This window comes from Silurus meridionalis, chromosome 15 (assembly GCF_014805685.1).
Source record: "Silurus meridionalis isolate SWU-2019-XX chromosome 15, ASM1480568v1, whole genome shotgun sequence".
Lineage (NCBI taxonomy): Eukaryota > Metazoa > Chordata > Actinopteri > Siluriformes > Siluridae > Silurus > Silurus meridionalis.
Genome location: NC_060898.1, coordinates 9,982,503 through 10,126,681, shown reverse-complemented (window position 1 = coordinate 10,126,681; position 144,179 = coordinate 9,982,503). Strand labels below are relative to the sequence as shown.

The following is a 144,179-nucleotide window of genomic DNA, read 5'->3' as shown; positions in this document are numbered from 1 at the left end:
TTTTTCACATAGCTGCTTGGCAATTTCCCCATAGCCCTTTCCAGCCTTGTGGAGGTGTACAATTTTGTCTCTAGTTTCTTTGGACAGCTCTTTGGTCTTGGCCATGTTAGTAGTGGGATTCTTACTGATTGTATGGGGTGGACAGGTGTCTTTATGCAGCTAACTTGCTCCTCTGTTTTTTCATGTTTATTTTTGCTACTGTCTCGACTAATATTGTGTATGATCGCACCTTGCTGCTGGAACTGCATTTTACAACTAATCGCCTCTTAAACACCCAGTCATTTAGACCACCACCACCACTGTTGACATTAATTCCTCCTTTCCTAAGACGCCCTGTCTGTTTGCTACCAGGCAGGAAGCGCCGCAGGAGGCGCGGTCGGAGAGGCGGGTTACATGCCAGGCTGAGGACTCACCTGGATTCTTCGTGTCCGAGGCGTAAAGATCAACTAGGATTTGGCAATGCTAGAAGATCGCGGGAATGCTACCGATGGCTCCGGCCGGTTGGCTCCAACACTGGTGTTCCATTTCAGTGTCCTCGCCGCGTTGAAACATCCACCCGGGGTTGTGTCCAAGAAAACCTCCGTCCAATTCCTCGTGTGACATCGTCGCCTGCCAACTTGTCCACGCTCCGCATGGCACTTTGTAACACCGGATCACTCAACAACAAAACATTTGTCCTCAATGATGTCATCTCCTCTCACAATCTGGATCTGTTTTTCCTCACTGAAACCTGGCTTCCTCCAGATGACGTCAGTGCCTTTTCGGAAATCCTCCCCTCTGGTTACCTTTACCTAAACACACGGCGGCAAATGGGTAGGGGCGGGGGTATAGCCACTATACATAGACAGTCCCTGAAGTGCCGCCAGCTGTCCACTAGAGGGTTTTCCAGCTTCGAGGTACAAGTATTTGTGCTCACTCTACCCTGTCCGATCTTATGTGCAGTAATCTACCGGCCGCCCAAACCAAACGAGGATTTTTTAATTGAGTTCTCAGAGCTTCTGTCAGAGTTTCTAGCAAAGTTTGACAATGTTCTAATTTGTGGTGACATTAACATTCATGTTTGCTGCCCCTCTGATAAACCTGCTAATGATTTTAAGGCACTTTTAGACTCATTAGATCTGGCTCAGTCCATTTCCTGTCCCACCCATAGGTTAGGTCACACTCTTGACCTTATTATCTCTCGTGGGGTGATTGTGTCAGATTGTGTGGTCAAGGATTTTCCCATCTCTGACCATTCTCTTATACGGTTTGACATTTGTGCTGTTGCACCAACGTCTACTGCCCCTCATCGTCGTCGCATTATTACCTCATCTACAGTTGATGATTTTGTCGCTGCCTTCTCTGTTTCTGATCTCGCCTCTACTACTGAATTGACATCACCTCTTTGTCCGGACCATTTCCTCGCCTTCTTCCATACCATCTGCTCCCAGATTATGGACTCTGTTGCGCCCTACAAGGTGAAGTCGACCAATAATCCATTGGACCCCTGGCTCAATGATACAACTCGGGCCCTCAGGCGCCGGTGTAGACAGGCTGAGCGAAGATGGAAGAAGGATAGGCTGCAGGTGTCGCTGGAGATGTTTAGAGACAGTCTTGCCACCTACCAGAGTGCACTGAAGGAAGCTAAAGGACAGTACCTTTCTGCTCTCATCAACAACAATAGCCACCGCCCTGGAATTTTATTCAGCACTATCAATTCTGTCATAAATCCGGTGTCCGTCATCTTGAATGACGTTTCTGAAAAACAAATGCAATGCATTCAGACAACATTTTTTGGACAAGGTTTTGTCTGTTAGGCAAACCATTACACAAGTCCCAGCTGTTGCCATGTCTACTTGTGCAGCCCAATGTGTGCTAGAGAACTTTGATGCTGTTGGACCTCAGGAAAGCTGTCCACCAATTGAAACCCACCACCTGCCCTCTAGACGCTGTTCCTGCCAGGATTTTGAAGGAGGCTGTTGACATCATAGGTCCCATTCTTGTCTCCTTCATAAACAGCTGCTTTAGCGTGGGTACTGTTCCCGCTGCTTTCAAACACGCTATTGTTAGACCGCTGCTCAAGAAACCCAACCTTGATCCCTCCATACTATCTAACTACCGCCCTATATCTAACCTGTCATTTCTGTCTAAGTTGATGGAGAAGCTTGTTTTCACCCAGCTTCAGTCTCACATTCAACTGCACGGCATTGGTGATACATTTCAGTCCGGTTTCAGGTCGAGACATAGCACTGAATCAGCGTTATTGAGGGTCCATAATGACATTCTTGGAGCCTTGGATGGTAAAAGCTCTGTGGTTTTGGTGTTACTGGACCTTACCGCTGCATTTGACACCGTGGATCACGCCATCCTCATCTCTCGTCTTCAACATGTTGTTGGTCTGCAGGGTGCAGTACTAAATTGGTTCTCTTCATACCTCACTAACAGAACTTTTTCAGTAATGCTGGACGATCATTCTTGCTCGGTTGATCCTCTGTCATCTGTGTGCCCCAAGGATCTATTCTTGGTCCTATTCTGTTCTCACTCTATATGCTGCCACTTGGTCAACTCATCTCCAATCATAATGTTCAATTTCATTTCTATGCTGACAACCTCCAGATCCATCTTCCTGTGATTCAGAGTAATCGTTCTGCATTGGACCCTCTCCATAGATGCCTTCAGGATGTTAAACAGTGGCTTTCCCAGAACTTCCTTTATCTAAATGAAGAAAAGACTGAGTACATCCTGTTTAGCACCGGACTTACCCAGCAGTTCTCTGAGTTTTGGTCCTCTTACACCTCAGTTTGCACCTACCGTGCGTAACCTGGGTGTTATTATTGACCAAAGTATGCACTTCGATAAGCAGAGCAGTGCAGTAGTGAAGGCGAGCTTTTATCAGGTAAGGCTCCTCAGCAAGGTCAAATCATTCTTGTCCAAAGCTGACCTTGAAAAAGCTATACATGCCTTCATCAGCTCGAGGATTGACTATTGTAATGCCCTTTACACTGGACTTAACCAATCACTTTTAAATCGGCTCCAAATGGTACAAAACGCGGCAGCTCGTCTTCTCACCAACACCTCCAAGTGCTCCCACATCACCCCTGTCCTCCGCTCGCTTCATTGGCTTCCAGTGCGGTTTAGGGTGGAGTATAAGGTCCTGCTGTTTGTGTTCAAGGCAATCAATGATCTGGCCCCGCCATACCTCGCCGAATTATTAAAGGTCTACCAACCAGCCAGAACTCTCCGCTCCTCAGGACTTACCTCTCTGGTTGTTCCAAAATGCAAGTATAAAAAGTTTGGAGGCCGGTCATTTGCTGTCCAGGGACCAACGCTGTGGAATGCACTTCCAGCACACATACGATGCGTCACTGAGCTGAGTATTTTTGAATCGCAGTTGAACTCATTTATTCAGACAAGCTTTTAACATGTAGCCGTGAATCAACTGCTATTTTATGTTCATTGTGTCTTATTTTATTTTATTTTTTCTTAAGTATTTTTGTAATTTTTAATATATTACTTTTAATTAAATTTGTATTTTATTTTTAATATTTTTTTTTTTTTTTGGAAAGCGCCTTGTGCTCCTGTTGGTGGTTGTAATGCGCTTTATAAATAAATTTTGATTGATTGATTGATTGAACGACCTCAAACAGGTGCATCTAATTTAGGATAATAAATGTAGTGGAGGTGGACATTTTAAAGGCAGACTAACAGGTCTTTGAGGGTCAGAATTCTAGCTGATAGACAGGTGTTCAAATACTTATTTGCAGCTGTATCATACAAATAAATAGTTTAAAAATCATATATTGTGATTTCTGGACTTTTTTTTTTTTAGATTATGTCTCTCACAGTGGACATGCACCTACGATGACAATTTCAGACCCCTCCATGATTTCTAAGTGGGAGAACTTGCAAAATAGCAAAATATATAATTTTTAATTTTGTATGTGTCTGTTTTATGTGTATAGATGCCATAATTACATACAGTTTCTTATTTCTCATTACAGTTTCCATTTGAGCTTTGGCATGCTATGCAACGCAGAGATTGTGAAAATTAATTATTAATATTGCTATTAAAATATGGCATGGTTCTAACCTGTAAGACACGGGAAATTCAATTGCAAATGGACTTTGCTTTTCCATTTTCCATTTGGAATGCAGTCACAGTGTGTTCGCAAATGGTAATGGAATTATGTCACAATTCATACATTCATTTACAGAAAAAGCAAATGCAAATACAATTTGCAATTGCTTTTGAATATTTTTTGGGGGGAATTTCCTTCCATAGTTCTAAGATGTTTAACAAATCTATATATAAATATCACAATGTCAGGAAATGAAAAGTGAGATTCTGACCTATTTATCTTTGAATGTATTCAGTGCATAACAAAATTAAAATGACTGGTCTTGCTATATTTTATTTTTTTTTTTCGAAGGGGAATGTATGTGGTGAAATGTTTCTTAAAAAGAAAAAAAAATTTGGGGAGTGACTACTGAATGAAGTTTCCTAAATTGTAGAGCTGTGTTTACCTAAGAATGCAGAAATTGCCCTCCTTCTGTACCATGCTCTTATCTCTATTATACGAGTTTGGATTTAACAGTATACTCATAGTAACCACAAGGTCCCCGCTTATTCTTACAAATGCAAATAAATGACCATAAACCATTTAATTTCTGACATTTTTAACTGTCTGTAATAAAAAAAATTCATATAATAACTAAAGGTGAAGCCGGTTTTATTGCCAATGTAAATTAGCTGCTGTTTTTATCAGCATATCTGCAAGCTGTTTAACTAGCACACAGATGTCATAATAATGTCCTGAGGAATAACCTTGTTGTTCACTTCTGTTGTCCAGGGAGCTGTTTCTTTACCCCCACAAACGCTGTGAATCTTTAACTGTTTTGTGAATGGCAAGCACAAAAAGACAAATTTTCCCAGGCATGACTCTCACACCAGCCATTATTCCTCTAGTTGACTCCCATTTTCTCTTTAGCCTTCTAAAGAGTTCTAAAAGGGTTTTATTTCCATATCATAATTTGCCCGCAATAGCTGTTCAATCGGTTCCTCCCCCTTCCCCAGTAACACAAACTACATAAAAAGAGAACCTACACCAAACAGTAGATTGTAGGCTATACAAATATATGGGCAGTGGGAATTCATAAGCAGGCATTTGGGATTCTTGTAGAAACAACTATGAGTTTGTGTGTGATGTTTAATTTTAAGGTTAGTTTACTATCTACCGATAAAGATCATGTGTACAGTATGTGAGTTGATCAAAAAGAATAAGGTAACCCATTTAAGCCTCTAAATCAGCTATGGTATAAACATTACAGATTAATTCCAAATCTTAATACAAATGCATTTCATTCAATTCAGTTAGATTTATTTTTGGGATAGCACTATGTCCAAACAATGGACAATTTTCCAGAGCAACTTTCTGTTATCCTTTCACAAATGCTCAATCTCACAGACTCTGACACTTCCCAAGTGTTCCCACTGTTTTCATATCAGATTTGACCACTGTGAAAATCTACTCAACACAAAAAACAAATCCAATTTGTGGTCTGTCTCACTGATTACTTTTGCTCACTGTTTTCTCAAACACTTTCCAAAATGTCTGACGAGCTCATATGCTGCATTAACAGCTCAGTCTATAAATATTTGGACATTGACAAAGAACTGTCACCACCAGTGAAATAAGCCATCATTAGACTGCAAAATTAAATCAAACCTATATAAAAACTAGCAAATGGGTAAATCAAATGTGTACATTAAATATTTTTTTCTAATGGTAGATGACAAAATAATTCTTCAACAAGTGGATTCTTTATAACATTTGGCCAGATCAATATCCCAAATGGTTTGCATCTTGTGGTGTGGCCTCTAAATTTCTGTCCAAATAAGACGTGCAGACGTGCCCTGTATAGTTGTTAGTGATACTTGTATAGTGATTACACCTTAGTTCACTTGTTAGTAATTTCACTCACCAATGTTTTGGGGTTTGATTTCTGGTTGCTAGTACATCAGGTCATTTTACTGGTAATTGGCTTTATATAACACTTGTGGCAGTGCTCTGTTACTTTACCTCTTTTCTCAGCTTTAAAATGGTTTGCTTTTATCCAGTAGAGAGCTTTTAGAACTTTATTTTTATAATACCGTTTCAATGGCAAGTCAGTCTTACAGGAATCACCTTGCCAACAAAGAACCACCTGTCACATGTTCCAATATTTCTGGAATATTTTACACTAACACACTACCAGAATGTGTCATAAAAGGGAGGTGGTAGCTCAGTGGTTAAGGCATTGGGCTTTGGATCAGAAGATCATATGTTCAAATCCCACCACCACCAAGCTGCCACTGCTGGGCCCTTGAGCAAAGCCCTAAAACCCTCCCCTGCTCAGTTGTAAGTCGCTCTGGATAAGGGCGTCTGCCAAATGGCGTAAATGTAAAAGGAAAATCTCTATTTTGCGTTTAAAAATAAATGATTATTTGAGAAAGTCCATTGTAAAGAAATGTTAATATTTTACTTTCACCATTACAGCACTCTTAGAGAGACTTAAAACCTCAGTCGGTAGTGTGTGGGTGTGAAAATACAAGATAGGAAGTGGTGGCCTCGTCAATATTTTTGAAGCAATATTTGATTAATGCTAAGAGCTGATGTGTGTTTAGATGGGGTTTTGATCCTAGGCATCCATTTAATCAAATCTTAGCTCACTCAGAGGAGGTCAAACATAATACAGACCAATTTTACTTGGCTAATCTTAGTTAGGTGGAGACATAAGTCTCACACCACCAAGTGGTGTGTGTGTTTGTGTGTGAGTGTTTGCAAAAGTGAGTGTGGGCCATCTAGGTAGCTAGGTATCTGCGTAGATGCTGGTGAGCACTAGGTATCTAAACTGGCCCAATAGTGCATGTTTATGAGGACTTATTTACCCAGAGTTAAGAAATTATTAAATGTGATGGTTCCTCTTGCTTTCCTCCAACCGATAGAGAGGCACAGACCTAGCAAGAATTACCACTTATTTAGATAAATATTATTTAGTCTTTTATCCCCTTCTTCTTTTCTAATAGTGAAACTTCAGCACAGACACTCCACCCCATACCTTTGCTCCTTGGTTTTGTAATATATTATCCAGAAACAGACTTCATGCTAACAGCCTTCCATTAATAAAATGCTTATTTACCTTTAGCCAACTTTCCCTCTCTTTAACTCTGCTTCCTCCTACTTCTGCTGTGTCATCATATTTTTAACCAATAGTGCAATATTAACATTTTCTTCTAACTTTTATATCTTTGGGATTTAATTTTCTTGCTTTTTTCTTTTCCTTTTTATCCCTTGACTTTGAACGGACCAATTACCCTGCTGCCCCAAGCCAATTACTTTGTATTTGTTCAGGAGATTTTAATAACGCTCTCTCTCTCTCTCGCTCTCTCTCTCTCGCTCTCTCTCTCCTCCCTCACCTTGCTCAAAATGCTGTTTTGCTGTAAGACTCAGCAGTAAACAGCTAAGCAGTGATCAACAATAAACTTTGAAGCAAATAAAGAATTTTTGATGTAGCGAGCATATAAACATGACATGAGTCTCGATGGTGATGGAGTCAGCACAAAGCTCAAATAATTACCTCAATGTTGCATATAGCCACCTTCAATTTTAATTAATCCTGTGTACTCAACAGTGCAAGCAGAAAAATCCATAGGTGTTATGACCTACTCTATTTCAGTCAATACATGCTATACAAAATCTAATCAAATTGTTATTCAAAATGTTAATAATTAAGTGAATAACTCATTAAAAAAGAAGGAACATTTCAGAAGAGAAAAGCTGAATTTATTAAAAATATTTTATGCAGAGTGGGTCCAGAAAGTATACAGCCTTTTGTATGCTCAATTTTTTTGTATACTTTATTCTATCATAATTTTAAAAGTTTTTCCTCGAATTAAATCAATGTATACACATTGACCCATAGTTATTAAGCAAAAACAAGTTTATAGAGTTTTTTGCTGAAAAATCCTCCCCATTTTAAATACAGTTAAAAAGTGTGGCTAAGATAAATGAATTCATTTTTCCATCTTTCATGTGAAATAATAAACAAAAAAATTCAATTGAAAAAACAAAAAGAAAGATTTTAGGAAAAGACATACAATAGCATGTTTGCACAGGTCTGCACTCAAATTATCCCATATTGATTTAGCAAATGTATTCCACTCTTCCTTGAGGTCTTGTGCACTGCCTTTTTCAAGTCATTTCTTTGTGATTATACAGATTGACCAAAAAGTCAAGATCAAATTAAAGAATGGTCTAGAAATGGGGCAGTTGTCTGTGTTTGAACTGCCCCATTACACACACACACACACACACACACACACAAAAACGTCTTGCTTTGGCTCTCATAATGCTCTGGGCCATGATAGGTCATGTCTGTGAGTGACATTGTTTAAACTGAGGGACTCACTCACACACAAACACACACAGAGACACTTACGCCAGTGAGTCTGTATGCGCGTGACTGCAGATTAAATTCCTTTAAACGTGGGAGGTGGACTGTACACCTCTATGACCTCTATTTAATTAAAATCACAGGAGTGGCCCAAAAGAGTGTATCTTTCATTTTGAAAGAAACAAGAGAGCCTCAGTTTGACTAAGGATGTAGTTTATGAAAAATCACTGTGTGTAGTCATACAGTATATTCACTGTTATCTTTAATGTTAGCTGTCAGTAATGAGTTTTCTGTTGTTTTAACACCTGTCAATTTATTTTTGTGTAAAGCAGCACAGTTTTAAACAGACAGTAAAAATAAATAAACTTTGTTTTTCCAAGCCCTTTCCTCCCAAGCATACAGGATGGGACAATGAATTAACTTTTACAAGTCTAGATGGAATACAGGATGCTTTCTATATTTTATTTAATTGAATAAAAAAAAGGAGGCTATTGAGAGTGCTCTTCTTTTCTTTAATTTTAATTGTCCGCAGTGGAGGAAAAAAGTTTATTTCAATGTCTTCAGAATGAAAGAGAAAATCCCAGCAAATTTAAGTCATTTAAGGCAATTGGAAACTATTTTCTGTTAGTATGGCTTCCTGGCTATTTTGTTAATGTTGCAGCAAAAGATAAATAACTAGAAATATTAGCTCTCAATAATGAAACTAAAAAGATGAGGTCATTACTATTCAGGATATTTGAATATATACAGTACAGACCAAAAGTTTGGACACACCTTCTCATTCAAAGAGTTTTCTTTATTTTCATGACTATGAAAATTGTAGAGTCACACTGAAGGCATCAAAACTATGAATTAACACGTGGAATTATATACATAACAAAAAAGTGTGAAACAACTGAAAATATGTCATATTGTAGGTTCTTCAAAGTAGCCACCTTTTGCTTTGATTACTGCTTTGCACACTCTTGGCATTCTCTTAATGAGCTTCAAGAGGTAGTCACCTGAAATGGTCTTCCAACAGTCTTGAAGGAGTTCCCAGAGATGCTTAGCACTTGTTGGCCCTTTTGCCTTCACTCTGCGGTCCAGCTCACCCCAAACCGTCTCGATTGGGTTCAGGTCCGGTGACTGTGGAAGCCAGGTCATCTGGCGCAGCACCCTATCACTCTCCGTCTTGGTCAAATAGTCCTTACACAGCCTGGAGGTGTGTTTGGGGTCATTGTCCTGTTGAAAAATAAATGATGGTCCAACTAAACGCAAACCGGATGGAATAGCATGCCGCTGCAAGATGCTGTGGTAGCCATGCTGGTTCAGTATGCCTGCAATTTTGAATAAATCCCCAACAGTGTCACCAGCAAAGCACCCCCACACCATCACACCTCCTCCTCCATGCTTCACGGTGAGAACCAGGCATGTAGAGTCCATCCGTTCACCTTTTCTGCGTCGCACAAAGACACGGTGGTTGGAACCAAAGATCTCAAATTTGGACTCATCAGACCAAAGCACAGATTTCCACTGGCCTAATGTCCATTCCTTGTGTTCTTTAGCCCAAACAAGTCTCTTCTGCTTATTGCCTTTCTTTTGCAGTGGTTTCCTAGAAGATATTCTACCATGAAGGCCTGATTCACACAGTCTCCTTTTAACAGTTTTTGTAGAGATGTGTCTGTTGCTAGAACTCTGTGTGCCATTGACCTGGTCTCTAATCTGAGCTGCTGTTAACCTGCGATTTCTGAGACTGGTGACTCGGATGAACTTATCCTCCGCAGCAGAGGTGACTCTTGGTCTTCCTTTCCTGGGGCAGTCCGCATGTGAGCCAGTTTCTTTGTGGCTGCACTTGGGGACACTTTCAAAGTTTTCCCAATTTTTCGGACTGACTGACATTTCTTAAAGTAATGATGGCCACTCGTTTTTCTGTACTTAGCTGCTTTTTTCTTGCCATAATACATATTCTAACAGTATATTCAGTAGGACTATCAGCTGTGTTTTCACCTGACTTCGGCACAACACAACTGATGGTCCCAACCCCATTTATAAGGCAAGAAATCACACTTATAAAACCTGACAGGGCACACCTGTGAAGTGAAAACCATTTCAGGTGACTCCCTCTTGAAGCTCATCAAGAGAATGCCAAGAGTGTGCAAAGCAGTAATCAAAGCAAAAGGTGGCTACTTTGAAGAACCTACAATATGACAATATAAGTATAAGATATATAAGTATAAGTATATATATTTAAGTATAAGATATATAAGTGGAAATCAATATCTATGTTAGTCTATCAAATAACAACTGTTTTTGAGAACTGCCTTGAGGCCTTATTAATTACCTGATCAGTTTTTAGCTGCCAAAGAAAACATTACATGGCAATAATGGCCACACTCAAACATGGAGAAATTAAGTTTGGGCATATTTTCAAAAGCAAATAGCAGAATGCGTAAATAAAATGGCTATGATTCAGTGAAATGCATTTTTTATCTTTTGATCCAGAGTGTGCATGCACACAAACGCGCACACACACACACACACACACACACACACACACACAAACTTATACAATTCCATATTTAGGTCATACTCTTCTATCCACTAATAGTACTGTACTGAATCTTTCACTCTTTAACTTTCTTCCAATCTGATTCCTTTGCAATTCTGTCTCTTTTTACTAAATTCTTTTCTAATAACAAACTTCTTGTTGGTGCTGCCACTGCAATGGCAGATAGACATTGTGATTTGGTGCTGCTGTGTAATTTGATTTGGTGTAATTAATTTGCCCTGTGTGTGTAGACTCACAGTCAGAGGTGTGCATGTGTGTGTCAGTGGCAGAGTGTGTGTAATAAATCATTTCTGTCATAGCGTACCACTCACTTTAATTAAAAGCACGGCACTCTGCAGAAGACAATTACAGTGAAGATTGTGACAAAGAGGTATATTAAGAAGGACCAAATGTCAAGGTGCACGTTACATGGAAGACAGAAGCCTGCTTTTCTAAATGCAATGCAGCCTTTTTATGAATAGCATATATTGTGGAAATGGAAGGGTGTGTGGGTGTGTGTGTGCGTGTGCGTGTGTGCGTGTGCGTGTGTGTGAGTGTGTGTGTGTGTGTGTGTGTGTGTGTGTGTGTGCGCATGTGTGTGCGTGTGTGTGTGTATGTGTGTTATAATCAGTATTATCAATGGGCAGCTGTTTGGCCTTTTAGCTGTAATGTGCAAGAAAATGTAAAAAATATATTTTTATTTTAAAAAAATTAATAAATGTTACAAATGTTTCCAATATAATGTCAAATATAAGAAAATTATTTTGTAGACCAACTGTAAAATTACCGTAAAAATACTGTTCCAGGGTAATAAAAATGAAAAGGTAAAATACAGCAAAACACAGGTTTATCACATGTTTTAAAATCTGATATTGTACAGATGCTATAAGTGCGATGATATAATTCACATTTTTATCAAATGTAATCGGCATAGTACAAACTTACTTGGTAATAAAAGAGCTGACTTCATTCAGGCTGCCTAATATATCTGCTATTACCATAAGAGCCATTTAGTATATGGGCTCTGCACTCTAGAAGAAGAAAGAGTCGTGGAAAGAGTAAGAGACAGCGTACACACGATCAAGCATAAAATTGGTTCAATCATGTGCGTAATCAATTTAATAAACATGCTGCGACACATCATATGAAAGTGATTTTTTTATATCTTATGCACACTGATAACAGCATGCTGGCATATGTCAATTGCCTTCTAAAGCAGGTCTTTACTTAAGAAATTACATAATTTTTTTGTTTTTCATGGCTGGAGGTTCTCAAAAGGGTAGACTGCTAAGTTTGGGACAAGCTTCAGACAAACCCAAAAATAGGGCTCTAAAAAAGAGTTAGGATACTGACAGTGAGAATTAATGATAAGGATAGAGGAATGGTGTCGGTGATGTCTTGAAGGCATACACTGGCAAAGGTGTAATATTTGTTGATGCATAAAGAAAGACATAAATTATCACCCTGCAAGATGGTGAGTTGTATGTCCAGGTAAGAAAGGATGACTGAATGCGTGTGTGTGTGTGTGTGTGTGTGTGTGTGTGTGTGCTTGTGTGTGTTTGTGCGTAGTGTAACACCCAAATGCACCTCATGTTGTTCATTGCTGTAATAAACACTTTCAACTTTAAATGTTTGCTTCAGGCACAGTCATTGCAACATATTATTTACTCCTTAAAAATTTTAATTTATAATTCACTGATTCATCTTAGAGCTTTTTTTTTCAGTAATTCATTAATTATTGAGTTATTATAATTACACAAAAAAGATGTAAAGTTATGAGCATGACTGGCCTAAATTTTCATTAATTGTGCAATTGTAATTTTAAACAGGTAATTAGTTTTGTTTAAATTTTAATCTCGCTAGTGCTCCATGAATGGGCCGACTTTTCCCTTTCATGTCAAATTCTTCAATATATAATTGGTCTTTTGCAGCTTTGAAAGTATTAATGGTATTCAATCAATAAAATTATTCTCAAAAAAAAACTATAAATCTTTTAGGCTGCTGCCATCCTGGAGCCACTTTATTTGAAAGAAAAAAAAAACTGCTTTAAGGTGACAAAAAACTTTTTATCTAGCTTGAAAAACAATTTATAAGTACTTTTTGACTGACAACCTCACAATGTCCTGAAGGAAATTAATCTCATAACCCATCTGTTGTTCTGACAATGCTGTTGCCTAACAGCACAGATTTTGGTGGACACTGTCCAATTATGTGTCAGTATTAGTAGGCAAATAATAGCTACTCATCACTTTGAGAACTATTGTGGAAATAGTTATGAAGGAAAAAAGTCTAACAATGCTAAAAAAGTGTGTTTTTAGCAGGAAAAATAGCACTGTGTTTGACAGAAGAGGCGGTGAGTCTCTGACAGGAATATTCACATGGCTCTTTTCAAGCTCATAAGAACAAAGCGTGGGCCGTCGAGGTGCTAGCCATCAAACTACTTCCGCATTCTTCTCCTCTCAGGAATGGGCGGGACGAGTAGGCTACCTGCCAATCAGTGAGAGGCACGAGCCACGCGCTTCACATTATAATTAAACTCTCCTTCTCTGCACTTGAGAACCTGCTGACAAGCGCCTTCACATTATGACAGGGTGGCCAAATTGTTTGCGATTTATTTCCAAAGCTGCCAAGGCTGCTATTAAAGCAGACCGTGAGGAACACACACACACAAAAAAGGCACTTTGTATGAGATGTTAACGTGATTTGACAACGCCTTTTGTTTGTGATTGTGATTAGCATGTTCAAGAGCTATGGTAAAGGGCTTAACTTAGGGATTTTGTAAAGAACCACCAAACTCTGGGAATAAATATCCTGTCAGTAAGTTGACATAAAACTTTGATACACAAATGAATCAGTCAGTATGACACAAAGGAAACACACTTATACCTTCAATAACAACTCCTGAATAAAACAGAACCAGAGGAGCCTTTAGCCTATGTCCATCATTCTCTGTAAAAGCCTACATTAGCCTAAAAATAATAAAAGAAGAATAGCCTATCACCCAGCTTTTAACTCATTTTGCTTGTTCCGACTCCTTTTAATATTAGACATCACCCATTTTTTTTCTCCTCTAATATACAGCTATGTCCCCTCAAGGGCCCCTCAGGCCCCTCCGCCCTGGAGAAATTAAAGGAAAGATTCTATTATAGATGACAAAAGAGCAGAAGCTCAACCTCCGGTGAGCTCCATTATTTAAGTTACATTTCCTAATCAGTGCGGTCATGATTTGTCATGTAAAATAGAAGACATTGCACCTGCCTGCAGCAGTGACCTCAAAACTGTGACCATAAGAAAAAGTTTTATAAAGTTTTTTAAAGAAATGTTTGCTTTTTTCCACAAAAGAAATCTGTGTTAATATTTCATGTTCTTATTAAACACATTTTTTCAATAGAAACACAGGAATGCTAATTGTATTACTCATTATTCAATGGGCTGTATATCAGCAACAACAACCGCAAAGTTGTTAACAAATTTTAAGCACTTCTCCAGTCCATGAAATTTAGCCACAATATGTACGGCCACGCTCCACGCACCCACATCCTATTTCCTTTCAACACATAGCAAAGCTATTACTGAATCACAACCCCCTGCATTTCCCCTGTTTTCTGTTTCCAAAAAAAAACCTGACCACTCCCTGAACTCTGATCTAATCGGGGGGGAGGGGAAATACAGAGAGCTAGGAAAGAGCATGCCAGTGACAAAAGAAGAGAGGACAGAGAGTTAATGCTGGCTTTTTTTAAAGGTGAACACTATTCACAGTGGTTGAAGGGGGTGCACTAGCAAGCCAAGCCTTAGTAATAAAGAACGGCAGGCCTGACAAGGAAGGTCTGGGTGCAGGTGTTAAATCAGACAGCACACAGGGCAGCCATATGCAGCGGCTGATTTATGGGCCCTTCCGAGCTCCAATGTGTTTTAAATGTGACCTTGCACACACTCTAACCCTGATCTGCTTCTTTGCCAGGATGTTTTGCCACACACTCCCATTCAAACACCAGATGCACTCAAAATAATTTTGCTTAAAATACATCAGTTTGGCCACACATACATATGTTTACAAGCTAATGTCTAGAAGCAGGGCACTGACAATGTAGGTAAGTTAAAATGGACAAATGTGTGTTAGGGGACCAGGTTTGAGGTGGATCTTTGTGGGACTGTCTACAAAGTTTGAAATTGTCCAATTAAAGGAATGGAAATGTAGGTTGAGTTATTAGAAAGCTTCACTCTACTGCTTAATCCAAATGCACAAGACAGCCCCAGCATAGCAAAGACACACACACACACAAAAAGGCACTTTGTATGAGATGTTAACGTGATTTGACAACGCCTTTTGTTTGTGATTGTGATTAGCATGTTCAAGAGCTATGGTAAAGGGCTTAACTTAGGGATTTTGTAAAGAACCACCAAACTCTGGGAATAAATATCCTGTCAGTAAGTTGACATAAAACTTTGATACACAAATGAATCAGTCAGTATGACACAAAGGAAACACACTTATACCTTCAATAACAACTCCTGAATAAAACAGAACCAGAGGAGCCTTTAGCCTATGTCCATCATTCTCTGTAAAAGCCTACATTAGCCTAAAAATAATAAAAGAAGAATAGCCTATCACCCAGCTTTTAACTCATTTTGCTTGTTCCGACTCCTTTTAATATTAGACATCACCCATTTTTTTTCTCCTCTAATATACAGCTATGTCCCCTCAAGGGCCCCTCAGGCCCCTCCGCCCTGGAGAAATTAAAGGAAAGATTCTATTATAGATGACAAAAGAGCAGAAGCTCAACCTCCGGTGAGCTCCATTATTTAAGTTACATTTCCTAATCAGTGCGGTCATGATTTGTCATGTAAAATAGAAGACATTGCACCTGCCTGCAGCAGTGACCTCAAAACTGTGACCATAAGAAAAAGTTTTATAAAGTTTTTTAAAGAAATGTTTGCTTTTTTCCACAAAAAAATCTGTGTTAATATTTCATGTTCTTATTAAACACATTTTTTCAATAGAAACACAGGAATGCTAATTGTATTACTCATTATTCAATGGGCTGTATATCAGCAACAACAACCGCAAAGTTGTTAACAAATTTTAAGCACTTCTCCAGTCCATGAAATTTAGCCACAATATGTACGGCCACGCTCCACGCACCCACATCCTATTTCCTTTCAACACATAGCAAAGCTATTACTGAATCACAACCCCCTGCATTTCCCCTGTTTTCTGTTTCCAAAAAAAAACCTGACCACTCCCTGAACTCTGATCTAATCGGGGAGGGAAATACAGAAAACTAGGAAAGAGCATGCCAGTGACAAAAGAAGAGAGGACAGAGAGTTAATGCTGGCTTTTTTTAAAGGTGAACACTATTCACAGTGGTTGAAGGGGGTGCACTAGCAAGCCAAGCCTTAGTAATAAAGAACGGCAGGCCTGACAAGGAAGGTCTGGGTGCAGGTGTTAAATCAGACAGCACACAGGGCAGCCATATGCAGCGGCTGATTTATGGGCCCTTCCGAGCTCCAATGTGTTTTAAATGTGACCTTGCACACACTCTAACCCTGATCTGCTTCTTTGCCAGGATGTTTTGCCACACACTCCCATTCAAACACCAGATGCACTCAAAATAATTTTGCTTAAAATACATCAGTTTGGCCACACATACATATGTTTACAAGCTAATGTCTAGAAGCAGGGCACTGACAATGTAGGTAAGTTAAAATGGACAAATGTGTGTTAGGGGACCAGGTTTGAGGTGGATCTTTGTGGGACTGTCTACAAAGTTTGAAATTGTCCAATTAAAGGAATGGAAATGTAGGTTGAGTTATTAGAAAGCTTCACTCTACTGCTTAATCCAAATGCACAAGACAGCCCCAGCATAGCAAAGACACACACACACACAGAATGCATCAGGGCCAGCTGCAGGAAACTTTGAGGAGAAAATTAATGAGCTGGAGTGGTTGTGGAGCATGCTATTGCGTTTCAAGATACATGTCTGATTGCAAGGATTGCTAAAGGTGTATGCACACATTCCCATGTACGGACCAATACTTGTGTTATGAGCTGCAGAGAGCTTGTAAATGGCCAGTGGTGTCTATGATTGGGAGGTGATCCAGATCCTATCTTTACAGCAAGGGGAGGTTAATGAATGCCTCCTATCAGACCCATGTTGTACCTCTGCCAGCATGAGTGTGTGCCTTGCAAAAAACTCAAATCTGTGAATGAGGGTATACAATATACAATTTTAGCATTAGTATAATTTAAATATTCCATTATATATGTCATTAAGCAGTAGCCATTGTATTTTATATTTGTTTATGCATGAAAATCATTAATCTATGACTTGCATAAACTCTTTGTAACCACAACACCATGCTGTCATTAAAGCTTTCAGGTCAGTATAAGTAAGGAGAAATATAACATAATACATGCTTAATATACTTCTGTTAATTATCATATGACATACATGACCTTAACATTTTATTGAATCACCCTTTTCATGCTAATTTTAACACACATGCATTTGGATCACTGATCAGTTTATGAGGCAAGTCAAGTCAAGTCAAGAAGCTTTTATTGTCATTTTAACCATATATAGCTGTCGCAGTGCACAGTGAAATGAAACAACATTCCCCCAGAACCCTGGTGTTACAACATATAGCTACATAGCTATGTAAAGCTATATCATGTAGTGATGGATGGGTATATTAATAATAGGAGCCACAACCAGGGAAATACTTCAAAGTAGTTGTTGTGGGCTGCAAGGCTAACAAGGCCCTTTTACCTGTCTTCTTACCAAGAGCTGATAAGACAAAGTTTTGCATTCACACACACACACACACACACACACACACACACACACACACACACACACACACACACACACACACACGTACACACACACACACACACACACATGTACACACACACACCAACACCTCCATTAACACCTTTATCATAGCAGCTGTGGAGTCTCGGTGATAATGTCGACCCTGACTATCAACAGCTCCGCCAGGAAATAATTAAATTCTATTATTTATCTTACACAGGATGAGCAGCTATCACACACCTTTCTGCACCTTACATCACTCTCTATTACACTTTCTCTCTATCTATCTTTTGCTTTCATTCTCTTCTCTGTGCTCTTCTTCCAGTCTAACCCTGCAGTGACATTTTGACATCAACGCTAATAAATCATTACAGTTTGTTAGTTTTGTGGCAAAAAACTCTGTAATCTTTATTGTATTACTTTTTTTAAAAGCTCTATTGCCATCATATATTCATTCTAAATACAGTGTTGTCCTTATATTATACATAATACTTTAAACTGTCCTTTCAAACAATAAAATAATCTTTTTTTTATTATTACTTTATTGGAACTAAGTTGTCATTTTATTTATTTATATAAATGAGCAAACATGTCTTAATCACCCTTTAAGTATTTTTGTGCTAGCCTTTATATGAGCAATCCATTATGAACATTCAAACAGTACCACCAATCACTATTAACACTGCTCTCATTACCATGCCTTTAACCAGCCTGATTATTGCATCATTATTAATGCTGAAAATGAGAGACAGACAAAGATAAACCCAAAGGAGAGAGAGCAATCAGTAAGTGAGCAAGGATATGGTGGCATACGGTAAACGAATGTCAGGATCGGTGCATGCACTGAAAAATTAAACCAATTAGGAGGGTTGTTTGACTCGCATTCCTCTCCAAGTCACTGAACAGCTGAGAGGAGAGAGGAAGAAGAAGGAGGGAGTGAATGAGTGCTCCTACACACCACTCTATTCTGTCATGCTTGGTGAGCAGCAGAAGAGAGGAAAAGTGTGTGTGAGAACGGTGCCTCGGAGTGGCAGATTAAAAGCAATCTATATCCACATAAATCATTGATTAAATGAATCATGAAATTAATATGTAAATTGTGTGTTTAACCTCTATTTATATACCAGTGTCTGTCATTGTGGCGTAAATCTAAAACTAATTGCTATTTCTCAGCAAGCCCTGGAAAACATGTTAGATGGAGGCAAAGACCATAGAGAGGGAGAGAGGAGGATGAGAGTATAAAAAGTGTTAAAGTTTGTAGGCATCTAACAACCTGTACTTTTAGGATTTAGAAGTGTATTTGTGGAGATTTGTGCTCATTCACCCACAAGGATGTTACTAGAGTCAGGTGCTGATGGGTGAGGGGGACCTGGGTGCAACCAGCATTCCAATTCATCCCAACATGGGGATTGGGGTTTTCAACGGGGTAGAGTCAGAGCTCTGGAGAGAGAGAGAGAGAGAGAGAGAGAGAGAGAGAGAGAGAGAGAGAGAGAGAGAGAGAGAGAGAGAGAAAGAGAGAGAGAAGAGTGATAAACCATACTGTTCTTGCCACAGATAATCCTGATATACAGGCAGGGAAAAATTTAATGGCTGTGGTGATCTTTCAATAAAACATCAAAAACAACTCTGACCCAGTCATTACGTACAAGCCTTAATGGAACCAGGAGGCCAAGTGGGCATGCCATCTCTCACACTGAAATCTTCTAGTGTGGCACCTTGGGAAAACAGACACACTACAGGAGGTGAATTATGCCACTGCAGAAACAAGGAGACAAGCGAGCATCGAGCATTTGACGACTGGTTTGCATTACTTGAATACTGCCAGTCACAGGGATGAATTAAATTGCATTAATATGTAGACCATTATAATAATAAGTCCTCTGCCATTTTTCCTAGATAGCAACATAGGGAATATTTTTAATGATTAGCACACACATTCACATGGTGACACACCAACATGTATAAACATGCACCCAATGCTGTCACATTCTCATTTATATCCTTCTCATACACAGCACTGCTTTCCATCCACAGACAGAAATGCTTATTTTTATGATGATCTTCTAACACAGTGAGGCATTAGAGAGGTGGTGGATCTTGTTAAAAAGGATGTGTGTATTCACTCTGTTTTTAAGTCATGAACTGTAATGTAATGTTTTTTATTTTGTGTTTTGATTCTTTATCATGTCATTGTAGTAATTGAATATATATTTACTTTCATCTGCCTCTACTCGCATTACATGACACTACTTATTATGACAATATTAACTTTACGTTGATGCATGTAACAATGTTACCTAATGGGACTAAACAACCAGAATTTAATGTGGTTTTAATTTATAGACCCAGCATATTTACAAGTTTAGGATGGATGTTGATCTTTATTAGTCATCAGAGCATCTTAGAAGTAAAGCAGAACTGATTAGTGTTGTGAACGAACTAGTTGTATAATTCTTTTTTTGCTCTGAATTTGACTAATCAAGAAAATAATTATAATTTGTCTGTTAATAATAAGCAGCACGTTTATAATTACGTAACATTTAGTGCTTTATTCAAAATTGCTCACAGGCTACCGAATGCTGTGGAAGAGTGGTATTGTGCATACATAGTCTAGAAAGCAGGTGCATTAATGTCTTAGACACTGATCTTGCATTTAATTGCAAGCCTAATCTATAGGTTAGAAATGTACTATCAAAATAAAAATGTTAAATTTGTCTAATTTTGAATTAAAATATTTCCTACTGTACAGGTTTTATGAAAATGTGACATGGGGCAGAAGCTTTACAAATCTTTGTTTGTTGTAAAAAATAAAATAAAAAAAGGGATTAAATTAGTTGCAAGCCATTTTAATTATTTCAGTGAAATTAGCCAGCTAGTGCTGAAGACGAAGATTTTTTTACAAAGGTAAAATATTACACAAGGGTGATATTTTTATTAAGAATTAAAAATTCTAAATGAAAAACAGGCATTTTTACATTTTTTCAAATTTCTTCACAAGATACTTCTTTAGAAATTGTATTTTGCTCACACACACACACACACACACACACACACACACACACACACACACACACACACACACACAAACTAACCAAAGCTCTAAGCTGTTTATTTTCACAAAAAAGAAAAGATGAGAATCAGTGAAAGACAGGACAGGTGACACAAGTAAGCCCACAATGGACCAAGCTAAAATCAACATCCAGACACACAATCATCAATTAAAAACAGGCAGTGGGAAGGTTTGCCTTATCATCTTATCAAGTCCTGAATTCATTATGAAAAATGTGAGTGCATCTGAAGAACTTATGTCATTAATTGTGAATTCATAGAACTTTCTTTAGGCCTTAAAGTTCTGGCTTTTAGGGGAGCAAAATGAAAGCTGAAAGCTTTTATTTCCTACCATCAATGCTGACAGTCTATTTAACATAGCTCATTGTACTACCTCGTTTTCTATCATTTTGTTTACCTAATTTTCTATAGTAAAAAAGCATACTTGAGAAAAACTATTTAATATTACTTAACATTTTGCATATTATGTTTCAATTCAACAGAAAATTCAACGAAATAGAATTAGATTTTATTTATACACATATGCATTAATTACAGCCCATATTCTGAAGGAAAATACTTCTTTCTGTTCAGTATTTCAGTTATATTTTTTAACATTCAAAGTATTATCATTAAATAGATATTTTGCCTCTATGAAAAAGATAATACAGTGGGCACTTTTTTAGGATTATCACATTCATGGAATAATCTAATCTAAGGAGTGTAATGCATGACATCATACAGATGCAGTAGTCTGGCAGTTTGGGGTAATGTTCACACCATAATGTCAAAAAAGAAATTTGACCTTAGTGATTTTGACCATTGAATCATCCAGACACACAAGTGCACCTAGCGGTGCTAGAAGAACTTGTTTGAGCCTTTCTAACTACTGGGCTATTCATGTACAACTGTCTCTAGAGTTTACTCAGAATAGTGTTAAAGTATCTAAATATATAAAATATAAAATATATAAAATAAAATTCACTTAGCAGCATAGCCGATGGGAAAGATTAACAAAGAATGGCCAGAGTGGTTTAAGCTGACATAAAAGGCTAGAATAACTTTGATAACCACTTTGTACAAGTGTAGTAAGCAGAAAAGCATCTCAGAATGAACAACACATCAGCTCTTAAGGCATATTTGCACCAACAGCAAAAGCAATAGCTTCATAAATGGATTATAAAACACTCCTGCTGATGTATAAAAAACTAAATCTCATGCTTCAGTATTTGAACAAACATTTGTTTCATTTTGAGCCACCACCTCTGCTTTGATTAAAAGGTGCAAGCTATATGTTTCTACCTCAAATAGTGAAAACTGTAGCAGGGGACAAAGCTTTCTCTTACAAGCCCCACAGTTATAACACAGCCTGCAAATTAGTGTTTAGAAGTCAAACAATATCTCAGTGTTCAAATGTAGATTGAAAAATATATTTATTCTGTCAAGTATTTTGTCAGTAGGCTTTTCTAAGGTAAATGAGCAGATCTGAAGAGATCATTGTTTTTTACTCACTCACACATGTTTACTCAGGTTTGTTGAGGGTGGTGTGGTGGTCCCTCGCTATTCCAGAGATCTCTCGTGTCTGTGATATCCTCTGGCTCTTCCAATTAGTTATGCTGCCATAGCTAGTCCTGTCTGAGTCCTTACTTGTACCCTGATCACACTGTACAGTGTCTTTAACTTTTATATAACAATATGGATCCTTGTTTCTCCCTCCCTGTTGCCCCTCTGCTCTCCTTCTCCTCTATTTCCTTCTCTCTCCTTCTCTCTCTTTTTACTCTCTCTCTCTCTCTCTCTCTCTCTCTCTCTCTATCTCTCCCTCCTTCTACATCAAGTTAAACATGCTTCTGAGGTACCAGTTACCATTGTTCCTGTCCCTTTCTTCTTTCCGTACCTGCCTGATTCATCCGAATGCCCTACCACTGGATGGAGTTCTATTCAATTGGAGACCACTTTGAGAGCAGAGCATGGTTTCACATGAACAGTCTAAAGATCCATGAAGAACTCAAAAACTATGAAGTTTAATTTAGACTATAATTAATACAATCTGATACATTGTTTTAGAACTAAGTTAATAAATTCCTGACACCTGCCTGTTTGAATTCATATTGGTTTCTCATCATTTTAAGAAACATTATTGTTAAACTTTTATTAGTTTAATAAGCATAAGGTGGTCTGATTTCAGAACCAGTGCTCAATTTTAAAATGGTTTCAGTTCTGATTCAAAAGCAACATTTAGGAATTTTAAACACCTAGAAAAACCTGACCACTGGTGTCAAAGGTTAAAATTCCTAAATGTTGCTTTTATTATAATAAATGAATACCTGAGACACTCTAATAGAGTTTACTTCTTTCACAGCTAGATTTCTGTAACACTGTCACCAAAAGTAGTCTTGTACAGGATACTTTACCATTTGACATAAAACTCCAAACATAATTTCAAGTTTGGGAGATGTGTGTTACTAAAAAAAAAAGGTATATATCTACCCTAAACTCAGTTTCAGGGTGTTACAGATCTTCTTATAGCCATCTTTGTGGAGAGAAACAATTCTAATTCTTAAATCCTCAGAGAGGTCTTTGGCATGAGGTGCCATGTTGAACATCTAGTGGTCAGTATGGGAGAATTCAAATACTCAAAGCACCACATTTTAACTGTTCTAATACAAGATACATACATTTGTATTTTGCTGTCAAGCAAACAAAAACATAAACATTATATGTAAAGTGTATAATGTGTATATGTGATAATTAAAAACCAAAATTAAAAACTGGGACGAAGTTGTGGGCCAAACTCAATATTTATTGCAAAAAATGTACTGCAATTGTGCATGTTTTCCGTCTCTCCACATGTGTAATTTTTAACCATTTCATATTTCAAACTTTAGTTTTGCATAAACAATGAATCTGGAACAACTAAAGTTTAATATTATAAACACATAAGAAATTAAATTTGAAATAAAACACACATCAGTGGTATTCGTTTCTTATTATGTCTCTCTCTATCTATAGCCTTTCGAATTAATTTTTAATGTAAATCTTTTTTCACAGGCCAACAACAAAACAACCAAAAAATTATAATAATTTCCTTTAAAGCAATCTTTCAACTATTACCAGTCCATGCCTTGGAGTAGAACAAGTGACAACATTCATTCAAGCTCAGTTTGCTACACTCTGATTTACTCTGATGCACATTGGTTCAAGCCAGATACCTGCATTTCTTCTTATATGCATGTGCATCAATGTCTGGGTTTAGGCTCTGAGCTGAGCTGAGGATTGAGTTAATGTGTTCATCAGTGAGACTCCTGAGTGGAGTTTTCAGCTACATTTAGTCAGCTACATTTAGAGGTTGTTTGGTGCGCTTTCCACGTCAACCACAAAAAAAATCTGCATTTCTGGGCTTCAAAGTCGGTAAATCACAGGGTAAATTCAGCGCTGAGTACGCAGTTTTTCAGCTTTCTCGACTGACGTGCCAACGCACTAACAAAGCATTCTGGGATTTGTAGTATTAGCGGTGTATGCGCTATATACTGGCGGGCAGCTCTAATACACATTTGATGTGATCTCGCAGGCCAAATATAATTACACCGTGAGTTTGACACCCCTGACTTAGAGGGTACTCACTTTTATTGCCAGCTATTTTGAAAATAATGGCTGTATGTTGAGTTATTTTTAGAAGACAGTAAATCTATACTGAATTGACTACTGTAAAATATATCCAAGTTTCATTTCTATAGTATTGTCCCTTAAGAAGATATACTAAAATGGTTGCTGAAATGTAAGCTGATGTAGATGATGAGGATGGACAGGATAGGAAATTAGTATATTAGGCGGACTGTGCATGTAGGATGTTTTGGAAACAAGGTAAGGAAGACATGATAAAGATGGTTTGGACATGTGCAGAGGAGGGACATGAGGTATATTGGTAGGAGAATGCTGAAGATGAAGCTGCCAGGAAGGAGGAAAAAAGAAAGACCAAGGAGGAGGTTTATGGATGTGGTGAGGGAAGAAATGAAGGTACCGTAATTTCCGGACTATTAAGCGCGCCCAAATATAAGCCGCACCCACTGAATTTGTCTACACTGAAACTAATGAACTTTACACAGGCTTTAACGAAAGACAGTGTCTGTTACACAGTGTAACAGGTGAAATATGTTGTGGCTCCTTTAAGAGCAATTTGGGAACAGCCTGCCGCCGCATTTTACCGGTATTACTGCATGTGTGCAAGACCGAGGAATATGTCCTTATTATTTTCTGATGCTCATTTCTAAGTTTCTTTGACTAACCCGTAACGCTGTTGCCAAGAAAAATAAAAAAGCATGAGTTTTGGAAACCTGTCTGTGCTTATATGATTTCTGTTGCAACTGGATTTAGTGAGCTCTCCCTTCACCCAGACTCAACACGTTAGAACGGCTTGTATCTAAACAGTAGCCGACCAAGAAAGTCATTGTTCACTGTCTTCCTCCTTCCTTTCACAACAATTTCTCTCGGGAGTTTTTCTTTTACGTTAAAATATATCCAAGTTATAATCCTATAGTATTGTTGATGGAGGAGATATACTATAATGGTTAATATACAGTATATAATGGTATACAGTATATATATATATATATATATATATATATATATATATATATATATATATATATATATATATATATATATATACAGTGGAACCTCGATATTAGCAACCTTGACGCTCGCTCGATAGTTCATGACTTTCATTTGGAAACGGACTAAGAGTAACTCGTGAAAAATCTAATTATTCACGAGAAGCCCTGAGTGGCTTGAAAGTTCGGTGTAACATTTCAAAACAGCGTTTATAGTAATAAATGACATACAATTTATAAAAAACTATTTTATTATTGTATTATTCATTTAAAGTAGTAAATAAAACATTTATGACAAGTAATTCAATAATTGTTGAGTTTACAGTATAGTACAAGTACAATTCCCCTTGAAAAAAGAACCAACAAAAGGAGAGTCAAAACCTCGCTATTTTTTGTTACTCACGAGGGGTCATTGAATGTAACCCGAACAAGTATCAAGGTTGCACAGTATAATATATACTATTACAAACCTGAAATAATAAAGTTTTTGTTGATTGTCTATTTCTTTCATACCCTTACAGACACCCCTCATTTTCACTGTTCCCCCACTACTCTACATGTATGTCTTTATACTTAAAATATAGACAAAAAGGGAAAGTCTCCAATATGCAGAAAATACCACAACTTCAATAAGTTTGCAGATGGTAAATTATGAGATATACTTTTAATATGCACTCTCCACACTACCCATTCAGCTGTATGGCACAAAAAAACTGCTTTTTAAAACAAGTTAATATGTTAAAAGGATTCATTTTTGGTAACTGAGGTTGAGCTTAAGGTTACATTTAGTTGTCTGCATGAATAATATTAATGTGTGTGTGTGTGTGTGTGTGTGTGTGTGTGTGTGTGTGTGTGTGTGTGTGTGTGTGAGCGCTAGTGTGTGTGAGTGCGCGTGAGTGCGTGCGTGTGTAATTGAACTCAGGTTGCCGAGGGCAAGCACTGACAGAATGAATTCTTCACAGATACACCTAGAGCACAAGGTCTGATGTCACTGCATTCCCATAGATTCTCTTCATTTAACATAGGCACCAAACACTCTTATATACCTATTCTTTAAAACCTTTTTGTATTAACTTTGAAATCCAACATTTTTGACATCTGACATAGTTATTAACAGACTTTGAGTCACAATTTGACTTCTAAAACAGCAATAAAGTGTCAATTATTTAACCTTCAATCCCTTTGGTCTCACAAGAAAGTCACTATGATGGTTTCATTTTCACAAATGTATCCTTTAAATATTTAGCTTTCTTGAAAGAAGATATACACCCAAAAACAAACAGAAAATGCGCAGTTTTTGTAGTTATGTTGCTCTGTATATATATTAATATTCATATTACACCAGTATTATTGTCTAATCAACATTTATATTTAAATTGTGCCTGACATCATACCTGTAGCTTTGCGATGCCAGAGGAAATCCTGATCTCTCTTTAGATTGGGCATACAACCATAAAAATTACTGTTGCCTGGAAATTGTCATCCTTTACTCAAATTTCAAAGCTGCTCATTTTTTATCACACCGAGGCTATGTAAGGACCATTTATGTTACTACAGTAACCTCTCCTTGCTGGCTCAATATAACAAAACATCCTGCCATAAGCCTCTGTCAGCTGCTGCATGCACAGGTAGCTAGGCATAGGCATAGGTATAGGCTGTTGTGAAATGAGTCATTCATGTGAGTTGTGAATGTTTTATAACTCATATAATTACCATTAACCTTTAAAAGTAATGCTTAACATGTAAACAAGGTTCTAATATTCCCTAAATCAGATTGCCTTCTCCCCCACAAAAAGCTTCCCGGCCATAACAGCTATCAAAGCTTATTGTCATCATTCTGTAATTAAGATGAGAAAAATAAAATTAATTATTTCTGGAAAAGCAGCAAATGTGGGTTAAAGGAAGCTTATATGTCAAAACTCTTAAATGTCTTCTAATCATCTCCTTCAGAGCTTGCTTTTACTTAACACCAATTTTAGTGTCATTTTCAATTTCATGCTCCCTGTTTCTTCTCTGAATCAACATACAGAAAAATAACCATTTAAAAGCTCAGCCCTAATTAGATGGTTAGGGCTCAAAAGAGCTTGAGGAAAGTCATTTGCATAATTCTATCATAAAAGTTGAAGATGCATATTTCTGTGTTCGTTTATACAATTATCTTAGCTGTCCTAGGGGCTGTTATATTAATGTGATTAAACAGTATACTTCTGCATGGAGCCCAGTGTCCTCCATTAAAGCACTGCTAGAGGCAAAGCAAAAATTAATTTTTAGGAGACAATCAATTTTATTCTACATGACTGTAATAAATATAGGCTGGGTACAGATGTGTCATTAAGCTCAGGAAGGAGACTCAAAGTCAAAATGACACCACTGGCTCTGGCAGTCCTCCTCAAACACTCTCCTGCAGTGAGTGGCAGAGGTGTCATTTTCCATCTTGCTTGAAAAGTATTTGCCATCTGTCAAATATAACTTCTCTTACTGAATCACAATGCAACACACACAAGAGATACAAAACTGGCACATTGTGCAATCCCCTGTCCCCTGTCATTTCTCACAATATATGACATAAAATCAAAACAAGCTTTCTAAATGCCATTTCAAAAAACACTAGAGGTCAGTCACCAGTTCTGAATGCAAATCATTTAACATTTTGCATACAAGACTTTCACACGGTTTCTAACAGTTTAGTGAATTATAATGCAATGTTGAAATTACATAATACAGTAAACAGGTGTTTTTAACTTTCAGTTATGTCTCTTGGCTTGGTGTGAACATGCCATTATGTGTAAAAATATTTATCTATTTTCAAATTAATCTTGTAATTTTCTGTCTGATTGTGAATTAGGGGGTTTAACACAATGCCAATATCTACATCTGTTTTGGAAAGTTTTCATGCCATTTATAGAAATATGCAATAGGAAAGTTTAATATCTTTTATTCAGTCATTTGTGTTTGTATCTGCCAATGAGCTGCTTATTTAGTTACATTTAGTCTGTTCTATTTCCTAACATGATCATGGATTTGGGAAAATATATTGCAGAGGTTTGCTGGAATTTTAATCAGCCTGCATTGTAAAGTCACACCCGAATGATAGTGAAATATTTGTTTCTTTTAGCAGAGATTGTGTTCATTACAATTTTATATATATATATATATACATGTATGTGTGTGTGTGTGTATATATATATATATATATATATATATATATATATATATATATATATAATTTATATATGTTTTAACAATATATATGTCCCATATATATTAGTAGAAGTCTTGTAATAAAAGGCAGCCAAATACAGTTTACATGTTCTAGTTATGCTCCTACATGTTCTTACATCCTAAACATATTCAGTTCATCACCTTAAAGCATAATAAATATCCACCATTAAACAATTCAGTAACTTTAATGAAACAAAGTGGTAGTGATAGGGATTTAAAGGGTTGCCTCCTGAACAGTTTTTACTTTTGGCAGATATTCATTTACTGTTTCTAAAATGTGAATAAAAATTTCGAGCTTGACTAAACTACACGGATTGAACGCTTCCTCACGGTGCGCCCTGAAGTGTATGTGGCTGAATAAGTAGTAACTGACTGCATGTACGCTTTAACTGTAATTGGTCTTTTACGCGCAGGACCGATTTAAAGCGTTGCGTCTAAAAGCATTAACATTAGAGCTTACTTGGTCACAGGCTGGGTTAAGATGAGAGAGAGGGAAGCTAACTAACCCCATCCACCCCTACCCTTGGCAATAAAATATCAAAGTATTTCAACCTTTGCTTTTACAATGGAGTGCCATAAATCTAACGCGGAGAAAGGTCGTTGATATTGGAATGTTAACTTCAAAAAGAAGACGGACGGCGGACTCTAGTCTTATTATATGAAACCATTTCATGGTCAACTTTTGGATTAAAGCTTCTGAACGCAAATCAAGAATAAAACATAACTGATCATATAAACAAAAATTATGTGGATGTTAAAGGTTTCCCCACATTCTCAGTTCTCAGTGGTGTTCAAGTTTTTCAGCATGAGTAGTCTGTTTCTCTTAGACACAGACCCCGTGAAAACTACACAAGTGCGCGAGAGCACCGTATGAACGAGTGCAAATACTGTGCAAACTGAACAAAATTAAACAAAAAACAAAGACATTAACTTAATTTCATCTAGTGGGTCTGTAAATTGGGTCATTGGATCCAGCTAAACCTTTTTGGTATTAATTTACATCATAGGAATGTCAGAAAGAGCGAATGTACAAGATAAATATTAAAAATTATTTGACGTGTCATTGCTATTTAACTAGAAATGTGGATTTAGATATGACAGATATTCACAAATCCCCAGTAATTAGTTAACCTGTCCATTGTTCTTTACAGTTAGACTAGCGAATTTTGAAAAGCGAAGGGATTGTCCGATTCACACGTAACACACAGTCAGCTTTACGCACTGATCGATTAACGCGCTCGCGCGCACACACACACACACACACACACACACACAAAACTGTCACACACCGATGACCTTTATCATGCACCTGCCCTTAAGTATTAAGAAGCATGCGCATTAATAAAAATGTGTTTATTTACTTTAGTGCTTTTTATTGCAATAAGAATAATTTCATTCGAACACCAACATTTACGGCCCTTCACGTGTTCAGGAAGAAATGAATCGCTTAAAAAGAGTCAGTCAGATCGCGCAAAAGCAATTAGAGCGTTCTGACTGCTGAAAGGGTAAAATAGCTGTAAACAATAATGGGAATAATACACAGGATGGTAGTGTCGATTTTTTTAGGTAGGCATTAAGATTGGTAACAGTACATGTGTTTCTCGCTAAAGCATTACCTAATGTTCATCTCGCACTATCATCTCAACTATTTTCAGTAAGTAATAAAAGCAATGTTCTAAAAGCTATATATTAATTGCTAACTGCTGACTCGTAAAACCAGGATTACAGGAGCGCAGTGCCTGTGCAGATTTAGGAGCTTTTAAATATGTCTTTGGCGGGTTTTAAAGATGCGGTGAAACTCCTTAATACAATCGCAAGTATTCTTTATTAGCTTTATATATTATTGTTGCTCAATGTTTTGATGTTTGCTGAGTCTAACAGCAGAACAGCGTTTTGAGCAATGTGAGCACATTAAAAAAAGAGAAGAAGAAGAAGAAGAAGAAGAGAAGAAGAAGAGAAGAAGAAGAAGAAGAAGAAGAAGAAGAAGAAGAAGAAGAAGAAGAAGAAGAGAAGAAGAAGAAGAAGAAGGGGGGCTGCTTGCGCATAATTTACAATTTACATCCTTCTCATCCCTGATGTGCATTACTTAAACAACGCTAAAACCAGACATGTTTAAACGCAGTTTAGTTTAGTTTTGTTTCAATGCCTACACTGCAGCCTAATGTCAAATAAACGATGCTAAGCAAGTGGTTAACCCTGCGGGGTTTGTGTTGAATAGATGTGCGAGACAAATCGATTATGAAAAGCGCAAATCCCAGTAAGGTTAACAGTTGGATTCTGAAGGAGTGGTGGGGCAGAAGGAGCTGCGGTAAAAGGTTAATTACCAAAACCTGAGTAAAAATCTCGGCCATCTGGGTGCGCTTTCTTTGCCTCTCTCTCTCTCTCTCTCTCTCTCTCTCTCTCTCTCTCCCCCCCCCTCTCTCCCCCTTTGCCTCTCCCTCTCTCTCGCTCTGTCTCTCTCTCTCTCTCTCTCTCTCTCTGCCTCTCCCCTCTCTCTCTCTCTCTCTCTGCCTCTCCCCCTATCTCTCTCTTTCTCCTCTCTCTCTCTCCTCTGCCTCTCCCCACTCTCTCTCTCTCTCTCTCTCTCTCTCTCTCTCCCTCCCTTTTGTACATTTATTGGGGAGTATGCAATAAATAATTACAAATAAAAGGCAGGCATTTTAAACATAGGATACTTTTACCTAATTTTCTTATACATACTTGCCATTAAATTACGTTATACTAGGACTGAACAGTCTTTTCAATATATAGAGTAACAGGTTATAATATTATTTTTAGTAGTAGTAGGTACATTCCCTGTTTGAGACAGGGACCTGCATTTAGACAACTGACGCAATAAATAAGGCTTTGTTTGATTTCATTAATCCATAATCATGTATAATAAAACTTTTTCTGTATCTCGTTATCGTAATGTTTATACTGAAATCACGAAATCTCGAAATAATTGTAGTGTTGTGGAATCCTTAGAAGAGTATAAAATAGGACCTTTGCTTTAAATAAGAATAAAAAGCTGTAGCTCAAAGAGCCATTACATGTTTTTGCAGTTTTTCAAGTGCATATTCAAACATATGTTAAAACATTAGTACCATTTATTTTTATTTATATATTTATAAACACAGTGTAGTTGTTTCACACTTTGGGCTAGCTCTTCACGCAGGGCGACAGAGGCAAGCCGCTGGCGTACACAAAACTCTGAACCAGAACAAAACATGCTGAAGTAAACTCGTCTAAAAGACAAACAAAGCGCAGATTGAAGTTTGACGAGTCCCTCCTGGAGAACTGCAGTTCTACAGTTCAATTTTCAGAGACCAAAAAAAAAAGAGTGCGCTTTGTATTGGTATAGCAGAAAACTTTTTGTTTATAGTTCAAGAGTACATTTTTAAACAGAAACATTTGTGGTTCTGCAAGAAAGTAGTTGAACTTACGCCCGAGCTTCGCATTGTGGTACTTGAATTGTGCTTTGAAAGAAAATTCAAGAACACAACTAAAATGTGGTCTTTGACTTTGGTTGTGTTTTACCGAACTGAGTTACTCGAACGCTTCGTGCAAAGAATGAAGTTTGAACGGAAACTACGACTTGAGTTTGTGTTGTGATGTGCTAAACTGCGTTACTCGCCTGGCGTTTGTGCAGTCGTTATAGAGCGCCTCGAAGTCCTTACGGCTGATGAGTTTGCAGCGGTTCACGCCAGGCTGGATCGCGCCGAGGCCGCGCAACACGCGCACCTGTTCCACGGTGCACACCACAGGTGAGATGTCCAGTCGCTTGAGTTTGGTGTAGACGGTATGCAGGCCGCCCACAAGGTGCTTTAGGAACAGGTCGAACACCTGTGGTAGGCAGATCAGTTCCTGTCCGTCTACAGTGAACGAGGCTACTTTGACCCCGTGCACGTCGACCATCTTGCACTCGTTATTGCTGCTATTACTTGTGGTTCCGATGGTGCCGTTGCTGCTCGCATGGCCGCCTCCTCCGCTGCTGAGAAAAGCATTGATCATGTTACCGGTGAGTCGCGGAGACTCGGCTGGGCTGGAGTACAGCGGGTCAGGCCGGAATAAAGCGCCCGCGCCCGGTGTCGAGCTCGGGGAAAGCACCGGCGGAGTTGCCGACACGGCCATATTTCTTTCTTTTAAGTTTTTTCCTTTTCTCTAATACTATTCTCTCCTGCGAATGCACCAGTTTGCTGTGCTCCTTCTCCTTTTCCCCGCGTAATTTCACGCGGTGCTTCTCATGCGACAGGGAAAACTAGCACGCTCCTCGTGGACGGGACGGTTTACAATAAAGAGGACAGCGACTCAGCGGATGCATTAAGCCAAACCCACCGCCATGTGAACTGACTCTTCTTTCACCAATGAGCGGCGCCACAACGCGCGCCTTCGCCTCCCTGCGCTCTACTGTCTTTAACCTTTTGTTATTAGTGGTGCGCAGCAGAAGAGAAGTTTCGGACAGAGGTTTGAATAACCTTAAGAAAAAAATTAGGAAGACACATTCATGCAAATAAGGTATTTGATGTTTAACATAATACATTCGATATTTTCCTTTATTAGACTCCCACTAGTAAGCTATACATATTTCGCTATTGTAATTGATCAGTTTCAAAGTTCCATTTCCATTTCTTAATTTCTATGATTATTGCCGCTGATTATTTGTATCATCTTCTTTGAATTAGGTTTAAGGAGCAACCGCCTTAAGAAATATTACTTTTTGTGATTCTGTTTGAACAATTTTATTTTTCTTATTTCTTTAATGTATAGGCGTACCTTTTTGCAGGATTGTTTTACTGCAGAATACGCCTCATATCTCACTCTTCACGTCTTGAATTGTAAAAACTATGTAAGATAAAACCTGTTCAGTTTTTCACCCAGACACTGGGGGCTGCAAAGATTTGCGCTCCATCTTTCATTCTTAACTCTGTGCACACGGTTGTATCCTCGTGAACACAGTACGCACATCTTATTGTGTGCATAACAAAAATAAATAAATAAATAAATAAATAAATAAATAAATAAATAAATAAAAACAAATACTAACCTCGCACTGATGCAACTGCCCATAAAACTCGTTTTCTTGAAACAAGTAGAATAAATGTAATATTAACCTTTAATCAGCCAACCTGTATTTCAGACACCACTAAAGTGAATTAATGAAGTGTTTTGAAAGTGTACCCAGTAAAGCTAGTCTGTTATGCCGTATGCTGAAGTAGTTTTGTTCGAAAATAGCCCCATTTAATAAGATGCAAGGGACATGCCATTTGGGACGCAGCTTGCATGAATGTAGTAATTTAGTATTAATTTAGCCTCGTCGAGGTGGGCACACGATAATCCCTACATATTTATTCAATAGAATAAACATGAAAATAATTTAATAATTTTAATAGGATTGTTTTATTTGAGTTTTAATAGGGTAATGTATTCCGTTATGTTTGCCAACATAATAGAATATGTTGGTGGTAACGGGCTCCAATGTGGGTAAAAGCGGGCACTGTTAGTGGTCGATTGATCTATTTATTGTCACTTAAATTAATATTATATATATATATATATATAAAATTTACTTACATTTAATACATCGGTTACACGTAAATAAGCACGTGTACAATTACGCATTGTGGGTTTTTTTTTATTATTCAGAATGATTTGATAATGTATTTTCAAAGCCATGATATAAAAGTGAGCCCTGCGGTGATTCCCGGAATCAGTATACTGCTTTGTGAAACGGGAGCGTCACCCTCTGCCTGTGATTCCATGTAAAGAATAACGTTAGTAATGCGTGAGATCACATTTATTAATAAACATAATTCAATCAGCTATTAGATATTTGTTAAAATTAGATGTTGCATTAGCAAGGAAATCTAGAAACTACACTTGCTATAAAATATACATAATTTTTCTTAAATTTGATCGAGCACATATTCCCCTTCTTAATAAAGTTTGTTTCATCAGAGTTTTAAGTTTTAAGATTAGGGAAGGTCGCATAAACAAAAGCTAAATGAATTTACTTTATTTAAAATGAATCGGGTCCCCGTGATTTAATTGAGTTATTAGTCAACGCAATTTGTTTTCATACAGTCTGCATAATTGCAATGTCTTGTCATAACAAATCCCTGACTAAAATCATACCATGTGCATCCCAAATAAGAATGATGGGACCAAAACACTTGCCATATAATTAATATAGGAATCATACCTAACCTTTGAGCTTCAACAAATTCACACGGATGATTAATATTGTGATTAGCACCTAAATGCCAAAAACCAGCGGAAATTAACAGGCTTGTTGGCTTTTGGGAAATTAAACACCTTTTTGTAACCTTGATTTTCAATTGCACGTTGCCCTTCCATGACACATCTTAATATATTCCTCACAAATGCACAGATTCACCTATACCAGCACTGCCCTAAATTGATATACAGCAGTATGTATATGCTAATACATGCACATTAATTTCTCAGTGCTGTACATGTCTTTCAGTTCACTCTAGTTAAAATAATTTCTAATTTATCCAATTTATCTAATCTAATTTATATTGTCATATGCTTTTGTGTAAAACTGTTGGTCTTTATTTGGTCTATAACATTTTTTGGTCATTCTAAAAAGTAGTTTATTTTTTCTTCGAAATAACATTGTGAAATTTCTGTAGAATTTGGAATATTACACATTCCTTTTATTTTGTATTAAATACAATTGGTGTGTCCAAAGTGTTTTTGAAGCCATAATAATGCGTTATACACTCAACTGAATCTGTTTTAATGGTAAAATTTAATTGAAGACACAACCTGAGCTCTTTAATGGACTGACATTTCACTCAGGGTTCACCGAATAAACTGGTTACTGGAAATATATTAATAGTGATAACAGCTCAAATATATTGTGTGGTTATTGTGAATCTACAGCTTAGTTTTTATTGTTTAAGCATGCTATGCAATTAATTTAAACCCAATTTAAGAACTGCCTCAGTATCAAACTTATTTTATGTTCTCGTATGATTAAACAGAAAACATGCAGGAGCTGCCGCTGTCATGGGTGGAACGTTTTTTTAAGATCTGTATTTCCCCTGTACAAAAAATAAACATTTGTGTAATCTGATGTAGAATGTAATCTCATTACTTAATAGCAATTCTGAAATATTTCTAAATTTTACAAAACCATTTTACCATGTATAAATCTTCCATGTGTACATAAATGTAAATATATCACCAAAAAAAAATATGCAATATTTTTTGAATGTTAGTTAGCTTTTTTTAGGTTAGGTATCATGAACACTAGCATTACAAATGTTCATAATGCTACATATCGTCTAGATAACTTTCCAGACAGTAGCAGACATTACAAAGTGCTTATACTGCTCCATATTGAGCATCAGAATCACTCTAATTCAATACATAGGATACAATGAAGCAACATTCCATATGTAAAAACTGGAAAACTGTTGACAGTGAGCTCCAAATCACCACTTTTCACTTACAAGAGCCATAACTTTGGGGTTTTCTGTTAGACTACTGATTTAAAGTTGCAATATTTCTAATGCAATATTTTGTTCTTTTACAACTAAAGAATTAACGGGATAAAATTAACTTGTTGTCATCATTCCAATTAAACTCTGCCACCCTAAAACACTTGTTATCTATTTCTGGCTTCATTCTCCTGGAAAATAGCATTTTTTTTGGTGCAGGTACCAAAAAGTTTTGAAAAGGCATGGAACAGTCATGTTTCTGAGAGGCCATATTTTAGTATTATTAAGGTTCTATGTTAGTGTTATTGTACTGCAGAATATTACAGTGTGACCAAGCACAGGTCACCATCTCCTCATGAGGTAATAAAATGTGTACACAAATCATTATTAAAAATAAACTGCAACTGACTGTAATTCATTTGTTCCCTAATCTTACAGTTTTCATTGTCCATCTGCAATATGTGACATAGTACATCAACAGACAAGCAATCCTTTTGGCTGTAATATATGCTGCTGAACTCCAAATGTATGGTAAAACATCACCTTTCAATCCTACTTAGCTTATTTCTTGAGTATGCATTTAATATCAGCTGAGAAAGCTGCTGCAGATGATTTAATAATATAGTTTGAGTTGGCAGCGTAATAAGAGGTGACTTAGATTGCAGAATAAAAACTTCAATGCCGTTGGTGCAGCATTTTTTAAAACACTAATCTTTTTATTTTACTTTCACCTTTTTATCCCTCTGAGATCTCTTTTCCAAGAGCGACATGTCCAAAGTAGAAACTATGCATAACTCAAAAATAAAGCACACACATTAATACAACATACACAACACCTATGTAACACAGTGTTTAAGTGTCTTACTACAGTCACATGACTCATTCACAAAAAAGTTTTTATGATAACCACAAATGCTTCAATTAATATAAATAAATTTAAAATAAAATCTTTTTACAAATTATTCCATGATCAGGGTGCATAATAGAAAAATTGGGTACATTAAAAAGCAACACTTAGAGGAATGCAACTGGTAACTACTAGAGCTAAAACAAAGAAGGTTTAAAAAGGTAGGCAAGCACTTTATAAATAAAAATATACCAGTGCTGTTTTCACCAAGGATTAAAGGATCTTATCTACAACGAAAGGTGTTCATGTCTGAAGCTTTTCTACCTTTTTAATAAGGGAAAAACATAAGCAGCTTTCCAAATTTTAGGCATATAGTTAGACAAAAGACTTGCAAATATATAAGTAATGGGCTCATCAGAAATGGTAAATGCCAGCTTCAGAAGATAAGGGTTCAAATTTTCTAAACCTGTATAAATATAAATAACATGAATGGCTGAGTACGAATTAATTAATTTCAATAATTGTGAGGGTTTATTTAGGTTCTCTTTTACTGAATTAAAATGTATATTTTATTTGATTTTGAATGTTACTTTTATTTATTTTTTTATAAATTGATTAATATTTTCTTATCATTGAGATACACCTGTTACACAAGCTTTTAAAAGAGTGCTTTGTTTTAAAAGGACTGATTGTTTTATTGTGTTGACAGCCAAACCAGCTTGGATTGCAGAATGAAAACTGTACTGACTGTTAGTTCAGAAAATTGTTTAAGAAACTGAATAAATCATATACAATCTAAATCTATAAAAATTATGATAGCACAATGAAAAGGTGCTCTTATTATTGTGTGATAGTGATTATTTTTATTATTGTTGTTGTTGTTGTTGTTGTTGTCATTACTATTAATATTATTAGTAGTAGCACATTACTGTTGCTTGTGTAGTTTTTTATTTATTTGCAACTAATGCATCCATCAATACTAGTTTGTTACTTTACTGTGACAGTACAATATTCTACATACATTGTGCAAACAATCTGCAACATCAATTTTGCAATTTTGCACATTAACATACCCTGCCACCTGCTGCTCATTTATTGTTCTACTGCACATTAAACTGACTGATGTGTCAGAGCAGTATTATTTGCACTAATAATCTCTGCTGCCTTATTGCATAGAATTGTACCTTTGTGCATATTTCCCCAATTTCAATTATTATGAACAGCATTCTATTATTCCTATTACATACAGTTTTTCTATTTAAGATTAGGAGACAGAATTTGGTGACAATAAAGGTATTTTTCCCTTATCTTCTTTTTCCCTGTGTGTGACTTTCTCCTAAGTACTGATCATGATATTTTTTTCTCTTTGTATTTTTTTGTTTGCATTTTATTTTAAGTCTTGACTTGCTCGAAAGCAGGTGAAAACCTGTCCAGCAGGATCCACGTCTGAATGCACTGACTGGGACATGTTTAAGGAGGCTGCAACCAATGGCGATTTCATCAACTTGGAGAAGTACACATCATCAGTGACCAGTTACATCGGCAAGTGCATTGTTGATGTGACCATCTCTAAGACCATCACTACACGCTCCAACCAGAAGCCATGGATGACCGCTTAGGTGTGTGCGCTGCTAAAAGTAAGAGACGCCGCTGTCAGAGCAAGGGACAAGACGACCTTACGATGAATTTATGATGGACCTTACGAGGGCCAAACTGTCCCGTGCCATCAGAGAGGTGAAGCGTGCACACGCCAAGAGAATCCACGGCCACTTCCAGTACAGCGGAGACACCCGGCGCATGTGGCAGGGCATCCAGGCGATCACAAACTACAAGACAACTTCACCTGCTTGTGACCGTGACGCCTCCCTCCCAGATGCGCTGAATGACTTTTACGGCAGGCTCGAGGTGCAGAACAACATGGAGGCGAGGAAGACCACCCATCCTCCCAGTGACCAGGTCTACCACAGCTAAAGTGAGGCAAACTGTATGCAGAATTTTTCCACGGAAGTCTGCTGGACCAGACGACATTCCTGGCAGAAAGCTCAGGGAATGTGCAGAAGGGCTAGCGAATGTCTTCACTAACATCTTCAACATCTCCCTGAGCAGCACAGTTGTTCATTTGTGCCTCAAGATGACGACCATCGTCCCTGTACTGAAAAAGTCTATAGTCTCCTGCCTCAATGACTATCATCCCGTCGCACTCACACATCGTGATGAAGTGCTTTAAGAGGCTGGTCATGAAACACATGAAGACTGAGCTTCCACCCTCAATGGACCCCATGCAATGCACAGTTCGGACCACATCCTCAAGTTCTTCAAAGACACGAATGGAGTGGTTCTCATCAGCAAGAATAACGAGTCAGCTTACAGAGAGGAGGTGGAACAGTCAACAACCTGGTGTGGAGCCAACAACCTGTCCCCGAACGTTAACAAAACTACAGAGATGGTTGTTGATGTCAGGAAAGCATAGGAGTGGCCATTCTTCACTCATAATTAATGGATCCTCAGTGGAGATCGTCGATAGCACCAAATTCCTTGGTGTTCATCTGGCAGAGAACTTCACTTGGTCACTCCACACCAGCACCAAGAAAGCCCATCTCCCTCCCCCATCCTGACCATGTTCTACAGAGGGACCATAGAGAGCATCCTGAGCAGCTGTATAACTGCCTGGTTTGAAAACTGCACCGTCTCGGATAGCAAGACCCTACAGAGGATAGTGAGGACAGCTAGGAAGATCATCTGAGTCACTCTCATCTCTATCATGGACATTTACACCACACCCTGCATCCCCAAAGCCAACTACATTGTTGACGACCCCACACACCCCTCACACACAATTTTCACTCTCCCACCATCAGGGAAGAGATTCCGAAAGCATTCGGGCCATCACTACCAGAATATGCAACAGTTTTTTCCCCCAAGCCATTAGGCTCCACCACAACAGAGAACTGAACTGAAACTCACGCACACACACACACACACACACACACACACACACACACACACACACAAACACACACTAAACTGCTTGTACTAAACTGCTACAAACTGAATTCAAACACACACTCACTCATTTCACACATCCATGTCTTCAACATATTATATTCTTTATTAGTACACAACTGTTTACATGCTGTTTTTGTACATCCATTGACTGCTGCTATTGCTGTTTTGCACAACCAATGTTTACATTTTGTGTTTATTTAATTTTTACACTCCTGTATCCAGTTCTTTCTTGCACACTGCGCTGTATACTACAGAGTAGGTATCCTGGTGGTGCTATTTTGAGTTTAGTTTATTGTCCTACACTGTCTTGTGTTGTCTTTTGCACTGTCTTGTCTTGCACTGTTTGCACAAGTTTGCACACGATGCACTTTATGTGGCATATCTTCTGTTATGTAGTTTTATGTTGTTTTAATGTAGCACCAGGGTTCTGGAGAAATGTTGTCTCATTTCACTGTGTACTGCACCTGCTATATATGGTTGAAATGATAATAAAAGCTTCTTGACTTGTATGGACTTGATCTCCCTAATGTGTCTGATTGTGCCCACTTGTCAGTTGTCAACTTATGAATGTTTCTTTATTACTATGTCATTTTTTCAACTGTGTTTCCTTATTCCTTTGTCGCTGTATTTAAAATTATTTTGGACTACACTTGTTCTCTTGTTTATCGTTATGAACTTGTTTTGTGCTATGTTGTCTGTCAATCCTTTGACATCTGCCTTGTAAATACACAATGACACATTTGTATCCTGTCTCGAATACTCATCTTGCATTTCTATTCTTTTCTGTTCCACAGGGCCACTACTGAATCCATACGGTGTTCATCAGTTAATGTCATTGAGCTTTGCCACCCAGTTGGACAAGTGAGAAATTCAAAGACTAGTTAGCTTAGCAAAGAGCATCATCAGGACCAACCTGTCCTCCATCTAAGACCTGTGCATGTCCCATGTTGAGGAAAAAGGCTGAAAAAATTATAATCACCGTTACATGCTGCAGACTGTCTGCTCAGACTCTTTCAGTCTATTAGAGATACACTAATCAAAACAAGGACAAAACAGCTTTTTTTCCCCAACAGCTACTAGGATTCTAGACATCCACCATTACCCCAAACTGTACTGGATTTATACTACTACAGTACTTATATTCCCTTTAATTTATGCAATGTCATAACCATGTCCAATATTTTTTTAATTAACAAAATCACTGCACTATGTGTAACTTCTGTCATAGGTCAAGTTGTACTGCTTTATAGTCATCTAATTGAGTAATCATGTTTGTATTAGTCTATGATGTGTTAAGTTCAGCTCTGTTGTGTGGTGACAATGTTAAATGTGCACTGTTGGTTTGTACTAAACAAATTTCTGGTATGCTCAGGCATACTTGGCCAGTTAAGCTTGTAGTGTTCAGGGTTAACTGATATCATATTGAACTTTTATAGTAATGGTGAATGTTGCACAAAATATGTTTTTTTCCTGCTTTGCTGTATTTCACATACAGTGAGGAAAATAAGTATTTGAACACCCTGCTATTTTGCAAGTTCTCCCACTGTAAAAGACATAATCTAAAAAAAAAAAAAAATCCAGAAATCACAATATATGATTTTTAAACTATTTATTTGTATGATACAGCTGCAAATAAGTATTTGAACACCTGTTTATCAGCTAGAATTCTGACCCTCAAAGACCTGTTAGTCTGCCTTTAAAATGCCCACCTCCACTACATTTATTATTCTAAATTAGATGCACCTGTTTGAGGTTGTTAGCTGCATAAAGACACCTGTCCACCCCATACAATCAGTAAGAATCCAACTACTAACATTGCCAAGACCAAAGAGCTGTCCAAAGACACTAGAGACAAAATTGTACACCTCCAAAAGGCTGGAAAGGGCTACGGGGAAATTGCCAAGCAGCTTGGTGAAAAAAGGTCCACTGTTGGAGCAATCATTAGAAAAAGGAAGACGCTAAACATGAGTGTCAATCTCCCTCGGACTGGGGCTCCATGCAAGATCTCACCTCGTGGGGTCTCAATGATCCTAAGGAAGGTGAGAAATCAGCCCAGAACTACACGGGAGGAGCTGGTCAATGACCTGAAAAGAGCTGGGACCACCGTTTCCAAGGTTACTGTTGGTAATACACTAAGACGTCATGGTTTGAAATCATGCATGGCACGGAAGGTTCCCCTGCTTAAACCAGCACATGTCCAGGCACATCTTAAGTTTGCCAATGACCATTTGGATGATCCAGAGGAGTCATGGGAGAAAGTCATGTGGACAGATGAGACCAAAATAGAACTTTTGGGTAATAATTCCACTAAACGTGTTTGGAGGAAGAAGAATGATGAGTACCAGCCCAAGAACACCATCCCTACTGTGAAGCATGGGGATGGTAGCATCATGCTTTGGGGGTGTTTTTCTGCACATGTGACAGGGTGACTGCACTGTATTAAGGAGAGGATGACCGGGGCCATGTATTGCGAGATTTTGGGGAACAACGCTCTTTCCCTCATTTAGAGCATTGAGATGTGTCGAGGCTGGGTCTTCCAACATGACAATGACCGGAAGCACACAGCCAGGATAACCAAGGAGTGGCTCTGTAAGAAGCATATCAAGGTTCTGGCATGGCCTAGCCAGTCTCCAGACATAAACCCGATAGAGAATCTTCAGAGGGAGCTCAAACTCTGTGTTTCTCAGCGACAGGCCAGAAACCTGACTGATCTAGAGAAGATCTGTGTGGAGGATTGGGCCAAAATCCCTCCTGCAGTGTGTGCCACCCTGGTGAAAAACTACAGGAAACGTTTGACCTCTGTAACTGCAAACAAAGGCTACTGTACCAAATATTAACATTACCTTTCTCAGGTGTTCAAATAGATTATTTTGACCCCTCCATGATTTCTAAGTGGGAGAACTTGCAAAACAGCAGGGTGTTCAAATACTTTTACTTTCAAACACTTTTATTTTTCTTACTGTATGTCTCTCATGGAGACCAGATTCATTTTATAGAAATAATAATTTCTAGGTCATAGTTTATCAAATAAAATGTAAAGTAGAGTTATTGATAAGAGTGTCAAACCATTCAGGCAATCACTGGTTAGAACGTAAATAGCGTCAAACCAAATTGACAGTATTTCAAATATCATGGAAGGAGAGCCTTGTGAGTTATAGAAAATGTCTTAGTGTTGCTAGAACAGCATTTTTCTCCACCCTCATGGAAAATAACAAGCATAATCCTAGATTTTTATTCATCACGGTAGCAAAATTAACAGGAAATAAAAGCACTGCACTAACATGCACCCCATCAAAAGGTAGTAATGATTTCATTAACTTTTTTAATAATAAAGTTGAACACATCAGGCAAGAAATCCAGATGATTAATATAAATCCAAACTATTTTATAAATAACCCTGTAGACAGCAGTGTAATTATAGACAATCAATTACAAAGTTTTACTCCTATTCAAGGGAATGACTTAATTTCATTTATTTCCTCATCAAAATCATCAGCCTGCATTCTTGATCCCTTGCCTACAAGGTTCTTCAAACAGATAATTCCAGAGGTAATTGAAAATTGATAAACTCTTCCATCAGCACTGGTATATACATAAATCCTTTAAACTAGCAGTTATCAACCCACTAATTAAGAAACCTGACCTTGACCCTTGTCAGCTGTCCAACTATAAGCCAATATCAAACCTCCCCTTTATCTCCAAATTTTTAGAAAAGGTTGTAGCACAACAGTTATGCTCACATTTACTTAGGAATAAAAATTTTTAAATGTATCAGTCAGGATTTAGGCCTCATAATAGCACAGAGACGGCGCTTGTTAATGTGGTAAATGACCTGTTATTTGCCCCTGATCGGGGTTTTGTTTCTTTACTTGTTTTGCTCAACCTTAGTGCAGTTTTTGACACCATTGATCATACTATCCTGCTTGCTAGACTAGAGAACATTGTTGGAATAAGGGGGATCAGCTCTCTCCTGGCTTAGGTCTTATTTGACTGGTCGCTATCAGTTTGTTGATGTAAATAGTGAGTTCTCCACACTAAAGATTGATGTTCCTCAAGGATCTGTCTTAGGCCCACTGTTTATCTCTTTATATATGCTGCCTCTGGGTGAAATTGTACATAAACATGGTATTCACTTTCATTGCTATGCTGATGATACCCAGCTGGATATTTCAGCAAAGCCAGATGAGAGAGATCAGCTTAACAATGTTGAGGAGTGTGTAACGCACGTGGATGCTTGATAACTTCAGACGTACTTTTACCAGGACCCCATGCAGCTAAAAGTAAACTTTCCGATTACATAGCATCTCTGGATGGACTTTCTGTATCAGTGTGTACAGCAGTCAAAGACCTTGGTGTGAATATTGAGCCTAGTCTTTCCTTTGAGGCACATGTGAATAACATTAAAAAGATTGCCTTTTTTCACCTTATGAAATATTCCTAAAATTAGAAATAGACTGTTACAGGATGCAGAAAAACTAGTTCATCTTTTTGTTACATCTAAATTAGACTACTGTATTGCTTTACTGTCTGGGTGTTCGAATAAGTTAGTTCAGAATGCAGCAGCAAGAGTCCTCATTAGATCTAGAAAATATGACCACATCACCCCTGTTTTATTCAGTCTACACTGGCTCCCAATCAAATCTCGCATTGACTGTAAAATACTACTACTGATGTATGAAGCACTTAATAGTATCTGAATAAACTTCTGTACCAATATGATCCTCCATGCCTACAAAGATCAAAAGGTGCAGGCTATTTGTTGGTACCTCTAATAATGAAGACAACAGCAGGGGGCAGATCTTTCTCTTATAAAGCCCCACAGTTATGGAACAGTCTTCCAATCAGTGTTCAGGACTCAGACACAGTCTCAGTGTTCAAGTTGAGGCTGAAAACATATTTATTTAGTCAAGTCTTTTATGAGAAGATGTTTCTAAGGTAAAGGATATAGATGTGTTCGGTGAACTGGGATATTTGTATGCTGTTGTCCCCTCACTCTGGTTTGTTGACGGTGGTGTGGTGGGTTGTCTCATATCCCAGAGATGCCTCATGTCTGTGTTACCTTCTGGCATAACCTTTTAGTTATGCTGCCATAGGAAATCTTGACGGAGACCCCAACTGCACAGTGTCCTTAACTTTCATACAACAATTAGGTCACATAATAATCCATATACTTCCCTTCCTGTCACCCCTCTTCTCTCTCTCTCTCTCTCTCTCTCTCTCTCTCTCTCTCTCTCTCTCTCTCTCTCTCTGTCAAGTTAAACATGCTCCTGAGGTTCCAGTGACCACTGTTCCTGCCCCTCTTCCCTCCTCGGATCTTCCCACTTCGTCCAGGCCTGCCTTTGGATGGTGTTCTCTTCGATTCAAGGCCACTCTGTGCAGCTGGGGATGGTTTTTCAACGATTTGAACTGTAGTTAATGTCAACAGTCTGCTACATTGATTCAGGACTACAGTTTGCTTCTGATCAATTCAATTCAATTCATTTTTATTTGTATAGCGCTTTTAACAATGAACATTGTCTCAAAGCAGCTTTACACAGATAATGTGGTGATTAAACATAAATATGTTCTTTGTAAGTATGTTTGTCCCTGATGAGCAACTGTGGCAAGGAAAAACTCCCCGAGATGGCATAAGGAAGAAACCTTGAGAGGAACCAGACTCAAGAGGGAACCCATCCTCATCTGGGTTGCACCAAATGTCCATTTGAAGCAGATATACAATGTTGTGGGGTACAGTGATGATGATCAGAAGCAAACTGCACTCCCGAGTCAGTGCAGCAGACCGCCGACACCAACTACAGTCCAATCCGTCCTCAAAGCACCCGTTCTACTCCGGAATTAAGAGACCGTCCCGAGCTGCACAGAAGTGTGAAGATCCAAGGAGGAGAGGGGCAGGAACACTGGTCACTGGAGCCTCAGGAGCATGTTTAACTCGACCGAAGAGAGAGAGAGAGAGAGAGAGAGAGAGAGAGAGGGTGACGGAAGAGAAGGATATGGATTATTAAGTGTAACTATTGGTGTACGAAAGTTAATGTCACTGTGCAGTTTGGACTCCGGCAAGACTCGCTATGGCAGCATAACTAAAAGGGAGAACCAGAAGGTAACACAGACATGAGGGATCTCTGGGATAAGAGACGACCCACCACACCACCGTCAACAAACCTGAGTGAACGTGTGAATGTGAGGGGCGACAGCATACAAATATACCAGTTCACCAAACACTCTATATCCATGTTCCCTCCAGATCTGTGCCTTTACCTAAGAGAAATCTACTGATAAAAGGCTTGACTAAATAAATACGTTTTCAACCTCGACTTGAACACTGAGACTGTGTCTGAGTCCCGAACACTGATTGGAAGGCTGTTCCATAACTGTGGGGCTTTATAAGAGAAAGATCTGCCCCCTGCTGTAGTCTTCATTATTTGAGGAACCAACAGATAGCCAGCACCTTTTGATCTAAGTAGGCGTGGAGGATCATACTGGTACAGAAGTTCACTCAGATACTGCGGTGCGAGACCATTGAGTGCTTTATACGTCAGTAGTAATATTTTATAGTCAATGCGAGATTTGATTGGGAGCCAGTGTAGACTGATTAAAACAGGGGTGATGTGGTCATATTTCCTAGATCTAGTGAGGACCCTTGCTGCTGCATTCTGGATTAACTGAAGCTTATTGATGCACTTACTCGCACACCCAGACAGTAAAGCGTTACAGTAGTCTAATCTAGAAGTAACAAAAGCATGAACCAGTTTTTCTGCATCCTGTAACGACATCATATTTCTAATCTTAGCAATATTTCTAAGGTGAAAGAAGGCGATTCTGGTGATATTATTCACGTGAGACTCAAAGGAAAGACTCGGGTCAATAATCACACCAAGGTCTTTGACAGCCGTACATGCTGAAACAGAAACACCATCCAGAGATGCTACGTAATCAGAAAGTTTACTTCTAGCTGCATGTGGTCCTAGTAAAAGTACTTCCGTCTTATCTGAGTTGAGCAGAAGAAAGTTATTAAGCATCCACTGTCTAATGTCCTTTACACACTTCTCAACATTGTTAAGCTGATCTCTCTCATCTGGCTTTGCTGAAATATACAGCTGTGTGTCATCAGCATAGCAATGGAAGCGAATCCCATGTTTATGAATAATTTCACCAAGAGGCAGCATATATAAAGAGAAAAGCAGTGGGCCTAAGACAGATCCTTGAGGAACACCAAACTTTACCTCATAGGCGTGGAGAACTCACCATTTACATCCACAAACTGATAGCGATCAGTCAAATAAGACCTGAGCCAAGAGAGAGCTGTTCCTTTATTCCTACAACATTCTCAAGTCTAGCAAGCAGTATAGTGTGATCAATGGTGTCAAAAGCTGCACTAAGGTCGAGCAAAACAAGTAAGGAGACAAAACCCTGATCAGAGGCCAATAACAGGTCATTTACCACCTTAACTAGCGCCGTCTCTGTGCTATGATGAGGCCGAAATCCTGACTGATACATTTCAAAATGTTATTCATAAGCAGATGTGAGCATAACTGCTGTGCTACAACCTTTTCTAAAATTTTGGATATAAAGGGGAGATTTGATATCGGTCTGTAGTTGGACAACTGACATGGGTCAAGGTCAGGTTTCTTAATAAGGGGGTGGATAACTGCCAGTTTGAAGGATTTCGGTACATAACCAGTGCTAATGGAAGAGTTAATTATTTTTAAAACAGGTTTGATTACCTCTGGAGCTATCTGTTTAAAGAAACTAGTAGGCAAGGGATCGAGAATACAGGTTGATGATTTTGATGAGGAGATTAATGAAATTAAGTCACTCTCATGAATAGTAGTGAAGCTTTGTAATTGATTGTCTGCTATAATGACACTGCTGTCTACAGGGTTACTTGTAAAATAATTTGGATTTATATTAACCGTCTGGATTTCTTGCCTGATGTTTTCAATTTTATTATTAAAAAAGTTCATGAAATCATTACTACCTATTGATGGTGTGCATGTTAGCGCAGTGCTTTTATTCCCTGTTAATTTTGCTACCGTGCTGAATAAAAATCTAGGATTACAGATCACTGCACCCTGCAACATCGTTTATCTGTAATAAATGGACATTCGGTGCAACCCAGATGAGGATGGGTTCTCTCTTGAGTCTGGTTCCTCTCAAGGTTTATTTCTTATGCCATCTCGGGGAGTTTTTCCTTGCCACAAGGTTGCTCATCAAGGACAAACTTTACAACATTTATAAAGAACATATTCATTTTTATCACCACATTGATATATAAACATATAAAACATATAAAACTGCTTTTAGACAACGTTCATTGTTAAAAGCGCTATACAAATAAAAATGAATAGAATTGAATTAGTTTGGGTTGAATATGTTTATCACTGTGTTTATAATTAATATTAAATATTTCCTGTCCATCAACTCTGCAGGTAGTCAGGAGGTTTATGCTCAGTTATGCTTTCAAAACTAAACTCAGATTTAATTTACATTTTTACAGGTTTATAATGTTGTAATGTCCTCATGAATTGTCCATTTGTAGTGTTTATGGGGCCGCTGACAGATGGTGTTATTCTGCGTTGCTCCGTCACTACTTACCTCTTCCTGCCAAAGATGGTCGTTATCAAAAAGGAGTTGATTGAGAAATGAAATGAGCTGTGAAGTCTCCTTGAATTTGACTTCAAAGTTTCACCTAAATACAGGAAAACAAGCTCACTGCCATTTTCAGTTACTGGAACTGAGCCATAACTTTGAACAAATTGGTAAGCATTTGTTTGTTGCTCTGCTTTGTAAATAAAATCCATTATAAAATGTAAACATACTCTATTAAATGCATACAAGTTAAACTTTGCAAAGGAATGTGTACTGGTACTAGGACTGAAAAACGCTTAGCTTTCAATCATTTCTTTCAAACACAAAACACAATCATTTCCTTGAAGCACAGATCAAAGTCAAATAAACTGTCAGAAGACTATAGCTAAAGCAGGTATGAGCATTTGGAAGATAAAGGAACTTTGATTCTTGCAGAAAACATCATGGCATTTGTTGTCTTGAAGCTGCTTTCAAGTCTGGCCAGGGAGATCTTATTCAAATGCCTACAATGATGGCAAGAGATGAAGACTCCTTTTAAAACCATTTCCCTGTGTGCTGGAACCCAATTAGTGAGAAAACAAGGCAGTAACAGTGCTCCTCAGTCATTTAACAGGCAGTCTAATCCAGAGCTATTTACAAAATGTGCAACCAATGAACATGAGTTGGGACTCTGAACACAATGCTTTATGATATTCAGTGGTTGTGACAAAAAGATATACACTGCTGTATACGATATTTAATAATTTTTGAAATGTAAATATATGTTTTTTAAATATCAAGCTAAACAGGCCAATATAATTTTAATATAGGGTGGTTTCATTTTCATCTTCCTTTTTTTATTCTCTTCTTCATCATCTTATTTCTGTTTTTATCATTTAGCTTCTTCTTCTTTTAGCTGCTCCCATTAGGGGTTGACACAGCGGATCAGCCGTCCCTATAACACCCTGTCTTCTACATCTGCCTCTTTCAAACCAACTACCTGCATGTGTTCCCTCACCACATTCATAAACCTCCTCCTCGGCCTTCCTCTTCTCTTCCTTCCTGGCGACATCCTCAGCATTCTCCTACCAATATACCCCATGTCCCTCCTCTGCACATGGCCAAACCATCTAAATCTAGCCTCCCTCACCTTGTCTCCAAAACGTCCTACATACGCTGTCCCTCTAATAATCTCTTTCTAATACTGTCCATCCTCGTCACTCCCAACAAAAACCTCAACATCTTCAGCTCTGCTACCTCCAGCTCCACCTTCTGTCTTTTACTCAATGCCACAGTCCTATAAAACTTTCCCTTTCACTCTTGCAGATACCCTTCTATCACAAATCACTCCTGCCACTCTTCTCCACCCACTCCACCCTGCCTGCACTCTTTTCCTCACTTCACTAACACACTTTCCATTACTTTGCACTGTTGACCCCAGGTACCTAAACCTATCTGCCACTCTTCTCCACCCACTCCACCCTGCCTGCATCCTTTTCTACACTTCTCTAACACACTCTCCATTACTTTGCACTGTTGACCCCAGGTACTACTTTCACCACCTTCACACCACTCCACTGCCCTCTCTCTCATTCACACACGTACTCTGTCTTACTCCTACTGACATTCATTCCTCTTCTCTAGAGCACATACGTCCACCTCTCCAGGCTCTTCTCGACCCGCTCCCTACTCTCACCACAAATCACAATATCTTCCTCAAACATCATAGTCCACAGAGACTCCGTCCTGTCCATCACCACTGCAAACAGGAAAGGGCTCAGAGCCGATCCTTGATGCAGTCCAATCTCCACCTTAAACCTGTCATTCATACCGTACACTTCACTGCTGTCACACTGTCCTCATACATGTTCTGCACCACCCTTACATACTTCTCTGACACACCTGACTTCCTCATACAATACCACAACTCCTCTCTCGGCACCCTGTCTTACGCTTTCTCTAAATCCACAAACACACAATGCAACTCCTTCTGCAACTCCTCTATATACTTCTCTATACTTCTCCATCAACATTCCTAAAGCAAATAATACATCTGTGGTGCTCTTCTTCGGAATGAAACCATACTGTTGCTCACAGATGCCACCTCATCTCTCAGCCTGACTTCCACTACTCTTTCCCATAACATCATGGTGTGACTGATCAACTTTATTTCCCTGTAGTTATTGCAGGTCTGCACATCTCCCTTATTCTTAAAGCACACTCTTTCTCCCTTCCTCAGGCATCCTCTTACCTTCCAAAATCCTGTTAAACAATCTTGTTAAAAACTCCAATGCCATCTCTCCTAGACATCTCCATGCTTCTACCCATTTGTCATCTGGTCCAACCGACTTTCCACCTTTATCTTCTTAATCACTGCTCTCACTTCCTCCTTGTTAATCCTGTCAACTTCCTGCTTCACCATCTCCACACCATCCAACCTTCTCTCCAACCAACTTTCCATCTTCATCTTCTTAATCACTGCTCTCACTTCCTCTTTGTTAATCCTATCCACTTCCTGCTTCACCATCTCCACACCATCCAACCTTCTCCCTCATTCATTAGCTGCTCAAAATACTCCCTCTATCTTCTCAACACACTCTCCTCACTAGTTAACACATTTCCATCTCCATCCTTTATTGCTCTAATGTGCAGCACATCCTTTTCAGCTCGGCCCCTCTGTCTGGTCATTCGGTATAAATCCTTTTCTCCTTCCTTAGTGTCCAAATTCACATAAAGCTCCTCATTTGCCTTTTCCTTGGCTTTCGCCACATCCCTCTTTACCTGCTGCCGCATCTCCTTGTACTCCTGCCTACTTTTCTCATCACTCTGTTGATACCAATTCTGTTTTGCCAACCTTTTTTTTCTTATGCTTTCCTGCACTTCCTCATTCCACCACCAGACAGATGTCATACCAAGTACCTTTCTAGCTGTCTCCCTTATCACTTCTGCAGTAGTTGCCTAATCATCCAGCACCTCTTTACCACCACCGAGCCTCTGTCTGACCTCTTCTGTGAAACTCATACTACAGTCTTCCTCCTTCAGTTTCCACCATTTTATTCTTCTTTCAGTCCTCACTCTCCTCCTCTTTTTCTTCACCTCCAAAACCATCCTACAGACCACCATCCGTGCTGTCTATTTACACTGTCCCCTGCCAACACCTTACAGTCTCCAATCTTCTTCAGGTTGCATCTCATACATAGAACATAGTCCACCCGTGTGCACCTTCCTCCACTCTTAAACGTCACCCTATGCTCCTCCTTCTTCTTAAAATACATATTTACCACTGGCATTTCCATCCTTTTACCACCATCTGCCCTTCCACATTCCACGTTCCTCTCCTTAAGGCCATACCTACCCATCATCTCCTCATACCCTCGGTTCCCTTCAACTACATGTCCAATAAAGTCTGCCTCAATCACCAATCTTTCGTTCCTATGTACACTCTCCACCACTTCATCTAACTCAATCCAGAATTTTTCCTTCTCCTCCATCTCACAACCCACTTGTGGATCATAGGCACTGATGACATTTATCATCACCCCTTCAACTTCCAGCTTCACTTTCAGAATCAGAATCAGAATCAGAAATAGCTTTATTACCAAGTATGCTTACACACACAAGGAATTTGACTTGGCATCAGGAGCTTCCAGTGCAGAAGTACAGACATAACGTAACAGAATAGTAAACCAGACAGTTAAATAATGCAATATATACAGAGTGAAAGTGTTGTTAAATAAATGTACAGATGTTATTTACAAGTGTTCAGTTTACAAATGGACCATTTGGATGTACAAACGTGACAGTTATAATGGACAATGTGTAGTTATGAATATTATAATTGTTCATGCTGAGTATAGCCTGCAGGAAAAAACTGTCTTTGTACCTGGCTGTTCTGGTGGACGATGCTCTGGTAGCGCCGACCAGAAGGCAACAGTTCGAAGAGGGAGTGGGCTGGGTGTGGTCCAAAGTGTTTTTTATAGCCTTTTTCTCCACTCTGGGTGAGTAAAGATCTTGGACCTTGGGCAGTAGGGCACCAATAATCCTCTCAGCAGTCCTGACCATCCGCTGTAGCCTCTTGGTGTCTGATTTGATAGCTGAACCAAACCAGACAATTATAGATCTACACAGGACAGACTCAATGATGGGCGAGTAGAATTGTTTCAGCAGCTCTTGCGGCAGGTTGAATTTCCTCAATTGACAAAGGAAGTACAACCTCTGCTGGGCCCTTTTGGCAATGGAGTCAATGCTATTGTCCCACTTCAGGTCCTGAGAGATGGTGGTACCCAGAAAATTAAATGACTCCACTGTTGAGTGCTGGAGGATTTCTCCTGAAGTCCACGATCATCTCCACTGGAAAAAAAGTCACCCTATCAGTATCTCTCTTCACCTCCACTACACTCTTACTGTACTCTTCCTTCAGAATCCATCCACACCATGAAAGAACAGTTTAAACCCACCTTCAATGTTCCTGGCCTTACTCCCTTTCCACTTGGTCTCCTGAATCAAGTGAACTGTCTCTCATCACATTTCACACTGCACCACGCTGTCTGAGATCCTTCAGCACTGCTCGACTGGTACCACGTTCTCTCAGAATGAGAGGTAAGTATACTTCAAGGCTCTTCTCTGTTCTGGCACCGAGGTGGTAGAATGAACTTCCCCTAGATGTCTGTACAGCGAAGTCCCTGGCTATCTTCAAGCAACGGTTGAAGACCTACCTCTTCCTGAAACACTTAAATTAGCACTTTTCAAGTTTGCTTTGAGTTATATTTATATTAAGTTTATAATCTTGCATACCAGTGTAGATTTATTCATTTCTAGAGACTCTAAGCACTTTTATATGTCGCTCTGGATAAGGGCGTCTGCTAAATGGCGCAAATGTAAATGTAAATAAACACACAATATATCTACCTTTCTCGTCTCCATCATATCAGCTAACTCTATCCCTTTACCAGTCATAGTACAAACATTCGCCTTCTCCTCTTTCGGCTAACAGTAACCTAATTTCCACCGGTACCCTGTTGGCTAACAATACTTGTGGCGGTTTAAAAATGTAAGAAGTAGAAAGTACCGATATTTGTGTAAAAAAATTAATGAGTAAAAGTAAAATGTTATACGTAGTGAAGTGAAATGCTGATACCAAAAAAATCGACTTAAATACAATAATATAGTATTCATAATTCGTTACTTCCCATCTCTGTAGGTGCCACAACAAACAACGTATCACAGCTTGCTATTTATGTGGCAGCATATGTTGCAACAATAGGCACATGATTTCCATTGAACCATAGTAATTGTAGAAGGTGGCTTGGTCTGATGAATCATGTTTTCTTTAACATCATGTGGATGGCCAAGTGCAAGTGCATATGCAGTGTAATGCTCAAGGCAATTTTCTGTTTGAAAACCTTGGGTCTTGACATTCATGGGAAAGTTTATTTGACTCATGCCCCCTACCTAAACATTATTGCAGATGACAATGGTATTCCTCTAATGCAGTGGCATCTATCAGCAGCACAATGCACTTTAAGCAATGTTCAGGGATAGTTTGAGGAATATGGTTTTAATGTGCTTATGTGGCCTCAGATATCAGTCTAATCAGGCATCTGTGGGATATGCTAAACAAAAAAACTGCAATCCATTGAGGCCCCATTTCACACCTTACAGGACTTGAATGATCTGCTGCTAGCATCTTGGTCCCAGAGCGCCTTCAAATTTCTTGGGAATCTATGATTCAATTGGTCTTAACTCTTTTAATGGCACAAGGAACACACAATATTACACAGGTACTTTTAGCAGGGATAAAGACACATCATTCTCTTTATTCTTAAGTTCTGTAAAGCTGCTTTAAGACAATCTCCATTGTAAAATGTGCTTTAGAAATAAACTTGAACTTAAACTTTTAATGTTATGCCTGATCAGTGTGTTTAAACATTATTTAAACAGGAAGGAAGCTCGTGGGGCCTCTAAACTGCAAAAGCTTTAAACCACATATCCCAAATCTGAGCATACTCATGCCTGAACTTTCAATTCATATTTATTAAAGTTAGATTAGGCCCCTTATCCATCTGTGTATTGTACACACTAGTATAAATGATTGCATACTTGTGAAGAGGCACAGAAAAGGAGGTGGCCCTGTGTATTGTCCCGAGCTAATGCCCGCCATCATATTATGATTGGCTGCCTGGAATAACTTTTTTTGAAGGCACTTGGCCAACCAATTCGCTTCCTCTTTTGTTTGAGTATTCTTTTTAGAGATCCCTCTCACTCTGTTTGTGGCAGCAACTTAAGCAAAGTAGGTCGTTCAGTTTACTGTCGTCTGGCCTTTTATGTAAGTAGTTTCATATTTCACAGTTTTTATATTGTTTTTGTTTTTTTGTTTCTTGCTCTCATTTTGGCTGCTTATTGTTGTTTGCAAATCACCTGACCTTTACCTGTCCTATGTTTTTGACTCTGCTTGCTGGTTTGGATTTGTTTAGCTGTTTTATAATATTTTGACTTTACACAGATCATGCATCTGCTCACGTTATTATGCATGCATTTAACATGTTACATGACAGTCCTTAATGACTATGTATAATTTCTCTTTTGAAATTGTGAAATACAGTAAGAAGACCACAGTATTGCACTGAACCCACTGAGCATCAAATAAATTTACTTGGTTGAAGGCATGCCTGAGAGTTTCTTCCCGTGTCTGCTGCAATGGCAGGGCCCTCCCCTCTGCTGAAGTTGAGGGTCAAATGAGCCCCTCCATAGCCAATGCTGTGCACATCTCACATAGTGCTATACTGCTGCAAGAGTCATATACATACATTCCCCTTAACAATGTCTTTATTGCTGATCAATTCCTCCCCACAATCAGTGGATAGGTGAGGTAGGGACTAACCACCACCACTATTCTATGCTTTTGTTTGGGGTTTATTCAAGTACAAAAATATGTCTCAACTTCACCCAACATTCTGAACCAAATGCTCACTATGAATCTGAAATTTGGTTAATTGGGGCTTAATTACAGCAAGAGTCCACCAATGCATAATATGCATTGAATACTAGGGAAGTGGTATTTTGAAAGTCAAGTCAAGTTTATTTGTATAGCGCTTTTCACAACAGACATTGTCTCAAAGCAGCTTTACACAAATCAACAGTGATGGTGAATGGTGTGAATTTGTCCCTAATGAGCAAGATCCAGCATCAGCTTCAGTCAGGCAGTTGGACACCTGATCAGAAGGTCATGAGTTCAAATCCCAGCACTGCCAAGTTGCTCAGCAGTGGCAGCTTGGCAGTGCTGAGATTTGAACCTTAAGCCATGAGCAAGGCCCTTAACCCCTGAACTATAAGTTGGATAAAGTTGTCTGCCAAAATGCCATGAAAGTAAAATTTTATATTTTGAGTGGCATATGGTATGACTGAGGGCTTAATCAATCTTAAACCTCTATATATGTACATAATGAAAGATAGGTGGATGCAAATGTAGATATTTACAGTGTAAAATACAACAATTAAAAAGAACATGAAACAACAAGACAAAAAAAATCCCAATATATATGTCTAACTGAGATGAATAGTAGCATGATGTCCTCAGCCTAGCATGATGCTAAAGCTATGGGAGGTAGGAGGAATAGTGTCATCTATGGCAGAGCAAGTAGATGAAGTGAAACCTATGGGTGCCCTGTGCATTCAGTGCAGGGAGGAAGAATGATGTCCTCATCAGGGCACAGAGATAGACAGACAAATAAACTGTTGTAAATGTATATACAGATATACTGATCAGGCATAACATTATGACATGATAACATTATAACTGGTGAGTGAATCCTTCGTCCTTCGGATGAGACGTTAAACCGAGGTCCTGACTCTCTGTGGTCATTAAAAAATCCCAGGATGTCTTTCGAAAACGAGTAGGGGTGTGCCCCGGCATCCTGGCCAAAAACTTGCCCGCTGGCCTACTTAATCATCCCCTCATATTAATTGGCTATATCACTCTCCTCTCCACTAATATGCTGGTGTGTGGTGGGCGTTCTGGCGCAATATGGCTGCCGTCGCATCATCCAGGTGGATGCTGCACATTGGTGGTGGTTGAGGAGAATCCCCCTTTCATATGTAAAGCGCTTTGAGTGCTGCAGAAAAGCGCTATATAAATGTAACAAATTATTATTATTATTATTATTATTAATAACACTGATTATCTCTTCACCACAGCACCTGTTAGTAGTGGGAAATTAGGCAGCAGTCATAATGATATGCCTAATCTGTGGCCATAAATTGATTCCTGGTCAGCGTATATAAGAATAAACTAAATATACACTATACATTTTTGGGAAGTGGTAGCTCAGAAATTAAGATGTTGGATTTCTGACATAAAGGTTCAAATCCCAGCACCACCAAGCTGCCACTGCACAGTCTAAATGAGATCATTGTAAGTTAATGTATGTTCATGAATGTATAGCTTTAGAAAACATCAGTGTATTATCAGTGTAGGTACATACATTAAATCAGCAAAAAGTCCATGCTGATTCTGGCACAAATGTTCCTTTGGTTCTCCATGATGATATTAACTGCCGTATGCAGACATGTCTTGTGTTGAAGTTTCTAAACAGAATTAAAGTATGATGATGCCAGGACAGATGCTAAGCAATGTGGACACCCAAGAGCTTGAATTTGGAGACTTAATTTCCAGGGATGCAAATGGAAAAGTGTCTGTTGGGTTTGGATATGACCTCTTTAGTCATGCCGATAGAAAACTGACAAAGATCTCATTTGGCTTAGCCCATTCACGGCCCACAGTAGTTTTGTTGTTTTGTGGCCAATGAGGCTTTTCTGTGGGAAACCCATCATTAGGCATGGCTCCTTTTAGCTTATCCCATTTGAGTCCAAAGCAGTTTAACCTTCCTTAGTTCTCCTATGTCACCCAACTGCTCTTATGCTCCCTAATTTGCTCTGGATAAGGACATCTGCCAAATGGCATGAATGTAAATGTATTGTTAATAAGGAAAGTAATAGATAAGTGCTTAATGTGTTGGCCTTCTGCTCAGAAGGTCATAAGTCTAAATCCAAGCAACAGCAGTGCCATTGCGACTACTGCTTTTCAACCCTCAACGCTCCTCAATAGGTGGGAAAAAAATTGTTGTATGTCACTCTGAATAAGTATCTGCCAAAATAGTGTAAATGTGTTGTCAGCCCACACTTTGGGCTAGTCCACACTTAGCCAAGAGTGATCTGTGGGCATATTGTGGGTATATATATTGGGTGTCTTTGGGGACCCACTTTTCTTAGTGTAGGCAAGCTTTTGGGCCCACAGGGGCCCTGTTACTGGCACAAATGTGGGGCAATTTTTTCTAATCTTATAATATTTTTCTGCAATATTCTCTACTAAACTTAGTTGGTTCAATGTTAACAAATTAGACAATTAATCACTTTTAAAAACACTGACTAGATTTTTTATTTGAATTTCTAGAGACTTTCTTTCCGCTTATATAAATTAGTTATTTACTTATAATCTCTCTCCCTAACTAGTTTTAGTCTGCAAAACCTATTTCTTATGATGTTTTTATCACATTATTCTGTATAATGCATAAAGACTGTTAAGTATGAATTTCCTAATAAGCACTTTCTAAAATACTCAAGCATCTGGTACCAACATCCAAGCCACAATTAAAGCCAAAGAGATCATGTTTACCCTTAATCTAATGTTTGCTGAACATTAAATCAAATGTTTTAAGCCATTGTTAAGTTCCTCAAAACATTCCTGAACAAACATTGCTGTGTGGCAATCAAACATTTGGGAATACCATTGTCATTAAAAGAGGTGTACTGCAACAATGTGTAGGTAAATGGTATGAGTCAAATTAACATCCATGTTTGCCCCAAACATAAATATGTACATAAGTAATGGGACATTATAATTAAAATATCAAATTTTATCGATTGATAAAAGTTTATATTTTAATTTTAATGTCCCATTACTTATGTTGACATTATGTTTACATTAAATTGAATCAGCTGATAAACTAACATGATCAAATTTAATCATAGAGAATAATTCCTTTTAAAAGAATAGCTACAAATGTTTTACAGCATAATAATAACATAGGGGAGATGTTTCCACTTTGGTATTAGAACTTTGAGGATTGATTGGGTTTGTAATTAACATCACCAGTCTACTAGAATGGCTCGGGGCCACAGGTTGCATGAACAGTTTTGCTTTAAGCACCTATTACTACAAACTTCTACACAGTTACAATGAAAATACAATGAATGGACATTCGATGCCACCTAAATGAGCAGTTAGGTCTGTTTCCTCTCAAAGTTTCTTCCTCATTACATCTCAGCGTGATTTTCCTTGCCACGGTTGCCAGAGGCTTGCTCATCAGGGATAAACATTTTTTGACAATTTAAACTGAGGTTTCCTGGTGGTCTAGTGGTTAGGATGCGGCGCTCTCCCCGCTGCGGCCCGGGTTCGATCCCCGGTCAGGAAACCAACCCCAGCCACTCTCAGTGCCGGTCCCAAGCCCGGATAAATGGGAAGGGTTGCGTTAGGAAGGGTATCCAGCATAGAAACATGCCAAATCAATCATGTGGATGGTCCGCTGTGGCGACCCCTAACGGGAGAAGCCGAAAGAAAGTTAATAATAGTTAATAAACTACACTTTCTTTTATACAACCTTATAACTACTTTAGCTGTGTAATGCTCCTTTGTAACAATGTTATATACAAATAAAAATATATACTGTACAAATATACAAATAAAAATTAATTGAATTACATTTCCAACCAGTGATTCACATATGTTTATTTGGAGTATAAATAGTTTTAGAAAACATTTAGCCCCACCACAGTGAATGCAAAATATTTGCAAAAACTGTACTTTTAATTTTAAATAATAACATTTACTATCATCTGATGATAAAAACTACCTCTTTCTGAAAACTGTAAATGATGGCTAAAAAAGTGACTCATGACTAACATCTAGTTCCTTTAAATAATGTAAACAAATTAAAGTTTCCTGCTTAGTGCTATTAACATTTAAGGACATGGATATCATCAATGATTATGTCATTTCATCCTGTCTCAGATAGTGTAATGGTGTGTATGGTGAAACAGTGGTGTCTATTTCTTTTTAAAAAATCTGCAATTTTGTTTATTCAACAGTTCATTCAACTGTAAATAATCAGTTGACATCACTTTGATCAATATTAGTTAATTTGACAAATTTTATTTGTACATTCAAAATAATATTAAACCCTGAGGCAAAACATCTGATGTTGGGTAAACCACACATTTAATAAGCTAAACCTTATCAACAAACCTATTTTTCTTGGCTACTGACATATATACATGTTTGATCTTGGTGATGTTATACAGTTGAAATAATCAAAATATTGTGTAGAGCAACAAACATACAAATATACACATTTTGAGAAATAGTTTCTAAGTAATATATATATTTTTAAATATCCAAGCATTAAAGAAATGCTACCCTTGCACATTACCCGTGTATGCAAAATATTGAGAAACGTATTAAAATATTTATTTTGAGTTATGTACCTCTTTCTAAAAAGCAATTAAAAAAGCAATATCAGAATGTGTAGAAAGACTTTCAGTAATATTTTTGTTAATTACATCACAACAGTTCTGATTTAGAATACGTCTCATATTTTATAATGATTTTATGCATAGATGCATACTGTATATGCAACAATGCTCCACTGTAAATAATTATTTGGTAGACTATACTTACTATATATCGGACTTTCGATGGGGAAAAAATCTTTGTGAAAACTTACTTTCAATTTAAAAACCGCATAACTGTAATGTTTCTCTCTGGCTTCTGTATCGTGCAAAATATTAATCATTCAAACGGGGGGGGTGGCGCTTTGTTGTGTCACGTGACGGTTATAGACGCAACATGGCTGCCGACAATCTCCCATCTGAATTCGACGTTATCATCCTTGGAACTGGTAGGGAAATATATTAGTAAAAGAAACGTCGTTTTATTGGTTTTCGAACATATATAACGTATGATTTGATATACATTCTTTGTCAGTCTTTATCTGTATTCGGAGGCAGAAGCTACACTACGCTATCACAGTGTCTCCAGACTGGTTTGCTAGCAAATGCTAATGCTTTCTAGAGTACAGAATGACTAGGCGGTGTTGACAGCAATTACTTTCAGCACTGTTGCTGCAATTTCAGCTTGATATGCATTTTATCTCTATATGGAATCGATCGGTTTAAAACACGAGCAGATTAATTCATAGAGTAGGAATAGATTTGGTCTTTGTAGTCAAGCTAGTTTGGACATTTTTTTACCCTGTGTATGATGTAGGTCTGACTCTTCAGTGGAAGGTTTTTGCATATTCTTCTGAAAGCGAGATACAGATAGAAAAAAGACCTCTTTTCTTTTTCTCAGCTGTTTACGCACCTACACAAAAGACTGTATATTTGGGTGAAACTAGAATTTAAAAATGAAGCTAAAATATCTCCGTAGCCCTCTAGTGGCTGACTGCAGTAAATGTTTTACCCTACCCATTCTCATGTTAGTGCAAGGAACACCGGTCAAAACTCTTACATATTATTTACCAAACCATTTTTGTGAGGAGGAAGGTGCACACAGGTGGACTATATTCTATGTAGGAGATGCAACCTGAAGGAATTCTAGACTGTAAGGTGTTGGCAGGAGACAGTGTAAATAGACAACATCAGATGGTGGTCTGTAGGATGGTTTTGAAGGTGAAGAAGAGGAGGAATGGAGAAATATATGATAGTGGAAACTGAAGGAGGAAGACTGTAGAACAAGATTCAGAAAAGAGGTCAGACAGGGGCTCGGTGGTGGTGAAGAGGTGCTGGATGATTGGGAAACTACTGCAGGAGTGATGATGGAGGCAGCTAGAAAAGTACTTGGTGTGACATCTGGAAATAGAAAGGAAGAAAAAGAGACATGGTGGTAGAATGAGAGAGTGCAGGAGAGCATAAAGAAAAAAAGGTTAACAAAACAGAAGTGGGATCGACAGAGTGATGAGAAAAGTAGGCAGGAGTACAAGGAGATGCGGCAGCAGGTAAAGAGGGATGTGGCGAAAGCCGAGGAAAAGGCATATGAGGAGCATGTGAAGTTGGACACTAAGGAAAGAGAAAAGGATTCATACCAATTGGCCAGGCAGAGGGACCGAGCTGGAAAGGATGTTATTATTAGAGTAATATTTTTAGAGTGTTATTATTAGAGTAATAAAGGATGGAAATGTGATCTGATTAATGAGAAAAATTAGAGAAAGAGAGAAAGATGTGGCGATGGTGAAGCAGAAAGTGTTTTTTTAATTTATTTTTTAAATATAAATTTTTTTTATGTTGTGCTTAGGATTGTGTGTGAAACTACACATTAAAAAAAAAAAAGTAAACCTCATAAACCCCAACCTATCTTTATTGAGTTCAACTCATAATTTCCACGAATTAAGAGTACCATTGAGAAATGTTTGTGTAACACGGTCATTTCTATTATTACATTCATTAAAGAATATAAAAATATTCTAGCTAACACAAATTAAGAAATTAATATTAAAGTAAAATAAGATTAACAGTAATCATTATGTTTATCAGTAATGCCTTTGTATTTGAGTCTTGGGACACCTGAAACTGCTCGTTAGTTCAGGGGTGCATTGTTTGTTTCTACTTGAGGAATGGAAGCCCAAACGGGAGACCTACCCTAAGAATGACATCATTGTGCCATCCACAATTGAGGATCTCTGGCCCACTTTTAAATTTATGAAAAACCACCAAAACCATATACAAGTTTGCTGGTGACACCCAAATGCCAATTTTGTTTTGTTTGTAATAGGATTTCTATGCAGAGCTTGTTAACAAATAAGGCCTGGACTACTGTGCTAATGTGCATTTCGACATTTATGTCACTGATCATTAAGTGGTAGAGCTGCAACAACTAATTAATAAAATTGTTCATAATCAATAATGAAATTTGTTGTCAACGAATGCTGTTATCGATTAGTTGGGCTGCTCAAATATCAGTTTAGCTTGACGGTAAGATAACTGAAAATGGCGGACAGTACAGTGTCAACCGGCAGCAGGAACAAGTGTGCGTCCCAAGTCATCCAAGGCATAGGAGCATTTTACATTAACCTCAAGGCATTGGAGCATTTTATATTAAACGCAACAAAGAAAATGGTACATGGAAGTTATGCAAAGAAGGATCTTGTGTGGTATGGAAGTAAGACAGTGATGCACGAGCACACAAAAAGAAAACATACTGGTGTCATGGATGAAGGTGAAACATGATCATGGTAAGTAAAAACTGTATAATCCTAATAATGTGAAAATGGTATAGTTTAATGTGGCGCTATTGTGTAAACTGTTTGTTTGTAACTTCAGGAAAGTCGCACTGAATCTGTTCTGTGCAAGCATCAGGTTGCGCATCAGCTCGCTCGCAACACAGTGATGGATTCAATTAAAATGGTGCAAACACTAAAATCTAAAAGCTGCAAATAATTACATATTTTGTCACCGTTGTGGTTTCTGGGGAATGCTTATGCATTTGTACACCAATGCATATTATATTCTTTTTTAATCAAGCCTGTTAGCTTTAGTTCTCTGTTCCATTCACCCTTTATAGCATTTGTCTACTACAACAGTAACTTATCTGTTTTTAGTGATTTAGTGCGACTTTACTACGTTCTAATGCTTGTTTTTAATGTTTTTTTTTATTATTTATGCATACAGTGGGTACGGAAAGTATTCAGACCCCCTTAAAATCTTCTCTTTGTTATATTGCAGCCATTTGGTAAATTTCAATTCAATTCATTTTTATTTGTATAGCGCTTTTAACAATAGACATTGTTTAAAAGCAGCTTTACACAGATAATGTGGTGATTAAAGGTGAATATGTTCTTTATAAGTAAGTTTCCCTGATAAACAAGCCGGTGGTGACTGTGGCAAGGAAAAACTCCCAGAGATGGCATAAGGAAGAAACCTTGAGGAAAGCCCATCCTCATCTGGGTTGCACCGAATGTCCATTTATAGCAGATATACAATGTTGCGATGTTACAGTGATGATGAGCAAAAGCGAAAAAAAAGTCCTGAGTCAATGTAGCAGACTGTTGACATTAACTACAGTCCAATCCATCCTCAAAGCGCCCGTTCTTACTCCGGAATTTCATGGAACACCCAAGGCATTGATGAGAAACTGTCCCAAGCTGCACAGAGCGGCCTCCAGTCGAAGAGCACACTAGTTAATGTCACTGTGCAGTTTGGACTCCAGCAAGACTCGCTATGGCAGCATAACTAAAAGGGAGAACCAGAAGGTAACACAGATATGAGGGATCTCTGGGATAAGAGACGACCCACCACACCACCGTCAACAAACCTGGGTGAACATGTGAAAGTGGGGACGACAGCATACAAATATCCCAGTTCACCAAACACTCTATATACATGATCCCTCCAGATCTGCGCCTTTACCTGAGAAAAAATCTACTGATCAAAGGCTTGACTAAATAAATGTGTTTTCGACTTTGACTTGAACACTGAGACTGTGTCTGAGTCCCGAACACTGGTTGGAAGGCTGTTCCATAACTGTGAGGCTTTATAAGAGAAAGATCTGCCCCCTGCTATAGTTTTCATTGTTTGAGGAACCAACAGATAGCCTGCACCTTTTGATCTAAGTAGGCATGGAGGGTCATACTGGTACAGAAGTTCACTCAGATACTGCGGTGCGAGACCGTTAAGTGCTTTATACGTCAGTAGTAGTATTTTATAATTAATGCGAGATTTGATTGGGAGCCAGTGTAGACTGATTAAAACAGGAGTGATGTGGTCATATTTCCTAGATCTAGTGAGGACCCTTGCTGCTGCATTCTGAACTAACTGAAGCTTATTTATGCACTTACTCACACACCCAGACAGTAAAGCATTACAGTAGTCTAATCTAGAAGTAACAAAAAAGCATGAACTAGTTTTTCTGCATCCTCTAATGACATCATATTTCTAATTTGAGCAATATTTCTAAGGTGAAAGAAGGCGATCCTGGTAATATTCACATGAGCCTCAAAGGAAAGACTCAGGTCAATAATAACACCAAGGTATTCGACAGCCGTACACACTGAAACAGAAACACCATCCAGAGATGCTACGTAATTGGAAATTTTGCTTCTAGCTGCATGTGGTCCTAGTAAAAGTACTTCCGTCTTATCTGAGTTGAGCAGAAGAAAGTTATCAAGCATCCACTGTCTAATGTCCTTTACACACTCCTCAACATTGTTAATCATTTAAGTTAATTTCTTTTCCTCATTACTGTACACACAGCACCCCATATTGACATAAAAACACGGACATTTTAGCAGATTTATTAAAAAAGAAAAACTGAAATATCACATGGTCCTAAGTATTTAGACCCTTTGCTGTGACACTCATATATTTAACTCAGGTGCTTCCCATTTCTTCTGATCATCCTTAAGACGGTTCTACGCCTTCATTTGAGTCCGGCTGTGTTTGATTATAATGATTGGACTTGATTAGGAAAGCCACACACCTGTCTATATAAGTCCTTACAGATCACAATGCATGTCAGAGCAAATGAGAATCATGAGGTCAAAGGAACTGCCTGAAGAGCTCAGGTTCTGAAGAGCACAGTGGCCTTCATAATCCTCAAATGGAAGATGTTTGGGATGACCAGAACCCTTTCTAGAGCTGGCCGTCCGGCCAAACTGAGCTATCGGGGGAGAAGAGCCTTGGTGAGAGAGGTAAAGAAGAACCCAAAGATCACTGTGGCTGAGCTCCAGAGATGCAGTCGGGAGATGGGAGAAAGTTGTAAAAAGTCAACCATCACTGCAGCCCTCCATCACACGGGGCTTTATGGCAGAGTGGCCCGACGGAAGCCTGCATGGAGTTTGCTAAAAAACCTGAAGGATTCCAAGATGGTGAGAAATAAGATTATCTGGCTCGAGGAGACCAAGATAGAACTTTTTGGCTTTAATTCTAAGCAGTATGTGTGGATAAAACCAGGCACTGCTCATCACCTGTCCAATACAGTCCCAACAGTAAAGCATGGTGGTGGCAGCATCATGCTGTGGGGGTGTGTTTCAGCTGCAGGGACATTACTGGTTGCAATCAAAGGGAAAGATAAATGCGGCCAAGTACAGGGATATCCTGGATGAAAACCTTCTCCAGAGTGCTCTGGACCTCAGACTGGGCCGAAGGTTTACCTTCCAACAAGACAGTGACCCTAAGCGCACAGCTGAAATAACGAAGGAGTGGCTTCACAACAACTCTGTGACTGTTCTTGAATGGCCCAGCCAGAGCCCTGACTTAAACCCAATTGAGCATCTCTGAAGAGACCTAAAAATGTCTATCCACCAACGTTTACCATCCAACCTGACAGAATTGGAAAGGATCTGCAAGGAGGAATGGCAGAGGATCCCCAAATCCAGGTGTGAAAAACTTGTTGCATCTTTCCCAAAAAAGACTCATGGCTGTATTATTATTAGTAGGGTGCTTCTACTAAATACTGAGCAAAAGGTCTGAATACTTAGGACCATGTGATATTTCAGTTTTTCTTTTTGAATAAATCTGCAACAATGTCAACAATTCTGTGTTTTTCTGTCAATATGGGGTGCTATGTGTACATTAATGAGGAAGAAAAATTAACTTAAATGTTTTTAGCAAATGGCTGCAATATAACAAAGAGTGAAAAATGTAAGGGGGTCTGAATACTTTCCATACCCACTGTATATCATTTGATTAATATACAAAATTATATATTGTAGATGCTTATATCTTTACAACTGAGCAAAATGTGTTTTTGAACAAAAATTGTCAAAACAATGTATTATATTTTATATAGTGTTTGTAAGCAGGATTGTCAACTTGCCATCGGCAAAATACAATACAAAAGCTGATTTACACAAATGACACCATTCGTACTCACTTTTATTTTACAGAAAGAAACAACTCGGCATCATTATATTTGTTCAAAGGATTAATTGAGGGAAAAATTAATCGTCTGACTAATCGATTATCAACATAATTGTTAATGCAGCCCTAGTAAATGGGTTTAGAAGTAGGTGGGATGCAGAGATGCTTTTGCATGCAGTGGCTCAGGCAGGCTCCAGGTGACTTTTATCTCTCTAAAGCTGCTTTAAGACATTGTCTATTGTTTAAAGTGATGTACAAATAAAAATAAATTGAAAATGTTATTGAATTGAATAATCCAAACTAGAAGTATGTAAACAAATTAAGTTTGTGGACACCTGACCATAAGATTCATATGTGCTTTTTTAACATCCCATTCCACTTTTAGTTCCCATTTGCTCTCATAATAACCTCCATTCTTTAGGGAAAATGTTTCATTATATTTTGGAGTATGGTCATGGATATATGTATATAAATCTCAGCTGGGGGGAGGACGTTTCCATTTTTTACTGTGTTACCGCAAAGAGCCACATTATACACATAGGTACACATGAACGTCACCCATCCCTTCCTGCACGCGCGCGCACACACACACACACACACACACACACACACACACACACACACACACACACACACACACACACCTCTGCTCAGCCAGATTTATTTTAAATGTCACACACCAACATAATGACAGAAATGGACTCCTACAGTTCTAAGACCACAGGACAGTCATTTTCAACAATGAACATTGTGTGCACTGTCACACACACAAACTCTGTTTAACCAAGTCCACAAGCAAAAATATAATAATTTACAATAGCGTTTTTCTTTAACTATGCATGTTACTTAGTGGGACTTTTGGCATTCCTTGCCTTGAACAATCCCCTTCAAGTCTGGCTCGTATTCCGTTGTTGCCACTCGAAGCAATTCTTTCACATGGGTTTCAGTCAGAACAGATCGATGCTTTGATTTCACGTGTTTCAGGGTAGAAAACACAGACTTTGTTTGTGTGTTTTTTTATGTGCATGTTCACTTCGCTTGAGTTCAATACGGTATTTTCGTCAAATGCGCATGTGCGTGAGATGAATATACCGCAAAGTTTGGTCATTTAAGTCTTAAAATACCGTATTGAACTCATGCGAAGCGAACACGCACATTAAAAAAACACAAACACAAACGTCGATATAAACGTAAGAGCCGCATGAAACCAGCCAAAGAGCCGCATGCGGCTCGCAAGCCGCGGGTTGGCCACCCCTGCTCTAGTCTATCAAAGATTAAGGCAGGAAACACAATCGAGATCAAAGGCCTGTAGCAGGTTATTTGCACGTTTTAACCGAGCAGACTATGTGTACTAATGAGGCAATACATTTCATGAATTTTATTTCTATGATGGTATGAGCATGACTGCTGAGTTACAAACTTTTCTAAATACTTTTCTAGGATTTTCTAGGATATTTGAACAGTTATCGTAGGATATCGAGGTCAGGTCTTTCAATTAGGGTTGATAACTTATCAATTTTTTACATAAACAGTGTTAAGGGAAACATTGATTATTTATTTTTTTGGCTTAACGTAATGATGTTTCGCCTTCATCTGTGATACCAGTGTGTTTTCTTTTCCCATACTCGTGCATCACTCTGCTCTGCTTTGCATAACTTCCACGTACAGTTTTCTTTGTTGTGTTTAATATAAAATCTTCCCATGCCTTGTTCCCATGCCACATTTTCCTGCTGCCGGTTGTCCTGTACTCTCCACCATTTTCGCAAATGGCTGTGTTCTCTTGCCATCACGCTAAACTGAAACTTGAGTAGCCCAACTAATCGTAAATGGCATTTGTTGACAGTGAATTTTATTATCGATTTTATTGATTAGATGTTACAATAAAAATATGTTTATGTTTTCTGCCTTTCTTCTTTCAGGAAATTATTAGAGGATAACGCAAACCCAACATGGCACTGATTATTACAAGCTATTAATTATCACTAATTAAAGTGATGAATCATAAAACATACAGCGTAATAAATTTTTTCTTTTTTTTTTTTTTGGTGTGACATGAAAAGTTCTGAGCAGATCTGCTGATCTTTGTGGTGTGTCAGCAGATGGATACTTTTCTTTTATGGGACTATCTTTTCTGTTTTTTTGTATCCTAATTACTCTCTGGTTGAGGCCCAGAATCTTGGTCAGAGAGAAAACTCTATAAACAAGGCACTCCAGTCAAGTAAAGTGGTCTACATGTTGAGGCCACTGTGTTTTATGTCCAACTGAATAAAGATGTCCTTTTGTTTGCTAAAAGCTTACACAGAACATCTTTGGAGTAGAATGACATTGGCCTAAAACTGACAGAATAATAACTTGAACATTAGCTTGTAAGACCCTTCACTGCTCAACAGTTGAAGGAGTTTTTGTCCTGTCTATACCATGCTACCAGAACACCTTTTCCACAAATTAACTAAGGCATTTAAAAAAACATTATTTTGCAGAAAACACACTGATCAAAATTAGAGAACAACAAAGACTGTAGCATGGAAAAAGATTACAACAACAGTCTGAAGGTTACAACAGTCACCAATTAGTAGGAAGTGTACAGGCCATCTGCGGCCACAGGACAGCACTAGTCCTGGTGTGATTTTGGTCCACTCTTCTTTCAGTCTCCTCTACAGTTCGGTGACTGTAGTGGGTTTCTTGGCCATAACTTTGTCACCAAGGATTTTCCAGAGGTTCTCTATTGAGATGAGATCAGGACTCTGGGCAGGCCATGTCATTATTTCAATGTTTTCAGTTTCAAGGAACTGCTTTACCCGTTTTGCTGTGTGACATGGAGCGTTGTCCTGCATGACCACTGGGGGCTGATTGGGTGATGAACGCATGGAAGGAACCATATGTTGTTGAAGAAGGTTCTGATAAACATTTGCATTCACTCTGCCATGTAGCTGTATAAGAGGCCCAACTCCTGCTGCAGAAAACATGCCCCAACCATGACACTTCCTCCTCCACTTTTCACTGACTTCTTTACACACTTCGGGTTCAGTCTTTCTCCAGTTTGTCACCGAACATAATGTTTCCCATCGGACCGAAATAAATTAAACTTGCTTTCATCACTGAAATGAACTTTGGACCAGTTCTCCTCTGTCCACACAACATGCTCCTCAGCAAAGCTTAGTCTAGCCTTTTGATTCTTTCTGCTAATGAGAGGTTTGGTCACTGCAGAGCGGGCTTTCAGTCCAAATGCTCTTAAACGTCGAGACACTGTATGACGAGACAGATCCTTACCCTGTTCAGCGCTGAACTGGTGAGCAATTCCAGCTGCAGTGTGGAAACGGTTGCTCATTAAGATCCTCCGCAGTATAATGTCCTCTCTTGTATTTGTCTTCCGTGGACGACCAGCCTTCTTGGCGGACTTAAATGAGTTTGTGATGTTTTAAAGATTCAATATGCTTGAAATCACAGATTTGGAACGACCAACTTGTCTTGCTATGGCTGATAGGGTCATCCCTTTGGCCTTCATCTGGACAACGTGCTGCCGGAGGCTTTCAGTCACTTTAGAACGGCCCACCATCTTGCAGAGTCAGTGAAACTGGAAGTTAGGCTGCCAGTTAAATAGGGGTTGACAGATAATCAAGAATATTAGCACCAGGTACCAGATTAACACCAAAAATAAAAACCAATAATATCTGAAAGTGTTCTCTAATTTCGATCAGTAGATTTGATCAGTGTTTTCTGCAAAATAATTGTTTTGTTTTTTTTAATGCCTTAGTTATTTTGTGGAAAAGGTGTTCTGGTAGCATGGTATTGACAGGACAAAAACTCCTTCAACTGTTGAGCAGTGAAGATTACATTATTTCAGAATTGTTCAATTGTTTATAAATTGTTCTCTAATTTTGATGTCCTGTGTGTGTGTGTGTGTGTGTGTGTATATATATATATATATATATATATATATATATATATATATATATATATATATATATATATATATATATATGTGTGTATATATATATATATATATATATATATATATATATATATATATATATATATATACACAGTAAAGCCCCGTTGTACAAGCAACCTATAGTACGAGCAAACAGAGATATGAGCGACCTTATTCGCAAAATTTTAAGAGCAAATTTCGAAGGCACGAGCAAACCCACGCTGCCGGTTCCCCATTTTCAGTGGAGGGAAGCATCAGTCGCTTAGATGATGATGTATTACTCAGTCGCTCTCGTTGTTCAGTGCCGGAAAAACTTAACTATTTTTAGTTTTATATTTATATTTCACTAGAAATCTTGAAAAATGTCTCCCAAGAAAATCAGTGATGGTGCTGTGAAAACGAAAGTAAAAAGAATTTACTTTCCTATTTCATGAGATTACTTTATATTTTTATATATATATATATATATATATATATATATATATATATATATATATATATATATATATATATATTATACTTACTATGTATATACTATGTATAAATAGTAAAATCTACATTAAAGATGCAACCATCTTTAATGTAAATGGTATAGACATGGTACATGGTATAGAGGTTATTTGCCAGTTAATAAGCAGGTTAATGGCCAGGTGTATACCTTTTATAAAGGTCTGTGGTTGATTTCAAATGTTGAATTTTCATTAAGTTCATTGGACCTCCTGATATGTAGTCCACAAAGGTGTCCGTTCCAAAAAAGGTGACCATGATTAGGCTGGAAAAAAAAAACTGTTGGCGAGATTGAAAGCAGTGGCAAGGAAGACTCCAATGAGAAGCAATGAGAGGAACCAGACTTAAAAGAGATTGAAAATTGAGATTTTTATTAATTCCCTTCTAAATCTGTACTATGGTCAAAAATGTGCAGTTGTTTACCCAGGAAATTCATAATATTTCTAACCTGAGCATCTTTTTGTGACATGCAAAACCCAAAAGGAGGAGTCATGAATTGAGTACAGAGTAGATTTTTCTTCGGAGATAGGTTTCTGTTAGTACCTTTTCTTATCAAATCCATTTTTCTAGTGATTACAGAACTGGAACTAACCATTGGCTTAAGCTCTTGGAGTAATTGGGCATTCAATAAAACCCAGTTACTATGGGACTCATTGATTACCCCCATATCGAGCATGATTGTAAATTCAAGTCACGTCAAGAATCTTTTATTGTCATTTTACAGGGAAACGAGACAGCGTTTCTCCAGGACCCTGGTGCTACATAATACAAAAGATTCTTGACAAGATTCTCCCGAATCCTCTGTTTTTATGCGCTAGCAAATAGAGGCAGTTGCTTACCAACACCCATGGCGGTGTGTCAACGTGGCTTTATTGTAGTGCTAGGCAGTATGACTAAAAATTTATATCACAGTATTTTCCAAGTTTATACCGGGTTCACAGTAATTGGAGAGTATTTTTTTCATGCATCACCGTGTATTAATCATATATTCTACTGATTAAGAGACAAAATACTGCATTAGATTGACTTAGAATGCCCTATTTTACCACCATGATGAGTGAATATTGTAGAAGAATTCACACTAGTATTGAAGGTTTGCAAGGCCCCAAAAAATGATGCTGTTTACAAAGAGGTGACACGCGTGATTCTAATAAGCTGAAGGATTTAGAATGCATGACAATTGCTGTCAAAGCACAGAACCATTTTTTTTTTGTTTTTTACATTTATGGTACATTTATTGTATTTGGCAGACACCCTTATTCAGAGCGACTTACAACTGGAGAAGTCGACGGCTAAGGGCCCAACAGTGGTGCTGAGATTTGAACTTGTTACCTTCTGATCCAGAGGCCAATGCTTTACTCACTGAGCTGCTACCTCCCACATTTTTATTCTCCTGCAACCCACACACACGAGTACTTTACCACCAGCACCCGCATTCACCCATCAAATATTGTCCCGCGCTGCACTCATTTGCGTCGGGTCCCACGGGAGTGCAGGTCTCTACTTTCATTGTCTATTCTTCTAGACTTCACGGGCATGCTTAGTAACATGCATAACCAGTGCAACAGTGAAAAGGGACCCCTCATAAATAGTTTCGTACCGCGCCGTATTTTAAACGATCTTAAAGCAACGTACACTGGTATTGTGGTACAGTGGTCCCCCGGAACACTAGGGGTCACGTCCTAAGAACCTCCAGGTTCAGAAAATCCACGAATTCTGGATGCACCCCCACAGCCTTTATGGCACCTAAGTAAATTCATCTAGATATTATGCCACTTTAATACAATAGTGTTTAAAAAAATGTATGAAACATAGTTTAAAATGTTATTCCTAACGTTCCTGAACATTCGGTCCCGCTGCAGATTCCTGCACATTTTTAGATAATCCGCAACTTGCTGTTAGTTAGGTTCCAGATGAGAATCCGCAAATTTTCCAAGACGCGGATTATTGGGGGTTGACTGTATACATAAAATTTATATCATAACAAAAAATGTAATAGAATATTATATATTGTTATATATTATAACATAAACACTACTTTATTGTTATTTCAACCATATACAGAGCAGTGCACAGTGAAACAAAACAACATTTCCCCAACTATTCAATAAAAATAATGGTTAGGATGCGGCCCGGGTTCAATCCCCGGTCAGGGAACCAACCCCAACCACTCTTAGTGCCGGTCCCAAGCCCGGATAAATGGGGAGGGTTGCGTTAGGAAGGGCATCCAGCGTAAAAACGTGCCAAATCAAACATGCGGCTGATCCGCTGTGGCGACCCCCAATGGGAGAAGCCGAAAGAAAGTTTTTTAACCTGGCAGAAAATTCCCACCACAATTTAACATCCTTTATGAGTTTAGAGCAGGGGTGTCAAACTCAGAGATCATATCAAATGTGTATTAGAGCTGGCCCGCCAGTATATAGCGCATACACCGCTAATACTTTGAAGCCCAGAAATGCAGATTTGAAGTGCTCAGTAATCCATTTACGGAGCTGATTGAACTTGTGTAGTGACACGCTCAAGTCAAAGTCCATGCCCAAGTCCATGCCCAAGCTGCTCAAACGCTCTCTATGTTCGGCAGCAGCTCTTTAATGAAGATGAACAAAACCCCACTCAGGAGTCTCACTGATGAACACCGTCACTCAATCCTGAGTATTTCCTCAGCTCAGAGCCTAAACCCAGACATTGCATCTAAGAAGACACTTGCATCTAAGAATAGATGCCAGGTATCTGGTTTGAACCAATGTGCATCAGAGTAAATCATAGTGTAAAAACTGAGCTTGAATGAATGATGTCTTTATGCACTATTTCTACTGCAAGGCATGAACTGTTATTAGTTGAAAGATTGATTTTTTAATTGAAAAAAATTATTATTTTTGGTTGTTTTGTTGTTGGCCTGTGAAAAAAGATTTACATTAAAAAGGAATTTAAAAGGCTACAGATAGAGAGAGAGAGAGAGAGAGAGAGAGAGACGAATACCACTGATGTGTGTTTTATTTTATATTTAATTTCTCATGTGTTTATAATATTAAACTTTGGTTGTCCCAGATTCAATGTTTATGCAAAACTAAAGTTTGTTTCCATATGAAAAGGTTTAACATTACATATCTGGAGAGAAGGGAAAACATGCACAATTACAGTCAATTTAAAAAAAAAAATTTGAGTTTGGCCCGTGACTTCGTCCCAGTTTTTAATTTTGGCCCACAGTGAATTTGACACCCCTGGTTTAGAGGGTACAACATAGTCTCCATAAAGCGAGATTGATCTGACCTGCCAATTATAAGTCTACCTCTTGTTCAAGTTACTCCCTTTTGGAACAACTGTGACAAATGACACAGGGGCCCCTCTGTTCATGGTTTTAGATTGAGGTGTTAACTATGAACTCATAATCAATGTTCCAATCAATTGCCCAAATGTGTGGAGTTTTTCTCTCAGGTGAAGAGAATATCACATTTTATTTAGATGTTTTTTTCCTCAAATAAATATTACATTAAAAAAATCTAATTTTGTGACTTTTTTTGCCCAAAAGTAGAGTAATCTAGAGATCCGCTAAGGCTCAGTGACATCTTCATTTATTTCTAGGCCTTACTGAGTCTGTCATTGCTGCTGCATGCTCACGAGTGGGACAGAGAGTTCTGCACTTAGACAGGTAAGTTGGCACTTACACATTATTGTTCCATAAACCAAGTTAACTGCCAAAGGCTGTGTGAAACTGAATCTGTGGATGCCTTCTTTTGTATATGAGCTTGTTGGCCAAATGTTCCAACAAAGTTACGAATGACACAGCAGTCAGTAAATGTTGTCATCATATAGCCATGTTCTGCAACACTGGCATAGGCCATCAGTGAAAAACAAATTATTTGATTGTCTGGGGTTTTATAGAACCACAGTTACATGTGTGACATGTGTTCCCAAATACTACTACTACTTTTGGCCAGGGGTCAGGGGTCACCACAGCAGATCCTCCGTTTCCATATCCCCTCTGTCCCCTCCATCTGCCTCTTTCAAGCCAACTACCTGCATGTCTTCCCTCACTACATCTATAAAGCTCTTTGTTGGTCTTTCTCTTTTCCTCCTTCCTGGTGGCTCTATCCTTTGTATTCTTCCACCAATATACCCCATGTCCCTCCTCTGCACATGTCCACTCTATCTCAATCTATCCTCCCTCACCTTGTCTCGTGTCCTACATGTGCTGTCCCTCTAATGAACTCGTTTCTAATTTTCAGCTCTGCTACCTCCAGCTCCGCCTCCTGTCTTTTATTCAGTGCCACTGTCTCTAAACCATACACCATGGCAGGTCTCACCATAGTCCTATAAACCCTTCTATCACAAATCACTCCTGCCACTCTTCTTCATTTACTCCACCCTGTCTGCACGCTCCCTCTCCTTCACACACATGTACTCTGTCTTACTCCTACTGACTTTCATTCCCCTTCCCTCCAGCTCTCCAGGCTCTTCTCAACCTGTCCACCACTGCAAACAGGAAAGGGCTTAGAGCCGATCCTTGATGCAGTTTCACCTCCGCCTTCAACCAGTCTGTCATTTCTACTGCACACTCATTGCTGTCACACTGTCCCCATACATGTCCTGCACCACCCTCACATACTTCTGACACACCTGACTTCCTCATACAATAGCAAACTCTTCTTTTGGCACCCTGTCATATGCTTTCTCTAAATCCACAAACTCACAATGCAACTCCATCTGACCTTTTCTATACTTCTCCATCAAATTATCAAAGCAAATAATGCATCTGTTGTGCTCTTCCACAGCATGAAACCATACCCACAGATGGTCAGCTCTTTTCTCAGCCAGGCTTCCACTACTCTTTCCCATAACTTAATGGTGTGACTGATCAATTTTACTTTCATATAGTTATTGCAGTTCTGCATATAATCCTTATTCTTAAAAATTAGTACCAGCACACCCCTACTCCATTCCTTAAGCATCCTCTCACCTTCCAGAATTTCTTGTAAACATCTCCACACTTCTACTGGTATGTTATCTGGTCCAACCGACTTTCCACTCTTTATCCTCTTAATCGCTGCTCTTACTTCCTCCTTACTAATCCTATCCACTTCCTTTTTCAGCATCTCCACATCAAATCATCTCGCTCTCATTTTCCTCATTCATCTGCTGCTCAAAATAATCCCTCTATCTTCTCAACACACTCCCCTCACTAGTCAACACATTTCCATCTCCATCCTTTATTGTTTTAACTTGCAGCACATCCTTCCCAGCTCGGTCCCTCTGCCTGGCCAATCAGAACATATAATTTCCTCCTTCCTTAGTGTCCAATTTCTCATACAGATCTCCTTCAGGTTGCATCTCTTACATAGAATGTTGTCCACCTGTGTGCACCTTCCTCCACTCTTATACGTCACCCTATGATCCTCCTTCTTTTTAAAATGTGTTCACCACTGCCATTGCCATAATTTTAGCAAAATCTACCACCATCTGCCCTTCTACATTCCTCTCCTTAAGGCCATACCTAGCCATCATCTTCTCATCACTTTTGTTCCCTTCACCAACATGCCCATTAAAGTCTGCACTTCATTTAACTCACTCCAGAATTTTTCCTTTTCCTCTACCTCTATGGAGCATAATCACTAATTATATTTATCATCACCCCTTCAACTTCAAGCTTTACAAGCTTTTTTTCACCTGATTATATCTCAGCACTATAATTTTCTACAAACTCACCACCAAGTTGGAGAACTCAGGACTTGTTTACCTGTGGAACTTCATACCATAAGCAGTATGGATGGGCTGTATCAGGGTTGTATCATTTGCTGGGTCATGGCAGGAAGGTAATAAATAAATGAAGGTTCATTCAAACAACATACACTTTTTTCCCCCTTTTTTTTTTTTTTTTTTTTTTTTTTTTTTTTAAACCAGAGTTCATCATTTTTGGTCAAGCTATTGTATTGACCTCTGTAAAAAAAAAAAAAAAGGCTGATGATTTATTTTTTTTGCCCATTTCTACTGTAAATTTGTTAGTTTGCCAATATCGTTTCAGGTTTTAATAAACCACTGAGCAGTTCTTAACGCAATTCCAGATATTTTAGCAATTTCTTTTTTGTGTGCTTTGCATCGGTTAAGTGGTAAAAGAATCGTTGACAGCTGAAGTATACACTGCTTTGTAAATGTTTGCAGACCTATGAGAAATGTCAGTCTGTTCACTATTTTATTTTAAAATACTTCATTTGAAAATCAGATATTTTAAGGTGACTGTTTTTGTTGGAAAATTTGTATTACCTTTATTTTATTTATTAAGTTCTAGTTTTTAAAACATTAAATATTGAACAGTATGAATATAGTATAATTGCTCAGGAGCCTGCTCTTAAAAAATTCTCATGGAAATCTGAAGAGCAATGATTTATTTATTTATTTTTTTTCTGTTTCTTTTTTTTAAATAATTCAGTACAAGTCCAGTCCAGTATAAATTCAGGTAAATGCTTATGTAAATAGTTATGGACATTGGCTGAATGGGCCATGTTCATACAGTTGTGTTCAAAATTATTCAACCCCCAATGCTGTAAATGGTTTTAGGGAATTTAGTGTACAATTGTAATTGTATTCAGAATGAAATCCTACAAGGACTTCTTAAAGAACCATATGCAACTAAAATGACATCAATTAGTTTTGTAATACAGTAGTAAATGTTTCTTTTGTGAATTCTTCATTGACATAATTATTCAACCCCTTAAAGACTACCACTCTGAAGAACAGAGGTTCAATGAAGTGTTTTCAATCAGGTATTGAAAACACCTGTGGATATCAGGGAGCAGCAATAAAGCCTAATAAGCACCAATTAGGCAGCTTTAAAATGACTGTGATACTCAGCTTCTTCTAGACATTTACTGGTGTGGTTACAAACATGGTGAGGTCAAGAGAATGGTCCAGGAAGACAAGAGAACAGGTGATTACTCTTCACAGGAAGGGCAATGGCTATAAGAAGATTGCAAAGATGTTAAACATACCAAGAGACACCATAGGAAGCATCATTCGCAAATTCAAGGCAAAGGGCACTGTTGAAACGCTACCTGGTCGTGGCAGAAAGAAGATGCTGACTTGACTGCTGTGCGCTACCTGAAGCGAGAGTGGAGAAAAGTCCCGTGTGACTGCTGAGGAACTGAGAAAAGATTTGTCAGATGTGGGTACTGAAGTTTCTGCTCAGACAATACGGCGCACCCTGCGTAATGAAGGCCTCCATGCCAGAACTCCCAGGCGCACCTTGCTGTCCCCAAAGAATAAGAAGAGTCGACTGCAGTATGCCAAAAGTCATGTGGACAAACCACAGAAGTTTTGGGATAGTGTTCTGTGGACTGATGAAACAAAATTAGAACTGTTTGGGCCCATGGATCAACGCTATGTTTGGAGGAGGAAGAACAAGGCCTATGAAGAAAAGAACACCTTGCCTACTGTGAAGCATGGCGGGGGGGTCAATCATGCTTTGGGGCTGTTTTGCTTCTGCAGGTACTGGGAAGCTTCAGCGTGTGCAAGGTACCATGAATTCTCTTCAGTACCAGGAGATATTGGATGACAATGTGATGCAGTCCGTCACAAACCTGAGGCTTGGAAGACGTTGGACCTTTCAACAGGACAATGATCCCAAGCATACCTCCAAGTCCACTAGAGCATGGTTGCAGATTAAAGGCTGGAACATTTTGAAGTGGCCATCGCAGTCACCAGACTTAAATCCGATTGAGAACCTCTGGTGGGACTTAAAGAAAGCAGTTGCAGTGCGCAAGCCTAAGAATGTGACTGAACTGGAGGCTTTTGCCCATGATGAAGGCGAAGATACCCGTAGATCGCTGCAAGACACTTGTGTCAAGCTATGCTTCACGTTTAAAAGCTGTTATTACTGTAAAAGGATGTTGTACTAAGTACTAAGATTGAATGTCACTTGGGGGTTGAATAAAACTGATAATGATGTGAGCTCAGAAAAGACATTTGTGGTTATTTCATTATAAATGTTATGTTATATTTGTCTGACCTACACGTGCCTCTTTGATTTAATTGTAAGCAGGATGACTGAATGATCATAATCAATGTCAAACCGACCAAAACAATCAATTTCAGTGGGGGTTGAATAATTTTGAACACGACTGTAGCTATAGCAAATTACTTTGTTTTCATAGGTCCATGTTTACTGTGGTGTACACAATAATACCAAAAAAGATTGACTACAAGAATGAAGATGTGTGTAATACCAATTAAAAAAAAAAAGATTAGTATAAAACATCACTATTATCAAATGATAAAAGTTTTTTTCTAAAAGTACCAACAAATTTGTCAATGCTATTTTTTTCATTTAAATTAATTAAATCAAAAGCAAAGTGAATTTTTTGTTAAATATGGAAACAATAATGGACAGCAAATTCTTTGTCAGTTTCAATCTATTGCAGACAAATTGTGGGTCCTTTTTTGTGTGAGAGGCACATTGTTCATATCTGTAATTCATTTGTTACAAACTGTTGTGATATTATAATGGAAGAACACAGAACATTTTTTTATCAGGAACATGAAAAGCACTGTTTGTTTTTATTAGTGTTTATGCAATAAAATCTAATGAGGTGGTCTTTTATCTATTACAGGAGGAGCTACTATGCTGGAAATTGGGCCAGCTTTACATTCAACAGTCTGCTGTTATGGATTGAGGAGTACAAGGTTTTTATTCTTTACTTGAGACAATGTCCATTGTTAAAAGATACAAATAAATAAATTGAACTTTAGCAGAAACATATTCTTCAGGTAGTGTCTAAGCTCCAGGTTAGCTTGAAGGGTTTGATTATCAGCTGATATTGTTTTGGTTTGTTGTCTTTAGGCGCAGCAAGAAACTCCAAGTACCAACTCCGTTCAGGAATGTAGTGATCAAATCGAGAATGGAGAAGAAGTTGTTTTTCTCAGTTCTGTAGACTCTTCCATCTCAAATCTGGAAGTATTCTCTTATGTCAGGTATTGCTTTTTTTCTCTCATAATGTTTTTGATATCCTGATCTTAATTTCTTTCCTCGAAATGCAGCATCTGACCAATGCAGTTGTGGACACTTTTCTACAATGTATTCTATATATATTTATAATGCAGCAGTTATAATGTTTTAAAACACTTTGTTCAAATTATCATTGTATCATTCCTTGATTATATGTATATAAATTAATCTCCAAAATGAACCTTGTGAGTGATTATGCAGTTTTTGATCGCAGTAGTCTAACATTTTCTTGTAAGACTTTGTGTCATTATTCTTAAAAAAAAAATTTAGATTCTTTTGAATTACTATTTTATATATGACACTAACAATAGATGCACAACTAATTGCAACACAAATAGAATAGCACATATTATATCATCTGATCTTACACATTGTACATTTTTAGGTGAGCGTAACCCTGGTTCGCTGATTGCATGAATGATCTCACTATGGGACATAGCCCTCTGTGCTGTCCCTCAATAGTAATATTCGATTATGGCAGGTAGTTTTTCCTCCTGCCTTATCTATTCACTCTATTTAAATACTGCTTTTTCAAATAAAGGGTGGACCTTCTACCCGAGAACGGTGGTTTTGATAATAATGTGGCCAGCTCCATCATCAAGAGTCTTTGATAATTGAAACGCTTATACACAATAGCTTTTATTTTGCAAAAAGCCTGTTTGCTAGGCTCTGTCTCATTCACATTGCATTTTCAGTGCGAGCAATCTGTGCTTGAGGACATCCAAAAATGTACAAACCTACAAGAATAGTCAGTGAGCCACAAGAACTGGTATGTGGTATTTTAAACAACAGAAAAATGGACTCGGCTGTCAGTTTTAGTTTCCTATGGCTGATCCAATGGCTGTACTACTTTTAAGTTACTCTCTTTTCAAGCGTAGACTTAAGTTTAACTTGAACCAAATATTTTTGTATTTGGGTTCTGGCAGAGAGTTCTGCATATAGCCAAGCCTGCAGGTAATTCTTTGCTAGGTGGACAGCCATATCCAAGAAAGCCAGTCAGTGGCTCTAGTCATGTCTAATAATCTAGTCTAGTAATGATTCCTTTGTCCTTCTACAGAGCCAGCATCCCATGCTAACCAGATTCTTTTAGCTGCTGTCCGCAGAACGCAGGTTGAACTCTAAAGAATGGTGTCAATTTTCCGCTGTTATAAAGTCAATCTATTGCAGTTCTGCCTTTTTTACTCCTGCTTCCTCTGTGAGCAAAAAGAGGAGAAATCTGTGTGGTCAAGCAAAGTCATTCTGCATACAAAGGAGCTGCATATGATCTCAATTGCTTCTGCTTGCACAAATATTTGGGTTTTTTTTTTAGTCTTGGAAAAGATGTTGCTAGCAGTGGACAGGACTAGCTTGCTGACTAACCTTTAGAGTGGTTACCAGTTCTTTATGAGAGATCGCTTCATCAACTAAAACCCTTCATGTGAATCATTATTTTGGCAAATGCAACACTCTGTGGTTGTGACTTAAGTTTATTGTTATAACTGTTAGGACTTGCAGTTTATCATTACTAAATCTCAAATTGACCAAAATTGGCCCTTGGAGATACATGCAAACTGGTGATTTTCAAATTTAAAGGCTTTCAAGATACATTCACCAAGCTTAGTTCATTAGACTGTTTAGTCTAATCAGGGTGCTGTTCACACTCCTTCATCAGTCTACCAGTATCACTTTTTACTTTTTTCACCAAATTGGTTATATATTTCTTAACGAGTGATTCGGGTACAATGAGACATAATTTTACACATGGATTGGCCAGGCCATAACCCCAGAGAGAATCTTTGGAATGTGCTGAAAGACCATCATTAATATAAGACAAGTAATGCAACTCTTGACCGAAATAAATGTTGACATTGCATAAACTTGCACACAATGAATGCATGCCATGAGCAAACAAAAAGTGGTCCAATTATTAGATCCAAATGTTTCACTAATATAATATACTAAGATAATGATTTATTTTATCGAGGCTCATAATTACTTCATTACCTCATTACCAATTATCAGTATGATAATATCAGTGGGATGGTAGTGCTATCTATTAATATCTCAAGAACCAAAAGGCTAGCTAGTAAACATGTTTATTATTAATTAGCAAAGATGCCATGTATTTTCAAATATTATATTGCATAATGCAGAATGCTGTATCAGTTGAAAACATGGACAAAAAATGTTACAATGCTTAATGGTTGGTAAAGGAGTATTATAATGAATAATGAAAATTACGATAGAGGTTTTTTAATTTCTGTTGTCTTGTCACCTGTAGCGAGGAGTCTGCGGATGATGAACAGCCAATGGCTCCTGTGATGTACAGCTTGCTCACAGCAGTTGAGGAGATAAATGGCTGCAATACAGAAGCCCAACACATGGATTTTAATGCTTGTACAGAAGGAGATATTGACCCACAGAATTTACAAGGAAAGGAGCAAACATCTCAAAGCCATGAGCCCTGCCAGTTAAAGGAAAACCAAAAAGATCAGCAACCAATAACAAGCCCAGAGAAAGTAGAGGTGAAAAAGAAAATAACGTATTCTACACTACTGAAGGAGGGGCGAAGATTTAACATTGATCTTGTGTCTAAGGTAAGTTCATTTAATGAATAAAAATAACTACTAATAAAAATTTTGTATTTGAAGGAGTTTTTGTCCTGTTTATACCATGCTACCAGAACACCTTTTTCACAAATTAACTAAGGCATTTAAAAAAAAACATTATTTTGCAGAAAACACACTGATCAAAATTAAGAGAACACTTTCAGATACCTCCCAGTTATTGGTGTTAATCTGGTACCTGGTGCTAATATTCTTGATTATCTGTCAACCCCTATTTAACTGGCAGCCTAACTTCCAGTTTCACTGAATCTGCAAGATGGTGGGCCGTTCTAAAGTGACTGAAAGCCTCCGGCAGCAGGTTGTCCAGATGAAGGCCAAAGGGATGACCCTATCAGCCATAGCAAGACAAGTTGGTCATTCCAAATCTGTGATTTCAAGAATATTGAATCTTTACATCATCACAAACTCATTTAAGTCCGCCAAGAAGGCTGGTCGTCCACGGAAGAAAAATACAAGAGAGGACATTATACTGCGGAGGATCTCAATTGGCAATCGTTTCCACACTGCAGCTGGAAATGCTCACCAGTTCAGCGCTGAACAGGGTAAGGATCTGTCTCGTCATACAGTGTCTCGACGTTTAAGAGCATTTGGACTGAAAGCCCACTCTGCAGTGACCAAACCTCTCATTAGCAGAAAGAATCAGAAGGCTAGACTAAGCTTTGCTGAGGAGCATGTTGTGTGGACAGAGGAGAACTGGTCCAAAGTTCACTTCAGTGATGAAAGTAAGTTTAATTTATCTGGGTCCGATGGGAAACATTATGTTCGGCGACAAACTGGAGAAAGACTGAACCCAAAGTGTGTAAAGTAAAAAGTGGAGGAGGAAGTGTCATGGTTGGGGCATGTTTTCTGCAGCAGGAGTTGGGCCTCTTTACAGCTACATGGCAGAGTAAATGCAAATGTTTTTTAGAACCTTCTTCAACAACATATGGTTCCTTCCCTGCGTTCATCACCCAATCAGCCCCCAGTGGTCATGCAGGACAACGCTCCATGTCACACAGCAAAACGGGTAAAGCAGTTCCTTGAAACTGAAAACATTGGGATAATTAAATGGCCTGCCCAGAGTCCTGATCTCAACCCAATAGAGAACCTCTGGAAAATCCTTGGTGACAAAGTTATGGCCAAGAAACCCACTGCAGTCACTGAACTGTGGAGGAGACTGGAAGAAGAGTGGACCAAAATCACACCAGAGCAGTGTGAGAGACTAGTGCTGTCCTGTGGCCACAGATGTGCTGAAGTCATTCAGAGCAAAGGCCTGTACACTTCCTACTAATTGCTGACTGTTGTAACATTCAGAAAATTTTGTTGTAATCTTTTTCCATGCTACAGTCATTGTTGTTCTCTAATTTTGATCAGTGTGTTTTCTGCAAAATAATGTTTTTTTTTAAAAAATGCCTTAGTTATTTTGTGGAAAAGGTGTTCTGGTAGCATGGTATAGACAGAACAAAAACTCCTTCAACTGTTGAGCAGTGAAGATTACATTATTTCAGAATTGTTCATAAATTGCTCTCTAATTTTGATCGCCAGTGTATATTAATTATGGGGGATTTCTCCTTTTGAACTAATTTTGCTTATTGATACCTGTTATGATTCACATATTGTTCTGTTGTAAGGATATAAGCATCTACAATATATATAATTAATACATTTTTGTATAATACTTAAATGATATGTACATACATATACAAACATTGAAAACTTAGCATTTAAACGTAGTAAAGCCGCAGTTAATCTTGTTTGAAAACAGATAAGTTACTGTTGTAGTAGACAAATGCTATAAAAGAGAATGGAATAGAGAAACATAGCAAGTTAAAAGGCTTGATTTAAAAAAGGAGAAAATATGCATTGGTGTACAAATGCATATGCCTTTGGCCACAACAGTGACCAAAAATGTGATAATTTACTGCTGCTATTATTTGCTGCCTGTAGTGAAGTCTCGGCTGGATCTCTGACTGATTTTTGTTCAGTTTGTGGGGGAGTTGATGATTCCCTCTTGGCTCCCTGTTCTTGAGGTGGTTCTATGGCCTGGCTACAGTGAATGAGATGATACCATTGCTCCCGGTTTTCTATGACTGCTCTGTGTTTCCATTCTTATTTTGAAGGGTCCCTCACAAAGTGGTTGTTTTCAGTGCTTATGTTTGAATACCCTTATGTACACGTAGTCTCCAGGCACTGTCTGTCGGACTTGCTCGTCGGCTTCCGTCTAATGTGTTGCTTCACAAACCTGTGAATACAAATTCTATGTATTTTGGTTAGAGGTTTTACATAGCTTGACATTTCACTCTTAAATTGTCCCAGTGACAGACCTTTGTATGATCCCCTGATAAAAGCAAATGGCATGGGTCGGCCTGTTTACATTTAATGTGGTGTCAAGTCAAGTCAAGTCAAGTGGCTTTTATTGTCATTTTTACTATACACAGTGGTACACAGTAAAAACGAAACAACGTTCCTCCGGAACCCTGGTGCTACACTAAACAACAAAACAACATAAAGTGCATCGAGTGCAGCCTGGTGCAAACAGTGCAAACAAAAGAACAGTACAGACAGACAGAGTGCAGACAGACAACACAAGACAAGACAAAAGACAAAAACCAAGTATAGCGCCGACTAGTAAACCTACTGTATACTTACATATACAGTACTGTGTGAGGTGAATGTAAAAACTATACCCAGGAGAAAGTATAAACAGAACAGAGCAATGTAGTGCAAAAGAACAGCAGCAAGGAGGTGCAAAGACAGCATGTAAACATTATACTGTAGTATAAAAGGTGCAAAACAGCATGTAAACATTGTACTGAATATAAGGTGCGAGTATAAATAATAATAAATATATAAATGGTGGTGGAGTGGATCGAGATGAGTGATGATTGTGTTTAGTCCAGGTTGTACAGTTCAGTAACAGTAACACACAGTGAGTGTGTGTGTGTGTGTGTGTAAGTGAGTGTGTGAGTTCTGTTCAGTTCTTTGTGTTGAGAAGCCTGATGGCTTGTGGAAAGAAACTGTTACACAGTCTTGTTGTGACGGCCCGAATGCTTCGGAACCGTTTCCCTGATGGTAGGAGGGTGAAGTATGTGTGTGATGGGTGTGTGTGATCGTCCACAATGCTGTGTGCTTTGCGGATGCAGCGTGTGGTGTAAATGTCCATGATAGAGGGGAGAGAGATTCCGATGATCTTCTCAGCTGTCCTCACTATCCTCTGTAGGGTCTTGCGATCCGAGACGGTGCAATTCCCAAACCAGGCAGTGATGCAGCTGCTCAGGATGCTCTCAATGGTCCCTCTGTAGAACATGGACAGGATGGGGGGAGGGAGGTGGGCTTTCCTCAGCCTTCTCAGGAAGTAGAGACGCTGCTGGGCTTTCTTGGTGATGGAGCTGGTGTTAAGTGACCAGGTGAGGTTGTCCGCCAGATGAACAACAAGGAATTTGGTGCTCTTGACGATCTCCACAGAGGACCCATCGATAATCAGTGGAGATTGGTCGCTCTGTGCTCTCCTGAAGTCCACAACCATCTCTTTCGTTTTGTCCACGTTCAGAGACAGGTTGTTTGCTCCACACCAGGCAGTTAACCGTTGCACCTCTTCTCTATATGCTGACTCATCGTTCCTGCTGATTAGACCCACCACGGTCGTGTCATCAGCAAACTTGATGATATGATTCGAGCTGTGCGTTGGTGCACAGTCGTGAGTCAGCAGAGTGAACAGCAGTGGACTGAGCACACAGCCTTGAGGAGCTCCAGTGCTCAGTGTGGTGGTGCTGGAGATGCTGTTCCCGATCCGGACTGCCTGAGGTCTCCCAGTCAGGAAATCCAGGATCCAGTTGCAGAGAGGTGTTCAGGCCCAGAAGGTTCAGCTTCTCGATCAGGTGCTGAGGAATGATTGTGTTGAATGCTGAGCTGAAATCAATGAACAGCATTCGTACATATGAGTCCTTGTTATCCAGGTGGGTGAGGGCCAGGTGGAGGGTTGTGGAGATGGCATCGTCCGTGGAACGGTTTGGACGATACGCAAACTGCATGGGGTCCAGGGAGGGTGGAAGCTGTGTCTTGATGTGCCTCATGACAAGCCTCTCAAGCACTTCATCACGATGGGAGTGAGCGCGACGGGACGATAGTCATTGAGGCAGGAGACAGTCGATTTCTTTGGCACAGGAACGATGGTCGTTGTCTTGAGGCACGTGGGAACAACGTTGCTGCTCAGGGAGATGTTGAAGATGTCAGTGAAGACATCTGCTAGTTGTTCTGCACATTCCCTGAGCACTCTGCCAGGAATGTTGTCAGGTCCAGCAGACTTCCGTGGGTTAACTCTGCATAGAGTTTTCCTCACTTCAGCTGTGGTTAGACAGAGCACCTGGTCAGTGGGAGGAGGGATGGTCTTCCTCGCCACCACATTGTTCTGTACCTCAAACCGGGCGTAGAAGTCGTTCAGCGCATCTGGGAGGGAGGCGTCACGGTCACAAGCAGGTGATGTGGTCTCGTAATTCGTGATCGCCTGGATGCCCTGCCACATGCGCCGAGTGTCTCCACTGTCCTGGAAGTGGTCGTGGATTTTCTTCGCGTGCGCGCGCTTTGCCTCTCTGATGGCACGAGACAGTTTGGCCCTTGCTGTTTTTAAGGCCGCCTTGTCCCCTGTTCTGAAGGCAGAGTCTCTTTGTTTCAGCAGCGCACGCACATTTGCAGTCATCCACGGCTTCTGGTTGGAGCGTGTAGTGATGGACTTGGAGATGGTCACATCGTCAACGCACTTGCTGATGTAGCAGGTCACTGATGACGTGTACTCCTCCAAGTTGATGGAATCGCCGTAGGTTGCAGCCTCTCTAAACATGTCCCAGTCAGTGCACTCAAAACAGTCCTGAAGAGCAGAAGTAGCTCCTTCTGGCCAGGTTTTCACCTGTTTCAGAACCGGTTTAGAGCGTCTGACGAGCGGTCTGTATGCTGGAATCAACATAACAGAGCAGTGGTCTGAGTATCCGAGATGGGGGCGGGGCTCCGCACGATACGCGCCGGGGATGTTTGTGTAAACAAGATCCAGCGTGTTCGCTCCTCTCGTTGCAAAGTCCACATGCTGATGGAGTTTAGGAAGCACAGTCTTGAGATTCGCATGGTTGAAATCTCCGGCGATAATAAACAATCCGTCGGGGTGAGCATTCTGCAGGTCGCTAATAGCACCGTAGAGTTCACTCAGTGCCTCCTTAGCATTAGCACTGGGAGGAATGTACACTCCGACGATGTAAACAGTGGTGAATTCCCGTGGTAAATAAAAAGGTCTGCATCTAACAGTCACAAACTCCACTAGCGATGAGCAGTAGCATGAAACAAGCACAGAGTTCTTACACCATTCCGTGTTGATATAAACACACACGCCACCACCGCGAGTCTTACCGCACAGAGCTGCATTTCTGTCGGCTCGAAACACGGTTAGCCCGTCTAGCTGGATGGCGGCGTCCGGAACTCTGTCGCTGAGCCACGTCTCCGTGAAAACAAAGACGCAACAGTCTCTAAACTCTCGCCGTGTGGTTTGCTGGAGTCGGATGTAGTCAGTTTATTATCCAGGAGCAGACGTTGAAAGAAAATGGACGGGAGAGCCGGCCGGCTAGGGTTAGCATTTAGCCTAGCACGGACACCCGCCCGCTTGCCGCGCTTCCGCTTCCTCGAACAGCGCTTTCGAGGTCTCCTCTCCCGGCCACCGGCATCAGGTAACACCGAGGGCTGGGGGCCTGGTCTTTGTGGCCGAGGTCGCAGCAAGCCGAGGTCGCGAAGGTTGTTGATAAGATCATCATGCAGATTGTTGGTTGCATGATGCCTGTACTGTAACAGTGTCTGGTGGTCGTACACATGAACACAGCTGACTCTGGTGTCCATGTATTGTGGAAGGTCGGGCTAAATATGGTGAAAGCACCATTTTTGGATCCGGAGAGGCCGCTGCGAGCTACTGCCGCGCCGCCATCTAGCAATCACTCAAATGTCAAATGTGTGTTGCAATTTGTTTTGGAGCCCATTTGAGCTAGGTGAAGTTCCTGTACCCAATTTAGTTTGATGCTTGCACAGCTATTTGGCTATTATGTATGTGTATGTGACAAATAAAATTTGATTTGATTAGCCCTTCTTTTTTTTATACCATGCCTTGTGATTGGGGATGCCTGTGTTTTGGATCTTGAACAGCACCTCGTTTTTCCCAAGTCTCTACTTCTTCGGGAGTTGCTGTATTTTAGCTGTATTTTTTGTGGCTCTGCACTTGTCCATGCCTAGTTTAAAGGGCAGTTTCATTGCTCTTAGGAGATCCGATGTAGCTGGCCTGTGGCTAATAGTAGATTAATCCTAATAAAACTTCTTTGGGCCCATATTGCTGAATTGTGCACGCTTTTCTGTTTTCCATGTTACATGCTGCTGTGAGAGCCATTATTTCTGCCAGTTTTGTTGAACATGGTTGGGGCACTGTGGCACTTGTAACTGTTCTGAATGAATCCAAATCAACATCATATATAACAACTACATAGCTTGCCCTTTTTCCTACTTGTGCGGTAACATGAGCAGTCAACAAAAAAGGTGGATTTGCCATCTGGTAAAGGCTGTGTTTTCAAATCTGCTCTTGCTTCTAAGAATTTATTACATTCTTCTGTGCATTTATGTGGCATGCCCTCCATTGGAAGTACCATTTGTCCTTATCCAGGGTCTACTCAAACCTGCCAAACTAAGAAACTACAGCATCTGTCTAACAGTTTATGGCTGTGGGGCTTTCCGAATGGCTTTCTTGTAGGCCGGTGATATTTTTTGCACGGTTCCCTTGAGTACTTTTCCCAAGCACTCCACAGTTTTGTTAGCAGAACAGCAAATTCTCTTTACTTACTTTGTGTCCATTTTATGCTAATGTTTTTAACATTGTCAACAAGTCCTTAAGGCACTGTTTCTTTGTTTGACTGCAAATCAACAGGTTGTCAAAATACATTAACAATCGGCTTGGACTTTGTAGATTCGCCAAATCGCTTGCTGGTACTTGGTTGAATATTGATGGACTTTGCAATATCCTTGTGGTAGTCTAGAGTAGATGTACATTTATCCCTCATATGTGAATGCAAATAGCAGTTGTGATTTTGGTTGCAAAGTTTCACTGAAAAAGGCTGAGCAGAGGTCTATTAAAATGCACCACATTGTGATTTCCGGTATATTGGATAGTAGGTTGTGAGGAGCTGGGACTACTGGAGCCCCTGCCATCACTGCTTGGTTCACTAGCCTTACATTTACATTTACATTTACATTTGCGTCATTTAGCAGACGCCCTTATCCAGAGCAACATACAAAAGTGTTTAGAGTCTCTAGAAATGAATAAATCTACACTGGTACGCAAGATTATAAACTTAATATAAATATAACTCTTCAATTCTACAAAGCAAACTTGGAAAGTGCTAATTTAAGTGTTTCAGGAAGAGGTAGGTCTTCAATCGTCGCTTGAAGATGGCCAGGGACTCTACGGACATCTAGGGGATTTTCATTCCACCACCTCCGTGCCAGAACAGAGAAGAGCCTTGAAGTATAGTTACCTCTCATTCTGAGAGAACGTGGTACCAGTCGAGCAGTGTTGGAGGATCTCAGACAGTGTGGTGCAGTGTGAGGAGTGATGAGGTCTCTGAGGTAAGATGGTGCTGGTCAATTTTTGGCCTTGTAGGCGAGCATCAGTGTTTTGAATCTGATATGTAAAGCTACTGGAAGCCAATAACGGGAGTCCAGCAGTGGGGTGAAATGAAATGAAATGGTCAAATCCTTCGGCTGTTGTAGAGAAGAAATCGACAGGAATGAGCAACATTAGCGACATGTGAGAAGAAGGACAGTTCATTGTCCATAGTTAACCCCAGGGTTGCAAGCAGTGGATGAAGGGGAGAGCAGAGAGTCATGAAGAGTTTTTCGAAGATAATGAATCACCTGGGATGACCAGCAGTTCTGTTTTGCTGGGGTTCAATTTTGGTTGATGAGCAACATTTATGAAGATATGTCTGTCAAGCTGCCGAGATCCGAGCGGAAGCTGTGGTATTTGATGGCCGGGAAGAAAAGATTAGTTAAGTGTCATCTGCAAAGCAGTGGTAAAAAAAAAACCCATGTGAGGATATGACTTCACCAATGGAGTGGGTATAAAGGGAGAAAAGGAGGGGGATTAATGGACCAGTCGCCATTTATCCAAATTTGGTTTCTTGATTGGAAAGATTGGAGTGTTGTATGGGCTCTTTGTGGGACTCCAGCTTTTAATAATCCATGTATTGTTGGCTTTATGCCTTCTCCAGTTGTGATAACGTATATTCAATGTTATGGAGACAGTGCTTTTGGTTTAGGGTGACAATTAACGATTATTTTGATAATCGATTACAACTACATAAAAACTTAATTCTGAGTATTTATGTATAAAAGTATACTTAAAAAAAAATGCAAAAGCCACATATTGGGAATAATTATCTTTAATTTGGACATTTTAAAGCTTAAAGTAGCTGCTTGTTGAGGATTGAATAGGGACTTTCCCCTTTTACTCCTGCTAGGTTGTTTGTTTCTGTAAAAAAAAAAACAGCATTTGAGTATACAAGGTGAAGCAATTTGTGTAAATCAACATTTGTATTGTATTTTGCAGATTAAATATATATATAAAATATAATACAACATTGTTTTGACAATTTTTGTTTAAAAAATACACAATCATTTTGTTCATTAGTGAAGACAGTGCTCGAATTGAGTGAAGTCTTATTGGGGTCCCCAGTTGTTGGGGTGGTGGGGGGTTTCGGTCGGATTCAGCTATTTACAATGTAACACAAAACACGATTAAAGTGTTTAAGGGCCTGTTTAAGGACGTCAGATGATACATACATGTTTTTTTTTTATACCTAGAACAGACCATAGTGGTCTTCCTGTCTTGGTTGCAGTTGATAGCCAATGGCCATCTTTTGAGTGCAAACTCAAATATGTACTGGATTTATAGGCTAATAGCTTCAAATGATGGTTGCTTTCGTGTCAGCACCCCCGCATAACCAGGCCTATTAATAATTAAAAATTAGTAATTTATAATAAATACAACACCCCTGACATGAAGTAAATAAATATAGTAGAAAAAACAGTGAAAATTACCCTCCAAAAAGTCAGTAAGTTTACTCTTTCCAAATGTGGCGGTTTATTACTCGCCATCTAATAGGGGGCTTCACGTAGCAGTGCCAAACCTGCAGTAAATTATATCATGCATATGGTGATTTTTAGGTGTGGGGGGTGTTTGCATTTTAAAGAGACATGACAACTATTTAAATAAACATGTTTATGTCACATGAATGATTGTGAATAAATAATTTACAAAAATGTACGATATCCTAACTGCTTGAATTTAATCAGATTATTCATTCATATTCAATTCATATATTTTTACTAAAATAATCTTGGGGACCCCCCAAAGTCTATTTTTTTACTTGTCATGGTGGTCCCTAATGCCTTGTGGGGGGTTTGATATTGATAGTCTCAATAATTAGAATATCATTAAAAAGTTGATTTGAAGTTGAAACCAGATTTTTACATACACTTCAGAAAAAAACACAAAAACTTCTATTTCTTTACTGTCATACATTAAATCAGAGTAAACTTTTTCTGTTTTAAATCAATAAATGTTAACATATTTTTTGCATTTGTTAAATGTCAGAATCGAGCGAGGGAGAATTTTTATGTATTTTTATTATCACTTTCATCAAAGTCAGAAGTAAACATACACTAAGTTTATCGTGGCTTTAAACAAAAAAAAAAAAAACTCCAGATGATTCCATTCAGAGCTTAAGAAGCCTCTGGTTAATTGATTCCATTTGAGTTAATTGGTGGCACACCTGTGAATGCATATAAAGGCACACCTCAAACACAGAGCCTCTTTCTTTGACATCATGGGAAAATCAAGAGAAATCCACCAAGACATCAGAAAAAGAATTGTTGACCTCCACAAATATGTCTCATCCTTAGGTGCAATTTACAGATGCCTGAAGGTCCTACATTTATCCGTTCAGACAATAATATGCAAGTATAAAAAACATGGGAATGTACAACCATCATACTGCTCAGGAAGGAGACGGATTCTGAGTCCCAGAGAGGAAAATTTTTTTGTTGCAAAATGTGCAAATCAACCCCAGGAAAACAGCAAATGATCTTGTGAAGATGCTGGCTAAAACTGGTAAGACAGTGTCATTATCCACAGTAAAATGAATACTGTACCGCCATGAGCTGAAAGGTTACTCTGGGAGGAGAAAGCCATTACGTCAAAACCACCATAAAAAAGCCAGACTACAGTTTGCAACTGCACATGAGGGAAAAAAGCTTAATTTCTGGAGACGTCCTGTGGTCTGACGAAACAAAAATTGAACTGTTCGGCCATAATGATAAACGGTATATTTGGAGGAAAAAGGGTGCTTTGAAGCCTCAGAACACCATCCCAACTGTCAAGTATGGGGGTGGTAGTATAATGTTGTGGGGCTGCTTTGCTGCAGAAGGGATTGGTGCACTTTACAAAATAGATGGCATCATGAGAAAAGAAAACTTTGTGGATATATTAAAGCAACATCTGAAGACATCAGCCAGGAAGTTAAAGCTTGGACGCAAATGGGTCTTCCAAATGGACAATGACCTCCAAATTAGTTACAAAGTGGCTTAAGAACAACAAAGTCAAGGTATTGGAGTGGCCATCACAAAGCCCTGATCTCAATCCCATAGAAAATTTGTAGGCGGCACTGAAAAGGCGAGTGCAAGCAAGAAGGCCTACAAACCTGACCCAGTTACACCAGTTCTGTCAAGAGGAGTGGGCCAAAATTCCAGCAAACTATTGTAGAAAGCTTGTGGAAGGATACCCAAAACGTTTGGCTCAAGTGAAACAGTGTGTATACTTCTGACTTTGATGAAAGTGATAATAAAAATACATAACAATTCTTCCTTTGCTCGATTCTGACATTTAACAAATGCAAAAAATATGTTAAAATTTATTGATTTAAAACAGAAAATGTTTACTCTGATTTAATGTATGTCAGTAAAGAAATAAAAGTTTTTGTGTTTTTTTTCTGACGTGTATGTAAATATCTGGTTTCAACTGTATTTTAGTGATTCAATACAAAAGTGAAACTCTTATTCATCACACACAGACTGATATATTTCAAGTTCTTATATTTTCACTTTGATGATTTTGGCTAACATTTAACAAAAACCTACCCATTAAAAATGTTTAATACTTCATAAGACAATAAAAAAAATGTAAAGTGCATTGTTGGCCTTCTGGAAAGTATGTTCATTTACTGTATATGTACTCAATACTTGGTAGCGGCTCCTTTTGCTTTAATCACTGCCTCAATTCAGCGTGGCATGGAGGTGATCAGTCTGTGGCACTGCTGAGGTGGTATAAAAGCCCCGGTTTCTTTGACAGTGGCCTTCAGCTCATTTGCATTTTTTGGTCTCTTTTCTCATTTTCCTCTTGACAAGACCGCAATACCGCAGTTCTGGCCTGGTGAGTTTGCTGGCCAGTCAAGCACATCAACACCATGGTCATTTAACCAACTTTTCATGCTTTTGGCAGTGCGGGCAGGTGCCAAATCCTGCTGAAAAATTTAATTAGCATCTCCATAAAGCTGATCAGCAGAGGGAAGCATGAAGTTCTCTAAAAACTTCCTGGTAGACGGCTGTGCTGACCTTGGACTTGATAAAATACAGTGGACCAACATCAGCAGATGAAATGAAACCAAACCCAAATCACCACTGACTGTGTAAACTTTACACTGGACCTCAAGCAACTTGGATTCTGTGCCTCTTCTCTCTTCTTCCAGACTCTGGGACCTTGATTTCCAAATGAAATAGAAACAGTTAACAGGCTTAAATAAATAAATTGGTGTACAAATGCATATGCATTTGCTAAAAACCACAACAGTGTTTAAAAATGCGATAATTTACTGCTGCCCTTATTTGCTGCTTTTCGATATTTTTTTTTTTGTTTGCACCGTTATAATTGAATCCATCACTTTGATTCAATTCAGCTGATTGCGTAACCTGATGCTCGTGAATCACGACAGAACAGATCCAGTGTGATTTTCCCGAAGTAACAAACAGTTTACACAATAGAATCACATTGAACTATACCATTTTCACATCATTAGGATTATAGTTTTAACTTACCATGCTCATGTTTCACCTTCATCCGTGTGTGTTTTCTTTTTACGTGCTCGTGCGTCGCTGTGGTACTTATATCACACATATTCCTGCTTTGCATAACTTCCAACTAATTTCATTATTGATTATTAGTGATTTTATCGATTAGTTTTTGCAGCTCTAGTTTAATCTGAACTTTCACAAAACCTGCTGATGTTACCAGTCCCACAACCGTTGGGTGTTTTGTCCACAATTCCTCTGGAATTTGTATTAATTTTTAATCTTTCTCCTGTTCAGTTAGCTCTTACTTTTCTGTAGGCTGTTTGGGCTTCTATTGTCCTTTGAGTTGGGGTGCGTCTTCTGATCATTATGTGGGTTGCCACTGTTTGTTCGTCTGTTTTTTGTAATATTCTTAGAAATTGGTCTGGTGACCGATTTATGGATGGATTATTTGAAGGTATCCATTCTCTCTCTTAATCTGCTTCTTTAATCATCGCTCCCAAATCTTTTAATTTAAAATTTTGCCTAATCATTAGGGTAACATGTGGAACAGCACCTGGCACCAGTTCTTGACTTTGTCAGGCAGTTCTACTTTGGCTTCCACTCCTTGCTGTCCAATTATCATATTCAATATTTTGATGTCATACTTATGTTCATTCGGCTGTTCCTTCCACACTGTTTCATGCGCCTCATCTTCTTCTCCTTTATCATATTTTATAGTGCAAGAGTTTCCACTTATTGTATGTCTCCCACAATCCTGATGCCTCCTTTTCCCTCAATTTCCAGCTAATACACTTTATCCAGTCTGCTTCTAATTTAATCTGCTTTGAGCACTAAATATTGATGTTCTAAACTCTTAGGAAGTGTAACCCACACAACTGTAGTTCTGCAATGTATTTTTGATGAGTTTGCATAAAACGTCTCTTCCCAGTAAATTTGCTGGAAGGTCTGGTGAGTCCAGCAGGGGTTTCATTTGCTGTAATCTCTTCCACAGTTATTTCTTGAGGCTTTGTTAACCGTAAAGTTTGAGGAGTTCCCTATGCTGGTGAATGTAACTTTGGCGTCAATCAGAAAGGGTGCTTTCAACTCATTCCCAATCGGCATATTGTTGATTGTCGGTTCTTGTGCAGAGTGCAATGAGGTGGCACACTGCATCAGCTCCCTCTTAGGCTTCCATAGGCCTCTTCTAATTTCTCTTAGGGCTGGTCCCATTCCTACATTCTGTGCGAAGGTTGGTGTCCTTTGTGGTCTCATCATGTCAGCACCAATTGATATTGTTTTGAAGCAGCTTTACACAGATAATGTGGTTAGAAAGAATTAATAAGATTGTTCTTTATGTGTAAGTTTGTCCCTAATGAGGAAGCCGGTGGGGACTGGAACAGAAAAACTCTCTTAGATGGCATAATGAAGAAACCTTGAGAGGAACCAGACTCGAGATGAAACCTATCCATATGTGGGTGGCACCGAATCTCCATTTATTACAAATAAACAATGGTGAGATGTGCAGTGATGATCAATGCAAACCGTAGTCATGTGTCAGTGTAGCACACTGTTGACAATAAGTACAATCCAAATCTATCATCATGGATCCCAGGCCGTAGATGTGAAACCATCCCCAGCTGCATAGAGTGGCCTCCAATCGAAGAGAACACCATCCAGAGGCAGGCCAGGACAAAGCAGGCAGACCCGAGGAGAGGAGGAGGGGCAGGAACACTGGTCACTGGTACCTCAGGAGCATGTTTTACTCGACCAAGAGAGAGAGAGAAAAGAGAGAGAGAGAAGAGAGGTGACAAGGAGACCATCCCCAGCTGCATGAGAAAGATGTGGATTATTAATTATTCTTATTGTTGTATGAAAGTTAAGGACACTGTGTAGTTAAGGACTCCGGCACGACTCACTATGGCAGCATAACTAAAAGGGCGAGCCAGAAGGTAACACAGACATGAGGGATCTCTGTGATAAGAGACGACCCACCACACCACCATCAACAAACCTGAGTGAACGTGTGAGAGTGAGGGGATGACCGCATACAAATATCCCAGTTCACCAAACACTCTATAACCATGATTCCTCCAGATCTGCTCCTTTACCTAAGAAAAAGCTACTGATAAAAGGCTTGACTAAATAAATGTTTTCAGCTTTGACTTGAACACTGAGTGTTTTCACATATTGTTCGTTTTAAAAGATCCAAACCCAGGGTCTGAGATCCCACTGATTAGTTTCAGCTTTGAAAAGCTCCTCTCTGCTTTAGCTACTGTCACTGGATGAGTAAGACACATTCTTGTTTTCATGTATACATAACACCTTAAATGCATTTATTGCACAATTAAATACACGTCATTGTGTACAATTAATCAAACTCTTAGAACCAAGAACCATGCATCTCCTTGGCTAATCGTAGCAATAAGATACATACAACATCTATATCCCTTTCCTTATCCTTAGATCTTTTAAATTAGCATTTTAAGTAGCACTGAAGATTCTCCTTACTGAACTCAGTTCAGGACCTATTCAGTACTACTACTACTTCTTCTTTTGGCTTCTCCCATTAGGGGTCACCACAGCGGATCCACCCCCCTGTCCTCTACATCTGCCTCTTTCAACCCAACTACCTGCATGTCTTCCCCCACCACATCCATAAACCCCCTCCTTTCCTCTCCTCTTTTCTTCCTTCCTGGAAGGAAGGAAAGAAATCATCTGCAAATATCATAGTCCATCAATATCACCTCATTCGTCAACTTGTCCATCACCACTGCACACAGGAAAGGGCTCCGATCCTTGATGCACTCCAACCTTCACCTTAAACCAGTCTGTCGTTCCAACTGCACACTTTACTGCTGTCACATTGTCCTTATACATGTCCTGCACCACCCTCACATACTTCTTTGACACACCCGACTTCCACATACTGTACCACAATTCCTCTCTTGGCACCCTGTCGTATACTTTCTCTTAATCCACAAACACACAATTCGACTCCTTCTGACCTTCTCGATACTTCTCCATCAACATTCTCAAAGCAAATAAGGCATCTGTGGTGCTCTTCCTCAGCATGAAACCATACTGTTGCTCACAGATTGTCACCTCTTCTCTCAGCCTGGCTTCCACTACTCTTTCCCATAACATCATGGTGTGACTGATCAAATTTATTCCCCTGTAGTTACTGCAGGTCTGCACATCTCCCTTGTTCCTAAAGATCGGTACCAGCGGCATCCTCTGACCTTTTAAAATCCTGTCAAACAATCTTGTTTAAAACTCCACTGCCATCTCTCCTAAACACTAAACTCTATGCTTCTACTGGTATGTCCAACCGAGTTTCCAGTCTTTCACACGACCGATCCGGTATTCATTTCTCTTTCATGATCCACATATTGGATTTGGCACATGTTTTACGGCTGGATGCCCTTCTTAATGCAACCCTTCCCATTTATCCGGGCTTGGGACCGGCACTAAGAGTGCACTGGCTTGTGAAATCCTAATGTCTGGGTTTTCAGGACCTATTCAGCACAATAAAAGAAAACCTGTATGACATCACCTCAATTAAAAATATCCAAATCAATTAGTGCTGTTTACAATCCAACGAGACTAGTTGGGTTGTAACTGTTTTGTTGCTACACGCACTATGATAAACTACAAACTATAAACTATAATGTTATGCAAGCTAAAATAAATATTGTTGCTCTATGCATAAAAGCACAGCAGGCAACACAGCATATACAGTTATTAGCCTATTTCATTAAATACATTTGCTTTACTATCCTCGAAACAAGACATGGGATTCAAACTCACATTTGAATTGTTGTGAACATTTCCCTGTTGCTCAATTAGAGCCCAATGTTTGTAGTCTACTGTAGTTAGCTATGGCAGTGCTACCACCAGCATTTACACACCCCCACCCACACAAAAACAAATGTGATTATTGCATTTTTATTATTGCATGCTTATTGATTGATAATTTGATTTTTTTCTTTTTACAGCTTCTGTATTCCCGTGGCTTACTGGTGGACCTTCTCATCAAGTCCAATGTCAGCCGCTATACCGAGTTCAAGAACGTCGGTTGCATCCTTACCTGTCATAATGGCAAAGTGGAACAGGTTAGCTGAAACATACGATCACAAACAATGCGTAAATGTGGCTTCTTACTTTGTTATTAGCAAGGTAGGGTGGCAGTGTAAAGAGTTCTTTTAATCTCCAAGGGTTAATATATTAACAATACTATCAGTTTAAAGGTGATATGTGAAGTACTGTATAGTCACATGAGTCTTGGCTGTTAATCTCTGTGGAAAATCCAATATTGTCTATTTTCCATTTTTGCATACTGGTCGAGTTAATATGTAATCAAAAGTTCGGTAAAGTTTTTTAAACATCGTAGCTACTATTAATTATCTAACCTTTGAATATTTAGCTCAATATGTTTGAGCTAGCATCATTATTTTATACAATTAATTAAGACTAAATATTTTTGTTAGTTAGTATTTTCAATAGTTTTGCTAAGTCTCGGAATATTAATTTAATGCTTATTCGTTCCATTATTATCTTTCCGTTTTCCACTTTTTTTCTGTTTCTCAACTTTTTTCATAAATGTTATCTTTTTACTAATCATCTTTCACTCTGCTTTCTCCTTGCACCCATGAACCCATTTAAGGTTCCATGTTCACGAGCAGATGTATTTGGCAGTAAGCAGCTGACGGTGGTGGAGAAACGTATGCTAATGAAATTTCTTACATTCTGCCTGGAATTTGAGCAACACCAAGAGGAACTCCAAGGTATGACTTCCTTTTTGTTTTATATCTGGTTAACTGTTTTATATATACACAGTGCTTGTGAAGTTTGGAAACACTTAGTTGTTTAATGTTTTTGAGACATATACATGATCCTTTTGTGTATATGACACAAACTAGTCAAAAGCAAAAACACAATAATTATATAATAATTATATATATATATATATATATATATATATATATATATACATACATACTGTATATATAGGGATAATTCTTCATATTCATTATATAGGAAAATACCCAATTCCAAAAAAATTGGGAAGCTGTGTAAATGCAAATCCTATAAGCCCATATTTTATTCACAATGGAACATAAAATGTACATGTTCATGTACATCACATGTTTTAACTTAAGTAAAAGTACAGTTTTAAAGAAAAAACAAGCTATTTTTGAATTTGATTGATGCAACACATCTCCAAAAAGGTGGGACATGGTAGCTAAAGGTTGGATGAGGGTTACAAAAAACAATTTTAAACTACCAACAACTAAATTAAAAAGCTGGCGACTGGTCAGTAACATGGTTAGGTTTAAAACATCTATCTTAGAAGAGGCACTTTCTCAGAAGTAAAGATGTGCAGAGGTTTAACAATCTGCACAAAAATTCTTAAATTGTTCCACAACTTGTCGACAATAACTCATCATAGAATATTGTTGGCTTTAACAGGACATAATATCAAAAGGTTCAGGTGGCATTCTCTCATCAGATTCATGAAGTAGTCACCTGGAATGGTTTTTAATTCACAGGTGAACCATTATTTTGACTCTTTCTCAGTGTAAGAATACAGAAAGTCATCCAATTGGATATCAACAGAAATACTTGGAGCTAAGGAGTTCATTTCCACTTCACAAAACTGCATTTACAGATGGATCAAAGACTGGTAACAGTGTATAAGCAGACTTGGCCATTCAATGACACGCAAAATTAAGGAATTGATGTTTTCTGTAATCTTGCCATGTAAATTTGGATAGTGACTTTTAATACATTATTATAGACAATTTCTTGCTCTTGCTACTCGGTAGCATCTCTTTCATTGCCTGGTACTGGGTCACAATTTGGTGGTTGGGGACCTCCGATGTGAATAAATTGTTTGTACAAAAAGTTAAAATTAGTGCATATAGACAATAAGATCATATATGATCATGTTTTAGTTGAAAATCTAAAGAGCTATGTGCTAATAGATGAGTGAGTCATAAAAATACTAATTTGTTTTTCAGATTGCACAGAGATGTCATTTTTGGAGTTTCTTAAATGTAAGAAACTGACAGAGAACCTGCAGTATTTCATTTTGCACTCCATTGCCATGGTCAGCCAAGATGCTCCAGTTAACAATGGCCTGAAGGCTACACAGCACTTCTTGCGTTGCCTGGGTCGCTATGGAAACACACCCTTCCTGTTTCCACTTTATGGAGTAGGAGAAATTCCACAGTGCTTTTGCAGGTCAGGCATCTTCTTGGCTTTATTACAAATTTAATTTGTAAACTGAAAATGTCTTGTTTGCTTTTCTTTTTATCTCCTTTTTTTCTATGCCTTTTAATTGTTTTTAAATGCTTAAAAAAGCGTATCTAAAACTGGATGTCTATAATTACGGTTGCAGTTAAATTCTGCAGCGAGAGATATCTTTAAGTACAAGTGCCTCAATTTATTTATTTATTTTTTAAATAGAATGGCATTTTTATAGTTTGCACACATTCATCGTGCACTAGGTCTTTGACTAGGTATGCTTTTATACTTTGCAGTGGATGCAAGATCTTTCAGAAGAGAGGATACATTTCTGATCATGGGAAGAGTCCGAAAGTTTTAAGAAAAAATAGCAAGCAAAAAACATTTCTGAAATAGAGATTTCAATTTTGGTCAGTAAATTTTGGTGATATTAAGCATTTTTTATTTTAGTGTGTTTAATATTAATATTAATAAATAAATTTTATTTATTATATATTTGATTGAACGTAAACAAATGTGCACTAGTGTTTGGGATTTATGTAACTGAATTAAATTTCTGAATATTTTTTAAACTGTGATAATAGCAGAATGAAATTGTTGACATTTAGAAGGCGTGTTTCACAGCAGTCTGATGGAGGCTTTTCGAATTGTATATGTTGACCAAGATAAATTAATATGAAAGTGCATAAGTGCAAAGACACATATATTTGTTGATAATTAACAAATAACTTTATTGTAGATAAGAAATTGATCCACTCCCTAAAAACTGCTCTTTCAAAATAGCATATGTAACATTCCCAGACATGTCAGACAGGCATAAGTTTTAACACATAAGGACACAGATTTAATTAGATTTAAACAACTTTCTTTATATTTAACAGTGATTATTATTATTTAATTTTAAATTGGCAATGGATTGTATAACTAATAGGGCTGGGACGATTCACTAATCTCGCGATTCAATAGTATCCCGATACGTTTGTGCCAATTCAATACATATTGCGATTCTGTAGCTATTGCGATTCATTGTTTAAATTGTGATTTTTGTTTGCTTAATAAAGATTAGACAATGACAAATACTTGATCATACCCTTAAAGAGACCGTATATGAGTTATATTACAAAACCAATGCATCACATTTTTCTGAATTTTTATTTCAGGAGCACACACATACATAGAGCATAAAGAACCTTCAACCATAAAACTTTCAAGTACCAACAACTTGAATATAATATTTAAATGTGCAACAAAATAACTAAAAACAATTCTCTCTAAAATAAAATAAAAGTGCTGTTAAACTGTTCCAATGTCCAACACAACTGCTAATATCCTTCTCTCTCTTCCTCACCTCAGGTGAGAGCAGTGCAGCTGTTACTGCAGCCTGTTGCTCCAGAAAACATTCAACCATGTCATAGGCACTATTCCATCTCGTTAAAACGTCTGTTATAAGTTTGTGCACAGGAGCTCCAGTAACGTTTGTTGGAAATCCAGTGATGCGTTGTACTCGTCTGAGTAACTTCGCGGCACCGAGCAGCTTCACTGCGCGCTGTGAGGCCAGATTGAGAGTGTGCGCGTAGCACTTAATATGGAGAAAGCCGGTTAATTGGGCAGCGATAACCATATTAGACGCATTTTCTGTGACTAAAGCAGGGTCTTTATCCGTTAAACAATTCTCAAAGAGCTTTACTCCCCTGCCTCTGCCATGGTTTTGATTTCTCTCGCCAGCTTAAAACGGATATGACGTCATTTAATACAGACACCAACAAAATACGTTTGGCCCTCTGTTGGAATAAAAGCGGTAACGTCTTTACACCACCTCTCTGGAAAAGTAAAATAATTAAATATATATCGATTCTGAGGTAAACAAATCGATCTCAAAATCGTTTTAAAAAGAATCGCGATAGTTTGGTGAATCGATTTTTTCTCCCCTAATAACTAATTCAAATCAGTTTAGGTGAGCATTGAAGCGGACTTCTAGGAATACTGTTCACTTTTGGAACATGGCTTTGGGGATTTGTCCATTCAGTGTTCTGTATTAGTGGTCAGATGTCGACATAATTTTGGCCATATAGTGTACCTGTGAATAGACACCAGCGATTAAAATGTGGGCACAGGGTTATTATGCTAAAATTCAGACAGAATCCAAATTAGTTTGACAGTTAATAGACAAATAATTCAAAATTCACCAAAAGGCTTTAGAGAAGAAAACAAAACCTGTACAAAAACAAAAAACGTTGAACGCTTGCCCAGGCATTTCCCCCCCAACATAATCAAATTAAAAGCAATTCGGTTTGGGCAGAAAAACAGCCCAATATTGCTACACTGGCAGGACACAGAAAAGAACCCAGAGTTATCAATCACAATGATACCTGCTTGCACATGATTGATGAACAGACAACAGCATGAACTCAATAAAGCTCCCTCTCTCTCAGGTTATTCACAGATCAGTGAACAGCCACCGCTAATAAAGTGATGAAATGTTTTGTCATCTCTGCGTGTATTATCCTTCAAATTTGACAGCAGTGCCTTTTTTTTCTAAATAACCTCTAGCACTCCTGACTTTTCTTAAGATTAATGGAAAGTGAAAATATAGTAATTGAAGGCAGGGATTGTTATTCCATTACCAAAAGATTGTAAGGTTTGCTGATAGTGTTTACTGAGAGTAGTAAATTTTTTATAATATTTATATTTATTCAAATAAATATTAATTTAATTTTTATAATATTTTTTTTTTCTTTGATTATTTATCAAACAGTAGTCCCCTAATTTAGTGCACAATACCATCAGTTTTTAGGCACCTGTCAGTTTCCCTCTAACATCAAAGAATATTTGTATTTATTAATAGCCCATTGGGTATAACAAGCTATTATCTGTTCCTAATATAATCCAATTAAATTCCCATAAATTAAAATAGACAACCATCATCCCTACATAGCTCTGTTCAGTTTCTTTTTGACTTAAGTATAATGTTACTGAAGAGCCTGTAGCTTATTTGTGCAGCTAATACATTGCATAACATGACCAGCTTATACATTACCCTTTAATTACATAAATAGTTGGAGGCAATTGTGTGTAATAGCGTAGTTATGTGGGAAGAGGGTGGGTGTATATGAAGAGAAGTGGGGAGCTGTCGGAGATTTATTTTGGATGTGACCTTCTCCACACTTGCTGCAGTTGTAATCAGTGGAATTAATAGCATAATCAAATTATACACAAACTCATAAATCATCTGTGAATGTGCTGTCAATGTGTCTAGCTATTAATGGCCCTCTTTGTTTTGCTCACATATTAAAAATCACATCCTCTGATCCTACCTTGATAGGGACTGAAATACCATTTAGAGGCTATAAACATTGGGAACCTGTGTAAGGGTACTGGATTTTCATAACTGGTAATTTAGCCATATGATAGCAAATAATTTGCTGTGGGGTTGCAAGGGCTGGGACACCAGTGGATGGGGAGGGGTTGTTTTTCTGGTAGTATCATCATAGATTGAGGCAGCTGTCAGATTCTGCTCGGTTATCCCTAAGACTGTCATCATCATAACTGATGGAGGGATCATAATTCAAGTAAAATAATTCAGTTTAAACATGTCATTATGGTTTAATGACATAATTGGGTCTCCCACGTTCCAATACTATGGTTTTGTACGGAGGACATAAGATGAGCTTCGGGTGATTGCTGGCATTTAAAAAGTAACTTTGCTTTTTAAAATTTTGTTATGTTGCAGCCTGATACTACAATCGTTCAAATAGATTTTTGTTCTCTACCCACCTTGGAGAACATTTACAGTAAACGCTGTCAATCTCGCCTCCCTCACCTTGTCTTCAAAACATCCTACATGCGCTGTCCCTCTAATAAACTCAATTCTAATCTTGTCCATCCTCGTTACTCCCAACGAAAACCTTAACATCTTCGGCTCTGCTACCTCCAGCTCCACCTCCTGTCTTCTACTCAATGCCACTGTCTCTAATCCATACAACATTGCAGGTCTCACCACAGTCCTATAAACTTTCCCTTTAATTCTTGCAGATACCCTACTATCACAAATCACTCCTGTCAGTCTTCTTCACCCACTCCACCCTGCCTGCACTCTTTTTTTTACTTCTCTAACACACTCTCTATTACTTTGCACTGTTGACCCCAGGTACCTGAATTCCCCCACCTTCTCCACCTCTTCTCGCTGCAACCGCACCACTTTACTGCCCTCCCTCTCATTCACACACATGTACTCTGTCTTACTCCTACTGACTTTCATTCCCCTTCTCTCCAGCGCATATCTCCACCTCTCCAGGCTCTTCTCAACCTGCTCACTACTCTCACCACAAATCACAATATCATCCGCAAACATCATAGTCCAGGGAGACTCCTGTCCGACCTCGTCTGTCAACCTGTCCATCACCACTGCAAACAGGAAAGGGCTCAGGGCTGATCCTTGATGTAGTCCAACCCGCACCCTGAACCAGTCTGTCGTTCCTACTGCACACTTCACTGCTGTCACACTGTCCTCATACATGTCCTGCACCACCCTCACATACTTCTCTGACACACCTGACTTCCTCATACAACACCACAGCTCCTCTCTCTGCACCCTGTCATACGCTTTCTCTAAATCCACAAATACACAATGCAATTCCTTCTGTCCTTCTCTATACTTCTCCATCAACATCCTCAAAGCAAATAAGGCATCTGTGGTGCTCTTCCTCGGCATGAAACCATACTGTTGCTCACAGATGGTCACCTCTTTCCTCAGCCTGGCTTCCACTACTCTTTCCCACAACTTCATAGTGTGACTGATCAACTTAATTCCCCTGTAGTTACTGCAGGTCTGCACATCTCCCTTATGCTTAAACACACTCTCCTCACTAGTAAACACATTTCCCTCTCCATCCTTTATTGCTCTAACTTGCAGCACATCCTTCCCAGCTCGGTCCCTCTGCCTGGCCAATCGGTATGAATCATTTTCTCCTTCCTTAGTGTCCAACCTCTCATACAGCTCCTCATATGCCTTTTCCTTGGCTTTCGCCACATCCCTCGTTACCTGCTGCCGCATCTCCTTGTACTCCTGCCTACTTTTCTCATCACTTTGTCTATCCCACTTCTGTTTTGCCAACCTCTTTCTCCTTATGCCCTCCTGCACTTCCTCATTCCACCACCACGTCTCCTTGTCTTGCTTTCTATTTCCAGATGTCACACCAAGTACTTTTCTAGCTGCCTCCCTCACCACTCCTGCAGTAGTTGCCCAATCTTTCACCACCTCTTCACCACCACCGAGCCCCTGTCTGACCTCTTCCCTGAACCTCACACTACACTCTTCCTCCTTTAGTTTCCATTATCTTATTCTTCTTTCAGTCCTCACTCTCCTCCTCTTCTTCTTCGCCTCCAAAACCATCCTACAGACCACCATCTGATGCTGTCTAGCTACACTGTCCCCTGCCAACACCTTACAGTCTCCAATCTCCTTTAGATTGCATCTCCTGCATAGCACATAGTCCACCTGTGTGCACCTTCCTCCACTCTTATACGTCACCCTATGATCCTCCTTCTTCTTAAAATAAGTGTCACCTCCGTTCCCTTCACCTACATGCCCATTAAAGTCTGCCCCAATCACCAATCGTTCATTCCTAGGTACACCATCTCCCACTTCATCTAATTCACTCCAGAATCTTTCCTTCTCCTCCATCTCACAGCCAACTTGTGGAGCATAGGCACTGATGACATTTATCATCATCCCTTCAACTTCCACCTTCACGATCATCACCCTATCAGAAACCTCCACTACACTCTTACTGTACTCTTCCTTCAGAATCACCCCTATACCATTTCTCTTTCCATCCACACCATGATAAAACAGTTTAAACCCACCTTCAATGTTCATGGCCTTACTCCCTTTCCACTTGGTCTCCTGAACACACAACATATCTACCTTTCTCCTCTCCATCATATCAGCTACCTTTCTCCCTTTACTCGTCATAGTACCAACATTTAAAGTACCCGAATCTCCACTCTCCTACACTGCTGCTTTCCCTGCCGTCTCTGTAGATGTCTTCCTCCTCTTCTTCTCCTCCTTCGGCCAACAGTAGCCCAATTTCCCTGTCGGCTAACGATACCTGTGGCGGTCGTTGTTAACCCGCCTCGACCGATCTGGTATAAAATTCTCATTTGTGATCCACATATTTGATTTGGCACATGTTTTACGCTGGATGCCCTTCCTAACGCAACCCTCCCCATTTACCCGGGCTTGGGACCGGCACTAAGAATGCACTGGCTTGTGCATCCATAATGGCTGGGTTTACGGTACATTATATATTACTATATATTCCATATATTATTACCTACTGCACCTTCTGTACATTAACCACCTTCATCCCTGTACATATGGACCTCATACCCTGTTTATCTTACTGCTCTTTATTGTAAATTGACAAAAAGACAGAATAAAAAAAAAAATCCAGAAAATCACATTGTATGATTTTCAAATACAGTGGAACCTGGTTATGTCGAGGGCCTAGGGGATGCCAAAAACCACCGAGATAACCGATGATCGAGATAAACGAAACCAGTATGGCGGCAATATATTAACGTGCTTGAAATTTCTTTATGTACATGATGTGCGTTATTAAATGAGAATGTACATGCATGTGTTTTTTGAGGTTTTTTTACAAATCAGCGTTGCCGCGATTTGTTTGATGAAGGCATGCTATAAAAATTTACATACATGTTCGTTAACAACAAAAGGCATAAGTGCACCAACTAACAGCAGAGATTTACCAGTATACAATACGAACCACCGTCGATTCTCGATACAAACCTTTATTATATTCTCCAACATTGCAAACACAAAAATCGCTCACAAAATCACAAAAAACGTGCGGGGTATAGTTAGTTTTTACAAAAAGCTAACCAGTGTCAACATTAAATGCTCGAGTAATTTCACTCTGACACAGCTCTGAAAAGTATCCTACACCTGTAGCATCTGTAAGGCTTGATTTTTCCGCCAATTCCGCGAGTTTTTCTGCGGCTGCACAGTGCCGTCTCACTACCGTATTTTCGCGTATATAAGATGCACCCTGGGTGAGGAGTATGTAAAACTTTCTATAGGACGCGTCTTATATACACGAAATTACGGTAGTGAGATGGTGACGTGGCAAAAGCCGACAATTGGTCATGCGGATCGAGATAACCGACGTTAAGTGGCAAATTTGCCCCCCCTTGTGCTCGAGATATTAGGGTTTGTCGACAGAAAAGAATCGACATAACCGATTAAAAATGCTAAGACAAAGCAAAAATTTGGCGGTTCCACTTCAAAAACGTCGACTTAATAGGGTTGGCGAGTTAACCGAGGTCGAGATAAGTGGGTTCGACTGTAATTAATTTCCATTTTATTGCATGAAATAAGTAGTCCTCCTGCCAACCAGCAAGAATTCTGTCTCTCACAGACCTTTTAGTTTGTCTTTAAGAAGCCCTCCTATCCTTCACCTGCAACAATTTTTGGCACAATTATTAGATAAACGAAGAAATTCAAGATGACTGTCAATCTCCCTTGAACTGGGGCTCCATGCAAGATCTTACTTCATGGAGTAGCAATGATCCTGAGAAAGGTGAGGGAATACCCTATAACTACACCGTCATGGATTAAAATCCTGCAGCAGGCACAAGGTCCCCCTGCTCAAGCCAGCACATGTCCAGGCCTTTCTTAAGTTTGGTTGATGATCCAGAGGAGGCATGGGAGAAGGTCATGTGGTCAGATAAGACCAAAATGTAACTTTTTGGTATAAACTCCACTCGCCTTGTTTGGAGAAGAAGAACACCATCCCAACTGTGAAGCATGGAGGTGGAAACATCATGCTTTGGGGGTGCTTTTCTGCAAAGGGGACAGGATGAATGCACCGTGTTGTGAGGAGGATGGATGGGGCCATGTATGGCGAGATTTTGGGCAACAACATCCTTCCCTCAGTAAGAGCATTGAAGTTGGGTTGTAGGTGGGTCTTCCAGCATGACAAAGACCCCAAACATACAGCCAGGGCAACTAAGAATTGGCTCTGTAAGAAGCATTTCAACTATCTATCTATATATCTATCTATCTATAATTTTTTTTTCTCTCTCCACGGCTCTTAAAATGACCAAGTAATTTTTTTCCTATTTAGAAAAATGTTAATTATTATTGCTGAAATTGCATAAAAGAATATTTGTGAAAACATTTTAAATTTAGTGCATTTAATTGCCATATTACATCAAAATACAGATACACTCAAAAGTCCCTCCGCAGTGGACATGTAGTGTAGGTAGTGGAGCGCGTTTTTAAAGCTGGAGATTAATATACGGCTTTAGTGCGTGGATAATTTCAAGCAGCTTTTCCAGTTAAAAGAATATAAGAGATTTAATAAATAAATACATGAGTGAGAATAATAATGAGTTTCAATAAACAAATATTTTATTGTCCCATGACCTACTGTACATGGCCACTGCGGAGGGACTTTTTGAACTCCTAGTGCCACATGTGAAATTAAACGGACCAAACGGGCATAGAGGCAAACATAGTTTTATATATATAACCCTAACCCTATTGCCATTCAGAACTTGTTTTATTCTTCTGCTTATTCATTTGTTATAACTTTTTTTACTACTGGGTAAGAAATCAGATGCCATCCACTGTAATTGTGAATCCATTAACGTAAAAACAATGTCTTATTTTTTAGAATGTGTGCTGTTTTTGGGGGGATTTATTGTCTTCGCCATTCTGTGCAATGCCTGGTTGTGGACAAAGAGACAGGAAAGTAAGTACATTTTCACCATCTACAATAATTCCAAAATAAAAGAATAAGTAAAAAAGATAGATAGATAGATAGATAGATAGATAGATAGATAGATAGATAGATAGATTGATAGATAGATAGATAGATTGATAGATAGATTGATAGATTGATTAAAAAAAAATAATAATAATTAATTAAAAACAAGGAACTGCTTGGATTTTGATACTACATTTTATGTCAACTTTGATTTTATGAACAGAGAGCTCTGCGAAAACAAAGAGAATGTGCAAAGTGAATTGGTGGTAGGGAGGAAAGGGTTAAAATTATAAGTATAGAATTAATTAATTTTCAGAGCAGTGTGTAGCCCTCTCTCCATTCAAAAGACAAATCACAAGCCTTGCCGTTTGGGCCAGCATTGAGTGATGCAGATTTTTCCTTATGGCCTTGCCTCCACTAATTTAACACCCTCTGTTGCTGCCTCTTAAATTATGAGTTTGTATCCAGTCTCCTTTGATTAATCTGTGGCTGTAATGCATGACAGGCCTTATCACAAATGCCTTTAATATGGTTAAAAAGTGGATTCTTGCCATAGAATAATTATATAAGGGTGTTGTTTTTTGTTTTCTTGTTATTTTTCTTTCTGATTTCAGGTTTCTGATGTTTTTTTGTTATGTATTTGTTTCTATAAGCATTGTGTATTTGGTTCTTTAAGATAATCCTTTAAGTAGTATCCAGGACCAGAAATGTACTTTTGTGTTACGGGGTGAAATTTGTTTGAAAAGTTTTTTGCTACTAGAAATTTGTTGTTTGAATTTTGTTCTTAATCAGACCGTATTCACTAACCACAATTTCAGCATTCCTCTTGAGCACCCTGATTTTCTTATGGACTCCCTGCATTCCAGCCTGTTCCTCCATTTTTCTGTAAAAACACACTCAGCTCTAGAGTAATTTAATTTTGTATAATAATTAAACGATATATGGATAAATTAAATAGACAAACACTGAAACAAGCATTTAAATGTATAGTAAAGCTGCAGTAAATCAAGTTTGATAACAGAAGTTAACTGTTGTAGTAGACAAATGCTATATCCAAGTTATGCCTTGGATCACTTGGGACGTACACTTGTTCCTGCCACGGGTTGACCTGTACTCTGTGCCATTTCGTGTAACTTGAGCACGAAACTCGTCACATTAAACCATTTAAGCAGCTGCTATTGTAAAACAAAATATAATCTGGAACCTTGCATTGAGACAATTGATGTAATACTGGTGGAGTTTATGTAGCTAATATTTATTACATTGATTTTCATGTGAAGAATATGCATGAATTAATTTTCTTATATTGTGCATGACAAACTTAAAACTTATCATGAAAATGAATAAATAGATCTATTGCGTTCTGCACAACTAATTTAGAAGGTAAAGGAAGCCTGCTTCAACACATGGCCTTTTCAAAAGTTGTTCTAGGGTTTGGATGTAGATTAAGGTCTAGTAGTCCGTACCATCCATAAGTGTCCTGAGAGTTCCATACCAAAGTGTCCATCAAGCATATTTATGCAGTCTATATGGCCCAAACAGAGGGCGTGTTTTAGAGAATTACCCGCCTGCAGCTGTGGCGGCTGGGTGTCAGCTCAATCCTGGTTGTGCCATACATCACTGAGGGGAAATAGGTTCCATGAAGGTGAACAGGTTGTAGAAAAAAAGAAGAGTTGGCAAGGTGTCTGGCAGACTGAACAATGATTTTAATTTCCCCAGTATCATAAATTACCACCTTACATCTTGACTTATTACAGGCATAAAGCTGAAAAGGGTAGACCTAGATTAATAATGCAGCATTATAGGATTATAGGACATGAGAGACCAACTGGAAAACAACTGGTTTTGTAAAAACAATTTGGTATGTACTTCCATTTTTAATAATTGTTTACAATTTTACATAACTGGTTAATTCTCAGATTCAAACTAATTTAAACTCTGGTTTAATTTCTGTTGTTTTCGTTGTGATCATTAAAGTGGGAATTGCAACTATGAACACTTGGAAATGTGTAACCTTTTCCATTAACACAATTGTAAACTTGCATGTTTTATCAAGTGATTAAGGTCTTTATACTGTAATTGTGAATCAGCAAAAAGGGGAAGGTGATCACACATTATTGAGCCCTTAAAAGGAGCTTTAACAAACAGCGCTATAAATGGCAAATTTCTAAAAAAATATATATGTCTTAGTTTAATAGGAATCTTTACAGCAACAATTTGCCTGTTTTCTTAACAGCTCTGAGTACAGGTCCAGTGTGCTTTCCACCTCAACACAGTTTTCCATCAAATGGTTACAAACCCAACCTTGTTTTTTTAATTAAAGAAACCTGCACTATGCACTGTGACCATAATAACCATTCCACAGTAGGGAAACAAAATCTAGAGTCTGTGCCCTGTTAAGGGCTATCTTTAAGAGTGCCATAGTTGTGCGCTATGTGTCTCCTGGCAAATGATGAAGCCTTCAGCCTTCTTTGTCAACTCCCATAAATAAATCTTCATTTACCTAAGCAGGTCCATTTTGCATTCATTCCTGTGTGAAGGGATGATTGTAATGATGGCCACATCTTTGTCAGGCAATGAGTTGCTCACCTTGCCCTTTATTGTTTTGTGAAAGTCCATTTCAAGGATCTCACCCCCTAGCCCATTAGTTTGGATAATGAGCCCTATAAAGCACATTTATAACTCTTGACATAACAAGCTGACAGAGTCCCCCATGTATGCTGTTCTTCCTCTTTTTTTCTGTCAGAAGAATGGGAAGGTCAACTTGCAATAGGTTTGTTCTAACAGACTTGCATCAACAAATAAGACCATATAAGACCACAGCAGAATGAATGTTGACATTTTTATCCATATGATAGTATTATTAGGAAATTCAAGAACAGACTTTTAGGTGATAAAACGACCTTAAATCGCAGGGATGTTGACTGGCTCATTTGAACCAACAGTATTTTTCCATCTCTTACAAGTTTTTTGTATTCCTAGGTGTAAAGCTGTTATTGACAGTCATGGTCAGCGACTAGGTTGCAACTACTTTGTGGTGGAGGATAGCTACATTCGAGACGACCAGAGAATACAAAGAACATACAAGTGAGGTTTTTTTGTTATTTTTAATGAACAGGTTTTACCTAAAGGTTTTTTTTTGCAATACAATTTTTGTTAAGTGGGACTGGAGTAAAAAGTATGATGGGAGGTTCAAGCAGGAAAAAAATTTACATTATGGAATGGCAGAGTAAAAGATTAACTTAATAAAATGAAAAGATCAGTTAATACATTGAAGATGACCAACATGGAAATGGTTGTATGGTTGGTTGAAGTTTTTGTTCTACACCAGTTAATGAAAGCAAAGCTAAATAATTTTTCCAGCAAAATATTTAATGTAGGATCATTTTGATCAATAAATACATATAACAACTATACTGCCATTTCAAGTCAAATTTATGCAGAAATACAGAAAATGTATTATGACATTCTACATGACTCATGACAAGAGGTTTCTGCCTGAAAACAAAATAAGTAGTAGACCGATGTAATAAATGCATGACACATTTTCATTAACAAAAATTATGTATATCAAAAGTGGTGATTAAAGAGACATTCAAAACACCATAAACAGGTTTGCATTTTGGCTGTCCACAATGAATAATATAAGACAAGTGTTAACAGTACTAGTAAATTTAAACAAATAATTTAAAAAATGTTCCTCTTCTCATATGTTTTATCAGTTGTACAGGTACATTTGAAACTGTAGAAGATGAAACCAGTAGCTAATGTATAAAGATTGTTATGAGCATTATGAATTAGAGTACTATGAATTAGAATGAGCATTATGTTTTGAGAACTACATTTTCCGGGCTATAAGCCGCTACTTTTTTCCCACGCTTTGAACCTTGTGCCTTAAACAATGAAGCGGCTAATTTATGGATTTTTCCCGGGTTTTTCCTGGTTTCACAAGCTTCATGCCACCAAACAACTGAGCCCCGTAACATTAGACCGGTGAAATTGCCTAAAGGGTTTAGGTGAACCTAAATATATTTAATCAATCGTATTCCCAGTGAATCAACCCGCACGACATCATAAATATGGATGAGGTTCCTCTGACATTTGACCTGCCTATCACTCGGACAGGAAAGGCGAATCATTTACCACGGCCAAAACAAACGGGCATGAAAAAAACGCCTGTGTTCACCTGTGTTCTGAGCTGCACGGCATCGGGAGAACAGCTTCACCGATGGTAATTTTTAAAGAAAAACTCCTGAGAGAAATTGTTGTAAAAGGAAGGAGAAAGACAGTGACCAATTACTTTCTTGGTGGGCTACTGTTATGTTACAAGCCGTGTAACAGGCACTGTCTTTCATTAAAGCCTGTGTAAAGTTCATTAGTTTCAATGTGGGCACCTGCGGCTTATAGACAGGTGTGGCGTATTTATGTTCAAAATTTGAAAAGCAGTTTAAAATTCAGTGGGTGTGGCTTATATTTAGGTGCGCTTAATAGTCCGGAAATTACAGTACTTGATTCACTTTGTAGCCTCAGAATCACTGCTTACTCAGCTGATGAAATGTATATGTGACATTTAGAAGACTGGTAAAAGAAATTGAGGGAAATTAGAAATTGCCTCCTATGTCTGTCTTTGTTCTCCAGTGGAATTTGTTGTAAGGTTTGTGTGTTAATTATAAATGTGTGTACATGCTAATTTTGACTACCATATATCTGCCATGATGCACACATTTGGCAATTAAAACCGTCCATGTAGAAATATAGCAAAAGTTCAGTTTGGTGTCCTGATGATTTATGTAACTTGGAACACAATTTAAAGCAATTACAAGAATATTTTGTCTTCATGTTGAGTATGGTTTCACTAATAATAAACATAAATTTGCATAAAGCATCCATATTCATCCATGCCCATGTTGATTAGAGTATTAAAAACTTGAGAAATATTAATTTAATGTACAGTATAGATTTAGTGTCCTTAAAATAACAACATACAGCCATTATTGTCTAAATATTCGGCAACAAACGTGAGCACCATTGTTATCTAGCACTGGTTTAATCCTCCTGGGAATGAAATTTACCAGAGCTGCACAGGTTGTTGCTGAGATCCTCTTCCAATCCTCCATAATGACATCAAGGAACTGCTCAATGCTAGACACATGGCACTTCTTTACATTCTGCTTGAAGATGCCCCACAAGTGCTCAATGGGGTTCAGGTCTGGAGACATACTTGGCCACTCATTTATCTTCAGCTTCAGCTTCCTCAGCAAGGCAGTTGTCATCTTGGCGGTGTGTTTGGTGTCCTTATTTTGGAAAACTGTGGTTCGGCCCAGTTTCTGAATGGAGGGCATAATTTTCTGCTTCAGAATGTCAGGGTAAATGTTGGAATCGTGTTTGAAGCATGAGTACTGTAACTCAGTTTCAGGGTGTTACAGATCTTCTTATAACCTGGGCGAAGAGTTGAGAACTGTACTGAAAGCACCAAATTTTAACTGCTCTAATACAAGATCCACAAATTTGTATGGACCTGTCAAACAGACAAAAATCATTAACATTAAGAAAAGGACATGTGGCTTTGCATAGTTAAACCACCTACAGCTGTTATCACTTTTGTTGCCAGCTATTTTGACAATAATGGTGAATGTTCAGTTATTTTCAGAGGACAGTAAATCTATACTGCTATACAAACTGCACATTGTGTTTTTAAATTATTAAAATTTCATTTCTATAGTATTGTATTACTATTACTATAGTATTGTTACGAAGATATGCTAAAATGGTTGCTGAATTGTGAGGTGTGTACTCACTTTAAGGTGTGTACTAACTTTAATTGAGTTAAGTGCTTGTCTGTGTTTGTTTTTGTTTTTTTATCTGTCACAGGCAGATATCCAGAGCAGTGGTTATAACAGACCGTTCGATTTCACATTCAGAATCTGATCAGCAGGTGGGTTAATGAACCAATGAAAACTAATTGGGGGAAAGTTTTGCATTTCCACATGCACTTTTAAATTCAGCTGCCTTAACCTTTACTGTGCCGTGTAGGTTTTTTTTTTTTGCCTACCTTGCACTTGTGTCATGCTGCTTGTATGACATTATACCACTGTTCCAAAATGTTGGTACCTATTTAAGAAAAAAGTAGAACAACATGGACAAAAGTAATTGGGCTCAATCATTGTTTTTCATGTTTAATAAAAATGACTTTGCTTTTGTTTCTTTCCTGTGATATTTTTTTTCTAGGGGAACTAACAAATTTGTCTGCTTTTTTTATTTGTTTTATTAATTAATTTTGAAGGATAGACTACCTTTCAGATAGATATGGTAGATTTTTTTCCCCAAAAAAACAAATCATTTGAATTTGAAACACTAAGTTTTAATACTACATTTTTCTTAATCTTGATCTGTTCATAATTTTTACATGCCTATTTTGCAGATTTCATTGGTGACAGTGCCTCCTCTTGAGCCTTCCTCTCCGGCTATAAGGATGGTGGAGCTCAGTTCATCGTCCATGACGTGCATGCCTGGAACCTGTGAGTTATACATAATGAATAATTTAAGACATGGCTGCAAGATATGCATGTTTACTTCATAATCCAGAATTTGTGGTACTAATGTTTGGTGAAATAAAACATTTATTTGATTGTGTGATTTTGATTTTAGATCTTATTCGTAATGTAATTAGTCATATACTTTTTCACCCATGACCACTCAAATGTGTATAGGCATTGTGCCACTCAAATGTTGCATATGTTGTGGACATTAGACATCTGATTATATAAAATCATTTATTGACCATGTATTTTTATGCAGAGGACATTTTGACCAACATTAGGCCACATGCTCTCAACATTCTAGTGAGACCATGGGGCATAGTTTGGAATTTAATTATTGGTCATAAATTCTTTAACATATTTAAAGCCAGGAAACTCTGGATTCCTTTGTCAATCTCAAGATCTACCTAATAAGATTTTATATATTTTTTCAATAATCATCTTCAGAGTAAGCTTCCAGAAATTTCTTAAAAGAATTAGCTTTTAAAACAGCAAGTGAGGCTGTATTAATGACTATATGCATGAACACACAACTTGGTAGATACAGTATCTTCAGAACCATTATTAGGGCCCGAGCACCGAGGAGCAGGCCAGAATGGCCTGCACCAAAGGTGCGAAGCCCTATTGTTTTCCTTAGAATTTATTTTATTTATTTATTTATTTTTAATTAATTTTTTTTTTTTTACACACACATTGGCCATTTGGGGCCCTTAACATGCTCGAAAACTCTTGAAATTTGGCACACACGTCAGTCCTTTGTCACTAGGGCCGGACAAAGTCTGGAATACGGGCGTGGCAGGGGGCTCTGTAGCACCCCCTGTAATGCAAAAACAAACATTGGTGCACAGATCCGGCAATTATGTTCACACATGCACGAGAGTTGGTACGCATATAGACCTCATCGACCCGAACAACTTTCGCCCTCAAAAGTATGAGCTCCGCCCAACAGGAAGTCAGCCATTTTGGTTTGTTTTATAAGTGCATGCGGTGAACTTTTAAATACTCCTCCTAGGGAATTTATGCGATTGACATCAAACGTGGCGAACATGATGCCGAGACATTGGACTTGCTAAATTGCGAAGGGATTTTTGATATCTCGAACGCTGCTGCCATGGCGAGGCGACTAATTTATGGCGAATTCAGAGAACAGGAAGTGTCTAATATCTAAAGCAAAAAACGTCTTATTCAGATAACACGCAGTGTATATGTTCGGCCAAGGATTCCGATCGCATCGATGTGCCTATTGTGAATCTCGGACAAAGCGCCATCAACAGGCGCCACGAAGTGTGTCAGTCACAAAAGGTGGATTTTTTGACAGTTGCATGAGGTGAACTTTTAAATACTCCTCCTAGGATATTCATGCGATTGACACCAAAAGTGGTCAACATGATGCAGAGACATTGTAGATGATAATTTGCAAAGTGATTTTTGATATCTCGAACGCTGTTCTCATGGCAACGCGTCAAACTTTACTTTTATTTCAGGCATATTTAAGGCTTTTGACATGCTTAGATTAACTTGAAATTGGACACATACATCAAATTTGACAAGTCACATACATCACAAGTGTGGACAAAAAGGTCGGACAACGGTGTGTCTCTTAAGTGGCGCACTAGCGCCCCCGTTTGTCTAAAATGTGGGGTTTCTTTTACCTACAGTCCCCAAATGGGTCAGTAACAACATAAAATAGTCCACTGATATTTACCCACTTCATGCACTTGCCCACGTGCATTGTTTTCTGGGAGGTACCGTATAGCAATACACAAACGTGCGAGGGCCCGCCATCACTGTTGCAGCTATATTTATTTTTATCGTTCTTGTTCTTGTTATTCTTGATGTTGTTACTTAAGACAACTATTTATCATGCAGAACTGTTTTTAATAATCAGAACTGACTTAATAATTAAAAATAAGTACTAATAAATAATTATATATAAAATTAAGCTTATTTATTTAGTCTAATTGTAGGCCATTTTTCATAGATTTGGTCCACCTGACCTGCTTATCATCAGGCTCAGCTCATGAAGATCTGGCTCCTGTTGTTTCCAGGCTCTTTCATGTACCCAGCATCTGCACAGAGGAATCTGTTCAAGGTGAGAATGTCATCTTCATCACATCTTGCTAGCATCCTCCACTACAGTCAACTCCAGAATTATTTAAATAACTTTCTCAAAAAAGTGAGAGACTGCTCCAACCAAAGTGTTTAAAGAAGTTGGATATTTAATATTTAATTATTATAATTATATTTATCAAATATTTAATTAATGTCACTGTCTCAATAAGTCTTGAACTACAAAATATTATACAGCCAAACCAAATAAAGAGATTCTTTCAGTCATAAGATGAGATTGAGCAAATCAGCGTTATTGTAGTCAATACAGCTCGGGCCTTTCAGGAAGACACCCGTCAGCTTTCACATGCAAAAGTTAATAGAAGAAATTTACATATTTTCTTTTAAAATCTCCTCCTTAACAATTTACATACACCAATAATTTTTACAAGCACTTGCATACTCCACCTATTTGCTTATGTATTTTTTGGTAAATTTATTCCTTTTCTAAGTAAATTCATCTTATTTCTAGGAAATCTTGTTTACCTCTATACAATTCAAATTTACATGTACAAAAAATAACTCTTGATAGTGACCTTTTCTTAAAAAATCTCTTGATTGTGCACTTTTTGCAAATAGCAATGCCATAGATAATCAACCGCAATTTTCACACTTTTTCTTAAAAATCTCGTCTGGGGTTTTTTCTTTGTCTGTAAATCATCCCTTGTTTTGTTTACACGTTTCTAAACAAGGTGTAAACAAAACAGATATGCACCGTGGCCAGTAGAAAGTGACGACTACTCACAGTGCATAATGCACTTGTTTATTCTCTGGCTGATTTTCTGCACACTGTGCACAATGCACCTGACACTCTCTAATAAACCGACCTTTGCTATTACTATTACCGTAATTTCTGGACTATAAAGCGCACCCTTATATAAGCTGCACCCAGGGGCGCCGTTAGGGGGGGTACAGAGTATGCCAGGCATATGGGCCCAAGAGAACTCTAGGGGGCCCCACAATCATCGATTAAAATTTTTCCAATTAGTTTTGTTTTTATTTTATTTTTTTTGTATCGTACATACACATATATTTTAAATAATAACACTGTGGTGAAATAAAATAAATTCCCTGTAAATAAAATTAAGCTATATTAAGTTTATTATTAATAATCTAACATTGTATATATATATATATATATATATATATATATATATATATATATATATATATATATATATATATATATATACACACACACACACACATACATACATACAGTGGAACCCACTTATCTCGCCCTCGGTTATCTCGACAACCCTATTAAGTCGACGTTTTTGAAGTGGAACCGCCAAATGCTCGCTTTGTCTAAGCATTTTTTAATCGGTTATGCCGAACCCTAATATCTCGAGCACAAGGGGGGTAAAATTTGCCATTTAACGTCGGTTATATTGGTGCACCCGCAGAAGAACTCGCAAAGTGGCGGAAAAATCAAGGCTTACAGCTGCTACAGGTGTTGTATACTGGTGAATCTCTGCTGTTAGTTAGTGCACATATGCCTTTTGTTGTTAAATGTTATGCGATGAACGGGAGGCAAAAGTAGAAGCGCGGCGCTGAACAGCACACGGGAGAACGTGGGATGAGCAGCAAAAGCATAGAATGAACACCGGCAGGATCGGGGGAATCCGTGATGCGCTTTGGGAAGAAAAGTGCAGCCGTTGAGAGAGTGCCGGTGGGAAGGCACATACGCATGAGCGATAACAACGACCGCCGTGAACCAACATATACCAACAATAACGGACGGTGAGAGTGTGGAAGTTTAAATAGGAGCTGGTGATGATGCTGCGAGCACCATATGTGCGGTTGAAGCCGGAGCTTCAGAGAAAGGGGCCGAGAAAGCACCTGACACGCCGAAGGGGGCGTGGCAGGTGGATTCCTGACAGTTAACAAACATGTACTATATGTATTTTTATAGCATGCCTTCATTAAACAAATCGCGGCAACGCTGTTGTGTAAAAAAACCCTCTAAAAACACGTGCATGCACATTCTCATTTATTAACGCACATCATGTACATAAAGAAATTTCAAGCACGTTAATATATTGCCGCCATTTTGATTTTCGTTTATCTCGATCATCAGTTATCTCGATGCTTTTTGGCAACCCCCTAGGACATTGACATAACCGGGTTCCACTGTATATATATATGGGGCCCAAAATTCTGTCTTGCATACCCCCCCTTAAAACTGTTAATTGCGCCCCTGGCTGCACCCACTGAATGTTACAAATATTTTTATTTTTAACATAAATAAGCTGCTCCTGTCTATAAGCCGCAGGTGTCTACACTAATGTACTTTACACAGGCTTATACGAAAGACACGTTACATACGGTGTAACGGGTGAAATATGTTGCGCTTCCTTTAGGAGCATAGCGGTATTTTGGGAATAGCCTGCCACTGCATTCTTCTGGTATTACTGCATGTGTGCAAGAAGAGGATTATGTCCTTATTATGTTCTGATGCTCATTTCTAAATTTTTTTGACTAACCCGTAACGCTGTTGCCAAGAAAAATAAAAAAGCACGAGTTTTGGAAACCTGTCTGTGCTTATATGATTTCTGTTGCAACTGGAGTTAGTGAGCTCTCCCTTCACCCAGATTTAAGGCACTACAACGGCTTGTATCTAAACAGTAGCCGACCAAGTAAGTCATTGTTCACTGTCTTCCTTCTTCCTTTCACAACAATTTCTCTCGGGAGTTTATCTTTTGGCATCGTCGTGCGTTTAAAAAAAAAAGGTTTTTCTCCCGATGCCGTGCAGCTCAGAACACAGGTGAGGTGCGTTTTTCCGTTTCCGTTCAGCAATTTCATTGGTCTAATGTTATGTCGCTCAGTTTTTTGGTTTGAAGTTTGTGAAACTGGGAAAAACCCAGGAAAAATTCATAAATGAGCCCCTTCGTTGTTTAAGCCGCGGGGTTCAAAACACGGGAAAAAAGTAGCGGCTTATAGTCCAGAAAATACGGTAATATTTAACTATTTTACTATTTACTATTATTGCTGTTATTATTTTATATTATATATTATTATATTTATAATTATATTATAAACTGCACTAGCAAAATTTCTTAACAAGGGTAACCCACAAAATGTGGTACCAGAATTTAACAACAGATTATTAGAACTACAGTTAAAAAAATTGTTTTCAAAATAATAGAATGTGGTTGTGAATAATTAATGGTTTTTTTTTGTTTGAGTTAAAGATGTATACATTTTTGCTTATTTTTGTATACATTTTCACTAAAACCAAAATAATTTATGTTTCATCTTTACAAGCAAAGTGAGACAATTTTACAGTTGCGTGTCAGTAGAATTACCAGTCTAACAACCCCTATATACTCAACACTAAACTGAAAACTAAACTGTACCACTACATTGGATATTAGTTACACATAAGAAGTGCAAGCAGATCAGTTGCTCATTAAACATACAGTTGTGTTCAAAATTATTCAACCCCCAATGCTGTAAATGGTTTTAGGGAATTTAGTGTACAATTGTAATTGTATTCAGAATGAAATCCTACAAGGACTTCTTAAAGAACCATATGCAACTAAAATGACATCAATTAGTTTTGTAATACAGTAGTAAATGTTTCTTTTGTGAATTCTTCATTGACCTAATTATTCAACCCCTTAAAGACTACCACTCTGAAGAACAGAGGTTCAATGAAGTGTTTTCAATCAGGTATTGAAAACACCTGTGGATATCAGGGAGCAGCAATAAAGCCTAATAAGCACCAATTAGGCAGCTTTAAAATGACTGTGATACTCAGCTCCTTCTAGACATTTACTGGTGTGGTTACAAACATGGTGAGGTCAAGAGAATGGTCCAGGAAGACAAGAGAACAGGTGATTACTCTTCACAGGAAGGGCAATGGCTATAAGAAAATTGCAAAGATGTTAAACATACCAAGGGACACCATAGGAAGCATCATTCGCAAATTCAAGGCAAAGGGCACTGTTGAAACGCTACCTGGTCGTGGCAGAAAGAAGATGCTGACTTGACTGCTGTGCGCTACCTGAAGCGTAGAGTGGAGAAAAGTCCCCGTGTGACTGCTGAGGAACTGAGAAAAGATTTGTCAGATGTGGGTACTGAAGTTTCTGCTCAGACAATACGGCGCACCCTGCGTAATGAAGGCCTCCATGCCAGAACTCCCAGGCGCACCCCCTTGCTGTCCCCAAAGAATAAGAAGAGTCGACTGCAGTATGCCAAAAGTCATGTGGACAAACCACAGAAGTTTTGGGATAGTGTTCTGTGGACTGATGAAACAAAATTAGAACTGTTTGGGCCCATGGATCAACGCTATGTTTGGAGGAGGAAGAACAAGGCCTATGAAGAAAAGAACACCTTGCCTACTGTGAAGCATGGCGGGGGGTCAATCATGCTTTGGGGCTGTTTTGCTTCTGCAGGTACTGGGAAGCTTCAGCGTGTGCAAGGTACCATGAATTCTCTTCAGTACCAGGAGATATTGGATGACAATGTGATGCAGTCCGTCACAAACCTGAGGCTTGGAAGACGTTGGACCTTTCAACAGGACAATGATCCCAAGCATACCTCCAAGTCCACTAGAGCATGGTTGCAGATTAAAGGCTGGAACATTTTGAAGTGGCCATCGCAGTCACCAGACTTAAATCCGATTGAGAACCTCTGGTGGGACTTAAAGAAAGCAGTTGCAGTGCGCAAGCCTAAGAATGTGACTGAACTGGAGGCTTTTGCCCATGATGAATGGGCGAAGATACCCGTAGATCGCTGCAAGACACTTGTGTCAAGCTATGCTTCACGTTTAAAAGCTGTTATAACTGTAAAAGGATGTTGTACTAAGTACTAAGATTGAATGTCACTTGGGGGTTGAATAAAACTGATAATGATGTGAGCTCAGAAAAGACATTTGTGGTTATTTCATTATAAATGTTATGTTATATTTGTCTGACCTACACGTGCCTCTTTGATTTAATTGTAAGCAGGATGACTGAATGATCATAATCAATGTCAAACCGACCAAAACAATCAATTTCAGTGGGGGTTGAATAATTTTGAACACAACTGTATATTGTAATTGTAATGTGCAGCTCACAAGTATTTTTTCAGTTGCATTTGTTACATTGAAGAAAACAATACTAACTATGGTATGGTATATGGTTACTACAGTTTGACCATGATAAGAGTAATCTTTATATATAAAGGCACAAGAATTTGTGTGTCTTTTCAATGCTACTATCTTTTGCATCTCTTTACTGTGAGACACCTCTGATTTTGTACACTTATTTCAAGTGTTCGATTTGTATCACTGGTCACACCCATGCTTGTCATACTATTGCAACTCATACTATCTTATATTATTACAAAAAAAATAATATGAACAACTTTCACAAAATGTTTTATTGTGCCATTAAACTATATTTACGTTTGTGAATACCAGGCCACCAAACCCATAGTTCTTGCTGAGCATCCCATTCAAGATGTAGGTTCCCCTTTAATATATCTCTACATATTACATACAGATTTTGGCTCTTTAGTTCCAGTCCATGTTCCATGGATCTGGAAGAAAAAAAAACAGATTTCATCAGTGCTTGTTTGCAATGGCCAGCAACCCATTTTGCTGTTTTAGATTGTAAAGTATTTTTTAATTGGAGCACCCACAATTAGGACAAGTATTAATGACAAAACGTAGGGACAGGAGCTCCCAGTTTAAAGGAAAGTCTATGTACTATGCAAACATTTCTATGCAATAAACAGTGTAACTTTTAATTTGAACAGAATTATAGTTAGAATAGAATAGAATAATAATTTCCAGCTTTTAGTAATGGTGGTTAATTTTTTTTCATGCTATAAGAGGGGTAAAGCTGTTGACTGTACAGTAATTTCTTTAGATGTTTGTTTAGAATTAATATAACAGTTTGTGTGTGCTTGATTCAGATTTAATCTGTTTTGTACACGTCCAATACCAGACTTTCTAGTAAAGCCAAAATTATGAAATTTATGAAAGAAAAACTAATTACATGTCCTACATTATGACCCTTCCTCATTGCTAATTAGTCAGTATGAGTCTTGTAGAATGATAGATCTTTAGGAAGAAGGGTGTTCAGCACTGTTTTATGCAATTATCTTATGTTTGATTTTAGAGGCAGTCTTCTTAACTGTGATATGTGCAGGATCAGAGGAGAATGAGAAGCCTGTGATATTGTGGGTAATGTACTTCAACATGCGGGATACCTCTGGCCTAGACAGTAGCAGCTACAATCTGCCAAGCAACGTCCATGTGTGCTCAGGACCTGATGACAGCTTGGACAGCGATTTCTCTATTAACTTGGTGAGTCCGTCTAGTGTGACAAAACAGCTGTAAGAAAATGCTCCATTAGGCAAATTTGCAAACTTAGGCAATTGATCAATTAAGTGGTGCCAGTTTAAAATACATTTTAATTATTAGGTTATGTTTTCCGTTGTTTTTGTTTTCCTCCCACAGTGTAATGCATTTATTATATTGTTGATATGGCCCTATTTTACTGCTACTGCCCTCTTTCCCTACTTTATTTAGAGTGTGTCAGCACTTTTAAAAAAATATCATCATTCATCATCAGCAGTGTTGGGCAGTAAAGCAACCTAGAGTACGACCAAACGGAGATACGAGCAAACTCGCTCGCAAAATTTTACCCGGATTCACGAGCAAATTTCGAAGGCACGAGAATTTCTCCCAATAAAATCAGTGATGGTGCTGTGAAAACGAAAGTAAATAGAATTACCATGGAAACCGAGGAGGTTATGGGGGTGGTGCGTGTCTTAGACTCGCGATCAACCACTACCACATGAGTAAGTGTTATATTATATTTACATTACGGTAATTTGCGGTGTATTTGATTTAAAAAATAGGCTACAAATACTTTATAAGTGCAGAAATAAGAGATCGGATGAGATCTCGGAACGGATTAAATCACTTTTACATTCATTCTAATGGGGAAAATCAGTTCGAACGTACGAGCAAATGGACCTACGAGCAATTTTCAAGAACGAATTATGCTCGTACAACGGGGTTCCACTGTACAGTGAGGAAAATAAATATTTGAACACCCTGCTATTTTGCAAGTTCTCAAACTTCTCCCACAGAAATCATGGCGGGATCTGAAATTGTCATTGTTGGTGCATGTTCACTGTGAAAGACATAATCTAAAAAAAAAAATCCAGAAATTACAATGTATGATTTTTTAACTATTTATTTGTATTAAACAGCTGCAAATAAGTATTTGAACACCTGAGAAAGTCAATGTTAATATTTGGTACAGTAGCCTTTGTTTGCAATTACAGGTTTCCTGTAGTTTTTCAAACAGGTTTGCACACACTGCAAAAGGGATTTTGGCCCACTCCTCCACACAGATCTTCTCTAGATCAGTCAGGTTTCTGGCCTGTTGCTGAGAAACATGGAGTTTGAGCTCCCTCCAAAGATTCTCTATTGGGTTTAGGTCTGGAGACTGGCTAGGCCATGCCAGAACCTTGATATGCTTCTTACAGAGCCACTCCTTGGTTATCCTGGCTGTGAGCTTTGGGTCATTGTCATGTTGGAAGACCCAGCCTCAACCCATCTTCAATGCTCTAACTGAGGGAAGGAGGTTGTTCCCCAAAATCTCGCAATACATGGCCCCGGTCATCCTCTCCTTAATACAGTGCAGTCACCCTGTCCCATGTGCAGAAAAACACCCCCAAATCATGATGCTACCACCCGCATGCTTCACAGTAGGGATGGTGTTCTTGGGATGGTACTCATCATTCTTCTTCCTCCAAACACGTTTAGTGGAATTATGACCCAAAAGTTCTATTTTGGTCTCATCTGACCACATGACTTTCTCCCATGACTCTTCTGGATCATCCAAATGGTCATTGGCAAACTTAAGACATGCCTGGACATGTGCTGGTTTAAGCAGGGGAACCTCCCGTGCCATGCATGATTTCAAACCATGACGTCTTAGTGTATTACCAACAGTAACCTTGGAAACCGTGGTCCCAGCTCTTTTCAGGTCATTGACCAGCTCCTCCCCTGTAGTTCTGGGCTGATTTCTCACCTTCCTTAGGATCATTGAGACCCCACGAGGTGAGATCTTGCATGGAGCCCCAGTCCGAGGGAGATTGACAGTCATGTTTAGCTTCTTCCATTTTCTAATGATTGCTCCAACAGTGGACCTTTTGTCACCAAGCTGCTTGGCAATTTCCCCGTAGCCCTTTCCAGCCTTGTGGAGGTGTACAATTTTGTCTCTAGTGTCTTTGGACAGCTCTTTGGTCTTGGCCATGTTAGTAGTTGGATTTTAACTGATTGTATGGGGTGGACAGGTGTCTTTATGCAGCTAACGACCTCAAACAGGTGCATCTAATTTAGGATAATAAATGTAGTGGAGGTGGACATTTTAAAGGCAGACTAACAGGTCTTTGAGGGTCAGAATTCAAGCTGATAGACAGGTGTTCAAATACTTATTTGCAGCTGTATCATACAAATAAATAGTTTAAAAATCATATATTGTGATTTCTGAATTTTTTTTTTAGATTATGTCTCTCACAGTGGACATGCACCTATGATGACAATTTCAGACCCCTCCATGATTTCTAAGTGGGAGAACTTGCAAAATAGCAGGGTGTTCAAATACTTATTTTCCTCACTGTATATAAATGGGCACAAGAATTTGTGTGTCTTTTCAATGCTACTATCTTTTGCATCTCTTTACTGTGAGACACCTCTGATTTTGTACACTCATTTCAAGTGTTCGATTTGTATCACTGGTCACACCCATGCTTGTCATACTATTGCAACTCATACTATCTTATACTATTACAAAAAAAAAAATATGAACAACTTTCACAAAATGTTTTATTGTACCATTAAACTATATTTAAGTTTGTGAATCCCAGGCCACCAAACCCATAGTTCTTGCTGAGCATCCCAAGATGTAGGTTCCCCTTTGTCAGCACTTTAAAAAAAATATCATCATTCATTATCAGCAGTGTTGGGCAGTAACACGTTACAGTAACATTACAGTAACGACAAGAAAACAATACTAACTATGGTGTGGTATATGGTTACTACAGTTTGACAATGATACCAGTAATCTTTATATATAAATAACGTGTTACTGTAACAAAGTTACTTTTGACCGTAACTAATACTGTAACGCGTTACTTTTTAAAATAAAGTAACTCGTTACCGTATGGTGCGTTACCCATTACTTTTTTTAATGCATTAATTTTGGCTGAAGTGTAGACTACAGTCTAACCTGTTTACAGCAGCGACGCATTGTAGGATTGGTGGATAAACCACTGTAAACACGAAGAAGACGCACTGTGGGTGTGTCTCCCCGTTTATTCAGGTCTGTGCGGCAGTAATGGCGAGTCGAGGCAAGAGCAAGACGTATTTCTCAAAGTGGAAATATGCTCATTATTTAACTTTAGTTGAGTATAAAGACAAAAACTTTTTAGTCAAATGTAAGTTGTGTCTTTCTGGTTTGAAGGTCATATCTACTGCGATTGCAGCACCACCAGAAACTCCATGCCTCGACGGTGTTCTCTTCTACATTGTTGATAGTTTTCATACTTAAGCTGTGAAAGGAACATTTTTAAGAACTCAACACAACAGCTTTTATGATGCAGAAGCCACTTTAGTTTTTGATTCTGAATATATTATTTAGCTTGTTTTGTTATTTATTTCAGAAATCCTTGTGATATATTCAGTTTGTGCTGGTCTGACTTAATAAAATAGTGCTTAAAAATTGTGTTTAAGTCAGTTTTGTGTTATGGTTTGTATAGACCATAACGCAAAAAAGGGCATTAATGGGAACATTAAAGAAAGTTCTTTAAAAAAGTACTTTTAACAGTAACGCATTACTTTTTGGCTTAAGTAATCAACAAAGTATTTAAGTTACTTTTTGAATGAAGTAATGAGTAACAAGTAATAAGTTGTAACTACTAAGGTTTGGTACTTAGCTAGTTGACATCTTAAATATTAATATATCTTTAAGTAAGCTAGAGGTTAGATCTCATAGAGATACTAGAGGTTGACTGATTTTACTGATACTGTATATGGAAATGGATACTAGATAAAATAAAATAAAAATCAATTATATAACCTGTACTGAATCATGAAAATGTGCTAAATGAAATAAATAGAAATATATGAATTATATTAATAAATATTGAGGAAAATAAGACATGCATTCATACAAACAAAAAGTACAACTTTAGTTGAATAAAAACATCCAAAATAATTAAAAGACAATCTTTAAATAACAACACAGTTTAAACTTGTCTCACTGTCAAAATGAACAGCATGTTCATCTGTGATTTACCTCTAGAGGCCACTCTCATAACAGCAGACCTTCTCAGCTGCAGACACAACCCATGGTTGCATAAAGAAACAAAAGACTATATAAACTAGGGTTGTTAAATTCTGTCCCTGTAAAACAAACATGTCTGTAGTCTCCCCTTCTCTCACCTTTCCTGGTGGTGTTCACATGCCCACACAAAACTCAGGGTCAAAACGTTTTCTCACCATGCAGTTTTTGGTAGGCTATATTTGAGCATGCTAAAAAAGCTTTCCATTAATATTGAGATCCACACAGGTTTCAAACTATAACTGATTCTGCAGCAGGAAGCTCTCCGGACACACAAAGAAGCTGTCGAAGATTTCAATGGGATACATAAGGATCCACTGTGGGATATGAACTGAATTTGGAGCTGGTATGGGGTGATGATGGTCCACAATAATCAAGGGGCAAACTGAAACAACTGTGGACAGTAAGAACACACAAGGAAAACAACTAATTACAAGACGGGTGAAGAGAGGACTTAAATCAAAACAAAAACACACAATATCAAACCCCAGAAGAATGCCATAGCACTTTTATCTAACTTGTGTACTTGATTACACAAACTACACTACCCTATTGCAGTGCACTGAACATTAACCCTTTACTGGCTAACACTAGAACTAGAGTTCATATGTTGAATATTTAAAGGTTTTCTGTTCTAGCAATTTAATATAAGGCTATACAACCTCAAAGATTAAAATACTTTTTTTTTTTTTTGCTGGCTGTGTGTTGACCATCAAGAATTATATTGCAGATATCGAGAAATTAGTTGTTGCTTATTTACTACTAATCTAAAAATGTTTGTTGATAATTGTATAATTTGACTGAATCTAAAATTCCAATTCTAATTAGTAAAAATTTTATAATAATACTAAACCGTGTTACTGTAACAAAGTTACTTTTGACCGTAACTAATACTGTAACGCGTTACTTTTTAAAATAAAGTAACTCGTTACCGTATGGTGCGTTACCCATTACTTTTTTTAATGCATTAATTTTGGCTGAAGTGTAGACTACAGTCTAACCTGTTTACAGCAGCGACGCATTGTAGGATTGGTGGATAAACCACTGTAAACACGAAGAAGACGCACTGTGGGTGTGTCTCCCCGTTTATTCAGGTCTGTGCGGCAGTAATGGCGAGTCGAGGCAAGAGCAAGACGTATTTCTCAAAGTGGAAATATGCTCATTATTTAACTTTAGTTGAGTATAAAGACAAAAACTTTTTAGTCAAATGTAAGTTGTGTCTTTCTGGTTTGAAGGTCATATCTACTGCGATTGCAGCACCACCAGAAACTCCATGCCTCGACGGTGTTCTCTTCTACATTGTTGATAGTTTTCATACTTAAGCTGTGAAAGGAACATTTTTAAGAACTCAACACAACAGCTTTTATGATGCAGAAGCCACTTTAGTTTTTGATTCTGAATATATTATTTAGCTTGTTTTGTTATTTATTTCAGAAATCCTTGTGATATATTCAGTTTGTGCTGGTCTGACTTAATAAAATAGTGCTTAAAAATTGTGTTTAAGTCAGTTTTGTGTTATGGTTTGTATAGACCATAACGCAAAAAAGGGCATTAATGGGAACATTAAAGAAAGTTCTTTAAAAAAGTACTTTTAACAGTAACGCATTACTTTTTGGCTTAAGTAATCAACAAAGTATTTAAGTTACTTTTTGAATGAAGTAATGAGTAACAAGTAATAAGTTGTAACTACTAAGGTTTGGTACTTAGCTAGTTGACATCTTAAATATTAATATATCTTTAAGTAAGCTAGAGGTTAGATCTCATAGAGATACTAGAGGTTGACTGATTTTACTGATACTGTATATGGAAATGGATACTAGATAAAATAAAATAAAAATCAATTATATAACCTGTACTGAATCATGAAAATGTGCTAAATGAAATAAATAGAAATATATGAATTATATTAATAAATATTGAGGAAAATAAGACATGCATTCATACAAACAAAAAGTACAACTTTAGTTGAATAAAAACATCCAAAATAATTAAAAGACAATCTTTAAATAACAACACAGTTTAAACTTGTCTCACTGTCAAAATGAACAGCATGTTCATCTGTGATTTACCTCTAGAGGCCACTCTCATAACAGCAGACCTTCTCAGCTGCAGACACAACCCATGGTTGCATAAAGAAACAAAAGACTATATAAACTAGGGTTGTTAAATTCTGTCCCTGTAAAACAAACATGTCTGTAGTCTCCCCTTCTCTCACCTTTCCTGGTGGTGTTCACATGCCCACACAAAACTCAGGGTCAAAACGTTTTCTCACCATGCAGTTTTTGGTAGGCTATATTTGAGCATGCTAAAAAAGCTTTCCATTAATATTGAGATCCACACAGGTTTCAAACTATAACTGATTCTGCAGCAGGAAGCTCTCCGGACACACAAAGAAGCTGTCGAAGATTTCAATGGGATACATAAGGATCCACTGTGGGATATGAACTGAATTTGGAGCTGGTATGGGGTGATGATGGTCCACAATAATCAAGGGGCAAACTGAAACAACTGTGGACAGTAAGAACACACAAGGAAAACAACTAATTACAAGACGGGTGAAGAGAGGACTTAAATCAAAACAAAAACACACAATATCAAACCCCAGAAGAATGCCATAGCACTTTTATCTAACTTGTGTACTTGATTACACAAACTACACTACCCTATTGCAGTGCACTGAACATTAACCCTTTACTGGCTAACACTAGAACTAGAGTTCATATGTTGAATATTTAAAGGTTTTCTGTTCTAGCAATTTAATATAAGGCTATACAACCTCAAAGATTAAAATACTTTTTTTTTTTTTTGCTGGCTGTGTGTTGACCATCAAGAATTATATTGCAGATATCGAGAAATTAGTTGTTGCTTATTTACTACTAATCTAAAAATGTTTGTTGATAATTGTATAATTTGACTGAATCTAAAATTCCAATTCTAATTAGTAAAAAATTTTATAATAATACTAAACCGTTTTACTAGTAGAAATATTGTAATATAAGTAAAAACCTATGTAAAAACACATTTGCATTATTTGAGGATAAACCAGCTTGCCATATGGATTGGATGGATACCTTGGGTCCAGAGTATGCAAGGTTAAATTAAAGCTTTGGAATGGGTCAGGGCAAAGATCTTTTGAAATAAAATGTATCTTTGTCGTCCTATAAGAGCCGGGCTCTAACTTTGATATGAGTAGTTGCTCAAGGTTTCCCTGTTTAGCAACAACAGTCTTTCCCACTAATAGAAGCTCTGTTCGGATGAATGTTCTGCTTTCACTTTTAGCCAATAATGTTCCTTATCATTTACTTGCAGCTCATGCTTAAACAAATTCCAGAAGCATCATTGCTTTGTTGGTATGATCACCTTATTGCTCATCAACTTAACCCTTTAACACCAAATGTATAAAATTTGATACATTAGTTTCTGAGACCTCTGCACCACCTGCATCAACAATACTTTTCTCAAAAACCTGTTCAATGCAATCTGAGACTTGTTTTCTGCCCCCTATTGGAGTGATCTATACTCTCCAGTCAATAGCAGGCTATAGGCAGGTTTTTCCAATATGGCAGCCTTCATAAAATGACTTGCTAGTTTTTTGCAGTGACATCTTTGCAGATTTAGAAAAGGTTGTGGTAAAAAATAAAGTTTATGTTGTTACTGATTTTTTTTTTTTTTTATGTGAATGTGTACTTTTTTGAAGCAACTAATAACTAATAAATTTTTTTAAAGAATGTTATAGTAAAATCGTGTTGAAAATATGTGTATCAAATATGATACAGCAAGTATATAAGGTAATTCAGCTTAGTCATCAATGTATTGCATTTCTTGATGCAATCTGCATTATTCCTGCCACAATGTCAAATATAAAATTACAATACAAATAAATAATGTTTTTATTATTTATTTAACTAATAAAAAATTAAATGGTCATCTTAGAATTATTTTTAGCTGATTCCATACTAGTGGAAATGAAATATTTGTGATTTTTCTACATCCAATCTCATGTGGTAAATTATCATAATCTGTTATATTTACCAATTCAGAGAAGAAATTCAGAATACACAAACATAATTCTTTTGTTTTCAGATGTCAAAAAAATAGTTTTAAAATTGTGATCTGCATGCTTATGGATGGCAATTCAAGTGACTTAGAGTAGTTAGGAGACGATAAGAATAATGATGAGTAAGAATCAAATACAATAATCAGTCTACAGTCTAAAGTACATGTACATTGTTGTGATCAGTAAATTGTTAATAATTATTTCATATATCCGGCTTTATAAATATTTATATCTAAAAATAATTAATTAAATTATAAAATGATTCAGCCTCTGTGTGTTTGAGTTACAAAGTGAGAGGAAATCATGTCTCATGTGAGAAACTCACCCACTGTTGTTTTATTTACTTATTTTACAAAAACTTATTAGAAATAAAAGCTATCTTCTACTTCTTCTTTCGGCTGCTCCCATTAGGGGTCACCATAGCGGATCATCCGTCTCCATACCCCCCTGTCCTCTACATCTGCCTCTTTCACACCAACTACCTGCATGTCTTCCCTCACCACATCCATGAACCTCCTCCTTGGCCTTCCTCTTTTCCTCCTTCCTGGTGGCTCCATCCTCAGCATTCTTCTACCAATATAACTCATGTCCCTCCTCTGCACATGTCCAAACCATCTCAATCTCGCCTCCCTCACCTTGTCACCAAAACATCCTACATGCACGGTTCCTCTAATAAACTCATTTCTAATATTGTCCATCCTCGTCACTCCCAACGAAAACCTCAACATCTTCAGCTCTGCTACCTCCAGCTCCGTCTCCTGCCCTTTACTCAATGCCTCTGTCTCTAAACTATACAACATCGCAGGTCTCACCACAGTCCTATAAACTTTCCCTTTCATTCTTGCAGATAATCTACTATCACAAATCACTCCGGTCACTCCTCTCCACCCACTCCACCCTGCCTGCACTCTCTTCTTCACTTCCCCAACACACTATCCATTACTTTGCACTGTTGACCCCAGGTACCTGAACTCCACCACCTTCTCCACCTCTTCCCCCTGTAACCACACCACTCCACTGCCCTCCCTCTCATTTACGCACATGTACTCTGTCTTACTCCTACTGACTTTCATTCCCCTTCTCTCCAACATGTACCTCCACCTCTCCAGGCTCTTCTCAACCTGCTCCCTACTCTCACCACAAATCACAATATCATCCGCAAACATCATAGTCCAGGGAGACTCCTGTCTGACCTCGCCTGTCAGCCTGTCCATCACCACTGCAAACAGGAAAGGGCTCAGGGCCGATCCTTGCTGCAGTCCAACCTTCACCTTAAACCAGTCTGTCGTTCCTACTGCACACTTCACTGCTGTCACACTATCCTCATATACAGTGCAGACCAAAAGTTTGGACACACCTTCTCATTCAAAGAGTTTTCTTTATTTTCATGACTAGGAAAATTGTAGAGTCACACTGAAGGCATCAAGGGCTATTTGACCAAGAAGGAGAGTGATGGGGTACTGCGCGAGATGATCTAGCCTCCACAGTCACCGGACCTGAACCCAATCGAGATGGTTTAGGGGTGAGCTGGACCGCAGAGTGAAGGCAAAAGGGCCAACAAGTGCCAAGCATCTCTCGGGGAACTCCTTCAAGACTGTTGGAAGACCATTTCAGGTGACTACCTCTTGAAGCTCATCAAGAGAATGCCAAGAGTGTGCAAATCAGTAATCAAAGCAAAAGGTGGCTACTTTGAAGAACCTAGAATATGACATTTTTCAGTTGTTTCACACTCTTTTGTTATGTATATAATTCCATATATAATTCCACATGTGTTAATTCATAGTTTTGATGCCTTCAGTGTGAATCTACAATTTTCATAGTCATGAAAATAAAGAAAACTCTTTGAATGAGAAGGTGTGTCCAAACTTTTGGTCTGTACTGTATGTCCTGCACCACCCTCACATACTTCTCTGGCACACCTGACTTCCTCATACAATACCACAACTCCTCTCTTGGCACCCTGTCGTACGCTTTTTCCACAAATCCACAAATACACAATTCAACTCCTTGTTGACCTTCTCTATACTTCTCCATCAACATTCTCAAAGCAAATAATACGCCTGTGGTGCTCTTCCTCGGCATGAAACCATACTGTTGCTCACAGATGGTCACCTCTTCTCTCAGCCTGGTTTCTACTACTCTTTCCCATCACTTCATGACTCGTTCATGATTCGTGACTGATCAACTTAATTCCCCTGTAGTTACTGCAGGTCTGCACATCTCCCTTGTTTTTAAAGAAAGTTACCAGCACACTCCTTCTCCATTCCTCAGGCATCCTCTCACCTTCCAAAATCTTGATAAACAATCTGGTTAAAAACCCCACTGCCATCTCTCCTAAACATATCCATGCTTCTATCGGTATGTCATCTGGTCCAACTGACTTCACTTTTCATCCACATCATCCAACCTTCTCTCTCTCTCATTTTCCTCGTTCATCAGCTGCTCAAAATACTCCCTCCACCTTCTCAACACACTTTTCTCACTAGTCGACACATTTCCATCTCCATCCTTTATTGCTCTAACTTGCAGCACATCCTTCCCAGCTCGGATCCCTCTGCCTGGCCAATCAGTACAAATCCTTTTCGCCTTCCTTAGTGTTCAACCTCTCATACAGCTCCTCGTATGCCTTTTCCTTGGCTTTCACCACATCCCTCTTCACCTGTTGCCGCATCTCCTTGCCAAAATCTGCCACCATCTGCTCTTCCACATTCCTCTCCTTTAGGCCATGCCTACCCATCACCTACTCATCACCTCTGTTCCCTTCACCTACATGTCCATTAAAGTCTGCCCCAATCACAAATCGTTAATTTCTAGGTACACCTTCTACCACTTCATCTAATTCACTCCAGAATCTTTTCTTCTCCTCCATCTCACAGCCAACTTGTGGAGCATAGGGACTGATGACATTTATCATCATCCCTTCAACTTCCAGCTTCACTATCATCACTCTATTAGAAACTCTCTTCACCTCCACTACACTCTTACTGTACTCTTCCTTTAGAATCACCCCTACACCATTTCTCTTTCCATCTACACCATAATAGAACAGTTTAAACCCACCTCCAATGTTCCTGGCCTTACTCCCTTTCCACTTGGTCTGCTGAACACACAACATATCTACCTTTCTCCTCTCCATCATATCAGCTAACAAGTCATAGTACCAACATTTAAAGTACCAACCCTGACCTCTACTTTCCTACACTTCTCCTTTCCCTGCCGTCTCTGTGGACGTCTTACTCCTCTCCTTCTCCTCCTTCGGCCAACAGTAGCCCAATTTCCACCGGTACCCTGTTGGCTAACGGTACCTGTGGCGGTCGTTGGTAACCCGGGCCTCGACTGATCCGGTATGAAATTCTTAATCGTGACCCGCATATTTGATTTGGCACGTTTTACGCTGGATGCCCTTCTTAACGCAACCCTCTCCATTTTTCCGGGCTTGGGACCGACACTAAGAGTGCACTGGCTTGTGCCTCTCTAATGGCTGGGTTAGAAATAACAGATATGAAAACAGATTTTGTGTGTGCCACATTTAAAGTGAGTCCCATTCAAACAAGCCACATTTAAGAGTGGCCAGATTTCCCTGTGTCTCTGCATCCACTAAACAAACCTTTTGGTGTGTTTTAAATTGCATACTTTTATTATTGTGAACGTCAAATTGATTCAGATTAGTGAACAATGTTACAATGCTCATCCTTTTTTCTATGTGAATACAAAGTCATGTGTCAAGTAAAAGCCAGCCCCTTTGCATTCTGCCCCATCATGCTTTCTTTGTTATTTATAATTCAAAGCTACATGTGACAGAGATGTGTCCTTTCAAACAACAAAATGTGTTAATTGATACGTTTATACATCGGTGCAGAATCTTTTACAGCATTGCAATATACATGCATCATCCAAAAAATAATTTCACCAAACCATTTTATTCATGCTAAATCAACTAAATACTTTATGTATGTGTTTGTAGGCTGAATCTGTGTTTCATCAGCTGGTACCTGATGAGGAGTTTTGTCCACCCGCTCCAAACCCTGAGGACATCATATATGACTGCGATCAGGGAGAAGGGGCCAACTTTGAAAATGACAGTCACAAAGAAGGAGTGGTAATTGAGGGAGAGGATGTGCCTCAGGAGAACAAGCAACAAACGAGTAGCTCAGAAACTACAGCAAGCATTGGTCAGGAAATGAATAAATATGATACTCAAAGCCCATCACAGGTGAATAATCCCTAAAGTAATGACCATTTGTCACATCTTTCTTAAATAAATGACTCCTAAATAAATTTTCTCCTGAAGATCTAAAGTTTTTCAATATCTAGTGTGGAATGTGAGCAAAAATACTGATCAGAAATGTTTAAATAAAAAAGCAGAAATCTAACATTTCAAAACAGAACTGTTGTGTAACATTATTCTGGCCCTTGTCTTTGCTCTTCTCTGAAGAAAGATTTATGGAATGAAGGATGTACTAGCACTGTTCTATAACTATTTGCAAAAATTTAATTTAAAGAAAAAGAATGTCTTTCCACACACTGTTACATGCACAGTTACAGTTTTTATACACTTATGCATACCAGTGCTGTCATAAGAATCTAAATGCATGCAACTAAAAATCGACCTATCTTCAAATGAAATGTTCAGTGAATAAATAATGCTTGTTTTTATTCCTAAAGTTTCTCTCTTTTTTTTGTACCATTTAAAAATGTAATTTTGCATTATACAGGTAGTCATCAACTTACAACCTATGCAACTTACGACCATTTGACTTTACGACCATAATCGATAGACGCGGCGTACGTTATTTGTTTACCAGCTTCTGGCATCATTTTACAGTACTGTACATATAGCCTACTCTACTTACGACCAAATTGTGTTACGACCTATTTGTCGGTCCCAATTGTGGTCGTAAGTCGACGACTACCTGTATTAGACTTGTTTATGTGAATACATGTTCAGTCAAAGTGACTACAGTCTGTCCAATTAATAAATATCAAATATTTATGGCAAATATTTTTCTAAGAGTATGTGAAAGCACAGATTCTGTAGGTTGAACACCATTGCATTTAAAATCCTGTTTGCTACAAACTGAACATTAGATCTTTTGTTGTGTGTTATGTAAAGGCTACCTATATTGTGCTTTTATAACACATTTGTAAGCAGAACATAAATATTTTGCATAAGTGCTCATAGTCAGTTTTTGTCTAAATACATTCATGAAATATAAATAATACTACTAATCACATTACAGAAAATATACAGTATTGTATGGTACCTTTCATAGGGGAATAAAAATTATTGGCTTTCAAAGCTATTACAAAATATACTTACTCAGCTGTTATGTTTTAATTTATTATATTATTTGTTTACAAAGACCATAGTGGTAGATATATATATTCAATTCATTTTTATTTGTGTAGCGCTTTTAACAATGGACATTGTCTCAAAGCAGCTTTACACAGATATTGTGGTAAGAAAGAATGAATAATATGTTCTTTATAAGTGTAAGTTTTTCCCTAATGAGGAAGCCGGTGGTGACTGTGGCGAGGACAAACTCTCCGAGATGGCATAAGGAAGAAACCTTGAGAGAAACCAGACTCAAGAGGGAACCCTTCCTCATCTGGGTAGCACCAAATGTCCATTTATTACAGATAAACGATGGTGAGGTGTGCAGTGATGGTGATTGAATGTAAAACTGTAGTCATGTGTCAGTGTAGCAATGTAAAACTATCCCCAGCTGCACAGTGGCCTCCAATCAAAGAGACACCATTCAGAGGCTTGGCGAAGCGGAGAAGAGAGGGGCAGGAACACTGGTCACTGGTGCATATGGATTATTATGTGTGCTTATTGTTGTATGAAAGTTAAGGACACTGTGCAGTTGGGGTCTCCAGCAAGACTCACTATGGCAGCATAACTAAAATGGAGAGCCAGAAGGTAACACAGACATGAGGGATCTCTGGGATAAGAGACAACCCACCACACCAGCGTCAACAAACCTGAGTAAATGTGTGAGAGTGAGGGGACAACAGCATACAAATATCACATTTTACTAAACACTATATATCCATGATCCCTCCAAGTCTGCTCCTTTACCTAAGAAAAATCTATTAATAAAAAAAAAAAAAAAGCTTGACTAAATAAATATGTTTTCAGCCTAACTTGACCACTGCGACTGTTTCTGTGTCCCGAATACTGATTGGAAGGCTGTTCCATAACTGTGGGGATTTATAAGAGAAAGATCTGCCCCCGGCTGTAGTCTTCATAGCTTTTAACAAATTGCCTCCACCTCTAAGTAGGCTTCAGGAATCATAATGGTACAGAAGTTCATTTAGATATTACGGCACGAGACCGTTAAGTGCTTTATACATTTACATTTACATCTGCGGCATTTAGCAGACGCCCTTATCCAGAGCGACGTACAAAAGTGCTTTGAGTCTCTAGTAATGAATAAAACTACACTGGTATGCAAGATTATAAACTTAATATAAATATAACTCGAATTCTACAAACTTGGAAAGTGCTAGTTTAGGTATTTCAGGAAGAGGTAGGTTTTCAGTCGTCGTTTGAAGACATTCAGGGACTCTGCTGTACGGACATCTAGGGGGACTTCATTCCACCACCTCGGTGCCAGAACAGAGAAGAGTCTTGAAGTGTACTTACCTCTCATTCTGAGAGAAGGTGGTACCAGTCGAGCAGTGCTGGAGGATCTCAGATAGCGTGGTGCAGTGCGAGATGTGATGAGGTCACTGAGGTATGATGGTGCTGGTCCATTTTTTGACCTTGTAGGCAAGCATCAGTGTTTTGAATCTGATACGTGCAGCTACTGGAAGCCAGTGAAGGGAGCGCAGCAGTGGGGTGGTGTGGGAAAACTTGGGCTGATTGAACACAAGTCGTGCAGCTGCGTTTTGGATCATTTGCAGTGGACGAATAGCATTCAGGAGAAGACCTGCCAGCAGAGAGTTGCAGTAGTCAAGTCTTGAAATGACAAGAGACTGAACAAGCATCTGGGCAGCCTGTATGGACAGAAATTGTCGAATCCTTCGGATGTTATAGAGAAGAAATCGACAAGAACGAGCAACATTAGCGACATGTGGGGAAAAATTTCATTGTCCATAGTTACCCCAAGGTTACGAGCAGTGGCTGAAGGGGAGAGCAGAGAGTCATGTAGAGTTATTTGGAGATCTTGACCTGGAGATGAATCACCTGGAATGATCAACAGTTCTGTTTTGCTGGGGTTGAGTTTTAGTTGGTGAGCACTCATCCATAAAGACATCAGTAGTAGTATTTTATAATCAATGTGAGATTTAATTGGCATCCAGTGTAGACTGATTAGTGATGTGGTCATATATTCTAGATCTAGTGAGGACTCTTGCTGCTGCATTCTGAACTAACTGAAGTTTATTTATGCACTTACTTGCACACCCAGACAGTAAAGCATTACAGTAGTCTAATCTAGATGTAACAAAAGCATAAACTAGTTTTTCTGCATCCTTTAATTCAAATTTTAACAATATTTCTAAAGAGAAAGAAAGCGATCCTGGTAATGTTATTCACATGAGCCTCAAAAGGAAAGACTAGGGTCAATAATTACACCAAGGTCTTTGACTGTTGTACACACTGAGATAAAAAGTCCATCCAGAGATGCTATGTAATCGGAAAGTTTACTTCTACCTGCATGCGGTCCTAGTAAAAGTATGTCAATCTTATCCGAGTTGAGCAGAAGGAAGTTATCAAGCATCCACTGTCCTCTACACACTCCTCGGCATTGTTAAGCTGATCATTTGGCTTTGCTGAAATATACAACTGTGTATCATCAGCATATCAATCCCGTAGGACATGACGCAAACAAGTGTGGCGCTGGACAAGACAAGATTTATCTGTCACATTCACATTCATAGAGAGTACGACATGTAGTGAAATGCTTTTTACGACTGTCCAACATTTAAACATGAAGAATAGAAATAAAATATGAGGATAAAAAAAAGGATAAAAAAAGTAAATAAAACTAAACATATAAGAAAAAAAAAAAAAATATATATATATATATATATATATATATATATATATATATATATATATATATATATATATATATATATATATGATTTGCCAGAAAGAATGAATGCGTATGGCAGATAATGACAGAGTACAGATTAAAATAATCTATTGTGATTTGTCCTTAAAGTGTCCATGTGCAGTATGGTGTGGTATAAAGTGACACTGTGCTGTGCAAGTCCAGAGTTAAATTGACAGTACAGAGTTAAGGTGTCATATAAATAGTGCAAAAGAAGTTGTGTAGAAATAATTGTGCAGTTTAGGAAAAAAAAAAGTGAGAGGGAGAGAGAAGTCCAGTACTAGTTCCTGGATGTTTTCTGGTTTAAACTCCGAATGGCCTGCGGGAAGAAGCTCCTCCTCATTCTCTCTGTGTTTGCTTTTAAGGCGCGAAAGGGCTTCCCTGAACGTAACAGAGAAAAGAGTCCATTGTTGGGATGGCTGAGGTCCTTCACAATCTTCCTGGCCCTGGTCCGGCACTGTGTGCTGTAGATGTTCTGGAGGTCAGGAAGCTCGGTGCACAGATTAAGGAAATCTGCCAGACCTTCACTTCCTTCACAACAATGACTACACAACACAGCCAGGAATACCCTACTCCTTCGTTGTCAAGCTTCTTAACCTTAACAGAAGATCAGATACTGCAAGTCATCCAATCTTGCAATCCCACCACCTGCACTCTGGATCCAATACCTTCAACTACGCTTCAGACCATTTCACAAGATCTCCTGCCCTTCATCTCCACAATCATCAACAGGTCCTTAACATCTGGCTATGTGCCAACTACCTTCAAGCTAGCAAGAGTCATTCCCATCATAAAGAATCCTGCTCTGGATCCATCAGACATCAACAACTACAGACCAGTATCACTTCTCTCCTTTCTTTCTAAATCTGTGGAACGCACTGTTTTTAACCAACTGTCTGTCTATCTCTCATAGAACAACTTCCATGATCCAAAACAGTCTGGTTTTAAAGCGACACATTCCACAGAGACTGCATGCTGCTCTATTAGCCAAGCTGTCATCTGTACTTATCTTCCTGAACCTTTCAGTAGCATTCAACACAGTCAACCACAAGACTCTCATCTACCCTCAGGAGCCTCAGTATCCGCAGAACATCATGGGAATGGTTTGCTTTCCATCTGGAAGTACGCTCATACCAGGTAACATGGAGGGGATCCACATCTGCCCCGTGCAGACTCACTACTGGTGTCCCACAAGGCTCGGTACTTGGTCCTCTCCTTCTTCCTCTATACTAATTTTATTGAAGTCATATCCTTACATTAAGTTACTTACCACTGCTATGCGGATGACACTCAACTCATCTTTTCTTTCCCTCCCTCAGATAGCACAGCTTCCGCTCGGATCTCGGCATTCTTGACAGACATATCTACATGGATAAGTGCTCATCAATTAAAACTCAACCTCGGCAAAACAGAACTGCTGGTCATCCCCAGTGATTCATCTCCAGGTCAAGAACTTCGAAAAACTCTTCATGACTCTCTTCTTTTCCCTTCAGCCACTTCTCGTAACCTTGGGGTAACTATGGACAATCAACTGTCCTTCCCCTCACATGTTGCTAAAGTGGCTCGTTCCTGTCGATTTATTCTTTACAACATCTGAAGGATTCGACCATTTCTGTCCACACAGGCTGCCCAGGTGCTTATTCGGTCTCTTGTTATTTCAAGACTTGACTACTGCAACTCTCTGCTGGCAGATCTTCCTCTGAACACTATTAGTCTATTGCAAATTATCCAAAACACAGCTGCATGACTTGTGTTCAATCTGCCCAAGTTCTCCCACACCACCCCACTGCTGCGCTCCCTTGGCTTTCAGTAGCTGCATGTATAAGATTCAAAACACTGATGCCTGCCTACAAGGCCAAAAATGGACCAGCACCATCTTACCTCAGAGACCTTATCACACCTCGCACTGCACCACACTGTCTGAGATCCTCCAGCACTGCTCAAATGGTATCACCTTCTCTCAGAATGAGAGGTAAGTATATTTTAAGATTCTTCTGTTCTGTTCTGGCACTGAGGTGGTGGAATGAACTTTCCCAAGATGTCCGTACAGTGGAGTCCCTGGCGATCTTTAAGTGATGGTTGAATACCTACTTCTTCCTAAAACACTACAATTAGCATTTTCCAAGTTTGTTTGTGGAAATCAAGAGTTATATTTATATCAAGTTTGTAATCTAGCATACCAGTGAAGATTTATTCATTGCTGGAGACTCAAAGCACTTTTGTACGTCGCTCTGGACAAGGGCGTTTGCTAAATGCTGCAAATTTAAATGTAAACAAGAATGCAAATCAGCTGAATGCACCACCTTCTGGAGGGCTCGTCTGTCCTGCATAGTGCTGTTCCTGAACCAGGAAGTGATGCTACCCGTCAGGACGCTCTTAATAGTGCAGGTGTTGAAAGTCTGTAGCACCTGAGAGGGTAGTTTAAAGTTCCTTAGGTGTCACAGATGGTACAGATGCTGCCAGGCCTTCTTCACCAGGGTGTTTATGTGACAGGACCAACACAGGTCCTGTTTGATGTGAACACCTAGGTATCGGAAACTGTCCATTCTCTCCACTGTGGTCCTGTTGATGTTTGGTGGTTGGTATGACCCCTAATGCTTCGTGCTGAAATCCACTATCAACTCCTTAGTCTTACTGATGTTTAAGAGAAGATTGTTCTCCTGGCACCATCTCTCCAGGTTTTTTCCTTTTATCTCCTGTAGGTAGGCTGTCTCGTTGTTGTTGGAGATGAGGCCCTCCACAACAGTGTCATCAGCAAATTTGATGATGGTAGTGGAGTTGGAAGTAGCCACACAGACATATGTGTACAGTGAGTACAGCAGGGGGCTCAGAACAAACCATGGAGAGTTCCAGTGCTGAGGGTTAGGGTGGGGGTGTGTTTGCGGGTGTGGGAGGTAAAGTAATCGTGGGTGTGTGGGTGGGTTGCAGGAAAATAAAATTATTTGTGGGACTCCCACAAAATGGTCTTAAAAATATTTGTAAAAATAAATTACTTATTTATCCACTGCACAAAAACAAAAATGGCAACTAAAATAAAATATAACGATTTACAGGCACAAGGTCAGAAGTGAACTCTCGCGTGTTTCATGTGCAGTAGACTACTAGAGCACACAGAGGCTCAATGTCTGAAGCGCAAGACAGTGGTGTATCCCTGAGTGCTACAAATATTATTTCATTATTAAAGAAAGGAACATACAACACAACAAAACTTTGGCCTGCTTTTATAAGATATCGTTTCAGTTGATGGTCTATGTTCTGAAAAGTTCCTTGTTCATGTTCATCATTGATATAAAAAGTCAAACTCAAATAAAACAGAACGTTTATTTATTTATTTTGTTTCATTTTAATTTATTTTTAAAAGGGAAGCAAGTGGAACAACAAAAAGCAGAGTAACAGGAAGAAGCAGAGTGAGGAAGAAACACTCATTAAAAATATGCATTGAAAATAAACCTACTTGTACATTTTACCTGTGGGCT

At 38.6% G+C, this 144,179-nt stretch overlaps 2 protein-coding genes across 13 annotated transcripts in view; one reads left to right on the top strand and one right to left on the bottom strand.

The window, feature by feature from the left end:
• Positions 1-33,277, bottom strand: part of dacha (dachshund a) — a 136,281-nt gene extending 103,004 nt beyond the window's left edge. For 2 of the 7 annotated variants that reach the window (XM_046867271.1, XM_046867275.1), the window contains exon 1: positions 32,248-33,277. In XM_046867271.1, the coding sequence (XP_046723227.1) occupies positions 32,248-32,744 (497 nt within the window). In that variant the 5' untranslated portion in view covers positions 32,745-33,277. The remainder of the gene's footprint in view (positions 1-32,247) is intronic. The other 5 variants (XM_046867270.1, XM_046867274.1, XM_046867272.1 and 2 more) reach the window with 4 other exon arrangements.
• A 27,100-nt stretch (positions 33,278-60,377) lies between these two features.
• chm (CHM Rab escort protein) lies at positions 60,378-137,304 on the top strand. 6 transcript variants are annotated; one of them, XM_046867583.1, is made up of 16 exons: positions 60,378-60,448; positions 74,425-74,491; positions 77,267-77,293; positions 79,443-79,515; positions 79,673-79,803; positions 82,098-82,413; positions 98,538-98,654; positions 99,206-99,326; positions 100,563-100,785; positions 109,488-109,565; positions 112,563-112,667; positions 115,452-115,515; positions 116,002-116,098; positions 118,101-118,211; positions 124,372-124,529; positions 136,605-137,304. In XM_046867583.1, exons 1-16 carry the CDS (start codon positions 60,397-60,399, stop codon positions 136,866-136,868), a joined length of 2,004 nt encoding a protein of 667 aa, XP_046723539.1. In that variant the 5' UTR covers positions 60,378-60,396; the 3' UTR covers positions 136,869-137,304. The 6 variants fall into 6 exon arrangements, with proteins under 6 accessions (XP_046723539.1, XP_046723537.1, XP_046723536.1 ...); XM_046867581.1 differs by having other exon boundaries at positions 124,348-124,529; XM_046867580.1 differs by having other exon boundaries at positions 124,342-124,529.
• The last annotated feature ends 6,875 nt before the right edge of the window (positions 137,305-144,179 follow it).

What these genes read in the sequence shown, in the direction of transcription:
- chm (XM_046867580.1), top strand. Translation starts at nt 60,397, where the DNA reads ATGGCTGCCGACAATCTCCCATCTGAATTCGACGTTATCATCCTTGGA. An exon ending in AGAGTTCTGCACTTAGACAG is followed by an intron (nt 74,492 to 77,266) that starts GTAAGTTGGCAC and finishes TAAATAATTCAG; the next exon opens with TACAAGTCCAGTCCAGTATA. An exon ending in GCGATTTCTCTATTAACTTG is followed by an intron (nt 124,530 to 136,604) that starts GTGAGTCCGTCT and finishes ATGTGTTTGTAG; the next exon opens with GCTGAATCTGTGTTTCATCA.